Source organism: Rhinoraja longicauda, chromosome 8 (assembly GCF_053455715.1).
Source record: "Rhinoraja longicauda isolate Sanriku21f chromosome 8, sRhiLon1.1, whole genome shotgun sequence".
NCBI classification, from domain to species: Eukaryota; Metazoa; Chordata; class Chondrichthyes; order Rajiformes; family Arhynchobatidae; genus Rhinoraja; species Rhinoraja longicauda.
In genome coordinates, this window is record NC_135960.1 from 32081784 (window position 1) to 32225962 (window position 144179).

Consider the following 144179-nt stretch of genomic DNA (forward strand, 5'->3'; position numbering starts at 1 on the left):
CCTATCCCTTATGACTACCGAGAGATACACCACACAAACAAGCCCTGCAGTTCATGGATTCCATACTGATCAACCATCCATTTACACTAATTCTACATTTTTCTCCCATATTTTAATCTTTCCACATTTGCATCAACTCCCTCCAGATTCTACCATCAAGCGATACATTAAGGGAATTTCATAGTGGCCAATTAACAGTGGCCATACGTTTTTGGGATGCGAGAGGAAACCCACACATTCATAAGATGAGCATGCAACTTTGCAGAACATCAGAGGTCAGGATTGAACCTAGGTCTCTGGAGCAGTGAGGCAACAATTCTACTAGCTGCGCCACAATGCTGCCCTATCAGCTAATGGAGGGCAGTAGGTGACAATTAGTAACAAATAGTTTTGCCCAGATTTGTAAGGGATTCTTGGACGTTGGGAGCAGGTTATAATGCAGAGAATCTGATCATGCCATTTGCTTGTCCAAGGGTCAGATCTCCGAGTGGGCATGCTCTAAGTTTTGCTGGAAATCTTTGCAAGGTTGGCTACACTTAGCCATCTTCAAACTTGATAATGAGGTTGATGCTGTATGTAACATTTATTTTAATTCTGTGTCAATGCAAGTTTGATTCAAAGCAGTGGCTTACTGCTTCATTTCAGAGGGCTGTTAAGCGACAAACCACATTATTGTAGATTTGGAGTCATGTATGAGGTAGATTTCCTACAGCTTTACAACGCCAAAGTCCCAGGTTCAATCCTGACCTCGGGTGCTGTCTGTGCGGAATTTGCACATTGTCCCTGTGACCGTGTGGATTTCCTCCTGATGCTCCGGTTTCCTCCCAATGCTCCAGTTTCCTCATAAATACCAATGGTGCACGAACTTGTAGGTTAATTGACTTCTGTAAAACTGCTCCTAAAATGCAAAGAACGGATCAAAAAGTAGGATAACATCGAATTAGTGAGAACAGGTCGGTGTGGACTCGATGGGACGAAATGCCTGTTTCCATGCTGCATCTCTAAACTAAACTATTCATGATACCAGTTTTCTAATTTCAGACTGTCTTAATTTAATTTAAATTCCTCATCTAAACCAATATAGGTCAGCAAAAACAAGAGGGATTTTGGATGAATGGGAGAAACAGTAGGAAGTTTGGAAGTTCAGGCAACAAAATTAATATCAATCAGGAGATAAACAGTAATTTTTAAGACTGTAATTGTGTCAGGATAAGGAAATGTGAAGGGCTGTTAGGGTTTGTCAGGGAGCAATGAGATGGAAATGGAAGATGGTGCAATAGGAGTCGACAGAAACAAAATGTATAAGGTCGAAACTATAGATGGTGGACAGTCAAATAGCTTTAATAGAAATTTTCTTTACAAAATTCTGAAAAGGGTAGTAGTACCATCAACAGGAAGATGAACAATTGACTTCTGAAGTACAGAGGAGACAGCATCGACCATCTCATCCAACAGACATCCGTATAATCATCCAGGCACTTGATGAGAAAGAACAGAAGTCTTGGATTGCCATGACCACAAATTTCCACCATCTATCCATGAACAGAGGGTCTTGCACCACAGGAACTTGCAGTCAGCTAAAGATCAGCTGGATATTAGTCACTTAGGCAATAAATAGATGGACCAGCACATCTGAGGATGCAGTTAAAGTTACTAAAGGAAGGATGCAAGACTTTTTCATCCAATCCATCCCAGCAAACAGCACTTATTTGAGCGAGTGATGTCCGATGTTCTCCTATAACTCTGTTCAATATCCCTCTTCAGTCTAGGTCTGCTTATCCTCTATTTCGAGGTAGTCGCTCAGCATTGCAAAGTCAACAGGGATGACAAGATATTCAACACCATCAGCACCCTGAAAGATAAATAAAGTGACTGCTTGACCAAGCACTGTCCAGAACAGAAAATCCCAACGATTAATCAAGATGACTCTATAATTGTAAAGACGACCAACTATCCATCTTTGAAAAGTGCCAGAATCCACCCAATTCATTCACAACCCTCAGTCGGAACATTAGTTGGACTAATGATTGGGCGCAGCATCTCTCAATTGACAAAGGTGGAGGCCAATTTCAATGGGATGAGAATGGATCTGCCCCAGATCAATTAGAACTACAATTCTAACAGACAAGTAAAATTCCAACCAACAATGAGCTACCTGTAACCGAAAGCTGGTTCAGGTACAGTTAGGTACATTCCCATGAGGGACGGTGTACCTGGGTAACAAGCTAAGATAAAGAAAAAAATGCAACTTAGACACTTATCATGTTCATAAATACTAGCAAGGTGCAGGCTGATTGTAAACAAATTAGAGGAACAGTGAAAAATAAGAAAGGCAAAGGGAAGGGAATCTAAAATTATTCTATGGGCATTTAATTTGGAAAAGGATAGCACATGGAGGAGTGGTACCTATTGAAGACACAAATGGGAACTTGTTTGTAGATGCTGCAGGCAGAGTTAAGATACTAAATGAACACATTTTCACTGGGAAAAAATAGTGAAAGAGGAGATAGTTGAGACACTGGATGTATTAAAAATTGACAGTATGTAGGTTGCAAAAAAAATGGATGAACTTAATAGTAAGTAACCAGGATCACATTATTTGGGATAGGATTTACTTGCATTTGGAAGAGTGGGCCAGTTAGGGACAGGCAGCATGGATAAAGATCCGTGACAGGCCATGTCTTACAAACTAGATTTAGAGGGTTTTTTGAGGAAGTGACAATGGAGATCCATGAGGGCAGGGCGGTGGATGTTGTCTACATGGATTTTTTATTTTTTTTAAATAGGTGCAGGAGTAGGCCATTCGGCCCTTCGAGCCTGCACCGCCATTCAATATGATCATGGCTGATCATTCAGCTCAGTAGCCTGTACCTGCCTTCTCTCCATACCCCCTGATCCCTTTAGCAAAAAGGGCCACATCTAACTCCCTCTTAAATATAGCCAATGAACTGGCCTCAACTACCTTCTGTGGCAGAGAATTCCACAGACTCACCACTCTCTGTGTGAAGAAATGTTTTCTCATCTCGGTCCTAAAAGACTTCCCCCTTATCCTTAAGCTGTGACCCCTGGTTCTGGACTCCCCCAACATCGGGAGCAATCTTCCCGCATCTAGCCTCTCCAACCCCTTAAGAATTTTATATGTTTCTATAAGATCCCCCCTCAGTCTTCTAAATTCCAGCGAGTACAAGCCCAGTCTATCTAGTCTTTCCTCATATGTAAGTCCCGCCATCCCAGGGATCAATCTGGTGAACCTTCTCTGTACTCCCTCTAAGGCAAGAACGTCTTTCCTCAGGTTAGGAGACCAAAACTGCACACAATACTCCAGGTGCAGTCTCACCAAGGCCCTGTACAACTACAAATGCTTAGTAAGGCATTTGATAATGTCCCTCATGGTAGGCTAATCCAGATTAAGCTGCATGGGATCCATTGTGACTTGGTCATTTGGAGAGGCATAGATAGGGTAGACAGTCAGAACCTTTTTCCCCCATAGTGGAAATGACAAAAACTGGAAGGTATAGATTTAAGATGAGAAGGGTAAAGTTTACAGATGTGTGGAGCAAGGTTTTTTTTAAAAACAGTGATGATTGTCTGTAAAGCGCTTCAAGGGGTAGTGGTGGGACCAGATACAACAGTGGCATTTGAGGCTTTTAGAAGAGTCAAGAGTGTTTTTTAATTTTCATTTGAACCGACAATGGAAACATGAAATTCTTACTGGAAGTATGGATATGAATTTTTAAGGCTTCTGGATATGCAGGGAATGGATCACGTGCAGGGAAACAAGATTAGTTTAACCTGGCATCATATTCAGTGCTATTCTTTGTTTTATGTGTCCTGGGATTTTGAGGGAAGTGCAGGAGAAATTTGAGGTGCACTGACCACAATCTTTCAAAGCTCTTTGGAGAGGATGTGGTGCCATCTGTGGAGTGGCAAAAGTTTGTCTCTGTTCTTATTTTCCTTTTTATAATAAGTCCAGCAACAACAGTTTAGTCACTTTATTCTCAGTAGTAGGAAAGCTATTCAAAAAATTGGCCCAAGGTGAGATTAATTATAGGTGGAAAATAGATTATGGCAAGATGCCACAGATTTGTTTACGGCAAATCATGTATAACTGGTTTGATAAAATTTGATTCAATTTTTGTTGAAGAAGTTGCATTATCTTCAACTTGGATAGTGTTGAAGGTGATGCAGTGTACATGGACGTCAAAAAGATTTTATATAAGATGCCGCATAACAGGCTAAAACAGAAAAATTAAAGGATATGGATTAAAAGTTATTGATAGCATAGAAATAAATTCTGATCATCGTTCCACTGGAAGGTGGTGAATAGTGACAGCCATTGGCGTTATGGTCAACGTTTCTTTTCAATCTATATTAATGACCAAGGCTTTGGGATGCAAACCACAATTTCACAATTTGTGGAAGACAAAACTCGGCTGCTTTGTGATAATTTACTGCAGGATTTGAACAAGCTGGGGGAATGGGCAGATCCTCGACTTTCTGACCCACAGTCCACGATCAGGGATCAGTTGCATCTAAGTCCATCTTGGATGATCTTATGCAATTGGGGAGGTGGTCAGGATCAGTGAACAACCCTCTCTACCACCCCCACACCCACCCCCCTAATTCAGGCAGAAAGTAACAGGTTCCATCTCAGGAGCAGATCTGAGAGAAAGTATCTCATCTGCCCCATTTGAGCAGAGGAACCATTCCTCACCTTCTTACTCCTGATCAGTTTGTGGTCCCTGAACTCTGTGAGTTGTGCGCGGAGAGTGAGATTGCTATTCACCAGGAAGGACTCACGACACCGATGGTAAAAATCCTGGAAGGACAAGCCTGAGGAAAGGTAGAGTGTTACAGGGACTCTGCTCCCACAGGTACCGTCAGCACATTAACTGAATGCTCCATCCTGCCCCCACAAACACAGTGAATACATTGACTGAACACTGAATATATCCAATATCGGAAACAATGCCCCACTGAAACAGCACTCCCCGAGCAGAGGACCATGGTCACAGCCAACAGACTGAGCCTCATGCTGGAAGCCCACAAGATTCATAGGGTTATACAACACAAAACAGGTCATTCAGCCCAATGTCCCTGCCAACCAATACACTATCTGAGCTAATCCCATTTGCCTATGTTTGGCCCATATCATTCCAAACCTTTACTATCCAAATCTGTTCAAAGATTATTTAAATGTTGTTACTGAACCTGCCACTACCACTTCCTCTGCCTGCTCATTCCATCCTCCATGTGTAAAGGTTGCCCCTGAGGTCCCCTCTAAACCTTTCCCTTCTCACTTTAAACCCATGTCATCTAATTTAAGACTCCCCTACCCCAAGGAAAAGACTGTGTCTACCTATGTCTTTCAATTATATAAATCTCTCTATTTATGAACTCCTGCACCAGCATGGTACCACTCTATGTGGTAAATTGTTTGGGTTAACCATCATTTAAAACGTACCATTTAAGAGTTGGGGCAAATATAAATGTTAAAGTGAGCAAGTTCAGTAGATAGGACAGGCAGGAAAGATATGATGGACTAAACTGCATTTATTTTAATGCAAGAAACCTGACTGGTAAGGCAGATGAACTCAGAGCATGGATAGGTACATGGGACTGGGATACTATAGCTATAACAGAAACACAATGGAAGGCGGGACAGGACTGGCAACTCAATGTCTAGGGTACACATGCGACAGGCATGATAGAGGTGGAGGTAAGAGAGGAGAGCTAATTAGAGAGAACATCATGGCAGTACTCGGAGAAAATATCTTCGAGGGTTTGTCTACGGGTGGAACTTCAAAACAAAGGGGAGGCTCACTCTGATGGGATTACATTATGGGCACCACAATAGTCAGCAGGACATAAAGGAACAAATACGTAGGAAGGTTATAAAGAACAGAAGAATAAAAGGATAGTAATAATATGACGATTTCAACTTCCCTCATATCTACTTTGGGCGGTCACGGTGGCAAAGCAGTAGAGTTGCTGCCTTACAGCGAATGCAGTGCCCGAGACCTGGGTTCGATCCCGACTACGGGTGCTGTCTGTACGGAGTTTGTACGTTCTCCCCATGATCTGCGTGGGTTTTCTCCGAGATCTTCGGTTTCCTCCCACACTCCAAAGACATGTAGGTTAATTGATTTGGTAAATGTAAAAATTGTCCCTAGTGGGTGTAGGATAGTGTTAATGTGCTGGGATCGTTGATCGGCGCGGTCCCGGTGGGCCGAAGGACCTGTTTCCATGCTGTATTTCTAAACTACACTGGGGCTGCCATGGTGCCATGGGGCAGAAATTGTTAAGTGTGTCCAGGAAGGTTTTCTCAAAGAGTACTACCAGAAAGGAGGCAACACCTGATATACTGTTGGTAAATAGGACAAGCAAAATAATCAGTGGGAAAGCATTTTGGGACCAGTGACCATAATTCTAAAATTTTATTTTCAAATAGTTATCGGGAAAGATAGGGCTGGTCCACAAATTAAAAGTCCTTAAATTGGGGCAAGGCAAATTTTGAAGGCATTAGCAAGGAATCTGCAAAAGTTGATTGGGAGAGGCTGTTTACGGTGAAGAGATGTCTGGCAAATGGGAGGCTTTTAAAAATGAGACAGGGAAAGTGTGGGGAGAACATATTTCTGTTAGTGGGAAGGGAAAGGCTGGCAGAATGAAGGAAATCAGTTAACTCTACCAAGAAGTATTGAATCACTGATCAGGAAAAAGGAGGAATGTGCCAAGTATAGGCAACTACGATCAAACAGACCCTTTGAGGAGTATAAGATGGAAGAGTACACTGAAAAGGGAAATTAGAAAGGCAAAAAGGGACACACAATAGCTTTGGCAGATAAGAGAAGGAAGACACAGGTAGACAATTATTGAAAAAAGCCTTCCTTCGTCAGGGCACCAAGTGCAGGAGTTAAGACAACATGTTGAACTTTACATGTCAATGCTGAGACCACACTGTGAGTAGTGTGTGCAGTTTTGGTTGCCCGGCTATAGGAAGGATGTTATTAAGCTGGAAAGGGTTCCGAGACAATTCAAGTCAAGTCAAGTCAATTTTATTTGTATAGCACATTTAAAAACAACCCACGTTGACCAAAGTGCTGTACATTTGATTAGGTACTAAGGGAAATTCAAGGGGGTATTACCAGGATTGAAGTATTTGAGTTATAAAGAGAAGCTGGATAGGCTGGGAACTTATTCACTGCTGCATGAGAAGTTGAGGGGTGACCTCAGAGGTTTATAAAACTATTGGCCTAGATTAAGTAGATAGTTGGAGTCTTTTTCAGACTTTTTCCAGACCTTGTCAGGGTAGAGTCATCTAAAACTGGAGGGCATAGATTTATGGGATCTGGAGGGCAACTTTTTCCACACAGAGGGTGCTGGAAATGTGGAACAAACTGCCAGAGGAAACTGTAGAGCTAGGTACAATTACAACGTTTAAAGATCATTTGGACAGATACATGGATAGAAAGAACAAGATTATTGTAATAAGAAGGAGGATTATTATCTGAATGGTGTCAGATTAGGAAAAGGGAAGGTGCAACAAGACCTGGGTGTCCTTGGACATCAGTCACTGAAAGTAAGCATGCAGGTACAGCAGCCAGTGAAGAAAGCAAATGGCATGTGGCCTTCATAGCGAGAGGATTTAAGTAAAGGAGCAAGGAGGTCCTACTGCAGTTGTACAGTCAAGTCAAGTTTATTTGTCACATGCACTTACACGATGTGCAGTGAAATGAAAATGGCAATGCCGAGCCCTGGTGAGACCGCACCTGGAGTATTGTGTGCAGTTTTGGTCTCCTAATTTGAGAAAGGACACTATTGCTATTGGGGGAGTGCAACGTAGGTTCACCAGGTTAATTCCCGGGATGGCGGGACTGACATATGATGAAGGAATGGGTCGACAAGACTTGTATTCACTAGAATTTAGAAGCATGAGAGGGAATTTCATAGAAACATATAAAATTCTTAAGGGATTGGACAGGCTAGATGCAGGAAAAATGTTCCCAATGTTGGGGGAGTCCAGAACCAGGGGTCACAGTTTAAGAAGAATGGGTAGGCCATTTAGGACTGAGACGAGGAAAAACCTTTTCACCCAGAGAGTTGTGAATCTGTGGAATTCTCTGCCACAGAAGGCAGTGGAGGCCAATTCACTGGCTGTTTTCAAGAGAGAGTTAGATTTAGCTCTTAAGGCTAAAGGAATCAAGGGATATGGGGAAAAAGCAGGAACGGGCTATTGTTTTTGGATGATCAGCCATGATCATATTGAATGGCGGTGCTGGCTCGAAGGGCATAATGGCCTACTCCTGCACCTGTTTTCTAAAGGGATCTGGACAAAAAACAGGCAAAAGTAACTAGCGCAGATAGACATCTGGGTTGGCATCGATGAATTGGAGTGGGTGCCTTTTTTCCATGCTGTCTAAGTCAATGACTATGATATATTCAAAATATATTTGAAATTTTTGATTCATCACAGAACCTGAAGCAGACTGTTGGTTCCGCTCCATCCAATTTCTCCACCCACATTCCACATAGTCCTTACCTGGGCAAGATGAGTTATCCCTGTTCTCTAACTGGAACCGAGCCAAAAGTTTAAATATCCCCCTGCATTAGTGGAGGAGAAAGAATATCAGTCCAAAGTCCAGCTCAGAACACCCTACCGGAGTCCAAAAATGACATTTGATACCAGGTTTTGGCTGAGTTCCACCCGCTCCCCCCCCCCCCCCCCCCACCCCCTACCGCCCCACCACCAACCCGAACATAACGTCCAGAGGTGAGTTCCCATTTTCACTAACCCAGCCCCACCAGAGTTCTCAACACCCAAAGAGAGCTCACTGTTTAACTTTAGGTATCCTGGACCCTTTAATCCCACAGAATCCCAATACTGTGGCAATACCTTGCGTTGGGAGTAAGGCTGCGCAGAACATGAGTCAATGAGCTCAAAGCCAAGGCTCCCGATTGTTGTACCAGCAGCGAGTTTTCATACGAGGTCTCCTCTGTGTAGGGCTTAAAAGTCGTCACCTCGCACCATAGCCAGTTAAAGAGACAGCTCCGTGTCTGATCCCACACTGTCAAACAGGAACTGTGTCACAGTCAGTCAAGAAGCATTTCTTCCCCAACCATTAAGAGACAAAAAGCAGCCTCACCAGCTGGAGGGCGAGCCCGTGACAAACAGACATACGGAGAGAATTTTTTTAAAAAACCCACAAGGAACAAGAGAGCAGTGCCTGGACCCCATCAGAACAGAAGTTGCCCCAGAGGACCACAATTCAGAGAGCATCTCCAGTGGATCTCACCACGATTACATAGCAGTAAACATCAGCTCCATCACCACTGTGATCAAAGTTAGCAACACTCACTCAAAGGGGCATTCAGGTGATCGATCGAGGCAAGGAGGTGGATGCCAGGGATTGCAGCGAGTTGGCTTAATATCTGCTGGTTCCGGTCCCCATGTAACATCTGCCCATCGATGTTATGGATTAGAAGGTAAAGATCCAATATGGGATCTGAGCAAAAGAAACAGACAGTAGTATTCAAAATACAGACAACCCCACCAAATGCCAACACCCTCCCTCCATCACATATTAGCTGTCCTCCCATGAGATGTTCACATCGTCATCCTTTCTCCACTCAATGTGCCCACATCACACCCGTCCCATGTCTCTACTCATGACAGAGCTGTGACATAAACAGTGATAGACACAAAAAGCTGGAGTAACTCAGTGGGACAGGCAGCATCTCTGGAGAGAAGGAAAAGGTGACGTTTTGGGTCGAAACCCTTCCTCAGACTGGTTAGTGATAAGGGAAACAAGAGATATTGGCGGTGCTGTGGAGAGATAAAGACCAATGAATGAAAGATATGCAAAAAAGAAACAATGATAAAACAAACAGGCCATTGTTAGCTGTTTGTAGGGTGAAAATGAGAAGCTAGTGCGACTTGGGTGGGGGAAGGATAGAGAGAGAGGGAATGCCGGGGCTACCTGAAGTGAGAGAAATCGATATTCATACCACTGGGCTGTAAGCTGCTCAAGCGAAGTATAAGATGCTGCTCCAGCTTTTTGTGTCTATCTTCGGTTTAAACCAGCACCAGCAGTTCCTTCTTACACATAAACAGTGATACTCACTATCTTTAAATGACCTGACAATGAAGCCAAGTTGATCCATGGGATTCCGGAAGCTTCCCTCATGTAGCAAAATCTCTTCTGTGATTGAGTTAAGAATCTGTAACATAATAATTGTTCAATTAGACAGAAATGTTACCCCAACCACTCCACCTTGCACAGTCCAACCTCAATCCCAGTCAGTGCACAGGCAATGAAGTTGGTGTCATTTGTTCAGAGCTTGTCATCAGGACAAAGGTAAGCAGGCAGAGCAGGACTTCACACCTGCCTGAGACTTGTCCTGAGCACAGAACCATGTGCAACCTGTGCCCTTTGCCTATAAATTGCAGGAGACTTAAAACTATTATTGACAATTACTCACAGACTTAAGAGTGATACTTGGGAAGAATCCATTCACCACCAAGTGGACAGCATCTTCCAGCATCTGACAGCGGAACTTTTCCAGCAATTCCCTCTTGGAGCCGAGTCCATACAATAGAATGCTGAACCCCAACCTCGAGAAAGAAAGAAGTCAGTCCTGAGTTACTGAGAACTGGTTATGAATTCCTCGTGTTTAAATGGATCACCTCCTATACAGAGGGCCTAATTTGGTACCAAACTGTAATATTTTCTGCACTGAGGGCTTCGCCCTTTAGTCCAGAGTCCATGTTGACCATCAACCACCCATTTATACAAATCCTTCATGAATCCCATTTTATTCTCCTCATATTTCTATCAACCACCCCAAGATTACATCACTCTCCAACACGTTGCAAATAATTTACAGTGGCGAATTAACCTACCACCTGCACATCTTTGTAACGCAAAAGGAAACCAAAACACTTGGATGAACTCCGCACAGTCACAGAAAATGTGCAAACCCCACACACATACACCGATGAGCCGAAACAATATGACCACCTGCCTAATATGCTGTTGTTCCTCCGTGTGCTGCCAAAATAGTGCCGACCCGCCGAGGCATGGACTCTACAAGACCCCTGAAGGTGTCCTGTGGTATCTGGCACCAAAACATTAGCAGCAGATCCTTCAAGTCCTGTAAGTTGCGAGGTGGAGCCGCCGTGGATCGGACTTGTCGATTCAGCACATCCCACCGATGCTCAATCGGATTGAGATCTGGAGAATTTGGAGGCCAGGGCAGCACCGTGGACACTTCATCATGTTCCTCAAATCATTCCCGAACAATGTGTAAAGTGTGGCAGGGCGCTTTATCCTGCTGAAAGAGGCCACTGCCATCAGGGAATACCATTGCCATGAAGGGGTGTACCTGGTCTGCAACGATGTTTAGGTAGGTGATACGCGTCAAATTGACGTCCACGTGAATGGTCGGACCTATGGTTTCCCAGCAGAACATTGCCCAGAGCATCACACTCCCTCCACCGGCTTGTCGTCTTCCCACAGTGCATCCTGGTGCCATCACTGACCTCGTGCATCGATGAGCCTTGGGCGCCCAACACCCTGTCGCAGGTTTGTCCCTCTCAGACCAATGTCGGTAGGTACTCACCACTGCTGACCGGGAGCACCCCACAACCCTTACCGTTTCGGAGATGCTCTGACCCAGTCGTCTGGCCATAACAATTTGGCCCTTGTCAAAGTCGCTCAGGTCTTTACTCCTGCCCATTTCTCCTGCATCCAACACATAAACTTCAAGAACTGACTGTTCACTTGCTGCCTAATATATCCCACCCCTTGACAGGTGCCACTGTAACAAGATATTCAATGTTATTCACTTCACCTGTCAGTGGTCATAATGTTTTGGCTCATTGGTGTAGGCCCCCCCCCCCCCCCCCAGGTCTGGATAAATCCGGGTCTCCAGGGCTGCAAGGCAGTGCCTCCACTAGCTGCGCCACTGTGCCACTTGCGACCATTACAAACATCACATGGTGTCTTCCACATTTCCACCGTCAATGCACCCTGCCCAGAAATATTCTGGACTATACTCACTGTGTTTGTAGCATCCATTTGCGAAAGAGCTTTTTGTGTCCCTTGTTCAGCTGCCTGACCTCAGCTGAGAAAGGCAAGCTATCATCACTCAGCAATCTCATCAAGGTCTCCTACAATGGGATGAGAACATACGGTCACCTTCCAGACTGTGGCAGTCCTGGCCATGCACAGTGTTGCAGTGCTAATTGTTTAGGTGCCGGAGCTGTCACTGGTGCCGGAGCGATCGCTGTTAAATTCCCCGTTGTTTATTTTTTATTTTTTTACAAAGATGCCGGAGCGGCGCTCCAGTGAGCTCCGGCAGCACTGCACCCCTGGCCATGCAGTTATTTATTAGTTCCTTGCATTTGAATAACAGACCAATACAAGACATACCTGGTCCAGCTTTGGGGTCCGAAGCTTCTGCAAGGTGCGATCAGAAGTCAGAACTTTTGAACTACTGTGAGCTTCAAAGTACAGCTCAACAACACTTGGCTTGAAGAAAAAAAAGAGAAACATCAGTGGGACATCAGAAACTTGTGCCAAGCCAGAAACTGAGTGAATCACTTTTTAGCTGTTTCACTCTCACCTTCAAATCATAAGAATGTAAATTCAAATCTCACTCCAGAGTTGGTCACATGAACAGGCCCTACAGCCCAACTTGTCCATGCCAGCTAAGATGCTCATCTGTGCCAAACCCATTTGCTTGCATTTGAACCATTTCCCTTTAAATCCTTCCTATTCATGTACATGTTCAAATATATTTTAAATGTTATTGTACCCACCTCAACCACTTCCTCTGGCAGCTTGTTTCATGTACTTGTCACTCTCTGTGTGATAAAGTTGCCCCTCAGGTTCCTACTAAATCTTTCCCCTTTTACCATAAACCTTTGCCTTTTAGCTTTTGTTTCCCCAACCCTGAGAAAAAGACCTCATGATTTTATACACCCCAATAAGATCACTCACAGTCTCCTATGTTCAAGGAATAAAGTTCCACCTAGCCCAACCTTTTCCATAACTCATCAAGGAGCAAGCTGAAACAAGTGCTTGGTTGGAGGTTTGGATAGTTTCCTGTCCCAGAAATGAATTTGCCTCTGGACCGGTTCACCCTCAACCCTGGGTAATTGAGCAAGCTGACTGGCCTGGGCCTACCTGAAGAGGTTTTGTGGATTTCTTGCCGGGAGTTGGAGCCAGACTTGACGCGTGACTGGTGTCTTTTCCTGTGGAGTTATCCCCTTCCTCCTCGGAGTCAGAAGATGAGTAATCACTCTCACTGCTGAGGCCAGGCAAGTCTGGTTCAAACAAATTCACAGCTTCAGTCAGGTTAAGAGAACTGGTCCCACCTACACATGTTACCTCCCTCTGCCTCGTGTCCTCCCTCTTCCTCATTCCAAACACTTCCCTATAAAATGTCAGACCGCTAATGACATCCAATTCCTTGATTGCCCACACATTCCATATCAGTACCTTGCCCTCCCTACCACAGACCGATTGACAACCAAGCCCCCACCGCCACACCTATTAGAACAAGAATGGCTGCACTCCTGACTTACAGCTCCCAAATGGGACTGAACAGCTATACCACACTAAACACCTACCTTCCCAACCAAAATATTGGCTGCATAGCACCTACATCTTCAGAAAGCTGGCCAGACAACCCTTCCCCTCCCTCAGCACACTACCTGTTAAGCTGTTCCCAGTACATTACCCACCACCAGCATACATTTATTAAATAATGTTTGATCACTCTGATACCAATTAAATGTTTCAACCCAAAGACTCAGCCACTAAACCCCTACAGACTCACCAGCCAGCCTTTTCCTCAGCCTGTAAGGGGTAGTGGACGTAAACTTCCTCTTGCTCTGCAGGACAAAAGCATCTGTTCAGAAGGTACAGCAGATCAACCTTCAACGCATCTTTAATCAGTGACCTGGATTCAATTCTATACCGCCAGCACGGAGTTTGCACGTTCGCCCTTTGACTCCAGGAGTTTCTCCCAAGTGTCATGGTTTCCTGCCAATGTCTCAATGTGTTGGTTGGAAGGTTAATTAGATAATGTAATTTAAGGTAGATGGGTAGAAGGAGAATTCAGGGTGGTGTTGTTGAGCATGAAATAGAGGATAAGAGGGGAATAAGTAGAGAAATGAGATTGCTCTAAGAGTTGGCAGACTTAATGGCCCAAATGACATATTCCTTTGTTGTATGAATAAAAGCACCAGTTGACGACTCTCCACTCCATTCTTACCTTTGAGGGTGTCTTGGTTTGGATCAATATTCCTGAGAAAACAAAAACAAACTCTTAACCTCCACAAACTAATTGACCGTGACACGAAAACATGCAGGCTATGTGGTCCAAGCTACAAGTCAGACAGTTCTGAAGCACTTGATTTCAGCTGGAAGAACAGTATGAACTAAAACCAGTGTTTGGGCACTGATTTAAAGTGAAAGAAAAAACCCAGATCGAGAGCAGAGATTTGCACGGCACAGAAATGGCCCATTGGCCCACCACAATCATGCCAACCTTTTCACCCATCGACACTAATCCCATTTGCCTACATTTAGACCTTATCTAACACTATCTTTGTCATTTAAGTTTCTGTTTAAATGCTTTTTAAACAGTGACTGTATCTGATCCCACCATGTCCTTTGGCAGCACCATCCAGATATCAACCATTCGCTGTTGTCTGATCAGCAGCTTGTGACATGGAAAGGGAGGTACAGTGATGAGGGACCAGGATGGAAGAGTGGGGGAAATAAAGACAAAATAAAACAAGATTTAAATAATACTTTTCACAAACGCAGGACATTACAGAGCTGTTTAAAGATGGTTAAGTAGTTTTGAAGTGGAGTCAATGTTGTAGGAAATAAGTAATTTGTATAAAATAAGCTCCCACAACAGATATGCAACGACTCCTGGGTTACGGGGTGACCCAAGGTACCACTTTATACAAATTCTCCGATGCATTTTGAAATCCTTGTTCAAAATGACAATAATACATTTTGTGGCATTCATTAATAACTGGATACATTACATATTTCATTAGATCAATTATGGGTAGTATTAAGGTAAATATTCAATGAAATGAATGAATTATAACATGTTGAGTGGGACAATATGGACTACTTTAGAAAATGGATGTTTGACTTATGGAAAATAAAAATCGGCTGGCAGACGGACCGTTGCGTAAGTCGGGGATTGTCATCATCAGCGTCAGTGATGTTGATTGATAGATAAGTACTAACCAGAGCACCGGAGCTCCTCTCTCTCCTTCAGAATAATGACATCCAACCTGATTATGCCCACCTAAATGTCAATGCAGGACCTTGGTATAAAATCTCATCCAAAAGACATTTATGATTCAAATTCTTTTAGGACTCACCACAATGCCCATGTTTATTTGCTGTTGGTGGGCTGTTGGTCGCATCGAATGTTACATTTTTCCCAGGTGTGTGAGCAAGTTCAGAGGCTGAAATTGCAAACAAAATGAATGAGCATATCAAATGATAAACTGTTTCATCCTCACCTAACCTCCGATGTTGGGAATTTTCCTTCTTATTGATGATACAAAGGTTCACCTTTACACATTACTGTGTGTCAGAACATTTGCTGCCAGGATCAGAAGCTAGGAATACTACAGGTTAATTATCTAAAATCAAGAGTGAATTTGCTGACATTGGTAATTGAGTTCACAGCTCTCAACGACATAATCCAAGCGCCTCAACATCACAGCACCAAGCTTGGACCGCTGTACTCACCTTTCTTTGCCATTTTGTTGCCCCTTTTGATGCTTTGAAAGGTAAAAACATCACCACCTGCTGCCGAGACTGCATCACTGGAGGCTCCTGGGTGGTCTGCAAACACAAAGGCTTGGCTCACATCTTCAAACTGTACCTCCCTCATTCAGATTCCCAGAAAACCAAAACCTCCATAATGAAAAAACAAGTACTGTCACTGACTGTGCAGCCGCTCGGATGGGTCTTTACATTTCCCAATGTTCGTAACTGATAGCAAAGATTTCTGCTCGATAACCTCATGGGTTGCACAGTGGTAGGACTGCTGCTTCACAGCGCCAGATTTGATCCTGACTACGGGTTTGTACGGGTTTGTTGAGTTTGTACATTCTCCCTGTGACCATATGGGTTTTCTCCGGGTGTTCCGGTTTCCTCCCACATCTCAAAGACGTGCAGGTTTATATTAATTGGCTTCTGTAAATTGCCCCTTGTGCGTTGGATGCAAAAGTGGGATAACATGGAACTAGTGTGCGGGTGATCAGTGGTTGGCACGGACTCGGTGGGCCACAGGGGCTGTCCCACACTGGATCTCTACACTAAACTTATATTGGGGGAAGAGTACCCCTGTAGTTAGATAGGGCACTATTTATTGCATGGAATAATTTTACCCTTCTTGGAGACCCATTTTCACAGTGTATTTCCAGAGGTCACAGATACAACCCTTGACCACCTCCCATCGCTCTCAACCTATCCCCATTGTGTCTATTGTAACCTCCTGGCTCTCGGTTGGTCTTATTCCAATAAATTTATAACACCCAGAAACAATGCGCCAAAGTCTCCACCCTGCAGTGTATGCAGCACCTGTGCTATCTACTCCAAGGGCTTCAATGTATTCATGTTCATTGAACATCTCTGGACTCTCCCCATCTGCCTGTGTCTCTGTCCGCTGCCTGGAAGTTGCCTTCGCCTTTGCAAATACCCGTGACACATTGTTCTGCAGCTTAGAATCTGAAAATCAAAATAAGAAACATATTAATGGCAAGTGGTGTATAGTCCTCTTGTGATGATGGAGTACAATGATTCAAGGGGTAAACAGTTGCCATTTTGACCCTTGCTGACTAACCACCCACTTGCCCTCACTCATGTACCTCCAGTCAATTCTTTTCTAATCCCCTCACCACCACAAATCTTTGGCAATTCTCCAAAGCAACACCATGATACCAGATCTACCATGAACTCAGTCCCATGACTCCAGACACATTTTACCCACTACTAGAAGTTTTACTTGTGAGAGCAGAGGAAAGAGACCTGCCAAATAATAGCAGCAACCCCTAGCCTTATCCCCCTGCAATCTAAGCGAGGGTGTTCCCTGCTCCAACTCCCTCAATACCTCAAAGATGTGTGCTTCAGGGATCGTTGCTGGCCCATTGCTGTTTGTAATTTATATCTAGGAGTCATAGAGTGATACAATGTGGAAACTCACTCACACCGCCAACAATGCCCCACTTGCCTGCGCTTGGTCCATATCCCTCCAAACCTATCCTACCCATGTACCTGTCTAACTGTTTCTTAAACAATGGGATAGTCACAGCCTCAACTACCTCCTCTGGCAACTTGTTCCATACACCCACCACCCTTTGTGTGAAAACATTACCCCTCGGATTCCTATTAAATCTTTTCCCATTCACCTTGAACCTATGTCCTCCGGTCCTCGATTCCCCTACTCTGGGCAAAAGACTCTGTGCATCTACCTGATCTATTTCTCTCATGATTTTGTATGCTTCTATAAGATCTCCCCTCATCCTCCTGTGCTCCATGGAATAGAGACCCAGCCTACTCAACCTCTCCCTATAGCTCACACCCTCTAGTCCTGGCATCATCCTTGTAAATCTTTTCTGAACCCTTTCAAACTTGACAATATCTTTCCTATAACATGGTGCCCAGAACTGAACACAATATTCTTAATGCAGTCTCATCAACATCTTATACATTTTGTAGGATTATAGGATTTTGATGTGAATCTAGAAGGCATGATTAGCAAGTTTCCAGATGACACTAAAGTGATTGGTATCATAGAGAGTGAAGATGGTTATCAAAAATTAGAGCAGGATCTTAGTCAGTTGGGCAAGTGGGCTGAAGAATGGTTGTTGCAGTTTAATGCTGATAGGTGCGAGTGCTGCATTTTGGGAAGTCAAATCAGGACAGGGCATCCACACAGTGGAGGGCAGGGCTCTGGGGAGTGTTGTAGAGCAGAGGGATCTAGGAGTGCAGGTACATAGTTACTTGAAAGTGGCATCACAGGTAGATAGGACGGCCAAGAAGGCTTTCGGTACATAGCCTTCTTCACTCAAGCTGTTGAGTATATCGCTTGGGCAGCTTGCACCCCAGCGGTATGAACATTTACTTTAATTTCAAGTAACCCTTGCTTTCCCTCTCTCTCCATCCCACCTCCTTCCCAGTTCCCTGACCAGTCTTACTGTCTCCGACTACATTTTATCTCTGTTTGCTGTGTTGTTGCCTTCTCCCAGCTAACAATAATCTATTCTACATTTTCCTTCATCTCCATTCCCTTTGTCTTGTTTTCCATCTTACATTTCCTTATCTATGTATCTCTCTGTCCCGACATCAATCTGAAGAAAGGTCTCGATCCGAAATGTCATCCATTCCTCTCCAGAAATACTGCCTGTCCCGCTGAGTTATTCCAGCATTTTGTGTCTGTGTTGAGTTTAGAAGTTGGGATGTTATGTTTCAGTTGTTCAAAATGTTGGCGAAGTATTGTGTTCAGTTTTGGTCACCCTACTATTCGAAGGATGTTGGTAAGCTGGAAAGACTGCAGAGAAGATTTACAAGGATGTTGTTAGGACCTGAGGGACTGAGGCATTGGGAGAGGTTGGGTAGTTTAGAACTATATTCCTTGGAGCGCAGAAGAATGACGGTGATCTTAAAGCAGTCTACAAGATCATGAGGTGGATAGAGTAGATGCAGAGTTTTTAAAAATCCAGAGATGGGGAAATCAAGAACCAAGGACATAGCTTTAAGGTAAGAGGCGAAAAGGTAATAGGAACCTGACAGGCAACTTTTTCCACACAGAGGGTGCTGAGGAGGCATTTGAGTAGTTACTATAATAACACTTGAAAGACATTTAGGCAGGTACAAGCTTAGGAAAGGTTAGAGGGATATAGACCAAAAGCAGGTAGGTAGGTAGGACTAGTGTAGATGGTGGCATCATGGTCGGCATGGGCAAGTTGGGCAGAATGGCTTATTGTTTTATTGTTATGTTGTATGACTATGTGCTGCTAGTGTCATGTCAGCGGTGACATGCCCCAGCCCTGCCTGACTTTCTGGTCCCTCACAGATGTTGCCCAGCCTTTGCTCTGGCATCACCCTCGAGACTCGGAGATGTGCCGCAAACCAGCTCCACACCACGCCGCCGTCCCCAGGTCTGGCCCCTCTCACCGCCTCGCCCGGCGCTCTCCCTCTCCCCGCCTCGCTCCCGCTCACCCGGCGCTCTCTCCGAGATGTGCCCCAACACGTCACCGTCGCTGACGAAGCGCAGCTCGCGGGGCCGCAAACTCGGCGCCGCCATCGCGGGGCAAAGGGCAGCGGCGACCAATCACCGGCGCTCAGCCTCTGAGCCAATCAGGGAACGGCAGGTGCAGCCAATCACAGCCAGGAAGGCGAGAGACCGAGGAACGGAGATGCGGGGGCCGGAGATGGAGGGATGGAGATGTGGGGGCCGGAGATGCGGGGAAGGGGACGGAGATGCGGGGGCCGGAGGGATGGAGATGCAGGGTAGAGGCACAGGCAGAGATGAAGATACGGGGCAGAGAGATGGAGATACAGGGCAGGGTAGGGGCAGAGATGGAGATACAGGGCAGGGTAGGGGCAGAAGGATGGAGATATGGGGCAGGGTAGGGGCAGAGATGGAGATACGGGGCAGGGAAGGGGCACAGGCGGAGATAGAGATACACGGTAGGTGGAGTGGTTTGGCAGATGAGGGAATGAAAGTTGGAGATAGTGGCAAAGACTGGGTGGTGATAGGTGGAGACATCAAAGAGCTGTAGATGATGGAATCGAATAGGAAAATTGAGGCAAGGAAAGGCTGAGCCCCTTACCCATAAGATTACATAATCTGCAGCCCTTTGCTGCCACCACACTAACACTGGTTGAGAAGAGACCGGATAGAAGTATATAAAATTATGAGAGGTATAGATTGGCTAGACAGTCAGAACCCAGGGTGGTAATGTTACCAAGCAGGGGGCACCATTTTATGGTGAGAGGGGAAATGTTTAAAGGAGATTTTAAAAGGATGATGGGTGCCTGGGTCATGTTGCCAATGGTGATGGTGAGGGCAGCTACAATAGTGTTTTTTTAAATAAGCACATGCAGGCAGTGGAGATTGGCATAACTTGGCATCATGTTCTGCAAATTGTGAACCAAAGGGCCTGTTCTTGTTGTACCTTTCCACGTTCTAAATGATAGTATTGTAGAACAGGCAGCTTGTGGTACGTATATAATTCTATGAAAAGAAGGAATGGATGTCATTTCGGGTCTCGAACCGAAGCGTCACCGATTCCTTCTCTCCAGAGATGATGCTTGTCCCACGGAGTTAACCAGCATTTTGTGTTTAAACCAGCATCTGTAGTTCCTTCCTACACATATAGTTCTATTAAAGTGGCAACATAAGTAGACAGGGTGAGGAAGGCGGCATTTGGCACAATGGCCTTCATCAGTCATTTAGTACTAGAGTGGGGACATCATGTTATCGTTGGTCAAGATGTTGCTAAGGCCATATTTGGTGTACAGTGCACAGTTCTGGTTCTCCTGGTGTAGGAAGGATGCCATTAAACTGGAAAGAGTGCAAAATAGATGTATGATAATGTTACCAGGTCTGGAGGGTTTGAGTTATAAGGAGAGGTTGACTAGACTAGCACCTTGAGTTAGTTGCTTGGGATAAGCTGCCAAAGGAAAGTGGTTGAGGCAAGTACAATTAGGACACTAAGAGACGCTTGGACAGGCACAGTGCCCTCCATAATGTTTGGGACAAAGACCCATTTATTTATTTGCCTCTGTACCCCACAATTTGAGATTTGTAATAGAATAAAAATCACATGGTTAAAGTGCATATTCTCAGATTTTATTTAAGGTTTTTTTCCCTACATTTTGGTTTCACCATGTAGAAAGTACAGCTGTGTTTATACATAGTCCCCCCCCCCCCCCCCATTTCAGGCCACCATAATGTTTGGGACACATGGCTTCACAGGTGTTTGTAATTGCTCAGGTGTGTTTAAATGCCCCCTTAATGCAGGTATAAGAGAACTCACAGCACCTAGTCTTTCCATCACCTTTGGAAACTCCTTTTGCTGTTGTGCCAATGAAAGTCAAAGAAGCCATTATGAGAATGAGAAACAAGATGAAAACTGTTAGACATCAGCCAAACCTTAGGCTTACCAAAATCAACTGTTTGGAACATCATTAAGAAGAGAGCACTGGTGAGCTTACTTATCGCAAAGGGACTGGAAGGCCAAGGAAGACCTCCACAGTTAATGACAGAAGAATTCTCTCTAAAATAAAGAAAAATCCCCAAACACCTGTCTGACAGATCCGAAACACTCTTCAGGAGTGGATTTGTCAATGACCACTGTCCACAGAAGACGTCATGAAAAGAAATACAGAGGCTACACTGCAAGATGTAAACCACTGGTTAGCCGCAAAAATAGGATGGCCAGGTTAGTTTGCAAAGTACTTAAAAGAGCAACCACAATTCTGGAAAAGGTCTTGTGGACAGATGAGATGAAGCTGAACTTATATCAGTGATGTCAAGAGCAAAGTATGGAGGAGAGAAGGAACTACCCAAGATCCAAAGCATACCACCTCATCTGTGAAGCACGGTGGTGATGATGTTATGGCCTGGGCATGTATGGCTGCTGAAGATACTGGGTCACTTATCTTCATTGATGATACAACTGCTGATGGTAGTAGCATAATGAATTCTGAAGTGTACCGACACATCCTATCTGCTCGGGTTCAAACAAATGCCTCAAAACCCATTGGCTGGCAGTTCGCTCTACAGCAAGGCAATGATCCCAAACATACTACTAAAGCAACAAAGGAGTTTTTCCAAGCTAAAAAAATGGTTAATTCTTGAGTTGGAAAGTCAATCACCCGATCTGAACCCAATTGAGCATGCCTTTTAAATGCTGAAGAGAAAACTGAAGAGGACTAGCAAAACAAGCATAAGGTAAAGATGGCTGCAAAACAGGCCTGGCAGTGCATAATCAGAGAAGACACCCAGCAACTGGCGATGTCCATGAATCGCAGACTTCAAGCAGTCATTGCATGCAAAGAATATGCAACAAAATACTAAACATGACCTCTTTCATTTACATGACATTGCTGCGTCCCAAACATTATGGTGCCCTGAAATTGGGGGACTATGTATAAACACTGCTGTAATTTCTACATGGTGAAACCAAAATGTATAAAAATGGCTTTTATTAAAATCTGACAATGTGCACTTTAACCACATGTGATTTTTTCTATTACAAATCTCAAATTGTGGAGTACAGAGGCAAATAAATAAATGATGCGTCTTTGTCCCAAACATTATGGAGGGCACTGTACATGATAACAAAAGGTTGAGCGATATGGGCCAAATGCAGAAAGGTGAGACCAGCTCAGTTGGCCACTTGGTTCGCAAGGGGTTAAAGGCCTGTTTCCTTGCTGTGGTTCTATAATTCCTCTCCACTCACTGGTGCCTGGTCTTGCAATGAGAACTGGAATGTGATATTTCTCGAGTGTGACAATCTGCATTTCATGACGTTATTTCCCTCCATTTGTTGTTACATTAATCACCCATCACTCTTTCAGCTGTGTCACATACTGTTTTGGACCTTGTGCAGCCAGACTACTCATGCAACAAGATAAATCATAGCTCTGCTTTTTGATTAATTTTGCATGGAACATTGCCACAAGAGCACATGCTTCATCTTTAGTCCCCTACAATTTTGTTTGATGGACTTCCTGCTCGGTGTTGAACTGGCACTATCTTCACCCTGCAGCATTCTAGCACACTGCTGTGGGTGAAGCATCATAAGTAGGCAAGAGGCATCAACATCCTTCATAGGATGATCAATAGAAAAACTGCAGTTTTCATCATCTGTCAGCTCCTGGCAAAGGTAGGTATGAGGCTATTCTGAGTAGTTGCAAAGAACAGATTCAGCTGGCGGCACATCAGTCTGGCAGCAACATGCAGCTAATGCCCAACCTTGTTATTAGTCCTGGTGGGCCAAGGCACAGGGAATGTTCTTTCACGAAAGTACTCTTCAACCTCCAGCATCCACACATGCGGCCAACATTCCTGCCACTTGTGCCACATTTTGGATACACTCAGATGTATTCCACACACATTGGAACTTGGCCAAGTAATCCATAACTCTACCCTTCCTGCTGAACCAAAAAACAATGAGTAGGACTGGAGAGTGACACATGGATCACAGGTGGCATTCGAATGACTGAATGTACAAGAGCTGTCACCTATACTCATCTCAATATTGATGGATTAGGCAGAAAAAGGCAGAAGACACGATTTAACAAAAAAGATACAGAAATGCAGAGTAAGTCTACCATCCAGAAACAGCACAGTATTTATTCCAGGAAATGAGTTTACAGATAATTTCTCTGCATTGCAGATGGATCTGAATGTTTATACATCTGTATTTACACATTTAAAATCTTTAATCTGACAAGTATTTACAATATCACATTCACATCTTGCATTAACAGTATAGCTCATTTTTAATTTAAAAAAAGATTTTTGTTCAAAGAATGACAGATATACATGCACCAATCCAAACGGCAACACTCGAATTTCCATTAGATTCTACTTTTGCTATTATTATCCCATCAAAGTACAGTTCCCAGTCCCTTGAGAATTTCTCAGGAACACGGGAGCATTTTAGTCATGACTTACTCTCCAGTTTTCAGTAGACTATGAGCTTAACCCAGCTGGGAGGAATGAGAAACATTCCTCTCCCATACGTAGCCTCCAGCTAAAGTCAGATCCACGCTGGTCAGATCAACCTCACTGGACATATTATCACTGCAGCTGAACATTCTTTGGGCAAAATAAATACTTCTATTAATATCTGTTCACAAGCACCAAGACGGAAGACCAAACAAACACAGCATTAAATTTATAGAGAATGGGTTGATTCCTACAGGTCCATCAGCTCTATAAACGGGGAGAGCTGACACTGCCCTATTTCCAGACAGAATAAACCCAAATTCATTACCTGTGTTGCTCAATCAACCCGTCGCTGTAACTCCGATAACCTCTTCAAGACCAACTGACTGAGCCCTGGATAATTCAGATCACTTGGCTAATTACCTTGGTCCCTTGCGAAACAAAGTTGAAACGTAAAAAAGGTTGCTCGATCCCAGGCCATCAAGCAACCAACCCATGGCGGAATGCAAAAATCAAAGTGCAAAACAAAATCATTTGATTGATACCTCAATATCAGTTATAGCTAGACAATGCATACCAAGAATTGATCCAATAGTACTCGAGAAGGCCAGGCAGCAGCCCAATCAAATCCAAGTTTACCTCTAAAACATTGACCTGAGGCAGAGATTCCGCCACACCTGTCCAGATACTGTGGTCTCCAAATTGGAAGCAGGTGCTCAGGAAACTCTCCTTGGCCAGACAAATTGGCCTGGCAGTGTACTGGTTGGGAGAGGCAGTGAGGTTTTACATTCCAAGGATCCCAAACATTCCTTTACCAGGAGAATGGAGTACAGATTCTAGAGCGTGCTTGCAAGGAAAGGCTAATTTTGGGCCACGGAGCAAAACTATGTTACTTCTTAGGTTGAGAGTTGCTGCATGATTGGTAGCCGACTAGTACTTATAACATATTACAGCGCGCTGGACATCCTGCGGGCAGGTTACAAACATAAGACACCCAGGAATGTACAAAAGTCACCAAAGGCTTACACAAAAATCTGATCAATGTTTCCTCCCACGGTTTCTAAAAACAGAAATCCGAACATAACCCAAAAGCATTATGATCCCAGGAAACCCCATTCCTGTTCTTTCCAAGGTTGGATTAAAATAGAAAACGGGTTTTCAGGTACCAGCTGTCACTGCGGCTTTTTCAAAAAAAAGTATCAAGGAAGTGGAGTGATATTCATGAGAGATGATCAAGCAACTTAAAGTATCAAGACCTCCAGAAAGAAAGAAAAACCCCATTTTATCTCGATAAGAATCAGCTCCAAGCTCATAACAATGACTCATGTTATTACCATAGGCCCAGGCTTGACATGCTGAATACGGAGCCAGCTCCCTCAACATCATTCAAGAACCCTTGGGCTTTAGTGCAGATATCCATGCACATTTGTGACAACTATTCATCAGGAACCATCCATGGTACATGACACATGGATCTATAGGTAGAAACAGACAGTCAAATGCGCGTACAGGCATACAAATCCTTACAAGGTTAAGAGTGAGAGATCCGTAACCAGTGCTGGAAGTGTGCACAAAAGTGGGCACACCCCCACAAAAGGTTCTGACAGTTACACATCCAATTATGCAAGAAATAGCTATTGGAGAATGATATGCTCCAGGGACCAGTGACCCTGGGCATCTGAGCCACAGAGGGTTAAATACCAATATATATTTTTTAATCTGAATGAAGAGGAGGGAACATTTATGTTGTTGTTTTACAAGTACCAAATGGGCCAGTCTTTGCTTAATATTCAACATCTCATTGCAGTTTAGATTGTGCCTGTGCGTACTATAGTGCAGTTTCACTTCAACTATCAGTGCATCGCTAACCCATTGTGAGACATACTAGTGGGGGATGGGGAGAAATGAGAAACTACTACCCTTTATGGTTTAAACATCTCTTGGCTGTACACAGTTAAGCATTCCAATTAAATATAGATTGGATGCTGCGCAAGGAGACAGGTTTTCAAATTTAAATTTTTTTTTGTCAAAAGGTGAAGCTTAGTGAAGTGGGTTTGGTCACCTCAGCAACCTGTGGTCAGTGCTTTGTAGCTGCTATGTGTTCACGGGGTTCTCCAATAGCTTTATGAAAATGTTCTTTCAGTGACATTGCCCGTTAGCGACGATATAAACTTTGTTCTTTTCTTGAATGATGTATTCAGGTAAGGGCAAGCAAAAGAACATTTGGGCCTTTCTGAAGGCAGCATAGTGCATTCTGAAGAAATAGGCCAGTCTGTGGGAGAGATGGTCAGTGTCAGGCTGTACAAATTGAAAGACAGCGCTGGGCACATCGAGAATCGCCTGCCGTGGAAGGTCAGATAGAAATGGACAAGTTCCAGTACTCAGTCAAGACTGGTACCAATGGATTGCACATCACCCGAAGATGAGGTAGGGAACAGACTGCACGTGGGGACATACGTCACACCACAGCCCGCTTCCTACAGACTCCTTTATTGCTCTTCCAGTACAAAATAGTTTATTTATTCTGCACAGTATCATCACTTGGAATAAAATAGAGCTGAAAGTCAGGGAGGGGTGATAGGTTTTGGGAGGGAATTGGGCAAAGGATAAGAGGACAAAAAAGAATGGAGTTTAAAAAGGATTCCCAGGCATTATTGATTGGATAAGGAAGGCAGTGCCTGCCTACACCTGGGAAATGAGCTGCATGTTAAAGCTGGGCGACCTGGACTGTTTGGTGAGAGGGGCTCCAGGGGGGAGCAGATCCTTGGCCTCATTGCCTCGACCCAGCCTCTCCTCCTGGAGACTGATGGTCGAGAACCTGTTGGCATTACTGACGGCCAGATTGGAGCCTCCCTCCAAGGCCTGGCTCCCGTTAACCCGATCAAAGGATTTGGTGGAGGAGGTGCTGGCCGTCCGCACCAGGCCAACAGATCCTGCCTTAGACACCGGCGTACCACTCGCCGCCAGGAGGTGCTTCTTCACTGTTGTCAACTCCATGGCATCAGCAGCATAGCGGGCTGCTGGGAGCCTGCGGCTGCCCTCTGCCTGATCTTTATCCCTGCCCAATAAACCACCAGGGCCTTTCTTTAGGCTGCTGCTCTTGGATCCACTTGGCTGGCTGCTGCTAGATGCCCCCGATGAGAATCCCTCGTCTGCGTCAGTGATGTGGACAGGTTCCTCTCCTCCGCTTGCAGCATTCAGATCTGTGGAGCAACAAATGATTCGTCAAAATATTCGGGTGTCACACCAAACACTCGCACTCCTGTCTTCACTACCCAAAACTAAAGACTCCAGTATTCTGTCCGCAAACACACAGAAAACTTGCATTTACAAACTGTTTTCATGAAGGGAAAAAAACCCACCACATAAAAAAGTACATTAGAGCTCAAAGTGACAATTCATGTGGAGTAGATTGTTAGACGGACAGAGATGTTTATGGAAGGTATTTCATAGACCTGGCAACTTATTGAATTCAGGGATGTGCAAAGTAATGGAATGGCCAGAGTGCAAATATCTGGGGTGGTTATAGGGCCAGTGGAAGTTGAAGGGATTTAAAAAAAAGCAAAGATAAACAAAATGCTGGAGTATCTCAGCAGGACAGGCAGCATCTCTGGAGAGAAGGAATGGGTGACGTTTCGAGTCGAGACCCTTCTTCAGAGAAAAGGCAGGTTATTGTTGGATGTGGAGAGTTGCAGTTCAATGAGTACATTAGGGTCTGGGGGAAACGAGTTAGCTCAAAAGTGGAATATACGAGAACATGCACATTTGGTTTAAAATCAATCAGTAAATTCTGCAATTCTTTATAAATTGCCTCCTTTTAAATCACTAGTTGCACCCAATTTCATTAGCTTATGTAGATTAGTAACCAATAACCCGATAAGACTCCACAATATCTGCCCTTCAACCTGACATTAGTTCTTTCACATGTACTCCAACCCATTCAGTTGAGTATTTTCAAACATTCGAGTCCATTATCCCAGTCTACATCCTTTGGACTACTGCACTGTCAGAGGTATCATCTTTCACATGAAGTTCACTTTGCCTTCTCAGCAGGTAATGCAAATTAATCCATTATACCATTTGTAGTATTTTTATTACTCAGAGGATCTGGACTTTGCAGGCTGAGCCAGCATTTAACTGCCCATGAGAAGTTGTTGGTGAGCTGCCTGCCTGCCCGCTGAGCCATGGCAGTCTCGAGATATGGACCTTGGGTGCTTTCCCCTCAATCACCCAGACAATCTTTCAAAATCAATGAAATAAAACATCCAATTATTAGCAAGTTTTTGCTTTTGAGAGTTGACTGCACAAAACAAATACTGAAATTCTTGTATTATAACAGTGTCTATGCTGAAAGTATACAATTGGCTGCAGAGTGATTTGAGGCAAGAAATGTTGCAAAAGTGCTGTATAAATGAATAGGAAGGAACTGCAGATGCTAGTTTAAACCAAAGATAGACACAGAAAGCTGGAGTAACTCAGCGGGTCAGACAGCATCGCTGGAGAAAAGGAATAGGTGACGTTTTGGGTCGAGACGCTCCTTCGACCCGAAACATCACCCATTCCTTTTCTCCAGAGATGCTGTCTGACCCGCTGAGTTACTCCAGCTTTTTATTTCTATCTGCTGTATAAATTTACATTTGTTGTGCGATTCAAATTATTCTACAGTTAATTTTATGCAGCCATGAGGAATTTCATAAGGAATCCATTTGTAATATAAAAGGAACACGAGAAGCAATTGTAGAATAGAGAGGGCAACATACGTTTGAGGGCACATTTAAATAGAAACATTTCTTAAGTATTTTTCTTGCAACAAATGTCACTTTTCATGCAGAAACAAGGAACTGTAGATGCTGGTTTAAAAAAACAAAAAAATTGCTGGAGTAACTCAGCAGGTCAGGCAGCATCTCTGGAGAACACGGATGGGTGCCATTTCGTGTCAGGACTTCCTGATTGTGAGGGGAAGGTGGGGGGAGGAAAGAAAGCTTGAAGGGAGGAGGGGCAGGACATAGGCTGGTAAGTAATAGATGGATAGAGGTGAGGGGATGAGGGGGGGGGGGGGTTAACAGGCAGATACGTGGACAAAGGCCAGAGATGAAATGACAAAAGGTGTGAGACAAAAGGATTGAAGAGTCGCAAACTGTAAAGCAGGAGGAAGTAACATAGGTGGAAGGGGAGGGGGGGGAAGTGGAGAAATAGCTGTGAGTCCAGGGGAGGCACAGGGGAGAGAGGGGGAAAAAGAAAGGAGGGCATAGAGGAAGAATGGGGAGGGGAGGGTTATTTTTTTGGACAATTCAATGTTCATGCCATACTCAGCTACCCAAGTGGAATATGAGGAACTGTTCCTCCAGTTTGCATGTGGCCTTACTCTGGCAGTGGAGACGGCCCAGAACAAAGGGCAGTATGGGAATAGGGAGCTAAAATGGTTAGCAACAAGGAGATTCAGTAAGCCTTGGCATACTAAGCCCAAGTGTTCGGCAAAAGAGTCGCTGAGTCTACGTTTGGTACCGCTAATGTGTAGGAGACCACATCAGTAATACCAGATGGGGTTAGAGGAGGTGCACGCAGACCTCTGTTCCACTTGAGAGGATTGCCTGGGTCACTGGATGGAGGCGAGGGAGGAGGTATAGGTGTCTTCATATCTGCTTTGTCCTCATATCTGCCTATCATCCCTCTCCCCCCTCTATTCGTTTATTACTTGCCAGTCTTTGTCCTGCCTCTCCTCCCTTCAAGCTCCGACAGTTGCAAGAGAAAGCACCTGGGGAGGGGTAGTTTTGGTGGGAAATATCCATTGACTTGGTCTCCACAGCCTTCTGTGGTAAAGAATTCCACAGGTTCACCACCCTACCTAAATAAATTCCTCCTCATCTCCTTCTTTAAGGAACGTCCTTTAATTCTGAGGCAATGACCTCTAGTCTTACACTCTCCAACTAGTGGAAACATCCTCTCCACATCCACTCTATCCAAGCCTTTCACTATTTGATAAGTTTCAATGAGGTTCCCCCCTCATCCTTCCGAATTCTAGCAAGTACAGGCCCAGTGCCGTCAAACGCTCATCATATGTTAACCCACTCATTCCTGGGATCATTCTTGTAAATCTCCTCTGGACCCTCTCCAGAGCTGGCACATACTTCCTCAGATATGGTGCCCAAAAGTGCTCACAATACTCCAAATGCTGCCTGACCAGCACAGAGCCTCAGCATGACATTCTTATTTTTGTATTCTAAAATAAATTTTAGCATTGCCTTTGCCTTCCTTATCACCCATTCGAATTGCAAATTAACTTTTTGGGAACCAGCACTCTCAAGTCCTTTTGTACCTCCGATTTCTGGATTCTCTCCCCATTTAGAAAATAATCTGCTTTTATTCTGACCGCCAAAATGCATGACTCCACACTTTGCCACACTATGTTCCACCTGCCACTTCTCTGCCCACTCTCCCAACCAGTCCAAGTCCATCTGCAGAGTCCATGCTTCCTCTACACTACCTGCCCCTCCACTTATTTCCATACCATCTGCAAACTTGACCACAAAGCCTTCAACCCCTCATCCAAATCATTAATATACAACATGGAGTAGCGGCCCCAGCACCAACCCCTGTGGAACTTCACTAGTCACTGACAACCAGAAAAAGCCCCCTTTATTGTCACTCTTTGCCTCCAGCCAACCTGCTGTCCATGCTAGTATCTGCCCTTTGATACCATGGACTCTCATCTTCCTTAGCAGCCTCACATATGGCGCTTTATCAAAGGCTTTCTGAAAATCTAGGTAAACAACATCCACTGACTCTCCTTTGTCTGTCCTGCTATATACTTCTTCAAAGAATTGCAGCAGTTTCATCAGCCAAGATCTCCCCTTCACAAAACCATGCAGACTTTGGCCTACTTTATCATGAGCTTCTAAGTACCACATAACCTCATCCTTTATAATGGACTCCAAAATCTTACCAACTTGCAGGGATTTTCTGCCCTTCTTTTCTTCCAGCTTTCATCCCCAACCCCATATTCCCACATATACACAAGCAGTGTGAAGAATGGTCCCAACCCAAAATGTCACCTATACATGTTCTCCAGAGATTCTGCCTGACCTGCTGAGTTACTCTAGAACTTTGTCAATTTTCATGACATCCAAATGAAAAAACATAATTCCTCCGAGGCACATTCTGACCCTGCAATACAAATGGACTCAGCTTGATAAAAGTCATAAGACTGTCTCTGTGGGGACTACTAGATAATGATTTTTTAAAATTCCATTAACATCTAAATCAACACAAACTTTGACATTGAAATATTGGACAAGACAGAGAGGCAAGCTACAGTAATCCAGCATTCTTCCCTTTACCAGTTACAAAGTTACATGGCAACCCAGCCAGCAAATAGTCCAAATGAAGTACATAGAACAATGAGAAGCACACACATGCAGCAGAGCTTACAAAGCCGAGGTAGACACTGCAACCTCCACATCCACTGTCACACCCATTAATTGAAATCATAAGACATTTCATCACTAGCGTGGAGATATACATGGTTATTCAGCCTTTAATCTTGCCATAAATTACAATTTTATAAATGAAAAGTCAATGGCATTTGCAAAAAATATAATTAAACCCTGTTATTTTCAGATGATCCAGCAATCTAATCCCAGATCAAATTAAGAACAGATCAAATATATTCCATTGTAGAAGAGTCAGGATAGCACTCGTCTGAGCACTAACTTGCTCTGTGTATGTACTGTCCAAGCCCCTTTACCCCAAAACTATTTGTTTATATAGGTTGCTATAAATTGGACTTCTTAAATGCTTGACCATGCCACAGATAGATAAAAGCTTGGATTTTATATCTGAGGGATGTTCAGAATTAACTCATCCTCAGAGAAATGCATGAGACCTTGTTGCTCCCGAGTTACTCACCCTGGTTTTCTGCACCCAACCACTGCCCAGTCACCATCAGGTAGAACTTGTAGGGTTTCTATTCAAAGGACATATTGAGAAACACCAACTGGATTTCTTATCTGGCAAGAGTTTGGATGTGGAACCATAGTATCCGGTGTCACTGGAACCACACACAGTGCAGAAGGTAATGGAAGCAGAACATTGAAGAAGTGGGGAGGAGGGGGTGGGAAGGAAGGGGAAGGCTCAGAGGTTGTGATGATTAGGCTGGTACAGGGGAGAGATGCAAGAGAACATGCAAGTCAGAAAGCACAACCTTATCAGAGAGCCTTCTCAGCCAAACATTCAGCCTTCAAAAACACCCTTTGCCATGCTCATAGCCAAAGATCTGGCCTGGTACAGCACAGTACAGATTGATACTACCTGACCTGCTGCTAGAATAGGGGGAAGGCATTAATGCACGCTGGGATAGTGGATACAGGCACTGGGATAAAGAGCCCCTGCTTTGGGTAAAGAGCCACAGTTGTCTTCCAGCACCCTCACTGATCTCTGCCTCCTTATTTCTGGCCTACCCTTTGCCGTTGCCACAGCTGCTGGTTCTTGCTGACTGTGCTTGGGCGACACTTGCATCCCCTCCCCATTCCTCTCGCGCTCTCCGGTCAATTCAGACGAGTCACAGGTTAGGGAGGTGGGGTCGCTTGACTCAGCATCAAATGGGAGGTCAACACAATCTGGGATTCAACACAAAACATTTAGCGTACTCCCTGTCCAGCAGGATTGCTGCAGGCCATGGGGAAAGGACAGCGTGAAAATAGTACAATACACAAGGAGAGACAGAAGAGAACACAGAATATTGACAGGGCACAGAACATTAAATACAGGTGTCAGACAGAGGCTCTCATACCAAGTGCTGCTCCTTTAAGTTGAAGGGTTTACCCAAGGGCAGACCTTATCCAGACAGAGTGAGACATGAGTCCAGACGTCATACAGTGGGTCAAGGGGCCTGTTCCAGTGCTGTGCCGTTCAATGTACAGAGACAGGCCCTTTAGCCCACCAAGTCTGCACCACCCATCCACCTCACATTTGTACGAATCCTGTTTTATTCTACCCAGATTTCCTTTCACTTCCCTCCAGATTCTACCACTCACATGCACACCAAGGGCAATTTACGGCAGCCAATTAACCTACCAACCTACATTCCTTTGGGATGTGGGAGGACACAGGAGAATCTCCGGGGGGGGGGGGGGGGGGGACCCACACATTCAAAGGGAGGTTGGGATCGAACTTGAGACACGGGAAGCTGTGCCACCATAGCTGGCTGGGAAAGAGGTCTGCGTGCCACCCATCATCCAGGCATCCTGTAGGCATCTGCCTCAAGTGCGATGGATGGAGGCAACCCTCACACAGGCAATGGAAACGGCAAGGTCAAGGTTATTGTGAAAGTGGGGAATCTGAAGTGTCAGGAGGGGAAGAGGTGCATTTTTATTAGATCTAAAATGGCAAAAGACAGGCTACATTTAACAAACACCTGTTGGAGAAAATAATACTCCGTGACTAAAATGGGAAAAGATTTATCCCAGCTGCTTACTTTCTCTCTTCCAGCGATGCCTTCGTATAGAAGCAGTGGTGATGGCAGTACGGGATATCCTGGGTACCGTTGGTGTAACTTCCACCTGCAGGCACTTCAGACCCATTTTAGAAATGTCAGGAGCATCAAAAGGCAATGAGCTCTTCATTGCATTAGCCACCTGCAGGAAACAAATCCATAGGTAAATCAACAAGAATTGCACGCCATGAATATTGTGCCAAAATAGATTCTCAATAGAAAATTGCCTGTCTCTACCTAAATTTCCCCTTTAATTTGGTATTATTGTGACAAACAGGCCTGCAGAGCATTGTGGAACTGTACTGCCCACTGGAGTATGGTAAATTATGGTTACGTCACTAAATGAATGGACCAAATTTTGGACCACTGATGCAGAAGCAAGAGCATGAATGCCACCACGATAGCGCGGGAATTTAAATTCAAGTCTATAAATCAGGAGTGTATAAAAGCTAAGCTCGGTAATGGTAATCACGATTCTATCCCAGGGTACTGCACGTGGCTGAAGGCACCCACAGGGCACCGCGGCCTTCAGGGCAGCTGAAGCGGTGTGGCGCGGGAAGGACCCAGCAGGCAGTTCCGCCGATGCCGCGGACAGACGACAGAGGACAGCCCTTCGCTGGCCACTCGCCGCGGAACAACGACAATGGAGGACTGCCCACCGTGGACCTAGAATCGCTTGCTGCAGACCGTCGACCTACCGGTAGGACTGGTAGACCTGTGCACTCTGAACTCGGGCCCGAGCCACTGGCATTGACCAAGAACGAGGGACAGTGAACACGAGGTCAAAGTCCCTGGGTGCGAAGTTGATAAGGACAAAGACACGAAGAACAGAGGGGACCCAGTGTACTTAGGCTGCTGAGAACAAGAGGGACCTGTGGTGGTGGTGACGAAGAAGGGACCAACAATATTTAAGGGTACTTTGTAACTTTGTCTGCACCTTGTAGTGACTCTTTTGTGCATTGGGTATGCAAAAACAAAGACTTTCACTGTACATGTGACAATAAAGTATCTATCTAGGACAATATGTGAACTGTTTGGAACATCATTAAGACGAAAGAGAGTATTGGTGAGCTTAGTAATCGCAAAGGGACTGGCAGGCCAAGGATGACCTCCACAGCTGATGACAGATGAATTCTCTCTATAATAAAGAAAAATCCCCAAACACCTCTCTGACAGATCAGAAACACTCTTGAGGAGTAGATTTGTCAATGACCACTGTCCGCAGAAGACTTCATGAACAGAGGCTACACTGCAAAATGCAAACTACTGGTTAGCCGCAAAAATAGGATGGCCAGGTTACAGTTTGCCAAGAAGTACTTAAAAGAGCAACCACAGTTCTGGAAAAAGATCTTGTGGACAGATGAGATGAAGATTAACTTATATCAGAGTGATGGCAAGAGCAAAGTATGGAGGTGAAAAGGAACTGCCCAAGATCCAAAGCATACCACCTCATCTGTGAATCATGGTGGTGGGGGTGTTATGGCCTGGGCATGTATGGCTGCTGAAGATACTGGCTCACTTATCTTCATTGATGATACAACTGCTGTAGGTAGGAGCATAATAATTCTGAAGTGTATAGACACATCCTATCCGCTCCAGTTCAAACAAATGCCTCAAAACTCATTGGCTGGCGGTTCATTCTGCAGCAAGATATATAATGATCCCAAACATACTGCTAAAGCAACAAAGGAGTTTTCTCAAACTAAAAATGGTCAATTCTTGAGTGGCCAAATCAATAGACAATAGGTGCAGGAGGAGGCCATTCGGCCCTTCGAGCCAGCACCACCATTCAATGTGATCATGGCTGATCATTCTCAATCAGTACCCCGTTTCTGCCTTCTCCCCATACCCCCTGACTCCGCTATCCTTAAGAGCTCTATCTAGCTCACTCTTGAATGCATTCAGAGAATTGGCCTCCACTGCCTTCTGAGGCACAGAATCCCACAGATTCACAACTCTCTGACTGAAAAAGTTTTTCCTCATCTCAGTTCTAAATGGCCTACCCCTTATTCTTAAACTGTGGCCCCTTGTTCTGGACTCCCCCAACATTGGGACCATGTTTCCTGCCTCTAACGTGTCCAACCCCTTAATAATCTTATGCGTTTCGATAAGATCTCTTCTCATCCTTCTAAATTCCAGTGTATACAAGCCTAGTCGCTCGAGTCTTTCAACATATGACAGTCCTGCCATTCCGGGAATTAACCTAGTAAACCTACGCTGCACGCCCTCAATAGCAAGAATATCCTTCCTCAAATTTGGAGACCAGAACTGCACACAGTACTTCAGGTGCGGTCTCACTAGGGCCCTGTACAACTGCTCCTATACTCAACTCCTCTTGTTATGAAGGCCAACATTCCATTGGCTTTCTTCACTGCCTGCTGTACCTGCATGCTTCCTTTCAGTGACTGAAGCACGAAGACACCCAGATCTCGTTGTACGTCCCCTTTTCCTAACTTGACACCATTCAGATAATACTCCGCCTTCCTATTCTTACCACCAAAGTGGATAACCTCACACTTATCCACATTAAACTGCATCTGCCATGCATCCGCCCACTCCTGTCCAAGTCACCCTACAACCTCATAGCATCTTCCTCATAGTTCACACTACCACCCAGCTTTGTATCATCTGCAAATTTGCTAATGGTACTTTTAATCCCTTCATCCGTCATTAATGTATATTGTAAATAGCTGTGGTCCCAGCACCGAGCCTTGCGGTACCCCACTAGTTATTGCCTGCCATTCTAAAAGGGACACATTTATCCCCACTCTTTGCTTTCTGTCTGTCAACCAATTTTCTATCCATGTCAGTACCCTACCTCCAATACCATGTGCTCTATCACCCAATCTGAATCCAATTGAGCATGCCTTTTATATGCCGAAGAGAAAACTGAAGGGGACTAGTCCCCAAACAAGCATAAGCTAAAGACGGCTGCAATACAGGCCTGGCAGAGCCTCACCAGAGAAGACACCCAGCAACTGGTGATGTCCATGAATCGCAGACTTCATGCAGTCATTGCATGCAAAGAATATGCAATAAAATACTAAACATGACTACTTTCATTTACATGACATTGCTGTGTCCCAAATAGCATGGTGCCCTGAAAAGGGGGGACTATGTATAAACACTGCTGTAATTTCTACATAGTGAAACCAAAATCTATAAAAATGGCCTTTATTAAAATCTGACAATGTGCACTTTGCCCACATGTGATTTTTTTTCTATTACAAATCTCAAGTTGTGGAGTAGAGGCAAATAAATAATGGGTCTTTGTTCCAAACATTATGGAGGACACTGTATAACCTTTCTCCCTCCGTAACTCCCTGGTCCACTCGTCCCTTTCTACCCAAACCACCCCAACCCCGGGCACTTTCCCCTGCAACCGCACGAGATGCAACACCTGTCCCTTTACCTCCCCCCTTAACTCCATCCAAGGTGAGACAAAGATTCACCTGCACCTCCTCCAACCTCATCTATTGCATCCGCTGCTCTAGATGTCAACTTATTTACATCGACGAAACCAAGCGCAGGCTCGGCGATCGCTTCGCTGAACACCTGCACTCGGTCCGCATTAATCAAACTGATCTCCCGGTGGCCGAGCACTTCAACTCCCCCTCTCATTCCCAGTCTGACCTTTCTGTCATGGGCCTCCTCCAGTGCCATAGTGAGGCCCACCGGAAATTGGAGGAACAGCACCTCATATTTCGCCTGGGCAGTTTGCTGCCTAGTGGTATGAACATCGACTTCTCCAACTTTAGATAGTTCCTCTGTCCCTCCCGTCCCCTCCTCCTTCCCAGATCTCCCTCTATCTTCCTGTCTCCACCTATATCCTTCCTTTGTCACGCCCCCCTGACATCAGTCTGAAGGGTCTCGACCCAAAATGTCACCTATTCCTTCTCTCCCGAGATGCTGCCTGACCTGCTGAGTTACTCCAGCATTTTGTGAATAAAAACCTTCGATTTGTACCAGCATCTGCAGTTATCTTCTTATACTGTATAACCAACGACAGGCGAAAGGAATAAATTACCAACAACGGCTGCGAGTACAACTCTAACTGTGCCCTGTACAAGAGGTCCTCCAGTGCCTCCTGCCCCAACTCCCACTCTCCATCGTATCTGTGAAAAATAAGAGAAAAAGTTCAAGAACATATCTCCTGTTGGCTCAGCTCATGTTCCTCCCAGGATTCCAAATCCCCATCTACATCATTAAATATATACAAGCCCCAAGCGCTTGAATTAAAATAAGTCATGAGTTAATGCTGGGTCTTATCATATGCAGGATCCTAATCATTTTACATGGATGATGGCACTCAAAAATAGCATGCAGATAAGAAATAGGAAAGGGCTTGAAATAGCTTTTCGGGGAACTCTGAAAGCAACAGTGCAGAGTCACAATTACAGCACCACAACATATACAGACATTGTTGAGTGGATTAGGGCAATAATTGAGTGGTGATGGGTTGGTGTAGAGGGAGCTGGGGGTGTCAGAGGGATTGAGAGGTTGTATTTATAATCTGACTTTGATTATATTGGAGGTAAGAATGTGAAAACTGATTTAAAAAAACCCATTTATGAACATCCACACTGCCAGAAATAGTTTTTAAAAAAAGATTTTGTGATCACCGGGTGGCACCCGCAATGGCCGCCTTGCCAACAGTCTGTCTCAATCCTTCCTTCTTTGTTGGTTTGTAGTATGTGTTAAATGTATGTTTTAGTGTTCTTTAGCTTGTTTTATGTGGGGGGTGGGCGGGGGAAACTTAAAAAAAATCTCATACCTCGACGGAGATGCAATTTTTTTCCATATCGTATCTCCGTCCGCACTGCAGCCTAACATCGAGGAGCTGGTGGCCTTTGCTGGAGACTGACTTCGGGAGCTCCAACCGCGGGAGCCTGCGGGGCTTAACGTCGTGGAGCTGGCGAACCCTGTTGAGGATTGACCTCGGAGCTCCAACCGAAGGAGCCTGCGGACTTTAACATCGTGGAGTTTGCGGTCCCTGGTTAGAGACTGACTACAGGAACTCCAAGCCACAAGAGCTTCGACCACCCCGACGTAAGAGTTTTGATTGCCCCGACGCAAGGGCTTCGATCGGCAGCTAATTGAGCTTCAATCGCCCCGACTGCGGATGGTTCGACTGCCCCGACCGCGGGAGAAAAAAGAAAATTGGACTTTATTGCCTTCCATCACAGTGAGGGATGTGGGGAATCTGCTGTGGTGGATGTTTATGTTAACGTTTGTGTAGTTGTGCGTCTAGTTCTTTTTTTTTTAGTGTGGCTGTATGGTAAATTCGAGTTCTGTACCTTAATTGGCACACGTGACAATAAACTGACCTTTGAACCTTTGATGGTAATTACAGAGGAAAGCAAACATATAGCTTCTGACAGAACCAATCCTACCCTTTACTACTTACATTGCATGATAAACTGCTGTCAACAACTGCACCATGAACTCTGGGTCCAGTATTACCCGACCACAAGTCTCGCTCCACATCTTCTGCCGTTGTCGTGGAAACCCAGTAATGCACAGCCTATTGGTCGAGAACAGCCAGGTATTAGTGAACAGCACCTTACTAGTGATAATCACCTTATTAGTGATAAGCACCTTAGTTTCTGCTTATCTAATGATAACAAGAAATAGGAGTAGCTGTAGGCTAGTTTGGCCCTTCTTCAAGATCATGACCAATCTTACTGCAATACCATTTTTTTGCACTATTCATTCATCCCTTGATTCCCTTAATATCCACGACTCCATTCATTTTCCTTTCTCTCACAAGGAAATCATCTATCTTTCACAATCTCATTAATATTTCTCCTCTGTGCATTGTTCCGTGGACCTTTTCAAGTATAGCCTTAAAGTCCCTTCTCCATAATATCTATCCGATTCCCACTCCCACAAATCACTTAGAGAATCAACCATTCTGGAGGTTTTTAGTTTGACACAAAAAAAGGGTCAGGAGCTCGGCAGCTGTGGGTCAGTGGTTGCCATAGTTATGTTAGTGACAGAAGTTGGGAGGTGTAGACAAGTAAGATAATACATTAAACTGGTGCCGAGTAATGATCTGTCTGGTGCAGATAAAAGATCATTTGACATATTTTGAAGAAAATTCTGGGAGTTAAGCACAGGGTCCCAGCTAATAGTTATCCCACAATAAAAGTCAATCATCAGCCCTCAGATATTTGTGGGTGCTTGATCGATATATATTAGCTGCTGTGATTCTGAAAGGACAACAGAAGAATTTCTTTAGCTGTAAAGTACTTTGGGCCACCAAAGTTATGAAAGGGGTTCAATAAGTGTAAATTCTTTATCCTCCAAACAGTAAATCAACCCCATTTCATCCAATACACCAAGAGATCAGAGGCATATTTTATAAACTTCTATTCATCAAGATAAGAAATTCAATATTGCTCTAATCACATAGTTTGGCACAACCTCACCTATTCAAGTATCAGTTGCAATTGGGCTTTTTGATTTTTACTTAAACAATTAGTTCCTGCATTTGAAATCTTCATGCATGCTGTCCAATACACAAAATTAAATTTGTGAAAGCACAGAGGCACATCTTGCAGCTGTCTGGTGCTAACATGTTCCACTATGACAGTGCCCACATCTCACCGAGTCAGAGTCCCACGGCTCTTTGTATCCAATGCCCCATTCGTGCATGGTTCATGCTTTCATTCCAATTGCACCATCTCTCTGCCACCCACCCCTGCTACACTGCAGCTCCTCAAATGATAACAATTTAAGAAAATTTAAAACTTTAGATACAAAACTGATATTGTGGAATAGGTAAAAATTATACGCAGCAATGCTTACCTCGAACACACACTGCAGAGGGAGCGGTAGGAGGATTTAGGCATGCAGACCACTGCGGAATTATAGCACAACATAAGGAAACTTAGCACTTCAAACCTGGAAAACACACATACGTACCATAAAACATGTATATTTCTACAACCTCTATATTAGGCCAGAAATGCAAATCGTTTGCATTTATAAGTTCAGAGTGTTCCTGAACCTTGTTTCCCTCTTCAAGCAATGCCAATTCATCACTATCTCCTACAACCAATTATACAAGACTTTACAAATCTGGCCATGTATCTTTAGACATTTGCCTTGGAAAAGCCATCAGCAGTTAAGGCACAAGATATCCTCTGTTGTACCCAGAGTGCACACCGGCACCTCTACCATGCTAGCCTGAGTTTAAATGTCTTGGTAGTCAGGTCCTGGATATGCGCGGTCAGCAGGTTAGGCCTCGTGCAGCCGAACCAGCTCCAGTGCAGCACAACCAGCTATCTATGGCGAGTGTGGCTCAACCAAGTAAAGAATAATATATATATATATTTTTTTAAACAGCCCATTGCACTGTGAACATTAAAATAAGATTTCAGAAATGCCGCACTTTCAGTGACTGTAACAACATTAGCCTGTTCATTTGCTTGCTGATTGTTTTCCTTTCAAACATTAAGGAAACTATACCAAGAGGCATGTCCCAAAGGAACTACAGTGGAAAGTGTGAATGGGCTCCAAGTCTATTGATGAAGTTCTATGTTCAAAATAAAACAAAAACATCAATAACAATAACAATACAACTCACCACTTTATCAGTTCTAATGGAGATAGTCGAGCTAGACACTTGGCATAAACCTCTCTCCACTTTCCACCCTTCATTCATTATCTCCCCCCGCAATCATTCTCCCTCTCGAAGCATTTGATAAAGAATTCGAACAATGAACTCAACGGAGTCAATATGGCGAACCATATAAAAAGTGGCTCTTCCAAACACCAATTAAGAATCTCTGCCTTTATCAAGCACAAAGTGGCAAACACTGAACAAAAAGAGCTTGCATTGTATTGCATTGAACTGGCTCTCCAACACAATGGCTCCCCTCATAAACAGTATGAAGTGGCTAATGCAACATATTGAAACAAAGTAACTCCCCTCCACACATCCCCCCACTTCAAGTAGTGTGCCTTCCAATACAGCAGGTGCACATCCACTCCCATACTAAACATAGACTCTTTGCAGGTGTCTAGGGCCCACTGGTTTAACTTGTGGAACTCAGTACCATGAGGTAATAAACATCCAGTGTCAGTTCCTAACTGACACCTTGATTGAGTTTTATTGGGCAGATGATGAAAGTGATTAATGAGGGTTGAGCAATGGATGTTGTCTACATAGAACATAGTTCTATTTCATAAAGTTCCTCATGGCAGGCTGATCCAGGAGATAAAAGATGTGGGAGATCCAGAGTGACTTGGTAATTTGGATTCAGAACCGGCTTACGAATAGAACGCAGAGGGTAGTGGTGGAATTGTGTTATTTCAGCTGTAGGTCTGGGCAATTGGTGTTCTGTGGAGATCTGTAGTAGGATCTCTGTCTGTGATAATGTATAAACGACTTGGAGGTAAATATAGATGGGTTACTTAGTAACTTTGCAGGGATCTCGGGGTCCAAGTCCAAAGCGCCTTGAATGTGGCAGCACAACTAGATAAAGTGGAAAAGAAGGCGTATGGTCTGCTTACTTTCATTGTTTTAGGCATTTAGTATAAGAATCAGAAAGTTGTGTTGCAGTTTTATTAAACTTTGATTAGACAGCATTTGGAGTATTGTATGCAGTTCTAGTTGCCACATTACAGGAAGGATACGGAGGCTTTGAAGAGGATGCTAGAAGAGATTTACCAGAATGCTGCCTGGATTTGAGGGTATTAGTTATACGGTCAAATGGAACAACTTGGATAAATGTTTCTAGCACTTCAGAGGCTTACAGAGACCAGATAGAAGTATATAAATGATGAGAGACACAAATAGGATAGACAGTCAGAGCCTTTTTCCCCCAGGGGCAAATGTAAAAGACAAGAAGACATAACTTTAAGATGAGAGGGGGAAAAGTTTAAAGATGTGTGGAGCAATTTTTTTTTTAGAAACAGTGGTGGGTGCCTGGAACACGCTGCCAGGGATGGTGGAAGAGGCAGATACGATAGTGATGTTACGACACTTTTAGAGGCATGTGGATATGCAGGGAATGGAGGGATATGAATCATATGCAGGCAGAGATTAACTTGGTATCATTGTAGGACAAAGCTCCTGTTCCTGTGCTGTTCTGTTCAATGTTTCATTTTATTGAGTGAGAATGATGTGGTGTATTTAGAAAATTTATGATAGCATTTAATGTTTAATGTAATCTAAGCAGCAAAAGGAGGGGAAGGTTGAAATTGAATAGCAAGTGGAACATGAGTAACAGGCAATCTGGAGGATGCGATGAAGGATTGCGTGAGGGATACGAGAAGCAGCAAGGGTCACTTGCAATGCATAATGGCACGTGATATAGGGCTGGACTAAGCAACTACAACACACAAAAATAGCTAGAAAATTGAGATGAGTTAGGCACAAAGCTAAATTCACACAGTCACCATCAAGAGACACAGGCAGAGTACCACAGGCCTAGATCATGCAGTGCTTCACATACCTGTTCTGTGCTGTGAAGTTCTCCCTTTGAGGGTGAAGATCACTGTACACCACTCGGATTAGGTCGTGCTGGCTAAGTGCTCCTTCTGTTAGGGCCATGGAACCTATACTTGAAGGCTGCATAAACACAAATGCAAGACATTCATAGAGTTGAGCAAGGAAGCAAATTGACCATTATTGGACCAGTAAAGGCAGTTTGAACAAAATAACCTCTTTAATTCTGTAAATTTAAAATCTGGTAGAGAAAGCATTCCACCAAAATGGTTCCGAAATCTCAAAGCATTGATTGCACAATTTTACATCGCAGAAACCTCCAGGGACACAAGGGGAACGAATGATGGAAACACGGGAAGACACTCACCTCATGATATACTGATGGCTTGGACAGTGACGGGATTGTGAAGGACAGGACCTTATTATTTCCATCTCTATCCACTATCTCCTGTGGGGAAAAATAAGCATGTTTTATTGGTTTCTATTTCATACTAAAGTTAATCAATTTAATATAAATATCGATAAAAGTGGGTTTGACATGGATTATCACGACTGACACATAGGAACTAGTCCCAAATCAAATTCAAATCACAAGGTTAATCATGGCTGTCGCAACCACAATAAATTCAACCCAAGAATGAAGATCCAAAACCAATGACGCATCATCCCCAAAAACATAACCCAGCTCCAAGACCCAGAAAGAACCCCCTGCCCCCCTCCAAATTAACTCCCCTCCCCCCCTAAAACTCAGCCCAACGCACCAGAAAACCACACACAGAAGAACAGATAAAGCAAAGAGAATGACACAAAGGGAAGACAGTCACAAAAAGCTGGAGTAACTAAGTGGGACAGGCAGCATCTCTGGAGAGAAGGAATGGGTGACGTTACAGCCGAGACCCTTTTTCAGACTGAAAGAAGGGTCTCGACCTAAAACATCACCCATTCCTTCTCTCCAGAGATGCTACCTGTTCTGCTGAGTTACTCCAGCTCTGTGTGTCTATCTTCAGTTTAAACCAGCATCTGCAGTTCCTTCCTACACATGACACAAAGGAAGTTACAAAGGAAAGAATGAGAATAACAGAAATACATGAACAGTTGCGAACATGCGAAAGTGAAGAACAGACAATAATTATTGACACCATTTCAATGTGAAAACTTACTAAATGAAGAAGACAATGAAAGTTGATGCTGGTTGGACACAAACAGCACTACAACCACAAGCTAATGTGCGACAACATCACAAGCTGGACAGTTTGTGCTTTTGATCACACTGGGTCAGCCAAAGAGTTGCTGGTCGGGTTCCTATTAAAACTTCCACACTGCACTACTTCAGAGGTTTCTCCCAAGAACATCATGACAAATTTAACGAAGGAAAGAAACACTACATGCGACACCAGGTCTGGATACAGGCTGATCCATGATTTCACACAGCGACTGATGCAGCTGCCTGGTAACTGGTCAATGTATCGGTGCCAAGATAGTGACCAATATGAGATAGTGTTTGATGTTGTTGGACAAAGTAAAGTAATGCTGAACTTGTGTCTTCTCTTTTCAAATTCTTATCCAAATTTATAAACTTGAAATTAGCTCCATAAGCTTTGAGGTGAAGCAATTTTTGCTTATAACCCTAAATTGGCACATTTCTTTTAATGTATTATATTCACTGTCCTGATCGCACATACGGATCCAGAGTCAGAGAGATCCAGGTCTAATATCAGCCCTGGAGTTAGGCACGACCCAGCCTTTATGTCAGGCCAGTGTCAAGAGAATGCCGCACGGTTTGTTTTTTTTAACTTTGAAATAATTCATCTTAAAACCAAGGCTTAACTTCTCTTTCGTGGTCAATGTTTAATTGGTTGTTGCCAAGATAGAACAGGTTAATTATTTTGTTGATCACACCAAGCATTGATTGTTCACCATGTTCCCCCTACAACAGTGGAGACACCATACAAATACATACTTGACTATAAAATGTTTGAGTGCCCTCGAATTGTGAATGGCACCATTGAAATGCAAGACATAAAATGCTGGAGTAACTCAAGGGGAAGGCAGCATCCCTGGAAAACATGGAGGTCACCTATCCATGTTATCAAGGGATGCTGCCTGATTTGCCATGTTACTTTATTATTAACTTTACAAATATTCACTCTTTTACAGCACAATGTTTCATGCGATGATATAATTGCAATTCAAATACTGTAGGGATGTGGTGATCGGTTTTTAACATGTATTATTGAATAAAAATGTATTCTAGGTCCACAGTTATCAGGCCTGACAGTCGGTGGGCACAGACACATATGCACTGTAAATCCAGCCACTCTGCATATTAACTCAATCATCAAATGAGAGTGATTTTGATTTGTAGTTTTGATTCTTGTCAGTTTTAATCCTTAAGCTCTCACACATATACATTTCCAATACGAAACTCACCAGATTGTAGATACCAAGTAGCAAAGCTTCGATGCAGCCATTGCAGTGTCTCTCTCTGCTTGATATAATGCGCAAATATCCCCAGATCAGTTCAGGTAAAAACTGTAGCGTAAACCTTTTCAATTTCACCTCAGAGCTCCGATACAACTCAAATAGCTGATGACAGACAGGTTCCAGTAACTACAGACAGAGCAAAGAGAGATAGAAATTACAAACAGCAACTCCATTCTAGGCCTCACCAGTTCTCCGCCATTAGCCAATCTTGCATCTTTCCCTTCCAATCAGCCCATCCCCAGTCCACATCACTAACTTGGCTACAGTGTTCTTACCTCATTGTTGGGATCCTGGATAACCTTGTAAAGAGCTGGCACTATCGTATTGTTCTGGTGGAGGGTTGCTGCATAAGTGGATATCTGAGTTTCAGGGAGAGTCTGTCAAAAGGTTGAGGAGAAGTGATTATAAATAGATAGTCAATGAAAAAAGAAAAAGGTGAGCACCATTACCATCACAGTAAAGGATTAGTTGTCCTTGGTAGAGGATTAATGTACATTTATGTGAAGCTCAGTACTTCCAGAGTCAAAATTGGAACGGTTGCCCATTATCATATCTTCGGTATAATCACCATCCAACAAGATAACAGGCAGAATTACTGCTAGCCTCGGCTGGAACACTTGAAAGGCAATGGCACCACAAAACAATCCCATCAAATATCAAGATCGATTCAGATATTGCGTCAAACTGCCAGCATTCTAAGGACAGACCCTCAGAAATAACAGAAGAAGGATCCCGACTTAAAACGTCACCTATCCATATACTCAAGATACTGCCTGACCAGCTGAATTACTCCAGCACTTTGCATCTTTTTTTACCATATAAAGGGCAGCACATCAGGTCTAACCAAGTAAAGCTGAGAATAAACAAACAGAAAGTATACCACTCCACTAAGTGGCTGAATGAAAAATGCATCTTTCATAGAACAGGGTACCCCATTCGTCCATCGGTGAATAAACTTTGGTATGTAGCTTTGTCTAGTTAATGGCAGCACAGATTCTAGGAACCATTTGCCCTGATAAATATTTCCAAAACACCTGGGAGAACTTTCCAGTCAAAGATGTAAGAGCAAAACCTTCTAGGTGGGATCAAGTAATCTTACCTTGAATTGGGAGAGCCAGTCCTCCACAACCCCTCTGTCAGAGCCCAGCATCTTTTTTATCCTCACTTCTGGTTATCTATGAAGAAAGTGAAACTTTAATCACACTTTTTCAGAAACTTCATACAAATAACTTAAAAATTCTAACAAGCACACCCAGAAGCCAGATATGCAGGATCATTGGCAACACCACAGTATTGTGTGTGTAAAGGAGTAAAATGTTGCATGGTACACCAAGATGGAATGAATGGGAAAGTCAATAGCAGATAAAATTTTAAATGGCAAAGCATGAAGCCATTCACATCAGATCAGAGAAAATGGCAAACGACAAAGTTCAGTTGATGAGGTAGCTGGGATATGAGCATATCGAAGCTCACAAAAGTGAAATGGCACATTAGCTTAAGAAGTTGATACGTCCAGATGCAACAGCAAACATTTAATGCAATCTTTCAGAACATACAGAATGGATACATTCCAATGAGGAAGACCTATAATCAGTGGTTAATAAAAAGCACTGACTGAATTACTTTATTGCATCTCCTTTCATCTGTTGGATATTGGATAGGCCTTTTATTTGGACTCCATCAACAAGGGACCCCCACCATCCGGGCCATTCGACAATGGAGGCACAGAAGCCTGAAGTCACGCACCGTCTGGTTCAGGAACAGCTCGCTCCCTTCAACTATTAAAGTCTTGAACCAAATTGCACAATCTTAATCCCATCTCTAATTCGGCACTACTGATGCTGATTCGGGGATGAACCACCATGCTTTCCGAATTGATAACTGTCTACTTCAACTTGCTGATATTGAGGGAGAGAATGATCTGACACCATGTTACTAAGTTTGCGATATTCTTTCTGTACTCCTTCTTGGCATTGTTCGGAATTGGACCCACTGCAGTGGTGTCATCTGCAAACTTGTAGATGGAAGTAGAGCTGAATACATAGTCATGAATGCACAGGGAGTATAATACGAGACTGATACACCAGTGTTGAGAATTATTGTGGAGGATGTTTCGTCCTCTATCTGACATAGGCATCCTTGTTGTATGTGTTCCAGGGAGACGGCACCTGCTGTGGATGTTGTGAACGTAGGCAAACTGCAGTGGATCAAACATTTTGGAAGGCTGGTTAATGTGTACCAGTCTCAGTGTACTTCATGATGGTGGATGTCAAGAGTCACTGGATGGTAATCATTAAGGTATACTACCTTACTTTAGGGTGCACAAGAGGATTCTGATAATATTGCCCCTCTAGGTACACTTTTAAAAAAATATAAGGACTGAAGCCAACGGTAACCTCTAAAAGTGAATTGCCCTAACATAAGCCAGCTGAAATTGGATTAATCGAATTTTTAAGTTACACCACTGGAATGTACACCACATTAAAATACCCATAAACAGCAACTGGGATTTTCATGCCCTTAATCCTTCAAGTTCACCTTCGGCTTGTATCAAAACATGCATCGATAAGAAGTCACCATTTATGCTTATTCTCAATTGCCTGAGAGGTTGGCAGTGAGCTGCCTCCTTGACCCACTGCAGTATTTCTAGTGAAGGTTTTGCCGTGGTGCTATTGAATAGGGTGTTTAAACAGTAATCCTGTTGTATTTAAAAAAGTAGACACAAAATGCTGGAGTAACTCAGCGGGACAGGCAACATCTCTGGAGAGAAGTATAAAAAAAATAGATCCATCCAATTTCAGCAGTTTTATCTTGTGGGACATCACTTTTGGAAGTTACTGTTGGGTTGAGTCCACAAAAAAGAAATGTACCAAGAATGGCAGTACCATCAGAATCCTCCCACTCATCCTCATTAGAATGGAATGTTGCACCCCTGGAAAGGCAACTCTATTTTGATGCATGTACTGCCACACAATGCGTTACAAGCCAGTGACCCAGAGTGCTCAAGATAAACTGTACCACTAGAACAAAGCTCAAGCTGTTAATTAATGTCCCTGATCCACATGATACTTAGTGAACTTGAAATGCGCACATGCCAACTCTAATTCTCCACATAGCACAAGCTGCTGGCCTGAGCTGTATGCATGGTTTTCACCAGAGATAAGGAGTGCGACTGTAGGTAATAATCCAAATCTTCATGCTGTCCAGGTTCAGATGAAATTATAATGATGTTGGCAGATACCTGGCAAAGTCCAGTCCATTATTGACAGAGTGACACACAAAGTTCAAGTTGCCTATAGAAACTAGAATCATCCAGCTGCCAAGTTCATCATATGATCCAGAAGGACTCCATAACCATGCTACATATCTGCAGTTGCAAGTATTCCAGATTTAAAAAAGACATATTTTCAAATCATAATAATGTCCAATATGACTTCGTAGCAGAGAAGCTCTACCTTCTGGAAATAAAAATCCCTATTTATATAAAATTAATAAATGATTGTCATTAAATTTTAAGCCTATGGTACCTTTTAAAAAAAAATCCTGATAAATGTATTCTAGCTAGTTATGCAATATTTGCTAGTAATTCTTAGCCACACAATACAAGAAAGGCTAGGTGTTTGTTTTATACGGCCCGAGTTCTACAAATACTGACACACATCATGTTAGTGAAAAGAAAGTTACGGAAACTGTTTTTTGCAATGTATTTCAGCTAAATTATCAGGGATGGAGCATGAATTATAACACTCAATAAAGACTACGAAAATACCATCTAAAACAGTGTAAAATGGAAATTAAGATGCTTGTAGTTCAAACATTTTAGCAAGTCAGCAGTACATTGTTGTTCGTAAATGCAGGGGATAAACCAGTGAAAAGAGCTGCCAAATGTATAAAGCAGAAGTGATGCATCAATAAAACATTAAGATCGGCAGAAAAAATCATTATTAAAACTCCACTTCCCTTATAAGATTTCCTCTCAAGGAATTGACAGTACAATTAATTGACAGTACATTTTAAGACATAATTTCACAGCGACATTTGGCTTAAGAACCACCGAATTATTCAATGGTCTTCTCCCAAGTCACAATCTTGCTGCGAGTCTGTGTGTTGTAGATCAAATGTAGAACAAGGTCCAAGGTAATACCTGTCACAAGAAAAACGTACTCTAACAATTAGCACTGAAGAATGGTCAATCACTGCTGGATGTCACAGCCCAATAGGCATTGTCAGTCAATGCCTCCAAGGGAGAGTTCAGGTACTGAAGGATTTTTGTTTAAAAAAATGGAAGTTTGTTCCGAGATGTTCTGCCAATAAATTATGTAAATTATTCTCATCGAATGAGGACATCAAACACTGGGAAACCATAAACAGAGAGGAACGCAATGTTTCTGTCTTTGCTTCAATCTGTACTGAATTAATGTTATGAAAATTGTCTAAGGGACTTCAGTCCAGGAGCAGCAGAGGCTGGGTGCCGCAGCAACCAGAGAGGTCTGCACTTAGCATTACATCTGACAACAGATTCATGGACAGTTCCAGATTCAACAGTTTCTTCCCAGCTGTTATCAGATACCTGAATCATTCCATCAATAACTAGAGAGTGGTCCTGAGCTACTATCTACCTCATTGGAGACCCATGGACTATCTTTAATTGGACTTTACCTTGCACTAAACATTATTTCCTTTATCATGTATCAGTACACTGTGGATGGCTCGATTGTAACCATGTATTGTCTTTCTGCTGATTGGTTAGCATGCAACAAAAGCTTTTCACTGTACCTCAGTACGCGTGACAATAAAGTAAACTACAAAATGATGCAAAGACCTATCAGAATGATGCCTTCAGCTAGCAATCATTACATTTATTCTCGATTGGACCAAAACGACATTCCAGGAACCAAAGTCACACTAAATGGGGAAAGCAGATGCCGTGATTAAAACAAACACCTCCCCCCTCCCCTCCCTTGACAAACAATCTTAACAGCTTCAGATCAAATAGCTGAAAGCTGTTCAAGATTCATAACTTTCCTGCACATGGATGAGAGTTCAGACAATCACTGAAGAGGTTTCTCATGTCACCTTGGACGTGAGACTAACAAGAGAATGTTTTTTAAGCAGTTATATCTGATAGAGATCAGTCTGCATTCCAAATCTCGATTGCAGTGTTTAAAACAAAGGAGAAAAGCAGTCGCAGGCAGGGGACTCGACTAGTTAGATTAACAGCTATTACTGCCAGGAAGCTGCAGAATAATCAAAAGAGAAAGTAGCTCATCATTTAGGAAAGTGGAAAATAATTAAACAAAGTCAAAATGTTTATAAAAAAAAAAAAAATCATGATTGATATATTGACTCAAATTCTTTGAGAATGTAACAGGAACAATTGATAAAGGAAAACCTGTAGAGATAATATATTTAGATTTCCAAAAATCATTTGACAAGGTGCCACATAGGAGGCTGGTTCATAAATTAAAGGCCCGAGGTTTTGGAAAAAGTGTGTTTGAATGGACTTCAAACTGGCTGTCTAATGGAAAAAAAGAGTTGGAATAAACAGGTCCTTTTGAAACTTAGTTAAATAAAAGCTAATGGCATTTTAGTCTTCATAGCAAAAGAGTTGGAGTTTAATAAAAAACAGGTTGTTTTTATTGCAATTGCACCGGGCGTTCATGTGGTCTCTTCTGGAATACTGCATAGAGTTCTGGTCCCCTTATCTAAAAAAGGTATAACACTGGAGTAAGTACAAAGGAGATACATCATACTCCTGGATGAGAGGGTAGACACAAAATGCTGGAGAAACTCAGCGGGTCAGGCAGCATCTCGGGAGAGAAGGAATGGGTGACATTTCGGGTCGAGACCCTTCTTCAGACTGATGAGAGGGCTGATGAGAGACTAAATAGTTTTAACCCATGTTCCTTTAGAGTTTAGAAGAATGAAGGATGACCTATTCAAAAACAAGATCCCATGGGAACTCGACAGGGTGGAAGCTGAAATGTTCTTACGAGTCGGAGAGTCTCAAACAAGGAGACATAATCACATGATAAGGGGCCTGTCATTTGAAACCGAGGCACTCAGAAATTTCATCTCAGAGGGTGGCAAATCCTTGGGATGGTGAAAATTGGATCATTTGAAGTGTTTAAAGTGGAGGGTATAGATCAAATAGTGGGGTACAGAGAAATGGCACAGGGGAGGAATTGAGACCAGCATAAATCAGCTATGATCTTACTGAATGGCAACACAGGCTTGAAGGCCAAGCGACCACTCTTGTTTTTATTTACTTACATTAAATGAGATACCTGATGTTGTGTTTTAAAAGGTTGCAGTTTATTCTTGCCTTCAAATTAAAACTGCAAGTGGAGAAAGGAAGGGAGTGAAGGCACAAGGAACAGTAGATGCTGAAATCCTGAACAAAAACAAACTGCTGGAGTGAGAGAAATACAGGGAACATCAAGATAAAGTAGTGTAAATGAGGATTTCAATGAATATTCTCATCTCTACTACATCTACTATAAGTTTTCAAGAATGTGTGATACTTTGTCGAACAGCTAGCCACCTGACAATAAACAAACGTGATACTGTGCAGTAGCTTATAATGGGAACTGAACTTATATAACACAGATGTCAAACGTCACGGCCACAGCAAGCCTATTACACCTTGTCCCTGAACAGTACAACCAGTCTGTGCATGTAACCTCTGCTCTCACTTTCCAGCCCCAGACCCCCCCCCCCCCCCCCCCACACAATAATGTTAATGATTATCTTCGACACACAACAGAAAAATGCAATACCGTGAGTAGATCAGACGATGCAATGGAAGTACGATTAAACAGGAACACACCAACGTACAGTCATCACAGGAATAGCTGGGCATGTGCCAACTATTTGGAACGGGGCAGAGATCGGAACACTCCACTTTGGACAGTACCCGACCCTGCCTAAACCTGAAGGGTCTTGACCCGAAACGTCACCCATTCCTTCTCTCCAGAGGTGCTGTCTGTCCCGCTGAGTTACTCCAACTTTTTGTGTCTATCTCCTGCCTAAACCTTGCCCAGTCTGGAGAAGGGTCCGACCCAAAAACGTCGTATGCCCATTCCTTTCTGAGATGCTGCCTGACAGCAATTTTTAATTTTTTTTACTCACAATTCCAGTATCTGCAATCTCTGGTGTTTGCCTCGACACACACTTCCTTTCCATTCATCCTCCCCACTCATTCACCCTCTTCTCTCCACTCTGCCCTTGTACGTTAACCGGCTCGTAGCCTACGCGCACATCCGACCCGCCTTTCCATTGGCCGTCCCACTCTCCGCGTGATCCCGGGTCCTACCTGTGCGGCTTGCAGTGGCTACAGCTGCGTCGACGGGCCGAAGTGTGGCCGAGGCATGCGGTCAGGCCCGGTGCAGCGGCCCGCTGCCGGCGGCTCGCCGCATTCTGCCGCCTCAATAACATCCAGGAGCCAGCCTCCGGCTTCGCTCCATCCGGGAGCTTCATTGGACCACTGCCCTCCGCCACCCCGTTCCATTCGCACAGGCCATTGGTTCCAGGAATCAGTGTCACACTCTTACCTGGCCGGCGGTAACACGGCCGGTGTCACATTGTAAACCGTCCGGGTATCCAGGCACCGTGGCGCACGCTGGACGCAACTCTACCCATGGTTATGAAGTTGGATCTCACAATCCTCTGGAGGGCCCCCAGGATGCCAAGACCTCTCCCGCTCTTCTAAATGCGAGTGGGAGGCCGCTGTGGAGAATGACCCATCCCAACATTCTGGGCAGCGGCGTTAATAGGGCGGGTGCAACCGCGAGCAGCACGCTGGGCATAACATGCCCCATCAGTCGTGACTGAGTGAGAAATAAGTGTGAGAGGTAGACAGAAGGCATTAGGTTTATTGGCGGTCTTATTTTGAAGTTTACCGCTCGGGACCGATTCAGCAAGCACAAACCTCCAGCTTTCACAGTAATCAAAAGCAGATGCCACCATTTCAAAGACAATGTTTAAATACCCAGCATTGTATTAGAGTAACTCACCGGCAGCATCTCCGGAGAGAAGGAATGGGTGAGATTTCGGGTCGAGACTCTTCTTCAGACTGGAAAAGTTGAAACATCACCCTTCCGTGTTCTCCAGAGATGCTGCTTGTCCCGCTGAATTTACTCAGCATTTTGTGTCTATCTTCGGTGTAAACAAGCATCTGCAGTTCCTTCCTACACATGAAATATTACTTGGAGGACCAAAAATTTCTGTATGCTTTAATTTCCATTGATGATCACAAAGTCAAATTTTGTAAGAGCTTAATGTCAGTTCCCTGATGTTTCCTGGATTATCTTCTGAGTTGCATTAGCCATTTCATGGTAATAAAAAGGAACAGCAGACACTGTTTTATGAAAGGAAAAAATGAAATTCTGGAATAACAGCGGGTCAAACAGCATCTCTGAAGAACATGGGTAGGGGACGTTTCAGGTCACGATCCTTTTTCAGACCATTCCATGGTATTCTGTTGAGAAATAAAAGTGTGTGCCCTATTACCTCACAAGTACGCTAGCACGCTGAAAAAATCACCATCCATTCCCACATAATTGATGCATCGGTTGCCATCAATCACATTTGCCCATTCAAAGCAGTTTCCCCAAAAGAAGTTACATACATTCATTACAAGCTGTTCTTTGACTTTTAGGTGTGCTTGTTAAAAAACATCAAGGGGAGTAGAGAGAACTTTGCATAGCTGTTCATTTTTAGTGACATGACTGGTGGTCCAACTTACAACTTACAAATGTTTGTTCATTTTATAGACCAGTACACAAGGTTCCCTGAGAAAATAATCAAATATATCTAATTACACTTTTCATGACTTAAAGTAGAATAGCTTTATGGATGGTCTTGTATCTCTTTTGTATCTACCTAACATTATGAGGCCAGATATACCCATGGTACAATTTTAGGTATGGAATATATAATGGAAATTATCCTTTCATTTTGTTCAGAAAAACAGCAAAATCTTTCTGTCTAATGCATTACTAGAGGTAGAAAGTATAGATTAAACATTTTGATTTGGCCCCATTTTAGTTTCATTAGGTACCATTAGGCCAAAATGAGAAATTAAAATTGGGAATTGTCAGATTTGACAAACAATGCTCAATTTTTATTTTCCCAGCTAAAACTATAATTTTTGGGAGCAATACCAAGTACAAATACCAATGGGTGCACTTTTTAAGCTAGGATTTCATCATTTCCTTAGACAAGGTAAAAAAACGTTTGCCTTGTGTCTTGAAAAGTAATAAGCTTTTTTGAAGAGGTTATGTTATGCCTCCGATTGGTGAACTCTTTCACTCATCACCATGCTGTATCTAAAAAAAGGTTCTTAAAGTCGTAAAAATACTAAACCTCAGCCTATGCCTCCGTACCTTTATCTGTACCTTTTTTCAGGATTCCATGGGATTATTTATCAGAAGGGAGATATAAGTATTAAAACATGTAAATTTTCCTCTTAAATCTAAAGTTAGTTAAAATAGATAAGTTAGGTAAAATGTGCAAAAAGACTAATTTGAATCATTCAAGAGATTGAATGTTTAAAACTGCTGATTTTTTATGTATGATAGTCTCATGTCCAAAACACTTTCAGAAATCATATAAAATCAATGAAAAGGACACAAGACCTTTGTGGAATTCACTTTCTTACTTTTATTTTCCAACACATTTGAGATCAATATTTCATTAACTCAACACAGTAGTAAGTAAACAAAATAAAGAGGGGAAAATAGGTGAAACAAAAACTTTGTAAATTACTTCACCAAGTACTTAAGAAGTGCTGAGGTCATAAAATATTCTCACACTTTAAGTTGCTTCAAAATCAAAATGATTCAACTATTTTAAAAAGAAGCGCGCACACACACACACACACACACACACACACACACACACACACACACACAAACACACACACACAGAGTGTAACACGTACAGCAAAAGCTAAAATATGTATTTTCAAAATCAGAAAGATAGAGGCAAACACCCTTTCATCTAATCCTTTCATAAAAACATGTTTTCATATTACATACTCTCCTATAATGTACAGTTCCAAAAACTCCATTTGCTCTGTATTTTTCTTTTTATCAATGAACGAAAATCCCAGTCTTGGATCTGCTCTTGTAGCCACATTAATGTCTGGTCCAGCTGAGTTTCTGGTCAACAGAGATCCCAGGACATCAAAGATGTCTCCGCCACCAAAATGCCATTGAATGCCAGCTAATTGATGGGATGCTTTCTTGCTAGAGATGCCTGGCACAAGTGGCATGAACTTTACCAGCCATACCTGGCTGTGCTTTATCTTGTGTAAGGTACACCTCTGAAGAAGGGTCTCGACTACATCCAAACGTGACATCAGTGAACATATAACGACAATATTGTGCGCTACTTTACTGATGATTAGGTGCTGTGACTGGGTGATAATTAGCTGGATGGGATTTGTCCTGCTCTTTATGGACAGGACATATGCGGGCAATTTTCTGCATTGTTGGTTGGTGTCATTGTTGTAACCTTAATTGTACAGTTTGGCCAGAGGTGAAGATAATTCTGGAGGTTTCATTCTTTATATCAGCATCTTTGGAATGAAGAAACACGAAGCATGTACTCTGTTCCAAGCTCTGTCATCGGAAGAGATTACAAGGCAAGGAGAGGTAACTATTTGAAACCTCCTTGAAAAAATCGCAAATCCTCACCGATTCTTGGGAATCTATGGCACATGACCAAACAAAGTTGAGAAGGGGCCATTGGGAAGGTATCAGAAAGTGTTTATTTGTCATGCGTATGGGATATGATCTGAAACAATTTGCTGCAGTTTCACAGGCACAAGTATAATGGTTCAGTGATGATATACGGTTATGGTTAGGGTTGTGCAGGGTGATTCAGGAACCTGCTGCGTGAACCTAGAGTAAAGGTTCTCAGGCCCCTGTACCTTCTTTCCTATGGTAGCAGCAAGAAGAGAGCATGGCCAGGGTGGTGTGGGTATTTGATGATATTAGCTGGCTTCATGAAGCAGCATTTCTGTAGATCTCTGATGGTGGAGAGGTCAGTTTAGGTGATGGATCAGGCAATGGCTACCACCCTGCAGCTTCCTTTAATTTTGAGCATTCAAATTAATGTACCAGTCCATGATACAACCAGTCACTATCCACTCCATTGTACACCTGGAGAGGTTACCAGTTCTTCGTCCAGCGATGGGAGCATTGTCAATGAATTTAAAGATGGTGTTGGAGCTGTGAATGGCTACATAGTTATGAGTATACAAGAGGGGGTAGAGCAAAGAATTAAGCACATGGCCCTGAGTGGCCATCCCAGTGCTGATGCTCAAAGAGGAAGAGGTGTTGTTGCCAAACCATACTGATTGAGGTCTGTGAATGAGGACTGCAAGAATCCAGTTGTTATTAGGAGAAGCCAAAATCCAGTTCCCAAAATTTGTCCGTGATTTTTGAAGGGATGAAGATGATGAATGCTGAGCTGTGGTCAATGAACATCAACCAGTAGGTGCTTCAATATGTGTTCCTGTTGTTCAAGTGGTCCCACTCTGAGTGGAGAGTCAGCGAGATCACATCTACTATTGATCTGTGTTGGTGGCAGGTGAATTGAAGTTGGTCCAGATCATTACTGAGTTAATAGACAATAGACAATAGGTGCAGGAGTAGGCCATTCAGCCCTTCGAGCCAGCACCGCCATTCAATGCGATCATGGCTGATCACTCTCAATCAATACCCCGTTCCTGCCTTCTCCCCATACCCCCTCACTCCGCTATCCTTAAGAGCTCTATCCAGCTCTCTCTTGAAAGCATCCAACGAACTGGCCTCCACTGCCTTCTGAGGCAGAGAATTCCACACCTTCACCACTCTCTGACTGAAAAAGTTCTTCCTCATCTACATAGTTATGAGTATACAACCAATGATTATAACCAATCTGTCAAAACACCTAATTGCAAAGGATGTAAATGCCACTGGTTCGTAGTCATTGAGGCACCTCACCTTGCTCTTCCTTGGCACTGGTATCATGGATATCCTTTCAAAGTAAGTGGGGACCTTGGACTATAGTACGACAAGGTTGAAGATGTCTGCAAAAACCCCAGCCAGATGGTCCACACAGAATTTAAGAACAAGGCCAGATATGGGCTGGGCACTTTCTGGGAGTTCACCCTCATGAAAAAATTGCTGTCACAATATCATTAAGTCCAGCTGCAAGTAAAAGGTCTATACAAGCAGCTCAAACACCCCGTCAGGCACCCGAGCCCATTTGTGGAATGATTTGTGGTTTATTGGCCTTATTGATTACCTCAGAATCCACAAAACTAGTGTGGAAACGAGACTGTCTGAAAGGAAAAGGTATGTATGTCCATGTTTAGGGGTGAGACTGTTCTGGTGTTAGTTAGTGTCTGTGCTTGGTTTGTGTTCTGAGGCTAAATTTTTGTGTCAAATTTAGTTTGAGCATCAGGCTTCATTTGACAGTCTATTAGATTTAATTGACATTCTCTGTGTCGGGGTTTGCTTGCATGCCGGGATTTTCTATGAAGTTACTTTGTAAGTGTGGTTACATTATATGGTGCGGTTAGTTAGGTTGAGCACTGAGTTTAATTTTGCTGTGTGCTGGGGTTAGTTTGGTGACTGCGTTTTATTTGCTTGTGAGCTGGGATTAATTTGGGTGCTGGGACTCCTGTTTAGCACCAGATTTAATTTGTCTGTGCTGGGGTTAATCTGGCTGCTCTGTTCAAATTCTGTGCCGGCATCAGTTTGCCTGTGTGGTATAGATGCTGAGGAGAGCTGCATTTTCTCGTGTGCCCGGGAGGGAGAGATAGTCAGTGTGATCACACACACTGGGCAGTCAACATCAACGCTGTGCAACGGCATCTCTGTGCCGTTCCGAAGCAGCAGCTGCCAGGATAGGTGGGCTGCCGTGGATGCTGGGGGCAAGCGTTGTGCCGAGTCAATGAATCAGACCCGGCACCGTCGTTGGGATGAAGAACCTCAGGCAGGCTGCATCAGAGACTCTGACACGGTTAGGTGAGCAATGAACACACAGCATCACGGAGCAGGCGGAGACAACCCGACCCAAACACCTGCCGCAGGCCACGGCACAACGGGCCCTGTCCCCTCAATATTAGCTGGCCTCTGAAACATTCCCGCTCTTGAAACCCTCGGCACAAATCACTGTTAACCCCTCGAGGTCAAGGACACACCGTTCTCTGCCTTCTCTTGCAAGCAATAGAAGGAATTGATGTTGTCTAGCATGGGATTACACAGTAACGGACGGCTGTTTCCGAAATAGAATGATGTGAGCCTTGGACGAAAGTCCAAATGTATTACCAACCTAAAGGAACAGTCCCATCCGATGAATGAGACTTCATTCAACAACCAATGTGGAGCTGATCTCCCAAACCCTTGTTGAGATCCTTGCTTCTAATCCTTGTATTCTAATCTGTTGGAGTGTGCGTGTGCAGTATGAGAGGGGGTTGGAGTGGTTACAAGCTATTGGGTAAATGATCTCGGGTAAAGCATCTTCCAGAGGAGAAGAAAAATATCCCCAAAAAACATGAATGGAAAGTGATTATATTGCTGGATTAACAATGTGGAGAATGTAAATTTAAAACTAATTGCTATTAAATCCAGGAGACAATCCAATGGCCTTTAAGGAAATAAATGTGCTGTTTAGTCAGGTTAAAATGTGATTTTATTCTTGAACAAACCTGGTTGGCTCTTGTTTGTCCTCTGAAGTGGCCGTTCAACCCTTAATCCTTCACATGTTCAAAATTTACCTACATATTCTCAATGCAGTGGAAATGGGCAACAGATGCTGGCCATGTCAGCAATCCTTCGTCCCAAGAGTGACTCAGAATAGTCAAACAGAGAATAGTTGAACAGATAGAAACAATGTTATCAAATTTAGGGATTGATTTGAGTGATTTCATGTTATGGTATATTTTTCTTGGCTGGTTCAGTTTATGTTGAGATTTAGTATTAATCCTCAAGTGTGTACATCAAAATTGTGTAATTATTACAATGACACCCAGACACTAATGACTGAGTTTGCGCTGGGTTTAGGATGAAATGTTTTAGAGCAATAAGAATTTTTTTCCTCAATACTAACCAACAAAAATCAATTAATCTCTATTTGTAAACTTTCATGTCTTTTTAAGGAGGGAGGTTTCAGATTTCCAGTGCCCTTTGAGTGAAGAATGGTTTTCTAACATGATTTCTCTGCATTTACCTTATCAACTACTTCGATTACCTTAAAACCCTCAATTAATACACTGCATGATCTTTGATACTTCACATGTTTTGTCAGTGCAAGTTGGCCTCATACTGTCACAGCAGTATTGTTATAGTGCCCCACACTAAACTCCACCATGATTTCCCCTCTCCTTCCTACCCCTATCTTGCCCCAGAACTGAATGCATTAATAACCATAGACTTCCCCACAGTGCTGTAATCTGCACAGGACCCCATTGTAAAAGAGTTGGCTGACCTTTAGGAATCCTGTGGGCTTTTTTAACTGGGTCTTTGGACATTTCTGATGCATCTTTGACAATCTTCCTGCCTGGTTCACCTTGGAGGGATAAGGAAAGGGAAGCTGGAAAATCTAGAACTGAGTGTCAGCATTTCTGTTAGTGCTGAGGAGAAGCTTTAGGTTGTTTCTGGGGATGGCTTTTACCAGCTGAATCACCATGATAATAACACATGCCCAGGTATGAGTGACAGTTTTAAGGTTAAGATACACCAATTTTCTAGAACAAACAAGACAGCTTTGTAAAATTAAAGGGGTTTGGAATTAATACCTTTTGCAGTAGAGCACAAAAGATTGTCATGGAAACTAAGATGGTTGCCTTGGCAAACACGGCATCCAGTGGGATGGACTTGCATTTTTACTTCACTCTTAAAGGAGGCAATCTTTGCAATTGATAAAGTGAGGTGAGGTACTTCATTGGGTTGAGCTGGTAAATGCTCAGAGCTTGTGCTTCATAAATTAAAGTTTCAGAGCTCTGGCAGGCTCTTTCAGTATCAATCATGGTTGAAAAGTCAAGTACTTGGGAGACATAGGCATTAAGCTTGCAGCCTCCACAGGTGGTGTAGGAACTTTAGTGCTGGGTAAGACAAGTTTAATTTAGGCGCTTTTTAAGTTCCCTTTTAATTTGCTTTATGGCAGGATCAGCCTCTTCCCAATGACTGGTGTGTGGATTCTGCGCTTCCAGTGACTGAAAAAACTACAAAGCCATTTGACTGATCTTGGCATAAAACAATTTAAGAGGGAGTTTAGAAAAGTATTATATGTAGTCAGCAGACACTGGGTCAAGTAGAAACTCTCTCAAGGTGATAAATTATTTAACAGAATAAAGAAGATAACTCAGAATAGTGCTGTGAATTAAACCAAAGGAATTTGAGCAAAGCTGAGAAAGAACTACCGTCAAAAGCAATGTAGCATAAATACCCAGCAGTAATTATTTACTTTGAATTTTAAATGAAACTGCAAAGAATGAACTTCAATGCAGAAATTATTTTACCATTGGAATGGATTTTAATTTTGTGTGTATATGTTACAGTGAATGGAATTCATGGTATCAGAGTGATGTGTTTCAATTTTGTGAGTAGGAGGAGTCAATCTGGCAAAAGTTAGGCTTCATTTGTATGGGATGTTGGGGGAGGGAGAGGCCAGGTGGTGCTTAATCCATCAGAGGAATGGGTTTCAATGGTTAGGTTGATATCTGTGGATCAGCCCTGAAAGCAAACACCATAATTACCTCTCTCTTACTTATCAGTTCAGATGTCCCAAAATGTCCCCTCAATTCGTCCTATTGGCTACGAGCTGCAGAGTGCAAAAATATTCTGACTTCTGAATATTCTGAATCCTGACTTCCTGTTTGTAGTTCCCACCCAGTATTGAACGTATTCCCAAGGTTTAATTTGTTCAATCCTTGCAATGATCATGGATTGTATTACAATAATATTTTTGGCCTTTTGTGCAGAGTTTGATACTTACAGCAAAACATTCCCTATTGTGCTCTCATTTCAGACTCTGCTTTTGTTGAACAACTAACCATTCACTGTTTTTGAGCACTCATCCTTTTAGAGAATTCACTCTGTACTTTATTCTCAACAGGTCTGACACACCGTCATCCTGGATATAAAGAGGTAAATGTCACAGATATCTTGTTTTCAGATGGTGGATGCATCTGGCAAGGTTGCTGTGTATTGGCCATCCCCAGAGCTGATAGTTGGCACTGGTGTATCACAAAGGTGGGAGGGATAGGAGGAAGAGAAGGAAGAGGAGGAGGAGGAGTAGGAAATCCTTTATTGGAAGGAGTGGAGATCACGAGCCTAGCTTTGGGAACTCCCCCAACTGTGCTGAAGCTCTTCCTTTGGAGGCTCTACCTCGTCATTGGTGCCTGCCACCCCCCCCCTCCTGGCCTGTCCATATCTGAGCCTCCCTTATGGCCGCCAGCCACTGTCTTCTGGGTTCCTGCACCAGCTCACTGGAAGTTTTCAATGACAAATAAAGAATATGCAATATTCATGATGTCATACCAGTACACTACCTTTCCGTTTCTCTGTCTGCCTCTCTCTGTACTGAATGTCTCCACCCCCTTAGCCTCTTTCTTGCTTGGATTTGGATTTAACTAAACATGGAACAGCCTCCAGCTTTCCAATTTGCCTGCTCGTCCTTTAAAACTAGGCAATGCATGGGTTGCAGCACACAGAGAGAGCTGTGTGTTTTGTTTTAGAGTTGCTTGCATTCCTCCATGAAAGAGGACTGTGTGACAGGTCACAGGACCGAGCCTTGTGACTGAGGCGAGCAGTGATGGTTTGGTCAAGCAGGAAAGGGCCTTTGCTGTGAAAGACAATGCCCCGGTGGGTAAGAATCTGCTGCTGTCCAAGACCAGAGTCCAGGCCGGAGAGCCTCGAGTGTTCCAGGAAGGCTTCCTTTGAGGTAATATCAAACTGATAAGGGGAATGAAGAGGAATTTCTTTAGCCAGAGGGTGGTGAATCTGTGGAATTCATTGCCACAAAGGGCTGTGGAGGCCAAGACATTGGGTATTTTTAAAGCGGAGATTAATTAAAAAGGGCATCAAACATTATGGGGAGAAAGCAGGAGAATGGGGTTGAGGGGAAAAATTAGATCCACGATGATTGGATAGCAGAGTAGACTCAATGGCCAAATGGCCTAATTCAGTTCCTATGTCTTATGGTTTTCACCGGTCATGAGGAATGTGAAGAGACCGAGGTAAATAGAGAAGACAAAAGGAAATAAAGGTTATCTAGATTAGGTAAATGAGGGAGACCACATGAATCTTTATTTGCTGTACATAACTCTGTATCAAAAGTCCTTCACAGTCTCAAAGAGTGAAAAGCAAGTGTAAATACATAGAATGAACAGCAAAAGGGAACCACAACCTCGAGAGCAGTGCAGCAGAAACAAAATTCAGATCCACAAAAATAGTGGGTTTAAATTTTCAATCCAATTCAATGATTGCATTCTGATTAGATTTGTGGTTTACGTTTACGTTTTGTTGTTTTCCCACCAGTGATTAATGTTTGCAACATAAGAATCAGGATGTTATCAATTTCTGGGAATAATCTTCATAAATAGTGACTACATAATAGGATTTTTTGTAAAAAGAGGGGGATAATTGCAGACTGGATGTTAACTGATTGATTTAATTGTGCTTTATATCTGTACTCTTGTGGGTTTTTCGTCCAGTATCATACAGTGCAATACGCAGGAAACATGAACTGTGGAAGATGTAACTGGTTCATTTTTTAAAAAGTTATTTTTAGACTGCAAACAAATGCAAAATAATAAGCATGTGATCAAGCACATCGTAAATGAAATCACACTTATTCACACAATTTACCACCTTTACCGCCTTTCATAATAATGAAAACATAAGTGAATCTAGTTTGGCAAGTTTATCTGATTCCCAAGTCTTGAATTCACTTTGATCTTTATAGAATTCAGTGTTGCTTGTGCTAATCTTAGTGACAACAGATGTTGGTGATATAGAATGCATCTCTTATTTTTTTGAAGGTCTCACTTCTTGACTCTGCTCAGTCATTGTTTGTAGCAGCTCTTTAAGCCATTGCAGGACTCGCCACTGGAGTCCATTCAAACTCAAAATGTTCTCCCTTTAAAGTAATGTGTCTTCCTGTTTGCTTTGTTTCAACTGGCTTTCCTCCAGCTTCCAGACTTGGCTGAACCAGACTGAAACATGCTCCTGGCTTTTATATGCATTGATAGTGGCAGACTTGTCCTCTGGAATGAACCAAGACATCAACTAATTGTGAAATAAAATCCGAGCCAAAACTTTGTAATAATATTTTAAGTGCTATTCACGACTTTCTTCTTTAGTCTCTATTTTAACTGTCCAAGCTAACCTCCTAGCATTTTTGTTTGAGGATGACGAGGAGACCTGATGTGTATTCTTACTTAGTTTCATAAACTGTTCATTTGGAAAGACCAAAATTACAGCCTCCTCAGGAGATCACATCTTGGAATGTGAGTTCTTCTACTTGTCTTTGGTGGTACAGCATGACCCTACATGCTTTACTGCAACCCATTTTGATTGATTGCCCACCAAGACCAAGATGCTGCCCATGACTATCTTGTTGTGGTCAAGATGGGCATTCTGGGGACCCCTTCACACTTGCGGTGGTGCTCTTGAAGCTTGTGATCTGCAGTCTTGGCAATTGTACACTAACTGGACTGCTATCGTGCAGGAAGGAACTGCAGTTGCTGGGTCCAGAGATGCTGCCTGTCCCACTGAGTTACGCCAGTTTTTTGTGTCTATATTCTGCTTTTGTGCAGTTGCGTTTAATTGTGCAGTTGTGTGAAAAAGATTAACTTTGAAACGGGCCAATTCAGCACCCAGATCTTGAGATATAAGCAAAAGATGTTTATTGTCTTCAGCTTGGTTGAAGATTATTTTGGGCACCACAAGGGTGTTGCCCACATATTGTATGTAGTTTTGACCAAAACATTGTGTCACATGTTTGTTTACCTTTTTCTCCACTTGATCCTTTGGGCCATATGGTACCAGTCTAGGTCTGCATTAAATGATCTTGACATTTGGCTCAATGTCCATATGGGCTTTGTGTCCCTTGATCCTTGTCTATAAATTCTGAAATAGATTTGAATATTGCTCTGGAGGCTTCTCGAAATGATTTTTGGAGGTGTTCATACTAAACGCAATCTTCTAATCCCCCTTTTATTCTGCAAGGCAATCTTTTCCTGACAGATCTTGTATGTTTGTATAATTAGTTAATATAAATGATCACCTTCTTTTATGACCATTGCCAGAAGCTGCATGTCATACCTGACCAAATGTTTTTGGAATGTTTTATCAACACCTTGCCTAGCCTCTTGGTATACATATCTCTGGCTACAATTAATTAGTCAGCTGCTGTACATATGCTGGTTTCTATTTTCAAGTTATTAACATTCAGTTTGATATTAGAAAAGCTATTTTTCCCCTTACTGCAGCTAGTGTCAAACGTGCTAGTAAACCACCCATCAGGTTGTTCACCAGCGTTAATGTGATAAAAGTCTCCTTTTTGTGGCTTTCTATTGTTAGTATTGTTCTTGCTCACCTGGCTGACATTATTCTGGCTGGCAATCCAGATCTAGCTTTACACATGGAGGCTCTGTGCCCTTTTTACAGTTACAGTATTCTGCTGCTGTAAACAAGCACATTTGTGATTATGTGGGCTACGGCTTTCCTGAATGCTTGACAATTCATATATCCATGTGACTTCAACTGAATGTGGACGCTCCCACAATTGCTACTGTCCTGTATCCGTGTTAACGCCTTAACACTGAACATTGACATTGAAACTAGGTGTGGTTGAAATGCTTTGGGATTTTTAGAAGCTGCTTCCATACATGTTCAAACATTCATTTCTTTCTTTCTTCAGGACTTAAAAAGAATCGTTGCACCTGTGATGCTGCTGTAAGCAAGATTTTCACTGTACCTGGACATCACTGTAGACAATAGACAATAGGTGCAGGAGTAGGCCATTCGGCCTTTCGAGCCAGCACCACCATTCAATGTGATCATGGTTGATCATTCTCAATCAGCACCCCCTTCCTGCCTTCTCCCCATGACCCTTGACTCCGCTATCCTTAAGAGCTCTATCTAGCTCTCTCTTGAATGCATTCAGAGAATTGGCCTCCACTGCCTTCTAAAGCAGAGAATTCCACAGATTTACAACTCTCTGACTGAAAAGATTTTTCCTCATCTCTGTTCTAAATGGCCTATCCCTTATTCTTAAACTGTGGCCTCTGGTTCTGGACTCCCCCAACATCAGGAACATGTTTCCTGCCTCTAACGTGTCCAACCCCTTAATAATCTTATATGTTTCGATAAGATCCCCTCTCATCCTTCTAAATTGTACTTGTGCACATGACAATAAACTCGATTTGACTTGAGATAATTTGACCCATGCAACCCTTGGAGAATAGCTGTCAGTCCCATTCTCCTATTTAAAAATAGGTTTGATTGAAATGACTTGTTTGTTCACCTTCACACAAACTTGTCCTGCTGTACCTGTTTCATTGGGTTGTTTAAATTAATACTGACTAGCTAATTAATTTATTGCATCGTATGGGAGGCGCATTCCCAATCTCGTTGTACCCCTGTACAATGACAATAAAGATATATTGTATTGTTCAGGAAGGTGCTAAAATTATAATGTCATGACACATCCTTTAATACTGCTAAATAATCACTAATGATCTTCTCTGACCTTTGGTGACTTTTAAAATTTGGCATTTTCTACAATTCTGAGTGTGCGTTATTAAAGTGATTGTGTAATACCTCCATCATCTCATCGAATACAACATCAATTGTATCGTGTGACATAGGAGGTCTGCTAACATGGCTGAAGCACCAGAACACACCACAATAATGTTTCTTTTAGAAATTTTCTGGTTTCATTTTGAGCAGGTACCATAGTACATTTACCTTCAATTTTAGTGATATTGTTTGTCGTGAAAAAACATTTTCATCCATTTTGCAGAAGAATAGAAAGGGTCTCATAGACGTCAAGGCTCCCTTGAATTGAACCTGATTGTGTTTGCACTGCTGTCTTGCACCAGTCCTACTTTATCATTGCAAGGCCTAAATCGGTAATCCCAAACACACTATCTTTATTTCCTGTACTGGATTACAAATTGAAATTGGTGAGATAACTCACGTGGGCAGATTAATGACTTTAACTATACTACTTTAAATCTTACATTCTTCTCATTGCCAGTGCAGTATCTGTACCTTGAGGGATCTTCGTGCAGTTATGTGCTAAATAATAGGTGAGAAACACAGAGTTCTAAAAGGTGTGACTGGTTTATTCAGAATTCTCCTCCAAAATGCCCAGTAAAAAGAAGCTCAAGCAATCACATCAGAAATTATATCATACTTATTTACATACATTCCACTATCCAAGCAGTTGTTGGTCACTCTATTGGGAACTGGGATAATCCTGCACTAAACCAGCCCCACTGACACTGGAAGTTGGGTTAACCTGGCTCAAATGCTAGTATCCACCCTCTCTATGCAAGAGGATATCCGTGTCCTTAATTACAGGCCCCACATTTTTGGCAGATTATCCCAATTTCCCCTTTTTTGGGCTTGGAGACATGTTTGTGCCTGGGATGTGCACTGAATCCACAACTTTCTGACGCAGAGGAGGTATGCTACTACCTGAGCCAAACTATAAAGGCAAGAAAGTTGTGATGGTCACTGGACATCACGTGACATTACAGGTCTCTGGGGCAAAGGTCAGAAGACTGTTTGGGCCCTGGATTCAAGATTTAATGCAGGGATGGTGATTATTCAGCATTCAGCTCTGCACTGTCTCAATACTAATGCTGTTTTCTCTTTTTGCAGCTGACTGAGGTCACTGAGTCGCCAAGAAGTCCATTTGTCTGCGAGCCCCGCCTGTACCACACGCTGCAGGCCCGGAAACCCACTGGGCACAGGAACCGCAGCAACAGCATTCCGATAGGGTGCAAAAACTACACACAGGGTCACCAATGGGTACACTGCATCAACACTAGCCTCTGTACGACAGACCCTCCAACCCTTGATAGTCTCTCCGCTGATCAATTTAACAGCACTTCCTAATCAATATGACAGCCCTCCTCCAAACTGTGAGACTGATCCTTCTCCAAATAGTAGAAACATAGAAACTAGGTGCAGGAGGAGGCCATTTGGCCCTTCGAGCCAGCACCGCCATTCATTGTGATCGTGGCTGATCATCCACAATCAGTAACCCGTGCCTCCTTCTCCCCAAACCCCTTGATTCCGCTAGCCCCAAGAGCTCTATCTAACTCTCTTTTAAATTGACCCATGAATTGGCTTCCGCTGCCTTCTGTGGCAGAGAAATCAAAATCTCTTAATTGTACTTAAATCTCGTTGTACTTGCACAATGACAATAAAGGATATTGTATTGTATTGAATTCCACAAATTCACAACTCTCTGGGTGAAAAAGTTTTTTTCATCTCAGTTTTAAATGGCCTCCCCTTTATTCTTAGACTGTGGCCCCTGGTTCTGGACTCCCCCAACATTGACAACATTTTTCCTGCATCTAGTATGTCAGTCTTATCTCTCACACCCTATAGACAGCACTCCTTTGCCAACCTGAAGGATAACTCCTTTGTCTCATGTTCAAAGAGTATCCAATGGGCTCTCAAACCTCACAACCCCACATCCCACCTCCCCGCTCTGGTCCACTTACCATCTTATGTTATTTAGGTATCCTCCGCTGCTCCCTTAGCCTTTTCTGTAGTGTGAACAGTGTCAGCTATGGCTCAGTGGGTTGCAATTTTGTCTCTGAATCAGAAGTTGTGGGCTTAAGTCCTACTCCAGAGACTTGAGCATGTAATCCTGGCTGCACTCCAGTGCATTACTAAGGGAATGCTGCACTGTCGGAGGTGCCCTTTGTTTGGATGAGATGCACAATGGAAGCTCCATTTATCTTTCTGGAAGAGAGTGGACTTCTCTCTGATATCCCTCAACCAAACTATCAAGTCAATTGCTCTTCATTGGGGTTGTGCATTATGCAGATTACCTCCCTCTTTTCCTCCATCGTAATTGTGACTGCTCTTCAGAAGTACGTCATTGGCCTTAAAGCGATTAACTATATATCTTCGGGTGACAAAAGGTGAAAGTGTTCCTTTAAAGGAAATTGTGATATTAGTTTCTTTTTTCCAGCAAAGTGGCCTACGATTTGGAACAGCAGCCTCCTACCTAAACCTAGAGAAACTGGGGGAAGGATCTTATTCTACGGTGTACAAGGGGATTAGCAGGTTTGTTGTGAAAGCTTCAATTTTCTAGTTAGGATTACTCTACCACTACAGAAACTCTTTGAAATATGTTGTGAGTCAATATCCAAAATGATGTTTGTCCAAATCAACAAACATTTACATGCAGTTTTCTGGAAGAGGAGTAACAAAGAGGAAAAGAGATACAGGTGAGTCATAGGGCACCCTTTTTCAAGCTCCCAGATCTCAGAATCTGTCCCTCGCTAAATCTCTTCATTTGTTGACTCTAGTGGTATACTAGTATCCCACATCTCCTCCCTTACATAGTATCATCCCAGTTAATTTGATCTGGTCTCTTATTATCCACCATCTTCAGTATTTATTCATCCACGTTTTCCCGTGAAAGCATACTATTCTTGCCATTAAACTTGTTCCGATTCCTGGCAACCCATTCCACAGCCATCAGTGTTTTGTAAGCCTTCTATCTGTGGGTTCTCAGATTGGTTTTGATTATTTTCTTTATGCCCAAATCATTGATCTCTTGAGAGCAGCCTGGACCCAGCGCTAACTTCTCGCACACTCCATTTTCACTGTTCACTCAATATGAAAAGCCCTACTATTGACTCTAATTCTAGTTGTTGACAACCAACTCTCCAACTATGTTGTTATATATCCTGTTCTTTAATACCAAACTTTTAAACACTGAAGATGAAGCTCATGTAAGACATCTTATTAAATGCCTCTGAAACAACCATTTACATCACTTCCGTCACATTCTCCAAATGTTAAAGCATGACTCGTTTAATTTATTTGCACTGTTGATCTGTGCTGAACCCATGAATTTCTGAACAGTCACTGACTTTGTTCCAAAACCGACTACATTTTGCTTTCTTCCAAATGATCATTTTGTTAATGACTTTAAAATGTCAGATGGAGATCAATGTCAATGGATTTAAATGATGCTGTATTAACAAGGTCATTGGGTTTCTTAAAAACCTTTTGATTTCCTAACTCTGGAAGCTGGAATCTGGATCTCGAATTTAGGAATTTCAGAGAGCCTCATCTTTAGCTTTGGCAGATAGACAACATTAGATATACTTTGAGACAGATGTAAAACATATTTGGCCACATTTTAATAATTTTGTCAATAGTAATTAAACAATTTATGATGTCTCAGATAAAATGTGATGACAATAAACATTATAAGGATCATAAAAGTTAATATTTTTGAAAATTAATCTGAAACCTGTCAAATTCTGTATTCATGCATTCAGTTTGCTGACCTGTGGTCTTCAAATACGACACTGACAATTTCCCGATTTGCTTAACTTAAATGTTAAGTTATAAGTTCTCGACCATCTACTCAGCTGCTTAAAGGGCCTGTCCCACTTAGGCGATTTTGTAGGCGACTGCCGGCGACTGTAATAGACGTAGCAGGTCGCTGCAAAACCGGCGACTGGACCCCCTCTACGACAACGTCTACGACAAGCTACAACAGCCTACCACCTAGTCAACGGCAAGCTACTGACAACTGGCAACCCAATCGTCACGACTAGGACGTCCACCTACGACCGCACCTACGATCGCACCTATGACCACACAGGCAACAACCTAGGACAACCGAAGTCAACCTATGTCCACCTGCAACAAGCTACGACCCTGAAGACTGAAGACAATTCACGTCATTCTGGCCTCCAAAACAATGGAATCACCCAGTTTCCTTATAAAAGGGGGTGTATGGTAGAGTTTCCATTCATTCTGCATCATGACTATTTGAAAGTGATGCCATGAGAAACTACTCTGAGATACAATAACTTCATACATCAAATTTCCGTCAAAATGTTAAGAATTTTCTTTACGCCCTAGTCCCATGACCACGGACGTTCGCCACAGAGGTGCCACTGACATAGCCTGGCGTAGCTAGTCGCATCAACTGTCGCCGAAGGTAGCCAGCTGTCGTAGGTTGTCGCTGGTATGGTCGTGCCTTGTCGTCGGTATGGTCGTATATTGTCGTAGATTGTTGCCGATATAGGCGTACATGGACTCCATTCATCAGCATCGCGACTGGTTGTTGTAGCGTGACCTCTGTGGACTTGGGTTTTCCCAGTGCCTGTTGCAACTTGACTTCTCTTGACTACGGAACCTGTCGCCGGTTGACGTAGGTGGTCGCCAATGGAATTCACCGAAGTCAGCACTGGCGACAACCTACGTCACCTGGTGACAACCTACGTCAGCACCTACATCAGGATACATCAAACTACGCTCATTGGCGTCAAATCCACTGTCGCTGAAAATGTTTCAACATTCTGAAAATCCAGCGGCGACCAGAAAGACTCTTTGGAGACTGCTCACGACCATACAGGCGACACCCCGGCGACCATGTGGCGACAGCCTAGTCGCCTGTAGTCACCTAAAAAATCGCCTAAGTGGGTCAGGCCCTTAAAGCAGCTTTTTAGCAGAATGGGGCTTTTTTCCCAAGATTCAGGTAAATATTTGTTCCGAAACATTGCCATTTTATCTGGATATCTTTATTATTAATAACTTGAATTACAGTGAAGAGGTCAGTTATCTCAGTGTGTGGGAACTACTGTGGAATATTACAGAGATTAGATTCTGTATTAAAATGACAGACTTGAAATGGTGTTAATGATCTTTTTACTGTATACAGGATAAATGGCAATCTTGTCGCCTTGAAGGTTATTAAGAAGCAGGAAGAAGAGGGAGTTCCTTTTACTGCAATCCGTGAGGGTAGGTACAGTATAAGATTCTGGTTCTACATCTGTAAATCACTCCAGTGAAGAAACTTTGTATTCTGGGAGTGTTTTATGATAAGTCATTCCACTGAAGTAAGCATGTGTGATTAAATACTTTAACTATTACTAGTAGGGGATTATATTAACTTGGGGGAAAGTAATGCACCATAAATAACTACAGTGGGAGTTGGTGCAAAGTTAACTTCTTCTGAGACGGTCCTCAAGATTTAAGATGATCTGTTTTCATTCTGGTTTTGACTGTTCTGAGGAGGTTGACATGGCCTCTTCCTAATGGCTGGGGTGTAGATTCTGCCCATCCAGATGTACAACGGATAAGATCTTCATTGGTCAACCACTTCAAGAAAAATATGGGCCGCAGCGCAGTGCTCTGTTGTGGTGGAAAAGTAGCGCAACGGTAGAGTTGCTGCCTTACAGTGCGAAAGTCCCAGGTTCAATCCTGACAATGGGTGCTGTCTGTATGGAGTTTGTACGTTCTCCCTGTGACCGTGTGGGTTTTCTCTAGGTGCTCCGGTTTCTTCCCACTCTCCAAAGACATACAGGTTTGTAGGTTGATTGGCTTCCGTAAAATTGTAAATTGTCCCTAGTATGTAGGATAGTGCAAGTGTATGGAGGATCACTGGTCGGTGTGGACTCGGTGGGCAGAAGGGCCTGTTTCCACACTGTATGTCTATCTAAAGTCTAAAGTCAGCATCGCAAAGCATTTATCAGCCGAAAGCCTTTGACCCATCAGTTGGAGGGTTCTGTGGAGCACCTCCTCATTTGGCTATCAATAACATTGTGTTTCCATGGTATGCTTGGTCCTCGCTATGCACCCCACCAATCTCCATATCCCACAGATCATTCTCCAACATTTTCACTGCATTCAACATGATTGCACCACCTGTCCCCACCCTTTTCCATATTCTGCAGAGACCTCTCTCCATAGTTTCTTAGTGCTCTCATCCCTCCTCATCGGCCGTCTGCTCCCAGGGACATTTCCCTACAACCGAGATTTAACACCTGCCCCTACACTTCTGCCTCTCACCTCCATTCAGAGATTTCAATAGCCATTCCAGGTGAGGCAGAGGTTTACTCGTGTTTCTTCCAACCTCATCTATTGCATTAGATATTCCTGATGTAACCTCTTCATTAGTGAGATGAAACGTAAACCGGGTGACTGTTTCGCCAAACAATTGTGCTCCATCCGCTAAGGTTTGCTGGAGTTCCCGGTTGCTAGTCATTTGAACTCCCCTTTCCATTCCTATACCGATCTTTCTGTCCTCGGCCTCCTCTACTGCCAGAGAGAGGCCATGACTTCCAGTTTCAGAGTGTGTTTGTGTATTGTGTGACGTCACTACTGTGGATGATTGTGAAGTTAGGATGCATTTTATTTATGCTAAATTGAGGAAAAAGTTCAGTAAATGCATTATACAGGGAATAAGTCATTGTAGTCAGCAGATTGGTCACTCAGAAAGACTGGTGGTAACAGAATAGTTTGCTTGCCCAAAATTGTACCTTTTCCTATAAATCACCTGGTGTGAGGCTGTCTCTGTCTTGTTTCCAGCATCCCTTCTGAAGGGCTTGAAGCACAGCAATGTGGTGCTTCTGCATGACATTATCCACACGCAGGAAAACCTGACCTTCGTATTTGAATATGTGGTGAGTGAATCCATCCAGCCCTGTACATTTGACCAAATGCAGCCATTGTGTAGAAGTTCAGTGTTAAGGTTGTATGTTCAGAAGCACCAGTAACAATAGATTCAAGCCAGCAAAGTTGGGAAGAGTAAGCAATTCAGTCTCCAGTGAGTAATTTAATATTTCAAAGCCAGCCGTTTGTAGAAAAATTGAAGGAGGTGAAGCAATTCCGAATTTTGATATCTTGAGCAAACAGCATGAATTTAACAGCATCTTGAACATAGTACATTGTTCCCTGTGCTTTCCAAGAGCAATGAGCAGACAAATGGGATATGATGCCATGTAAAGAGAGTTTGGAACTGGTGGCCAAGGGTATTGAAAAAGAGCTAAGATTTGAGGACTGTTGTACAAAAGGCGGAGAGGCAGAGAGATGTAGGCGTGAAGTTCTGGAATATAAGGAATTGAAGCAACATCTGCATAGACGGCCACTGGAAATAATGATGTTAAAGGGGGACAAAATTAAAGGATGCAAGAATTCTTATTGAGAATGTAATGAGTTTTGAATTGAACACAGGCAAGACAGAACCAGTACCAATTCCTTCAGTGGGTCATGTGTACATTAACTAGAATTATCACTGGATCAGAATTGGTGCACAGAGTGCTGACTATTGCTCTCTGCATCTTAACGTGCCTCAATTTATACTGAACTAGTGTGGCTCTCCTCTAGCAGTGCCTCATTTGTAAGCTCTTTTCCAGTCTCTGTATATTTTTCCACCTCATCCAGTGATCCCCAAGCAAGTTCATCCATCTTTCAGAGAGCAGATTTTTCACATCTTTGACACACTAACCATCCCCAATTGTTGTGCTCCACCGCGTGGAGATGAACTTTCCTAATGTTCTTCAGTATTCCAAACATTTGTTGTTAAACTCCTTTGAAAATAGTGCACTTCCCTGAATGTCATTGCAATGAAGTTGCATCCACTCTCCTCGTCCTTCTGGCTGGGTGTCCAGGGTCATTCCACCCTCCCAGTGGTGTGACCAGAGTTATCCCTACACCACAGGTATCTGCCCAGAGTCATTCCCAGACCCCCAGTATGTGTCAAGAATTATCCCTACACAAACCCCCAACCTGTGGTTCCTACCTCTCCCTCTGCTCTGTGTCCAGTATTGTCCACCATCCCTTCAACTTTGTGTCCAGAGTTGGTTTTTATCCATGCAAAGTTACAGAAGGAGAAAAGGTTGAAATTTTTATGGCTACAGCTGTGAAACAGTTGGAATATTGCTAAGAATTTAGATAATAAGGGGAAGTATATTTGCGAATATACCTTAGTGTTTAACAGGGCGGTAAGGTATTTGTTCTCTGATGTTTGGAATCAATGGCACTTATGCTGACAGTGCAGTGATATGCTAACTTAGGAGCCTGTTTTCTTTATGGTGAAGATAGACACAAAAAGCTGGAGTAACTCAGCGGGACAGGCAGCATCTCTGGAGAGAAGGAATGGGTGACATTATGGGTCAAGACCCTTCTTCAGTCTGCTCCTGACATACTATGTTTTGTTCCTTTCAGCAAACAGATCTTGCCCAGTATATGACACAGCATCCAGGAGGTCTACACACAAACAATGTTAAGGTAAAAGAGGTTCTGGCTTCTGTTTCACTACAGCTGTTAATAATTCCAATACCCTCTGGGATCAGTTGGTGTCGGGTGGGGTCTGGGATCCATTTGTGTTCAGCACATTCTGTTCCTCTATTCATGCTGGTCACGCTCTAGTTCTGTTATTTCTGGGTTCCCCGAGTTACAATTCTGCTAGGGCTGGTTTATCCTGCAATACCAAAAGATGAATGCAGTCCTCGAGATGGAATCTCTTTGTGGTTCTGAGGAGCAACTCCATTCCCCTTTTCTGGACTCTGAGATAAAGACCCATACTTCATTTCCCTCCTTTAATATTTTTGTGCCTTAAAATTACTGTTGCAAATGTCTGATAGTTTGTACAATTGTTTAGGGAAGAAAATCTAAGGCTTTACTGACCACTTGTGATCCCTTCTCATGTGATTCAATACTAATTGCCTCCTAAAGTGCTTAGTTGCATCAAGCTACATCACTTACAGTTCATTAGGTACAGCACAGAAACAGGCCCTTTGGTCCACCAAGTAAAGGATGACCATCAAGCCCCCATTTATGTCAATCGCACCTGTCAATCCTAATCTCCACGTTCCATCAGCTCCCCAGATATTATGATTCACCTACACACTACACACACTACCCATCTATATATCTTTGGGACGTGAGGGGAAAACTGGAAGACCAGAAGGAAATCCGCATGGTCACAGGGATAAGGTTCAAACTTCACACAGATAGGACCAGAAGCCAGGATTGAACCCAGGTTACCGGACCTGTGAGGCAGTAGTTCTACCAGTTATGCCACTGTTTAGTTTAGAGATACAGCATGGAAACAGGCCCTTCGGCCCACCGGGTACGGGCCGACCAACGATCCCCGCCCACTAGGGACAATTTTTACATTTACAAAGTCAATTCATCTACAAACCTGTATGTCTTTGGAGTGTGGGGGGAACCGAAGATCTCGGAGAAAATCCACGCAGGTCATGGGGAGAACATACAAACTCCATACAGACAGCACCCGTAGTCAGGATCGAACCCGGATCTCCGGCGTTGCACTTGCTGTAAGGTAGCAACTCTACCGTTGCGCCACCGTGACTGCCCTGTACTGCCCTATTCTAGTCCAATTTTTTTCAAGGTTAGCTACCATTTGTCAGCTATTGCTGTGAATACCTGGATGATTCTCATCTCGGGAGTGATAGAAAAAATGTCCAGTAAAACCTCACTACCGTTCTGGTCACCCCAAATGTGACAACTCCTCCATATATTGGCTCCTCTGCAGGCTGGCCTGAACTCTCAGTGCGATCAGCTTTAGTTGTCCTCTGCTTCCCGATTTCAAAGCAACGTCCTTCTCTTTCAGCTCTTCCTCTTTCAACTGCTGCGTGGCCTGGCATATATCCATCGCTGCCACATCCTGCACCGTGACCTCAAACCGCAGAACCTGCTCATCAGCTGTGTTGGAGAACTCAAACTTGCTGATTTTGGTCAGTATGTACATGTTCTTGGGATGGAAAATTAATGTGCTGAAGGGGTGGGCTTTCATGGAGAGTTAGTGTACCGGAAGGATGGGATCCAGAGAAGAAATAATGAGTTGTTTCCTCCATTCTATCCCGTGTAGGTCATTGTATTGTGTTCTTAAAATCATCAAACCATTTTTTGGGCCTTTTGCACCCCTCCTATTAGCTTTATCCTGGTGCTAGTTGAAGCTCACTTATGATTACTCTTGATTGAATCAAAAGATTATGTAATTCAAGTACCATTCCAAAAATATAAAGCTTTCATTCAGTACTGGGGAACTGCTGCTATTTTGGAGGTCTCATTGTTCAGATTAAACTTCTTATCATGGTACTGTTTGTTTCCTGGAGTGTACATAAAATAAGCCATGGAAGTATTTCTGGAAAGAAAAGGTAATGCCTGGAGTTGGGAAATGCTCAGCAGGTCCAGCAGCATCTGTGGCAAGAGAAACATGACTCCTTCAGGTTTACAGTAGGCTTGAAGAACCGTACCTTATCTTCTAACCAGGGATGTTATGCCCTCGAGACTCAACATGAAATCAGCAGTTTCAGATAATGGGTATTTTCTTATTTTGCTCCACTGTTCTCTGGTAATTTCAGATAATTACTTTGCCCTACACCTCCTCCAGACTCGCCATTCTCCTCCCAATTTCTCATCGGCTATAAAACCTATAGTCATTTAACCTCTCCCTATCACCAATCTTCCCTTTTGTTCTATTCCTTCCTGTCCCTAAAGCTCTGCATCTTAAAATTGTTCTTGTTTATTTTTTCTCAGTTCTGATGAAGCATTGTTAACTTAAAACATTAAATATGTTTTTTTCCATAAATACTGTTGGATCTGTTGAGTGCTTTATGTTTTTATTTCTTTCAAGGACAAACTCCTTTCATGTAGGCATCAGTGCTGGCCATTCTCTGTCTTAGCCTGTTCTTCTTTGTTTGGTCTCAGGATTGGCAAGAGCGAAGTCTGTGCCCAGCCAGACGTATTCCTCACAGGTGGTGACCCTGTGGTATCGTCCCCCAGACATTCTTCTCGGGACCACAGATTATTCCACTGGCCTGGACGTATGGTAAGAATGCTGAACTTCCTTTCTGGACAAAGGCTCCAGCTACTTGGAGAAACTAGAAATGTCAGAGTTAGATCAGAAACAATGCTTGTAGTGGTTAAGGGAAGAGGTATGAGTCCAGAGGGACTTGGTCCATTGGTATCAGTCATAAATGAGTGATTGAACAAGCTGGCTGTACACTTACTGTCATTTGGTGATGAAAATTACAGAGACTAATCCTGTCTTGTTCTTTGTAGGGGAGCTGGCTGTATATTCATTGAGATGATAGAAGGTTCGCCGGCCTTCCCTGGTGTGTCTGATATCACAGAGCAGCTCCAAAGAATCTGGGCAGTAAGTGAATGAGGTTTGATTCAAGAGTCAAGAACGTTTATTAATTGCATACATCGGATATGAATCGGAACAATGAAATTCAAACTTGCCACAGCTTTACAGGCACACAAAATGCAAAACAACAAAAAAGTAAATATACAATAAATGATCAATTACTCTAAACAATCAGGGCATGATCGTGTAAAATACCTAAGTATGCAGAGCAGCGTTTCTCAACCAAGGTTCCCCGGAACACTAGAGTTTCGCTTGAGGTCGCTAGGGGTTCCGAGAGAAATAGTCGCTAATCATTTCAAACCAGATCAAATGCACTTTTTAAAGTTGAGTATTGCATGCAAATCTGAAAAGTTTAGGGTGAAAATTCTTCGTTATTTGTTCAGTACAGGCCCCGCCGCCACTGATTTTCCAGCAACTGGTGGTCCGGCGCCTCCTTAAATCCAGACAAAATTACGAGAGCCCACTTGAAATCCCCCTGCCGTGGAAGTCTCCCCGAAAATGTGGCACCTAGGCTGGGCAAGGCAGCCAATCTCGACCTCATCGGGACTTCCACGGCCGATCGGTAGATTGAATTTGCAACCTGCGTCGGGGCTCTGGAACTCCAGCCCAGCTGGAGCCAGCACATCTATCCCCATAGCCGACTTCCTTGGCCGGCTTTGCAGGCTGGTATCTCGACCCCACTTCCCCACCCCCCCAGCAGCCTAGGTGGTCTGTTCTGGTACCATTGTACCCCTCGCGGGGGCCGTGACCTCCTCTGGTCCGGTAAAATGGATAAACCAGCAAAGCTCTGGAACTAAGAGTGCCAGAAAATCAGTGGTGGAACTGTAATGAGTAAATATTAAATTTAAGTGCAAGATTACATAACTATATTAATTAATTAAGACGGGGTTAAAATATAAAACACAGCAAAAAAGCCAATTACTACCTTTTTGGGCTGATTATCAATTAATGTGCAAATTTACTTCAACAAATACTTCAATATGTACTTCAATAAGCAAGATGACATTACACTCTAAATGACTGCAATTAGTGGTCTTATGTGGGGTTGTTTTCCCCAGGACTAGAACCAATGTAGAGCAGAAATGCACATCCTTGCTGATCATATGTAAATGCATAGTAGTTATTATCTGTTTTTGTTCTGTTTATATATGTTATATATGATGTTGGTTATTTATGTTTATATTTTGTATTTACAGATATGGTTGAGTTTTTTGTGTGAATGAAAACCTCCTTATGAGGTCTCTTGACCAAGCAGTTTGATTTCAGGTTTTTTTTCAATGTCAAGTGCAAAACGTGAAAAACGTGTTATTTTTTGCTTAAACCAGTTATCAGAAAAATATATTATGTTTACCTTATGAACTTCAAGTTTATGAAAGGGAAAGAAAGAGATTAATAAAGCTATACAATAACTTTTATGTAGTGGTTCCTACATGAGACATGAAAATTATTTCAATGGTTCCGCAAGGGTAAAAAGATTGCGAAACGCTGATGTAGAGCAAAAACTAAAGTGTATAGATGTTACACAGACCAGGTAGAAACTCCTCTCTTTGCAATGAGAGTTTAAACCCAGCTCAGTTTAAGGGAAAAGGTTGACATTCTTGTACAAAGGGCCCAGATGAAATGGCTTTGGGTGCTGGAGCAGCAATGGATGGGGGAGACATGGTAAATTCGTACTCCTTTTCCCATGGTTTGCTTCATTTTGCCACCCAGCTGTGTTCCTGTATGTAGGGTCTGTAGTGGCTTTGGGGACCCAGTGCAGTCACATGATGATGCACATGAAACAACCACCCAGTTGTATGGGGAATTCCAGGCACCAGACTTCAAGGCTCCCTAAAACTTAGCAGAGTTTTGGGGAGTGTTGTAGAAAAGTGGGACCAAAGGTTCCCTAAAATTGGCAACACTGTTAGACAGGATGATGAAGAAGGCATTTGGCACACTACTCTTTATTGATTGGGTCAAGAGTACAAGAGTTCGAATGTCATTTCACAGCAGTGCAAGATATTAGTCAGACCACCCTTAAAATATTGTGTGGAGTACTCTTTACCTGTACCAGAGGATGGATGTGATTGAGCTGGAGAGGATGTCTAAAAGATTCGCAAGGATGTCACTGGGACTTGAGTTATAAGGAGAAATTGGATATGGTGGGACTGTTTTCCCTGGAGTGAAGAAAGCTGAGGGGTAACCCAAAGGAGGGTTATAAAATCATGAGCGGGTATAAAAGAGAAGGGTGGTCACAGTTTTTTCCCCGGCTAGGGGAGCCTAAAGTTAAAGGATATATGTTTCACAGACCTCCCAACCCTTCTGAATTTGGCGGAAAGTTTTGCTTTCTTATTTCATTTCTGCCATTCCGATTTCGCCTCGCATTTTTCCGCAAAACACACGCCTCGCCGCTCGCTCCGCCTCACCTCGCCACTGGCCCGGCATCGCCGCAGTACCCGGCATCGCCGCAGTACCCGGCATCGCCGCAGTACTCGCCTCGCCGCTGGCCCGGCCTCGCCGCTGTACTCGCCTCGCCGCTGGCCCGGCCTCGCCGCTGTACTCGCCTCGCCGCAGTACTCGCCTCGCCGCAGTACTCGCCTCGCCGCAGTACTCGCCTCGCCGCTGTACTCGCCTCGCCGCTGGCCCGGCCTCGCCGCTGTACTCGCCTCGCCGCAGTACTCGCCTCGCCGCAGTACTCGCCTCGCCGCAGTACTCGCCTCGCCGCTGTACTCGCCTCGCCGCTGGCCCGGCCTCGCCGCTGTACTCGCCTCGCCGCTGTACTCGCCTCGCCGTGTACTCTCCTCGCCGCGTGTCTCGGCCTCGCCGCTGGCCCGGCCTCGCCGCTGTACTCGCCTCGCCGCTGTACTCGCCTCGCCGCGTGTCTCGGCCTCGCCGCTGTACCCGCCTCGCCGCTGTACCCGCCTCGCCGCTGTACCCGCCTCGCGACGCTGTACTCGCCTCGCCGCTGTACTCGCCTCGCCGCTGTACTCGCCTCGCCGCTGGCCCGGCCTCGCCGCTGGCCCGGCCTCGCCGCTGGCCCGGCCTCGCCGCTGGCCCGGCCTCGCCGCTGTACTCGCCTCGCCGCTGTACTCGCCTCGCCGCTGTACTCGCCTCGCCGCTGGCCCGGCCTCGCCGCTGTACTCGCCTCGCCGCTGGCCCGGCCTCGCCGCTGGCCCGGCCTCGCCGCTGTACTCGCCTCGCCGCTGTACTCGCCTCGCCGCTGGCCCGGCCTCGCCGCTAGCCTCGCCTCACCTCGCCACTCGCCCGTCCTCGCCTTGTCGCTGGCCCGGCCGCACCTCGCCTCTCGCCGCTGGCCCGGCCTCACCAAGCCTCTCGCCGCTGGCCTCGCCTCGCCTCTCGCCGTTCGTCAGGCCTCGCCTCGCTCCGGAGCGTGAGGTCTGTTGATGTTGAGAAGGGAAGGGGAGAGGGTTAGGGTTCGGGGGAGGGGGGCAGTAGATTGGGAGGAGGGAGGGGGGGTGGAGGAAGGGGGGAGTGGGGGAAGAGGGGTGGGGGAGTGGATTTGGGGGAAAGGGGAGGAGGGGTGGAGGGGACGGGTGGGGGGGGGGGGGGGTGGGGGGGGGGGGGGGGTGGGGGGGAGAGCGGGGGTGGGGGGGGTACGGGGGTGGGGGGGAGTAGTTTTGGGGGAGACATGGACCGTTGTGATTTGTTGTTGAAGACCACTGGAGCAAGTATGTCTTCAATTAAATTAGGTATGTGCAGTTTTTTAAATGAAACTCTTTCTTCATAACTTAGTCATACATCTTATGACCATTGTTCTTTTATTCAATATCAAGAGAATTGGGATGTGTAAGGAAAAAGCAAAATAGAAAGAACAAAACAAAACAATTTTTTCTTTGTTGTAAAAAGTATTTCTGTTCAATAACCTTTCTATAACATTGTACATATAGTCCAAGAACTACAGACTGATGGAAATAATAGTCATTTTTCACAAGTGAACGTAGCGCAACGTTTATGCGCATTTGATGTGCATACTTTTCTTTTGCTGAAAAGTTGCAAAAGAACCGCGGCCTCCAGGGCTCTGGTTCGCAGAGCCCGCGGATCGGACTTACCATCAGCGGAGCCGGCCGTCTTCAGAGGCTGCGGGAGCGGCTGCGACTCGCCTTAGGCTCGGGCCGCGTGGATGCCGACATCGGGAGCTCCGGCAGCGGCAGCGTGTTCGCCCGCCCCGGATCGCGGGGCTTGGGTCGCGGACATTTCACCGTCCGGCGCGGCCTAAAATAGGCCGCGGGATTTTCCTCTGCTGGCCGGGGGCTTCAATGTCGGGAGCCACGACCGCCCTGACGTGCAGCAACAGCGGCAGCGTGTTCGCCCGCCCCGGATCGGACTTATCATCAGCGGAGCCCGCCGTCTTCGGAGGCTGCGGGAGCGGCTACGACTCGCCTTAGGCTCGGCCCGCTGCGGACCTTCCGGCGCGGCCTGCAACCACAACAACCTGACCGCGGGAGAAGACGGCAGGAGAAGGGAAAATACATTGTGGCCTTCCATCACAGTGAGGAGAGGACTGCAGGAGACTCACAGTGATGGATGTTTCTTTGATGGATGTTTCTTTTTTTGTGTGTTTTTGGGGTTGTGTAATTTTAATGCCTATTTTAATGCTTTTATTGTTGGACTGTGGGTGACTGAATTTCGTCCAATTTGGATGACAAATAAAGCTATCTTGAATCTTAAATCTTGAATTACGCGCCATATTATGAATTTTGATGTAAAATTCTGAATTTCGGACATCAAAATTCTGAATTTGTAAAATCAAATGTTGGGAGGTCTAGTTTAAGGTGAGAGATGAAAGATATAAAGGAGACCAGCAGGGCATGTTTCTAACATACCGGGTAGTGGATATGTGGAACAAGCTGCCAGAAGCAGCAGTCGAGGCGGGTACAATTCCACCATTTTCACACAAATGGTTTTGAAGGATATAGACCAAACACAGCAGATAGTACTTGAGTTAGGCACTTGTTGGCACAAACATGATGGCCCAAAGGGTTTCTTTCCCTACTGCGTAACTCTATGAATCTGTGAGCAGAAGAGTTACATACATTCCTATAGGCCCTGTATACTGACAGCAGTGAAGTGAGAGCAAGGTTTGTGACTCATCTGAGCCTGATTTGTGTTGTACTTCATGGTCCGGTACTTGTTGTACCTTTGTTGTGACTCTGGAAGGACCACGAGTACACATGTTTATGATGTTATCATGGTGGAGCTTAACTCCAGGCTGTTTATTCCAAGGCCGCCTGGATCCAGAGTGACCGCCTAATCACACCAATCACTTATATACACAGGCGTACAAAGTAGTCCTTGGATACACAAAGTAGTCCCAGCAATATCACAACATCCCCCCTGTCTTATATATTACAACATCCCCCTTGTCTTATGTAAAATTGTTTTCTTTACCATTCGAGGGCTAAAATATATTTAACAAACAAAACCAAAACACCATTGCTTTTTGCAAACAAAACCAATAACACAACTAAACACAATTAAACACAATTGCTTTTTTTCGCCATCATGGTGGTCACTCCTCTGCGGAATTTCACTCATCTCCGTGTGGTCACTCACTCTGTGTGGTCACTCATCTCTGTGTGGTCACTCATCTCCGTGTGGTCACTCACTCTGTGTGGTCACTCATCTCTGTGTGGTCACTCATCTCTGTGGTCACTCATCTCTGTGGTCACTCATCTCTGTGGTCACTCATCTCCGTGTGGTCACTCACTCTGTGTGGTCACTCTCTGTGGTCACTCATCTCTGTGTGGTCACTCTCTCTGTGTGGTCACTCTCTCTGTGTGGTCACTCATCTCCGTGTGGTCACTCATCTCCGTGTGGTCACTCACTCCGTGTGGTCACTCCACAGATATATACAATATATACAAAAGCATCAAATATAATACATTAAGCTTTCAGTACACAGATCACTACACAGGTCATTAAACACAAAATATTCATTTTGTTCCATATTTTCCCCTCAAGAAGACGTGCTGTGTAGATCAAACGAAGTGTAGCCTCTAGATGCTCCACCACCATGATTTGCCTGCCACTGCTGGCCTCCCACTGCTGGGCTGGCACTGCTGGGCTCCCACTGCTGGGCTCCCACTGCTGGGCTCCCACTGCTGGGCTCCCACTGCTGGGCTGGCACTGCTGGGCTCCCACTGCTGGGCTGGCACTGCTGGGCTCCCACTGCTGGGCTCCCACTGCTGGGCTGGCACTGCTGGGCTCCCACTGCTGGGCTCCCACTGCTGGGCTCCCACTGCTGGGCTCCCACTGCTGGGCTCCCACTGCTGGGCTGGCACTGCTGGGCTCCCACTGCTGGGCTCCCACTGCTGGAACCGCGGTGCGATCGCGCCTCCGCTGCAGTGCGCGCTGGCCCCGCCCACAGATACTCCCCGTAGCTGCTGCTCAACTTCGAACGCGCTGGCCCCATCCACAGGTGCTCCCCGGCCCCGCCCACAGGTGCTCCCGGCAGCTGCCGCGCAATTCGAACGCGCTGCCGCTGCCTCGGGCCCAGGGCCGTCCCGACTCTACGGTCAACGCGCCTGGGTAAGTATGTAGTGCCTCGGCCTTACCGGCCGCCGCACCTCCGCGGGTGGTCAGTCCCTCCGGTCGCCGACCCCCTCCGGTCGCCGCACACCTCCGTGGGTGTCGGTCTCCTCCGGGGCTCTCCCGGTCGCCGCACACCTTCGTGGGTGTCGGTCTTACCGGTCGCCGCACACCTCCGTGGGTGTCGGTCTTACCGGTCGCCGCACACCTCCGTGGGTGTCGGTCTTACCGGTCGCCGCATACCTCCGTGGGTGTCGGCCTCCCCCGGTCGCTGCACACCTCAGTGGGTGTCGGTCTTCCCCGGTCATCGCACACCTCCGTGGGTGTCGGGTCTCCCGGTCGCCTCCGGTCTCTCCCCCGCGAAGCAGTCGCAGGCTCCTAATCTCGGGCCTGCACAGGTGCTGGGGCGCGATGTGGGCCTTCACACACCGCCCTCAGCAGCTTGCAGCGTCACGTCGGCAGCTCGCCGCTGACTACTGACAGGTAAGTATACCTACATATATTGGCCCCTTACCGAGCGGGAAACTTTTTTCGTTCTTCAGGGCTCTATCTTATCTTCCTGTTGACCTTTTTGCTGGGTTCCTTTTTGTTAACCTTCTTTTTTTTTCCTTTCATACGCACTTGTTAACTTTTTTTCTTGGGGTTTTTGTTGTTTTCCTTTTCTAGGCTAAACACCCAAACCGCTGCCACCATGTTGTACTTCGTGGTCCGGTACCTGTTGTACCTTTGTTGTGACTCTGGAAGGACCACGAGTACACATGTTTATGATGTTATCATGGTGGAGCTTAACTCCAGGCTGTTTATTCCAAGGCCACCTGGATCCAGAGTGACCGCCTAATCACACCAATCACTTATATACACAGGCATACAAAGTAGTCCTTGGATACACAAAGTTCTCCCAGCAATATCACAACATCCCCCTTGTCTTATATATTACAACAATTTGTTGGCATACAAACATGGGTGTGATTATAAATGATGTAAGATGGCATCGGGGTCTGCCCCTATATTGACCGTGGATCCTCTGTTTGCAGGTCTTGGGTGTTCCCTCAGAGGAGAGTTGGCCCGGAGTCACTGCCCTCCCAAACTACAAGACAGGTAAACATCCCTAAATCAAGTGTCAATTTGTGGTCAGAGGAGGCAGCAGGGTTTAGGGTCACTCAGGAATAGTAAGGGAGATCTATTGGGGTTATAAAAACAGGAAGTCTGGAAATACTCAGCATGTCAGGCAGCGTCGTTGGAGAAAGCGAGTGAGGTAATGATTCAGGTCTATTCCCCATCATTGGAAGGTTCCAGAGGAACCTAGAGGAGGTACAAAGCTGATGTGGGTCCTCATGGTATAGTGGTTATTTGTAAAGAGGTAATGCAATGGGGTCTGCATTGGCCTTGGGGATGTATCAAGCAGACTGGGAGTGGTTGTTTCAGGGACTACCTGGGTGGATTGCATTGACGTTGATCTGAAAATAAATAAATTGACGTCAGCCTTGCAGGAACAGGAGGAAATGTGTTGTCAGTCTGAGGGGGATGTGCGGGGTCAGTTTGGGAAGCGATGTATCAGCAACTGTTTTTGTGGGATGTTTTATAGGGGGCAGTCAGGGAGGTGAAGAATTGGGAGTCAGTTCAAGTGAGATTTATTGGAGTCAATCCACATAATGTAATGTATTGGGGTCCATCTGAGGATGTATGGGACCAGTCTTGTTGTATTAGGGTCATTCTGGAGGCTGATGTATTGGTTTGGTCTGGACAATGATGTATTGGTGTCACTCTAAAAGTAATGTATCAGGGTCAGCCTTGGCTTCTTGTTTTGGAGTGAGTTTAAATTAGATGTATCAGAGTTGGTCTGGACAAGATGTTTGAGGGTCCATCTAAGGAGATGTTTTGAAGTCAGTTTTGTAGTAATATTTGGGGTTCATCTGAGAAGGTCACATTTTGGTGCCTCTCCAGCGGTGGAAATATTGTGGTTAGTCTGGATTGGTGTCGGGGTATATAATCAGTTTGTACATTATGCATTGATAATAATCTTGGGGAATTAAATGGTGCTCTACTGAGTTGCTATTTTGGGTTCACGCTGGAAACAAGGATCTGTGTGCAGCCACGTTTTGTTTAGTTTAGTTTATTGTGTGTACCAAGGTACAGTGAAAAGCTTTTGGTGCGTGCTAACCAGTTTAAGATTATGTATGTGGGAGTTTCTGTGTGGGTCCTCCGAGAAGGGTTATGGGGTGGTAGTGTGAATAGCCTCCTGTTATGAGATGTACTGATGCTGAAATCAGACCAGGGCTGTTATGTTTCTCACTCTTGTCTCTGTACAGAGCACCTTTTACCACACTCACCTCAGAAACTTGGCCATATTTGGAAAAGGTAAGTGCTCTTTTAATGTGAACTTACAGTGACTTGTGAAGGAGTAATCCCAAACCAATGTAAGGAGAGATATTGCCTCATGATGTTCTCCATATTTCTACCAGCTCTCACTTTAAACTATTCTGACTGTTGGTAGTTTTATTTGCTCTTGGGTTAAAGCATAAAGGACAACTACAAACTCTGCATTTGCTCTAGACTCCTCCTTTTCCTTTCCCATGCTTTTTTGTTCTTTTGTGCTCTTTTGTTAACTTTCTTCTCTCTATTTTATGATTCTTTTCCTTCCCTTTTCTCCAGCCTATTTCTTCTTCTCTCTGTCCTCCCTCTTTCACATGGACCCCAAAAAATCGGAATAATAGTAGGCCAATCGACCTGTCCTACCATTCTTTATGATCATGGTTGACGATGATACCCCAAGCCTCAACTCCCATAATCTCAGACTTTGTCGAGTATATCACCTCATTAAACATATCCTCCCTTCCTTCCTTTCACATGGTTGAATGTCTAAAGATTTGTATCTTGGTAGTGATCCAAGTTCAAAGGGAGGGAGTCCCTTTGTTCCCGGGGAAACCTTATAGGAATGTGACAGACTTGTACAGTTACCTCCATTTGACTGGATTTCCAACCTTATGAACTCTCACTGTTCTGCCAGGACTTCACACTGTTCTTTTCTTTCTTCTATTTTTTTCTCTTTTCCTCTCTCAATCTTATTTTGTTTGAACTCATTTTTCTCGCCTTTCTCTCTCCACTCACCAGAGGCTTAAGATCCAGTGTTTTTACTGTCAAGTTCTCTACTTCTGGAAGCTCCTTTAAGCTTACATTTTTCACCCAGAGAGTTGTGAATCTGTGGAATTCTCTGCCACAGAAGGCAGTGGAGGCCAACTCATTGGATGTTTTCAAGAGAGTGTTAGATTTGGCTCTTAGGGCTAAAGGAATCAAAGGATATGGGGAAAAAGCAGGAACGTGGTACTGATTTTAGATGATCAGCCATGATCATATTGAATGGCGATGCTGGCTCGAAGGGCCGAATGGCCTTCTCCTGTACCTATTTTTCCCCTGTGCTACTTTTGGCACCTATTCCATTTCTTTTCATGTGCGTTGCATTTTGTCTGGAGATCCCCTGTGAAGTGGCCTGAGATGATTTCCTTTGTTCAGAGTGGTTAGTAGTCTGGATGTGTCACTGCAGTGTTGGATCTATCACATGACTCTTTGTTCTTTTTCCTCAGATTGGGCCTAGTTCCACGAGCAGAGAGCCTAACTTCACAGCTCCTCCAGTGCTATCCAAGGGACAGGAGTTCTGCAGAGGATGCCCTTGCACATCATTACTTCCGCACTCTGCCCTCTGCACTGTTCCACCTCCCTGACAGTATGTACACATTCATTCCAGTGATAAACCTGTCTATTCGATTTCACACTAATTAGGGATTTGCTAGACTGTTGAGTGACAAAGAGCAGAAAGTGTAACGGTAAAAATCTAAGCAATGAAGGAAAATGCCACAGTATCATGGAGCCCCAACACACAAGAATTCAAATGCTCAAAAAAGCAGGATATAATAACAATAAGCGATAATCATATAAATAGTAAATAACTCAGAGTTATAGGTCACTAACCAAGAGTAAGTGAAAGACAGCAGCGAGCAAATAATACTATTGATGAATGGGAATTATTGGGTCATTGTCATGGTGTGATAGAGGTTGGTGTATTATTCATTGCATTTAATGTCATTGGTGGACATTATATTAGCACATTTTTCATGGTAATAGCCACTCTTAATGGCAGTATGAGTTGTCGTCAAGAAAATGACTGCTATCTTTTCTTACCCTTGTAATGCTGTACTCATCCGTTCCTTAATGTTGTCCTGCACAACAGTAGCATTGGGGGACAGAGGGATAATGGTAAAAGGGGACAGGAATTTGGGACTTCAGCCCAAGCAGTCAGCACTCCACATACCGATGAACAAGTTTGACTCTGCACAAGTGCAGGTGGAACAGGCTTCAGCAGGAGCCTTGCTGGTTTTAAAACCTGGGGGATATCGGCTTAGAGCTTCTTACGAGTCGGAACTGGAGTCGAGCATCTTCCTTTGCTGGAGGATGCAACATTTTGGAATGGTGAGAAAAAAAGGCGAAGATCTGCAGTTACATGGATTACTGAGATAATGTTGCAATATTTATTTTAATTGTGCAAGGATTAACATTTTGGCCACTTTCTTATTCAGTCTATTCGTGTTGATCAGCAGTTCCTAGAGATGCAGCATCTCTGCATGAGTATACCCTTTGCTCATGCTCACATGTGTTATGTGGCTGACCAGACTCAAGCATAGCTTTCTTTGAAAAATGAATACCTGCTGATGCAGACTCTGCAGTCCAGTGACTGGAGGGGCGACCGCTTTCAACATTGAATCCCTGATTGTGACTCAATTTTCCTTCTACTGACCCCATTGTCAGCCCCCAGCTATGCCTCCTTCATTGCACTGAAAATCAGACACAGTGTTTCCCTTGGGGTCTTGCACCCACCAGCATCACATGCAGGGAATGGACACTAAAACAAGGTACAGTAGACATAAGGAATTGCAGATGCTGGAATCTTGAGCAAAAAAAATACAAAGTGTTGGAGTAACTCAGTAAGCCAGGCAGCATCTCTGGAGAACATGGATAGGTAACGTTTCGAATCGGAAGCCTTCTTCAGATTGATTGTAGTAGAGGGAGGCAGAAAACTGGAAGAGAGGTGGAATGGGATAAAGCCAGGCAATAGGGTGGATACATGTGAGGGCAGTTGATTAGCAGATGCGTGGGCAAAGGCCGGAGATTAAAAGGAGACAAAAGGTTGTGAGATAAGGAGAGAAGACACGTGATTTATGAGGCCAGAGGAAGGTATGTAGGTGGAAGGGGATGGGGAGCAGAGGAAAAGGGGCAAGATAGTGGGAGAAATGAGGCACAGGGAAGAGAGGGGGAGAGAAAAAAAAGGAAATGGGGGGGCGGAGAGTGTTGTTGGTTAATTACCTAAAATTGAAACATTCTGTTTTCATACTATTGGTTTGTAAAGCAGCATATGAGGTGCTGTTCCTTCAGTTACATGTGGCCTCACTGGCAATGGAGGTGGCCGTGGACTGAAAGGTTTGTCTGGGAAGGCGAGTTAGAAACCGGGAGTTTGAGCAGGCTACTGAACCGAGTGCATAGTTCGGTGAAATGGTCACCTAGTCTACCCTTGGTCTCGTTGATGTAAAGGAGGCCACATTCGGAGCACTAATAGCAGTACAAGGTGAGAGAAGGTGCATGTGAACCTCAATCTCATCAGGAAAGGCTGCTGGGGTACTTGGGTGAATGTGAGGCAGGAAATGTCGGGACAGGTGCTCCATTCTAACAGTGTCTTTATGTGCTCTCATATCTATCAGTCATGTTTTGAATATTCATTTAATTGCCAGAATTGTAATAAACATAGGTTGGGCCCTGGTTACTCGCCAAACCAGTCAGGAAATCAGAAGATGAAATGATTTTGCAGTTGATGGGTTAAAAAACACATTGATAAATGTTCCGCACTGAATTCCAGGTTTATCAAGTTCCACTGGGCAGTGATGAGCAGTTAACTGCTCCCAATGGGCACAGTTCTATGTGCAAATATAGCTGATTGGTGTATGTTAGTTGGCAGCCTGCCTCTCCTCAAAGATGTAAGCACCTTCAACACATGTTCAAATCTACACATGTTAAAATTCCAACCGTAGTTAAGACTCTTCATCATTCTGCTGACCAATGCATTTATTCCTATTGCAGTGGTTTCCATCTTTAGCGTGGCTGGAGTTCGGTTGGAGCCTGAAGCCCGGAATGCTTTCCATCCTTTTCGAAAGGACAAGTGCACATCAATTCTTGCCTAATGTGGAAAATGAAAGGTACAGAGAACCATGTATTCACTTCAAATTACAGCCTATACATTTTCTCTACCTCTCACCCAGTATATCCCCTTGATATACCACCCTTGACTTGATTTTCTATACTCTACCTAGTATGTTCCCTCCATCTCCCACACTGTATAGTCTTTCCATATCACACCCTGTATAGTCCTGATACAGGTATATCCTACGTGGTACTGCCCTTCTTCATGCAACTACATCCCAGTCTGTCTTGCCTTTTCTATAGCTCATCCTCTGTGGTCTCTCTCCATAGGCTGTACAACTTGCAGTATATCTCAATCCAAAATCCAATTAGTCACCGAGTTATGCAGCATGGAAACAGGCCTTTCGGCCTAACTAGCCCACGCCAACCAAGGTAATCCATCTACACTAGTTCCATCTGCCTATGTTTGGTCCATATCCTTCTAAACCTCCTATCTATCACTCTATCCTTATAATTCTGTGTTTTCACTCTTTTTCACAGCCTTTACTGCTGATTCAGAATTTGAACATGGCATTTGTGCTCCATATCTCAACTTGTACAAAATAGATTTATAGAGTCATAGCGCTACACAGCAAGGAAACAAGCTCATCAGCCCAAATCCAGGCTGACCAAGTTGTCAAATGAGCTAGTCCCACATGCCTGCACCTGACTCGTATCCCTCCAAACCTTTCCTTTCAATGTACCTGCCCAAATTCCGTAATTGTATCTTCTCTGACACTTGGTCTGGCAGCTTATTCCAGATATGTACCAGACTCTGTGTGAAATTTAGACAAGCTCTGACTATCTACCTGTTCATATTAATGCTGACAAATCAGGAGGCATCAATTTCACTTCTGTAATCCTCAGCTCTTTACTTTGCAGATCTTTTTTTTTTGTGAGATACCCACATTCGACTATGCTAACAATCAAGAGACAGAAGATCATTTGATTGTGTCCTGGCCTCAACTTCCTAAGCTCATTGTGGAATGGCCTCTACACTGCTCTATCTGGGAGTGTTTGATGAGATGCTGCAAAGGAACTTCACTATAAATTCAATGTGATTCAACTCATCCTGGAAATGCTTGAAGGGACAGGGCAAAGGGGTAGTTCGCTCTGTACCTTGCTGCTCTTGTGCCTGTCCTGCGAATGTTTGATTGGGCAGCTTAAAGCTAGGTGTAATTGGTACCTTACCCTTATTGTGCCTGCCCTGGGAGTGCTTGATATGACAATGTAGAGGGAGTTTTACTCTGCTCCTACCTTATGCATTACTCTCCCTGAGTTTGATAGGACAGGGCAAAAGGAAATTTGCTCTGTACCAAACGTTTGCTGTACCTGCACTAGGAATGTTTGATGGAACAGGGCGGAGAGTGCTATATTCTGTATCTAATCCATGCTGTACCTATTCTACTGGTGTAGTGTTGATTGGTAGTAATTCAGATGAATGTCATTTTTCACTTTGAAGAACTGTTTCCACTGAGGAGCTTATGTTATAAATACCATTTAAAAAAAATAAATTAAAAAAAACCCCCACAATGTTGTAATTTTATGGTTGGGGGAATCACTGTGGATTAATTGGGGAGATGTTACCCTCATGTTGATCCAGTTTTTGGGGATTAAAATTGGACTGCAGGCCCACACTTGTTTCTGGTGACTTAAGAACTGTCTTTATGGTCAAGATCTGTGAGCAATGCCCATCTTGGTAGCCTACTATCAATCACCATCCAGCTTCCATTTGAAGAGATGTATATCTTAATAAGGTGAAGTAGTTGGCTGACATCCTTGAATCCCATATCACACTGAGGGATTAGTCTCTTCACAATTTGGCTGGGAATATGAGAGTTTAAATTGAACATAAACAGTCTGTTTAGTTTTTTAGTTTAGTTTATTGTCACGTGTACTGAAGTGAAAAGCTTTCTGAAGATCCAAGTTGAGCCTTTGAGTTGCATTGTATGGAGAGTATCTCCACTCCATATTGGAAGAGCTTGGATTTAACATCTAGAAGAGTTGTACAAGAGGATAGCTGTTACACTACAATCATGGAAACATGTGGTTCGACCACATTTAGGGTACTAATGAAGAGTTCAAGTGCATACCTTGGAAAATAATACATTAGACAAAGGGAATGGTGCATAGATTTAGACTGCAGGTTAAATTATGAGGAGATAATACCAGATATAAATTTCACAGAATTTATAATGGTAGAATTAATTTGATCACTGTTTTTGTGGTGGTGTTGAGCAGCTTAATGCATAATTATTTCTATTGGTTGGGAATTTAGGATCATGGGCATTGGTCTGAGTATTGGCTTTTTGACCATGAAATTACAAAACATCTCTACACAGCAAGGGTGATAGAAATGAGCAACTTCCTCGCAGGAATAGCAATGATGCTTAGTTCCTTGTTAAAATTAACTCTGAGACTGATAATTTTTACTTCGAGATTAAGTTAGCAAAAATACAGGAAAGTCACAGATTGGTCATAAAAGTGAAACAATTGTGAAGAGGCTAAATGACCTACTCTTTTCCTGAGTGCTGCGCAAACAACAATCTTCACTCCCACTGAACCCATCCCCAGCCCTTGCACATTTTACAGGACCATTCTGGCAATAGATTTACCAGCAAGGATCAAAATGGCAAATTTTGGTATCTCATCAAATGAAAGATATGAAGGGATTTATTCACAAAATGCTGGAGTAACTCAGCAGGTCAGGCAGCATCTCAGGAGAGAAGGAATGGGTGATGTTTTGGGTCGAGACCCTTCTTCAGACTGATGTCAGGTGCTGGGTTCTCCCTCTATCTTCCTGTCTCCACCTATATCCTTCCTTTGTCCCGCCCCCCTGACATCGGTCTGAAGAAGAGTCTCGACCCGAAACGTCACCCATTCCTTCTCTCCTGAGATGCTGCCTGACCTGCTGAGTTACTCCAGCATTTTATGAAATAAATACCTTCGATTTGTACCAGCATCTGCAGTTATTTTCTTACTCTTCGTAGCATTTCTCTGTGGGAATATCATTTTGCAGCCATGCTGACTGGTGTTGCCCTTTAGGAACATTATCCTGTTGGTTTATTGCATGCGGCAATTTTAATCAAAAAAATGTTCCTCTAGAGAACTGCTGTTCTGTGGGAGTATGACTCCATGAGAATTTGTCTTTTGGGATTATTATGTGAAAGCAGTTTTTTCTTTATTGATGTGCAAAATCATTTTTGAGCCATTTTCCATTATATCTTTAATGTGCGGGCTGAGTAATCTGGCCCTATGTTTTGCATGTGTAATGCATTATCTGAGGGTGAGTACGGGAATTAATCCAGGAAAATCTCTCACTAATATGACTGACTTCAACGTGTCAACACAATAAGAAATGTTTCTTACTTATTGAAGCCACAGTTCTACTGCTGATTTGGCAGAATCCAGCTTGGTTCAATCTTTTTAATGAAGCACAGAATCTAGGGCACTATTCATTGCCACTCATACTTAAATTTTATTTCAACCTTTCTGAGCTAATCGCTGTGATGCACCCAGTTAACTTTGCATGATAAAACATAGAGTCCTGGTGTTCAGTGGTTGGCCAGTCATTCCAAGTGTCTTCGTTGATCACTGTCTTGGACATATTCACAAAATGCTGGAGTAAGTCAGCAGGTCAGGCAGCATCTCGGGAGAGAAGGAATGGGTGACGTTTTGGGTCGAGACCCTTCTTCAGACTGCAAAGTTAACTGGGTGCATCACAGCGATTAGCTCAGAAAGGTTGAAATAAAATTTAAGTATGAGGATTATACATAGATACATAGACAATAGGTACAGGAGTAGGCCATTCGGCCCTTCGAGCCAGCACCGCCATTCAATGTGATCATGGCTGATCATCCACAATCAGTAACCTGTTCCTGCCTTCTCCCCATACCCCTTGATTCCGCTAGCCCTAAGAGCTCTATCTAACTCTCTTCTGAATGCATCCAGTGAATCGGCCTCCACTGCCTTCTGAGGCAGAGAATTCCACAAATTCACAACTCTCTGTGTGAAAATGTTTTTCCTCATCTCAGTTCTAAATGCCCTACCTCTTATTCTTAAACTATGGTCCCTGGTTCTGGACTCCCCCAACATCGGGAACATGTTTCCTGCATCAAGTGTATCCAAACCCTAAATAATTTTATATGTTTCTATAAGATTCCCTCTCATCCTTCTAAATTCCAGTCGCTCCATTCTTTCATCATATGACAGTCCCCATCCCGGGAATTAACCTTGTGAACCTACGCTGCACTCCCTCAATAGCAAGAATGTCTTTCCTCAAATTAGGAGACCAAACTGCGCACAATACTCCAGGTGTGGCCTCACCCGGGCCCTGTATAACTGCAGAAGGACCTCTCTGCTCCCATACTCAACTCCTCTCATTATGAAGGCCAACATGCCATTAGCTTTCTTCGCTGCCTGTTGTACCTACATGCTTACTTTCAGTGACTGATGTACTAGGACTCCCAGGTCTCATTGCACTTTCCCTTTTCCTAACCTGCCTCCATTCAGATAATAATCTGCTTTCCTGTTCTTGCCACCAAAGTGGATAACCTCACATTTATCCACATTATACTGCATCTGCCATGCATCTGCACACTCGCCAAACCTGTCCAAGTCACCCTGCATCTTCATAGCATGTTCACACTGCCAGCCAGCTTTGTGTCATCTGCAAATTTGGTAATTTTACTTTTAATTCCTTTCTCAAAATCATTAATGTATATTGTAAATAGCTGCGGTCCCAGCACCGAGCCTTGCGACACCCTACTAGTCACTGCGTACCATTCTGAAAGGGACCCGTTAATCCCTATTCTTTGTTTCCTGTCTGCCAACCAATTTTCTATCCATGTCAATACCCTACCCCCAATACCATGTGTTCTAATTTTGCCCACTAATCTCCTGTGTGGGACCTTATCAAAGGCTTTCTGAAAATCCAGGTACACTACATCCACTGGCTCTCCTTTGTCCATTTTACTTGTTACATCCTCAAAAGATTCCAGAAGATTTGTCAAGTATGATTTCCCCTTTGTAAATCCATGCTGACTTGGACCGATCCTGTTACTGCTATCCAAATGCGCCGCTATTGCATCTTTAATAATCGACTCCATCATCTTCCCCACCATGGATGTCAGGCCAACTGGTTTATAATTCCCTGCTTTCTCTCTCTCCCTCGTTTGTTAAAAAGTGGGATAACATTAGCTACCCTCCAATCCACAGGAACTAATCCAGAATTTATAGAACATTGGAAAATGATCACCAATGTGTCCACAATTTCTAAAGCCACCTCCTTGAGTACCCTGGGATGCAGATCATCAGGCCCTGGGCATTTATCAGCCTTCAGTCCCATCAGTCTACCCAAGACCATTTCCTGACTCGTGTGAATTTCCTTCAGTTCCTCCATCACCCTAGGTCCTCTGTCCCCTAGTACGTCTGGGAGATTGTTTGTATCTTCCTTAGTGAAGACAGAACCAAAGCACTCATTCAACTCGCCTGCCATTTCCTTGTTCCCCATAATAAATTCACCTGTTTCTTTTTTCAAGGGACCCACATTTGTCTTAACTATATTTTTCCCCTTCACATACCTAAAGAAGCTTTTACTATCCTTTATATTCTTGGCTAGCTTACCTTAGTACTTCATCTTTTCTCCCTGTATTGTCTTTTTAGTTACCTTCTGTTGATCTTTAAAAGTTTTTCCCAATCCTCTGACTTCCCGTTCATCTTTGCAATGTCTTCTCTTTTATTTTTAAACTGTCCTTGACTTTCCTTGTCAGCCACGGTCACCTCTTACTCCCCTTAGAAACTTTCTTCCTCTTTGGAATGAAATGATCCTGCATCTTCTGGATTATTCCCCAAAATACCTGACATTGAGGTTCCACTGTCATCCCTGCTAGGGTTCCTTTCCAGTTAACTTTGGCCAGTTCCTCCCTCATGCCTCCATAGTCCCCTTTGTTCATCTGCAATACTGCCACTTCCGATTTTACCTTCTCCCTCTCAAATTGCAGATTAAAACTTATCATATTATGGTCACTACCTCCTAATGGTTCCTTTCCCTTGAGTTCCCTTATCAAATCCGCAATAGACTACATTCTATCACAAACCCAGCCTGTTTCCACTCTCCACCATTGCCTGGCTGTGCCCCTGCCTCTGCTGTAAAAGGATGTGAAGGTTACGAGTCTGAACTGCAAAGACGTAATTGAGTGCTCCACAATGGGTAATGGTGCAACTTGATATGCATCTGACGTGGAAACTATTTAATATATACAATGCATGTCAGAAAGTGCCAGGATGAGTTTCTGGTGTGAAACGACTGACGCAGATATTTTTGTTACTACATTTCATTCTCTGCTAAATACATTTTCAGTCACATAGTGACCTAATAGTGCTATGTAATCTAATTTTCAAACTAAGCAGTTTGGCAGATGGCAAAAAACAAACAGCAAATAGTTTTAATTTTCCAAAGTTAATAGATTTAGGCTATTCCATTTGATTTGAATATGGCAAATGTAACTCCTTTATTCAAAAAAGAGGGAAACAGAAACAAGGGAACTATAGGAATTTGTAATGGAGAAAATAATATGATCCATTTAGAATCAAATGATTAAACTGTCAGGGCAGTTTTAATCAATAATTTTGTATTGGTTCTTTATTGCAATGTGAACTGAATTACAGTGAAAGTCTTTGGGAACAAGCTCTCCTTTCTCGCACCTCAAGTAAACGTAGCACAAAAAGTAAGGAAATTTGTGTTTGGTAGATTATTTCTTTGTTGTAACAATGCTTCTTGGCAATAAATCTTATACCGTTGGAAAGCCTGTTTATTTCCCTTTTAAATGGTGCCACATTTGTAAGGAACATGCATTTGTGGGATGAGCAGCAGAGCTGAGTATGTGGGTTGCGCCCATGAAAAATCTGCCAAATCTTCTCTGCCAATGCCAAACAGCTTATTCTGCCATTGACTCTTGTTCGGTGTTGTTTGGTGGATTGGATGATTGAAGTCTGAAGAAACAAGACATATTGGCAATTTAACAATTTATTCATTTAATAAACAGGAGCTTCAGTAGCGTGTGGAAGAACCATACACAGCCACACAGCCTGGCACCTCCTCCTCATGCTGGTCATCAGCCTGGTCACACACTGTTGTGGGATGGCATCCCATTCTTCAACCAGCATTTGTCGCAAGTCAGCCAACGTGGTTGTGTTGGTCACTCTGGCACGAACAGCACGCCCAAGCTGATCCCACAAGTGTTCAATGGGGTTGAGGTCAGGACTGCTGGCAGGCCATTCCATCCTCCCCACTCCCAAATTCTGGAGGTAGTCTCTGAGAAACCCTGCTCTGTGGGGGCGAGCATTGTCATCTTGGAGGAGAGAGTTCGGTCCCAGACTGTGGAGATATGGGATTGCCACTGGTTGCAGAATCTCATCTCGATATCTCTCTGCATTGAGATTGCCTCCAATGATGACAAGCCTCGTTTTTCCAGTGAGGGAAATGCCGCCCCACACCATCACACTGCCTCCACCAAAAGATGTTACTCTATCGGTGCAGCAATCAGCATAGCGTTCTCCGCGTCTTCTCCACACTTTGACCCTATGATACAACTGCCGTAGGCAAAATCTGGACTCATCGCTGAACATAACGTTCCTCCACATGTTCAGGTTCCAGTGCACGTGTTGCCGACACCAGCGCAAACGGGCCTGACGGTGAAGGGCAGTCATGGCAGGCCTCCTGGCAGCCCTATGAGACCGGAGATCGGCTGCGTGCAGTCTCTTCCGAATTGTCTGGGCAGAGAGCCGTCGGCCATATCGTCCTGCAAACCTTGACTGCAAATCTGTAGAAGACAGCCTACGGTTCCTAAGTGCTGACAGGGTGAGGAAACGGTCTTCTTCAGGTGCCGTCTTTTTGGGACGCCCACTTCGCGGCCTGTCTCTGACATCCCCCGTTATATGGAACTTGGCCTTCACTTTGGAGATGGTACTAGGGCTCACTCCAAATAATGCCGCAACTTGGTTTTGCGGAACACCAGCTTGAAGTTGCCCTATCGCACGGGCCCTATCCAGATCAGTCAAACGTGGCATGCCGATTCTTGGAGCAGACACCTACTGACCACTGTAGCAGGGCCCATGCTCACAGATGCTGCCAATCAGGTGCCAATCAGGCACCTGATTGTCAGCACCTGGGGGTACCAGAAGCTCAAAACAAGAGTCAATAGCAACAACAGAATAAGCTGTTTGGCATTGGCAGAGAAGATTTGGCAAATTTTTCATGGGCGCAACCCATATACTCAGCTCTGCTGCTCATCCTACAAATGCATGTTCCTTACAAATGTGCCACCATTTAAAAGGGAAATAAACAGGCTTTCCAACGGTATAAGATTTATTGCCAAGAAGCATTGTTACAACAAAGAAATAATCTACCAAACACAAATTTCCTTACTTTTTGTGCTATGTTTAGATACTTTTGATAGAGGGGAGGACTTGTTCCAAAGTTGGACTGGGCTGAGTCCCCACTCTCTGCAACCTCTTGCTTTCCGGAGAGTTGGAAGTGTGACGCCAGGCCATTACGCAGCTAGCACGGATACTTTTTACAGTACAAGTAAAAGTTTGTTAGAGTATTCAGAGACATACCAAAGGCTGGAGAGGTGACGAATCTTGTTAGTGTGACACGAATGATACAAGGTAAAGAATATAGTATGAAAGAGAGTGGCAGCTCAAAAGATTATTTAAAAAGCCAAACAATGACAACAACAGTACTTGGGAAAGGAAATTAGATTTGAAAAAAAAAAACTGGCTGGCAAAATAAAAACAATTTTTGTGGATATTTTAAAAAGAGCTAACGGAGTAATCCTTGGTCCAATAGAAAATGTAATTAAAAAGATAGCAGATGAATTAAATAGCTGTTTTGCATTAGTCTTCACTATGGAAGTGTAACTTCCCAGAAATGTGTATAAATCAGGAATTGGAAGGAAAATTACAAATACCAGGGAATTGTACTGAACAAATGCACAGTGATACGGGCAGACAAGTTTCCAGATCCTGAAGGGGTTCCTCTGAGAGTCGTAAAAGAATTGGCTAATGAGACAGCAGTTGCTCTGCTTTTAATTATCACAAATTCCTAAGATGTGGACTAGTTCCATTCAATTGGAAAATAGCAACTCCTTTACTTAAGGGAGGGGAGGGAAACATAAAGAGAGGAACAACAGGGGTTTGTATTATGGAAAATATACGATCCATTTAGAACGTGATGATAATCTGTCAGCACAGCTCAACTCATTGTAATGTTTTGATATTCGTTTATTATTGTACGTGTATCGAGATACAGTGAGAAATTTTGTTTTGTTCAGGTAAATCAAACATGCACAAATACAATAAAGCCATACATGAATCCAAGAGGTTGTGCAAAAATAGAAAAGAAACAGAGTGCAGAATACAGTGTTTGAGCTACAGAGAAAGTGCAGATAAAACTATGCCAGGGCTGCAAAGAAGTAGATTGGAAGATTAGGAATACTTTGATAGCTTGTGAGAGATCTGCTCAAGAGTCTGATAACAGTAGGGAATAAGCTGTTGTTGAATCTGGTGGTACTTGCTTTCAAGCTTTTGTATCTTCTGCCTGCTGGAAGAGGGGAGAAAGTGGAATGACCGGGTGATTGAGTGGTTCTTGATTATGTTAGTTGATTTCCTGAGACAGCAAGAAGTACAGATGGGATCAATGGGGGTGGGGGGAAGCTGGCTTGTGTGATGGACTGGGCTGCATCCACACCTCTCTCCAGTTTCTTGCAGTTTTGGGCAGAGTGTTGCCCATTCTCAGTGATGTTACCAGCAAGGTGTGTGGGGGGGCGGGGGTTGTCTGATCCATGCCTTTACTTACAATGTTTAGTGAAGTAAATGCAAAAGCAAAGCTCATGAGACAACTCATGATCCCAAGTACAGGGAGTCTTTCTTTGAAAGATTATAGTAGAGGGCAAGGAGGATGTGAACAAATCCATTTGGAATCAGATTTAATTTTCTGTGGTTGGCGTAGAAAAGAATGTGCGACTGGCCTTTAATGCATCGGTGTGTTGTTTGTTCCCTGGCAGCTACGGCTTTCTGCTTCCAAGGCAACAGACTAACACATAGAGAGAGAGAGAGAGAGAGAGAGAAAGAGACAACAGGTTGTCAGCCGGGACTGCTACAGCAACCAGGCCCTCAGTTCGGACCGGGTGCTGGGATTTGATGTACTCTGGGATGTCGGACCCCAGTTCTATCATTATTTAAGATTTTCTACGATTCCGAATTCAGGATCCTCTGGGATTTGTTCCAGCTGGATGTAGAATATGCCAGGGTTTGGAATCCCAGAGGATTCAGTTACACTGAAATTAAGAATCTGATGGCATTCTATGCCACAAAATCTCAGGATCAACTGGGATTTTATTTCAGCAGGATTCTGGCAATTCTGCTCTTTCTAAGGCAATTCGCAGAGTGAAAATCTTCCCATCTGGAGAGAAGTGAGGAAGGTGAGGCAGTGGGAACAGCATGTGGAATTTGTCCCTACTGAGCCGAGGCTATGGAGAACCAGTGAACAGGGGCCACGAACGTCTGGACGTTTATTTTGAAGCGCAGGTGAGACAAATGAGTGGGATCTGCTGTCATATTCGATGGGTATCTGTGGGCCACCTGCACACTTCTCCTATAAGATCAGTGAGAATGAGCAGGAGACTGGATGCCATCCTGAAAGTTAAAGCACACCTTCCCATAGCTCCCAGGGGCAGAGATGAGTAAGGGACAGATTTGCACTGGTGTATAATTGGGTTTGTATGAGGAACCCTAGTAATGCGTCTGTGCCTCTCCTCTCAACCACTGACCTTGAAAGGTGTGGTCTGAGATGGGCCTCTGGTGAAACTATCATCTAATGGCCTCTCCTTAACCTAGGTACTTCGTTAGGTCTTGATACGTGTCAAGGTGATGATCCAGTTCATTATCTGGGATCCACTTGTTACTTTCCGACCAATCGCATTTAATAACAAAAAAGAGCAAATCCTTTCTCAGGAATGATGATCCCTACCCAGGAATAGGAACGATGATAAAATTGTTAGCCCTCTAAAAATGGGACCAGGCAGAGATGCGTAGGAGTGAGCTGGTAGAAGTATGTCAAGAAGGAAGAGCCAGGCAGAATGAAAAAGGGTTGAGGATCAGGCTGGCTCTCCAGATTGTCGCAACTAGGAGCTGATTTCTAGTCACATGGTATGCCAGGATCACATAAGCAGGCAAGGGATGATGTGTGACAGTGAGAGTAGTTTTACAGAATAGATGGAGAGAAAGTATTTCCACTTGCAGGTAAATGCAGTTTTAGGATGTTACAAAAGAACCAGAGTGGGTGAAGAATATTTTTTAAATGGCAAGCTGTATGATCTGGAATGCAATGCCAGAAGGAGCCCTGCAAGTAAACAATAATAATCTGAAAAGGTATTGATCCAATGTTTGAAGAATAAAATGTTCCCAGGTTGCAGGGAAAGACCAAGAAAGAGCAAAGAGGCAGCACAGGGACGATGGGCTGCAAGGCTTCCTTTGTGCCAAATCACAGACTGATGGATTCTTGTATGAATGAATTGATCAACAGCGTTTTAATACTTCGAATCTCTAATCAGTGTATCAGGCCCAGATGAACACTCTGTTGTCCTGAGATTGCATTCCATTATTTTAACTTGTTTACCTGCTGTTCTAGGATTATTTTAACTGGAGATCTTGGAGTAATACTGACAGTATCTCCCTCGAGCAGAATAATTCAAAATATTTCCGGCATGATTACAACTCAATAGTTTCCAAAACCTTCAGCACACGAAGAGGAGCCTTGGTAATCTACTCTGAGGATTTGGCCTTGCAAGCATGGCAGCGACAGCATGGAGTGAAGAGGAGGCGAGCAACTAAGCTTCGATTCAGCACCCTGAGTGACCTGACCAGGGCTGTTCTTGCATATGGACAGAGAGAGGTGGGTGTGAAAGTATAAGTGGAAATGAAATCACCTTTATTCAGAGGGACAATGAACCGAATCGGCCTTCTCTACATAAATTAGGCATCGGTTCAGCCATTGCTTGAGAAACGAGACAATCATGCATTATACAGCAGATCGAACATTTACAGGCACCACATACTGTATAGTGGCAGGTTCAGGGCATTTAGATGAGCTAGGCAGCCAACTGTCCATTGCTGCGCAAGTCAAGCAGAGGAACAGACAGGTCCAGGCTGCTAGACAATGGATTGAACAGTGGTCAGACGTGTAGACAGGTCAGCCAGAGGTACAGACAAATAAGAGACAGGCTAGGTATCAGATCAATCTGATCTGGATATTAGGTAGTTGATCGAACAGATCTAGGTGGGTGAGGCATCATCTATGGCACTTGTACTAGGAAAGAGGGACAAAATAAAATAAATAAAACAATGAACTGGTGATGCTATAAATCTGAAATTAAAATATAAATTTATGGTGAAACTTCAAAGTGAAATTTAATACCTGGTCCTATCAATAAAGTTCTTTTAATGTTTCCTTTCTGGAGTCTCTTTGTAATTAAAACATTGGCTACTTGATTTGATTCTCATATTGATAAATGTTGATGTGTAAACATTCATTTTTTTAAATGATTTGGCTACACTTGCTTTGTTCTAACAGTCTGGAATCTATCTAAGTTGGGGTATCGTCAAGCTTTCAGAAGAAGTGTAAGTAAGGAATCCAGCTGCAGTTGAAAGACAAGTGCACTATACACAAATAAGGTCATAAGTAATAGGAGCAGAATTAGGCCATTCGGCCCATCAAGTCTACTCTGCCATTCAATCATGGCTGATCTATCTCTCCCTCATAGCCCCATTGTCCTGCCTTTTCTCCATAACCTCTGTCACCTGTACAAATCAAGAATCTATCTCTGCCTTAAAAATATCCATTGAAATATCCTTAAAAATAACCACCATATACCTGCAAAAGAGACTCTTTGTTATAACAAGAATAAGATTGGATGAAAGGTTGAAGTGGTGTGTATATAGGATAGAGGGAGCAAAATTGAAAAAAAAACAAGGTTATAGGTAAACTAAATATTGGGGCAGGGTTCAGGTAAGGGGAAAATGAAAGTTTAAGAGAAAGGACAAACAAAAGTGCAGAGCAGCAAAATGGCTAATGACAATGACAGCCAGGAAGGGACAGAACATACTAAAATAACACACACAAAACAACATAACAGAATACCTTACTACCAATTGCTTCCCTCCCCAATCTTCACCAATGATTGGACACACTGTCAACAAACCCCCAATTGTCATCTCTGTGAACAGTTTGTCTACAGGAATTAATGTTGACTTGTCCCCCCCCCCCAGGATGGTTCAAGTCCAAACCAAGCAGAACCTTATCTACACTTTCTTGTTGGGCACAAGAACCGCTCTGGCAACCGTAAGATCCATCCTGGTTACTCTGCGAAGAGGTACCTCACCTGCCTAACAGAGTCCTGTGACCCTAGCCTCCTGCACCGGCTACAAGGCTCAGGTGAGTCTGATCCACTTTGTGCAGGTGGAATCAGAGCACCAGCAAAGGAGATCAACCATTCCATGTAATGGACCAAAGACTAGGCAGTAAACCCCAAAAGAAGGTTTCTAATCTATTCCACAGTGTTGGGTAAATCTCTTCCTTATGAGGATTTCCCTCCTTTCAATTAAGTTCAGATTGTAGATGTTGCTGAGAGCATGTTTTGCGACCTGTTAGGATGTATTTGGGCATTCTGTTGGTGTGTGACCCGAACAACATAGAGTGCAAAACGTGATCCATCTAATGAACCATTGTTGTTTCTGCTGCGGAGGAATGCTAACAGTCCCTTTATCCTTATTGCCTACTTCCACCGCAGGGGCAAAAATGCATGAATATTGCGTTCTAGTGAAAGTTCATGGGGCCAGTGATGTCTGTCCACCGTCCAATGCAGCAATAAATAGAGAATGCTATTCTCCATTGGTAGTAGAAGCTGATAAAACAGACAACAACTGAATAGCAATAGAAGAATAACAGACACGTGAGTTTGAGATGTGGATGAGATACAGTGCCTCTGTGTGAAATGATGGAGAGTTGAATGAGGCACAATGCCTGTGTAGATAATAGTGGAAACTTTGTTTAGGTCCATTTTCTCTGCTTAAGGATTGAGAGTTGGTTGGTACACAGTGTCTATATAATTGTGGAAGATATTTGGGATTCTTGATTCTTCTATGTAATGATGGGATATAGTGTCTCTGTATTTTCAGTTGCAGAATTGATTGGAATACAGTGTCTATTTATGTGTCCAGTGGAAGAGATTTGGATGGGGTACAGTGTCTCTGTGTGAGATGATTGGGAATTGGATGAAATACATTTCCTCTGTGCACAATGGTGTTATGAGGATTTCCCTCCTTTCAAATAAGTTCAGATTGTAGATGTTGCTGAGAGCATGTTTTGTGACCTATTAGGATGTATCTGGGCATTCTGTTGGCGTGTAACCTAACAACATAGAGTGCAAAACGTGATCCATCTAATGAACCATTGTTGTTTCTGTTGCGGAAGAATGCTAACAGTCCCTTTATCCTTATTGCCAACCTCCACTGCAGGGGCAAAAATGCATGAATATTGCATTCTAGTAAGTTCATGGGGCCAGTGACGTGTGTCCACCATCCAATGCAGCAATAAATAGAGAGTGCAATTCTCCATTGGTACGAGAAGCTGATGATACATATAACATATATAACATATAACAACTACAGCATGGAAACAGGCCTGTCCGGCCCTACCAGTCCACGCCGACCATTCTCCCTGACCTAGTCTCATCTACCTGCAATCAGACCATAACCCTCTAATCCCCTCTTATCCATATACCTATCCAATTTACTCTTAAATAATAAAATCGAGCCAGCCTCCACCACTTCCACCGGAAGCCCATTCCATACAGCCACAACCCTCTGAGTAAAGAAGTTCCCCCTCATGTTACCCCTAAACCTTTGTCCCTCAATTCTGAAGCTATGTCCCCTTGTTGGAATCTTCCCCACTCTCAAAGGGAAAAGCCTACCCATGTCAACTCTGTCCGTCCCTCTCAAAATTTTAAAAACCTCTATCAAGTCCCCCCTCAACCTTCTACGCTCCAAAGAATAAAGACCCAACCTGTTCAACCTCTCTCTGTAGCCTAAGTGCTGAAACCCAGGCAACATTCTAGTAAATCTCCTCTGTACCCTCTCCATTTTGTCGACATCCTTCCTATAATTTGGCGACCAGAACTGCACACCATACTCCAGATTCGGCCTCACCAATGCCCTGTACAATTTCAACATTACATCCCAACTTCTATACTCGATGCTCTGATTTATAAAGGCAAGCATACCAAACGCCTTCTTCACCACCCTATCCACATGAGATTCCACCTTCAGGGAACAATGCACAGTTATTCCCAGATCCCTCTGTTCCACTGCATTCCTCAATTCCCTACCATTTACCCTGTACGTCCTATTTTGATTTGTCCTACCAAAATGCAGCACCTCACACTTATCAGCATTAAACTCCATCTGCCATCTTTCAGCCCACCCTTCCAAAAGGCCCAAGTCTCTCTGTAGACTTTGAAAATCTACCTCACTATCAACTACTCCACCTATCTTAGTATCATCTGCATATTTACTAATCCAATTTGCCACACCATCATCCAGATCATTAATGTAAATGACAAACAACAGTGGACCCAACACAGATCCTTGGGGCACTCCACTAGACACTGGCCTCCAACCTGACATACAATTGTCAACCGTTACCCTCTGGTATCTCCCATTCAGCCATTGTTGAATCCATCTTGCAACCTCACTATTAATACCCAACGATTTAACCTTCTTAATCAACCTTCCATGTGGAACCTTGTCAAATGCCTTACTGAAGTCCATATAGACAACATCCACAGCCTTGCCCTTATCAATTTCCCTGGTAACCTCTTCAAAAAGTTCAAGAAGATTAGTCAAACATGACCTTCCAGGCACAAATCCATGTTGACTGTTTCTAATCAGGCCTTGATTATCCAAATAATTATATATATTGTCCCTAAGTATCTTTTCCATTAATTTTCCCACCACAGACGTCAAACTAATAGGTCTATAATTGCTAGGTTTACTTTTAGAACCTTTTTTAAACAAAGGCACAACATGCGTAATGCGCCAATCTTCCGGCACCATCCCTGTTTCTAATGACGTTTGAAATATTTCCGTCATAGCCCCTGCTATTTCTGCACTAACTTCCCTCAATGTCCTAGGGAATATCCTATCAGGACCTGGAGACTTATCCACTTTTATATTCTTCAAAAGTGTCCGTACCTCCTCTTCTTTAATCCTCCTAATTTCCATCACTACTCTACTTGTTTCGCTTACCTCACATAATTCAATATCCTTCTCCTCGGTAAATACCGAAGAAAAGAAATTGTTTAATATCTCCCCCATTTCTTCCGGCTCAGCACATAGCTATCCACTCTGACTCTCTAATAACAACTGAATAACAATAGAAGAATATTGGGAATTGGGATGGGATGATTGGGAATTCGACAAAATACATTTCCTCTGTGCACAATGGTGGTACTTTGGGTTAAATTAGTACTTTTGCTCCCAGGGTGATGAATGCCTGACATATGGACGCCCCATACATATGAACAAGCATTTGGGAGACTGGTGGGATGGATGGAGAAGGACCTGCTCAGTAGGGCAGGACTGCAGCATCTTCAACCGGGTGGGAACAGGACATTTCCATGTGCCTCCTCTCCCCAGCACATCCTCAGCCCTTTGAGCTGCAACAAACAGCAGCTGGGTGGAGCTGAGCTGAGCAGACCTGGAAGCACTGAGCAGACTCACTCGCTCATTCTCTGAATTAGTGAGGCTGGCTTGAAGCTGCTCTTCCCGTGCCTGCATGCCTTAGACAATAGACAATAGGTGCAGGGGGAGGCCATTCGGCCCTTCGAGCCAGCACCGCCATTCAATGTGATCATGGCTGATCATCACAGCTGTTTCTGCAGTCCTCTCCCATACACTGTATTTGTTTATTTCGGGCTTACAAACAATTTGGATTAAAGCCATTTCTCAGGAAAATAATCAATACAATATCCTTATGTGCGATGGAGGGCAGGTGGATTGAGCACAATGTATCTTTCAGTGTGGGAATTGGATGTGTTACAGTGTCCCTGTGCATATAATGGTGGGGAATTTGGTGGGGTAGAGTGACTAAAGGTGAGCGTTTGGATGGGATATCACGTCCCATATTTTGGTGTTAACTTGGTGTGTCTTTGTCTAAGGCTGTGTGTTGGATGGGTTACGTTGTGTAAAGGGGAGTTGGATTGAGTACAGTGGACCTTTGTTTAGGTGTGGGGAATTGGACGGGTTGAAGTTCCCTGTGTGCAATGGTGTGGAGATGGATGAGGTATGTGTAATGAAGCGACATCTGACTGAATCATATGTACTGAACTTGACTTGCTACTTTCTGATTTACAACTCTAACTAAAATAGAAATTTATTTTATCCCCACAGGTTGTATCCGTGACCTGAGCTTACTCAGAGGAATTTCCTTCAACCCATTTCTTTTCCACCAGACAAAATGTGACCTTTCTGAGGTGCCCAGACCATATCTGGTCCTTCCTTGCTTTCCCTTTTCTCTCCACTACCAGAACTGGTCAGGTTTGGATGAGGAGGAGAACGAGAATGGGGAAGGGGGTGGTCTTGATGCAGGTAATGAAACCCCCTCTTCCAACAAGAGCTATTCTGTACCTTGAATTAAATTGCCTAAAATTCAACTGTAGATGTGATATATCATTCCAGCGAATGTCTTGCACTACTTTTGGAATCTGCTGGAAATTAAGAAAGAATTCCAACTTTTAAATAAAACAAAGTGCTTTTTCTCCTCACTAAGGTGAATCTTGTCCAATCTCCCATGTTGAGGAAGGAGCCTTGCAGCCTGATAGCTGCAGGTCAGGAGAAAATGAGAGGCGTTTAAAGAGGGAGAATGAAGCAGAGTGTGTGTCACTTCATGATTCTGATGTTTATCTTCTGATCGCTTTGCCGCCTAGTGGCGAGGAATTGGATAAAGAAGAAAATGAACAGGTAAAAAGAGATCTGATAGATATTTTCCAGAGGAAATTTCCTCTGTTGAACTTTACAAACATTTTGCACCACTTTATTGTCCCTCATACCTCTCTGCTTCCTCATTTATACACCTGATATCCTTTGCTCTTTTTGGCAGCCTTTTGTATGCATCTGTTGATCATGCATGTAATTCTTGTTTCCTCTCTATCTTGCCATTGAATACTCTATCCCTTCATGTTTTCACCCCAGCTGTGCTCCTTGAACACTGTCCATGTAACATTTTTGATCCTAGTGACAGATTATTACCTAACAGCAGAGTTAGGTTGCACAGTGGCACAGCTAGTTCAGCTGCTATCTCACCTCTCCAGTAAGCCTGTGATAAGTGTAGACTTTACACATTCTCCCTGTAAAAGTGTGGGCTTCCCTTGTGTGTGTCTGTGTGGGCTTCCTTGAGGTGCTCCAGTTTCCTCCCTTCCCTCTGTACAGGTTGTTTGATTAATTGGCTGCTGTAAATTGCCTCTGCACACAGTTGAATGGTAGACTTTGTAAGGAATTGATGTGAATGTGTGGAAAGTAAAATAGGGATGATGTACATGGGTGCTTGATGTACATGATGGCTGTGAACTCGATGGGCTGAAGGGCCAGTTTCCATCCTGTATGACTCTATAGCTCTTAAAGGTGAAAAAGGAAGTCAAAGTCAGGCAAATAATATGAGAAATATAACTCTTTCCAATTGTGGTCTGCTTTGTATTCCCTTCCTACTGGGTCCCAATCATTCCCCATTATCCTGACAATCCAGTACGTATCCTTTGTCTGCTCCCATTGCAGTTTAGTATTTTTCCATGATGACCTCTGATCCTCACACTGATTTCTTCTTCCATAACCACAGAATAGTTATCTGATTAAACGTCTGGATGCTGAAGGGAAGGATCATGGACAGAGGTGTAGCATGCTGGGTCAGCCAGTGATTGATTCCTCTCAACTCTTCAGTCAGAAATCCAACGTGACTTATTATGGGGGATCAATGACTGGGTCGAGGAGAGGCTTGTGTGGTAAGTGTCATTAAAAAGGTTTTGTGTCCTGGAAATTGTTACAGCCCCGGGGATCTATTCATTGAAGGGGACAGGGCCAAGAAACTAAGAATACCCAGGGTGGGAGCCACTGAACTAGATGGAGGAGAGTTTGACTGAGGCACACAAATGCTGTTAAGTGGGATGTTGTAATTGCTGCATAATAAAGTAAATTACAAAGGCAAAAATTGATTAGCAAGACCTTCTTGAAGGCACCCATCTTCCAATTCACAACAATAGTTGGTACAATAATTAAAAGTCTTACCACTTGGTGTATTAAGTTCCAAACAGACCATACATATCTGATGTTCCGTCCTTTATTCTAACTTACCTTAAAAATAATTGCCTTGATAACCATGTGTAAAATGTGTTGTATTAAACTTTAACCTAAATACTAAATATTAAAGGTCAACTGTTAAAAAGGTTTGTCAACTTCTATCGTATCTAAGTAATGCATTGTATTTTGTCCCCCTTTTGAACATATGCCCATGTTCACTCATGGATGTTCCTGGCATCTTAACTGTGAAAGATAGCTGGACCCACTGGCGATCGAACAGTTCATCTCTCCACACAACTTGATGAGTCCTCCTGCATTGGTACACCTATTTTGCTCTGCCTCAAAGCCAAGTGGATTAGGTATTTTTAATAGATCCCCGGGGATCCTGAAGTTTGGCAGACTGAAGATGCATGCACATATATATTTATTTATCATTGCTTCTCAATCAATATAATGGTCTTAAATGTACTTTCTGTATCATCTTGTTCAGTTGTTCAATTGATGGCATACAATATCCTGTCCCCATTTCCCTGATGTCCGATTCCCGGAGACGGAGATCAAGAAAGGGGAGAGAAGTGTCAGAGATAGTTCAAGCGAATTGAGGGCAGAATGGAAGTTAGTGGTAAAGTTAATGAAATCAACGAGTTCTTCACGGTTGCAGCAGGCAGCCCCGATGTAAATCCTTGCTGCAACAGAGAAAGAGTTGGGGGATGGTGCCAGTGAATGTTTAGAACAAGGACTGTTTGATATAACCATCAAAAAGGCAGGCATTGCTGGGACACATGCGAGTGCCCATTTCTACACATTTAATTTGAAGATAGTGATAGGAGTCAAAAGAGAAGTTGTTGAGGGTGAGGACAAGTTGTGCCAGGCAGATGAGTGTGTTAGTAGAAGGTGACTGATTGGGGGTACACAAAGTGCTGCAGTAGCTCAGCAGGTCAGGCAGCACATTTGGAGAACTTGGATAGGTAATGTTTCAGGTCAGGACTTCTTTGGACTTATTGTGGTGGGGTGAGGTGACTCTATGACAAGACCTTACACTATACTGAATTGCAACCTTCCCATCTTTTGCATTCATGAAACCTACCCACCCTGTTGTAGTGTCATTCTCACTGCTCTACCTAGGAAAAATTCTTCTCAGCTAACTTAATGCTTGTTGGCTTTCTTGCTATTCCAAGCAACAATAGTAACTGTGGGCTCTTTAGTTGCTACTAGACCAAGTGGACCCATTGGGCCCAAACCTCGCCTGCATTGGTGCAGCACCCTCGCCTACCCCCCTCCCCCCTCCCCCCTCCCTCCCCCTCCCCCCTCCTCCTCCCCTCCCCACTTCCCCTTCCTCCTCAACCCCCCTTATCCACCCTCCTCCCCCCTCCCTCCCCCCCCTCACCTCCCTCCGCCTCCCTCCTTCAGGAAGCCCCCAACTGCGCATGCACTGGTTTTTAAAACCTTTGAAATGTGAATAACTTAAAAAATATAATACCAATTTCAATAAAACTACCATTTTTACCATTAAAGTGATGACGGTGAGTAAGGTGGGCCTAAAATTGTTGCACTATCGTGTACCATTTTGGCTGAAGTTCTGTCACAAACAAGGTAACAAACGAGAGTTTTAGTATATAGATGTAATTTGTCAAACGATAGGAGCAGAACTCTAACAAAACATCCTCATTGAAGCCAGTCATATCCCAACTAACAGTAATGGCTGGTATGACAGTGGTTTCAAAGTCATACCGCAAGGTACGCTCAATTCATAAAGATACAATGAGCATCATATATACTGCAAGTGGGAACATATAGAGGAGTAGACAGGAAAGGGACTGAGGCACACAGTGTGGAATGGATGAATGTTGTCTAGAGTACTCTGATTTCCTGGGCTTGTTCACCATTATTTTGTTTTGGCATCACATCCCATCATTTCATTTACAGTAATTCTGAAGTTACCAGATAGAAAGCAATGTGCAGGTTAGGTGGCCAAGTTGATCCTGGATCTCTACTTTTTGTGAGTTTTACTGTTCATTGTTGCCCTTTCACATCTGCAAAGATCTGCCCTTTCATAATTGCAATAAACTGTTCTTTTCAATCATTTCTCCTCTCACATCTGTAATATTCTGTGCTCCCACATCTACTGAGAGTGGATATCTCCTCCCCCATTTGCAATAATCTCCCCTCTTGCCACAGGGAAAGGCAGACCCAGCAATCAGTGTGGCTCAAGACAACCATTGGAACCTGTTGACTCTAAGATTGGGCGGTTGCAGCTTCCACCCATCTCATCAGAGACTGAGGCAGGACTGTGGCCCATTGAGGAAGTTACGGATGGAGAGGTAGGATGTCCTTCAGATCAACTATGAACCTCTTCTTGTAATACCTCCACAATGTTCCAGGTCTACTCTTTCCGGATTGACTTAAGAAACACTATATGAATTTATCCTTATCTCAAACCAGCTAGTCCATGCAGGGGTATATGCCTGGGTATATTATGACTGGCTTTTCTCAGGGGTTAATATAACCTCTGATTCTTAATTGTAGCCTTGTTGCACTGCTCATAGATAGTGAAACACTGAGACACCGGGCTGTCGAACACCAGACTGGGAATTAATGCTTCCCTTTAACCCCGAGGTACACATAAGGCATACATTACCAGATAGAAGCTAATGGTTCCTTTTGACCACTTTACTATAACCATGTCCAGCAATTGACATTTAGATACACGTACACCTTAGAAAACCAAGCAAAAATAAGCGCTTACATTTAAATCACTATTTACTGAACATATAAAGGCCATGATACTGAGACACTTTACTATGGATTGGAGTGAATCCTTCAGTTATGCTCACAGTAACTTGTGTAAAACCTCTCTTGCTATGTACTTCACAGTTGGTGTCCTCATTGTGTATTGTCACTATGCAAGCCTGGATAACGACAGGTACAGACACTAAAGTTTGCAAGGCTCATCTGTATTTATTTCATTTGTTGATGGAGGATGAGTGTAGGCCAGTTAATAGAATGGATGTGTCAACTTGTTGAAGAACTACATGTGTTGTTCAGTTACTGAAGTGTGTTGAAGAAGAGCATTGGCAGAGTGAAGGCATGTGGATGGAGCATGTATTGGAGTAAGCAATATGGAGTGTAAGTATTGGCCTGCGATTGAGGGTGGGAGTTGTCTATCAGTAAACTCTATCAACAGACCCACACTCACAGCCCTTCCACAGGCCAATACTTGCATCCACAGAGAAGATACCTGGCCAACTCATGGATTCATTCATTAAACAAGCTCCAGCCATCCATTAACGGGGCAAAATATACTCTCCAACTTCAAGCCACATATGCTTCAACAGTCTATCAAAACACTATCAACAGGCTGGTTAAAGAAGTGCATGTATTGGCCTTTCAAGCAAATGTATATATTTGCCTGTCAAAAATACATTCAGTGGGCCATTGAAGGAATGCATGCACTGACCAGTTTAGAGATACAGCATGGAAACAGGCCCTATGGCCCACCGGGTCTGCGCTGACCAGCGATCCTCACACATTAACACCATCCTACACCCACTAGCGACAATTTTTGCATTTACCAAGCCAATTAACCTACAAACCTGTACGTCTTTGGAGTGTGGGTGAAGATCTCGGAGAAAACCCACGCAGGTCACGGGGAGAACATACAGACAGTACCCACAGTCAGGATTGAACCCGGGTCTCCGGCGCTGCATTCGATGTAAGGCAGCAACTGTACCGCTGCGTCACCATGACCGTTGACAATTGATTGGATGTATACATTATCTAGTAGATTGACTGCAAATGTTGACTTGTGTGTTGGTGGGGTATATCAGTCTGTTGAAGCAGTATGTTCCTTTGCATCTCCAAAGACGTACAGGTATGTAGGTTAATTGGCTGGGTCAATGTAATGTAAAAATTGTCCCTAGTGGGTGTAGGATAGTGTTAATGTACGGGGATCACTGGGCGGCACGGACTTGGTGGGCCGAAAAGGCCTGTTTCCGGCTGTATATATATGATATGATATGATATGATAGAGTGCATAGAAGGGGTATATTTGTTATCCAGTTGAAATGTGTGCTGATTGAATGTGGGCTGGTGAGTTCAATTACTTGCATTAGTCTATTGTCCATGTGTGTTGTCTTATTAGGATATGTGTGTATTCCGATTGGATTGCATGTATTAGCATGTTGAATAGGACGTATGGTCTTGTCTATGTGTGAAGTCCTGTTGAGATGCATGTGTTCATCTATTAAGCAGCGTATGTTAGTCCATTGACAGATTATGTGTGTGGGTTTGCTTCCCTTCCTGGGCCTGTGTTCCAGCCAGAATTGCCGAAACCGCCAGTGGTAAGGAGACGGCCTTTGGCAGCAGCTCGATGGGCTGGACGTCAAGGGGGAAGAGTGAAACCAGAAGAAGTGCAAATTGGGCAGCAATTGGTTCTGCCCCCATTAACAGATGGTGAACATCAAAATCAGAATGCAGAAAATGTCTACGATGAAGTGACAGGTAGAGGAACAACTGACGTAAACATGCTGAGCAATAGATCAGAATGTGGGAGACAGCAACCATTACCTACTCCAAGTCTCAACCCCAGCCCATATAGAATACCAGCCCATTTCCAATGAGTCTAAAATCCTTCAGGTCATGCCTTCCAACAGACGACTGTGTGCAATGAGTATTTCTGCCTCTAGCACACTTTCAGACAGTATGTTTTAAATCTCTACCATTTTCTGTATTAAAAATTCCCCTTTCTCAACCCAACCCAACCTCACCTGGCCCATAACCTTCCTATTTCAACCAAATGCCTAACCCCATTTCAATGCACTTCCTATCTCAAACCCTATCATCATCTCCACATCGAAGCCTCCACTCCAACCTCGTCCAGAGAAACCATTGTCCCGTTCCAAACCAATCCACATCCCAATTACTGCCATCAAAACCTTCCATGCTACGAAAACCTTTGCTTCATCTAAACAACCCTGTTTCAGCTGCCATCCATCCCACCTTCCAGTCCATCGCCAACCCAGTCCTCCCGATCTACCAATCAAATCTCCTGTCCCAAACCCTGTTCCCACTCCTCATCAGGTAGAAAGGATCTGAATAAATATCTCCAGGTAATACTGACAGAAGTGGGATAAGCCGAATGGTTTCCTTTGCGCTCTAGTTTCAGTATGTTTCTCTTTATGCCACATTGCCTTTCAGAGTACAATGGAAAACTGGAGTGTCCTATTGGCATAGAACCTTTCAAAATGGAAGGAATGGTTGAAATGGATCAGCTCAGTGTGAAGTATCCCATCAACATAGAGAGGTCTGGCCTGGATGGGGAAGAGACTGGATTTTTACCACAGATATCCATTCAGAGGGAGAGAGAGGAAAGGGCAGAAGGATTTGTAGAGAAAAGATTGGAAGAAGGTGCCATTCTGTTGGAAGGTGAGAAATCAATTGTATTACAAGTGTTTGTTTTGTCTGTCTGCCCCAGCGCGGAGCCGAGCCTCCCCTGCCCCAGCGGGGAGCCGAGCCTCCCCCAGCACAGAGCCAAGCCTCCCCCTGCCCCAGCGTGGAGCCGACCCTCCCCCTGCCCCAGCGTGGAGCCGAGCCTCCCCCTGCCCCAGCGCGGAGCAGAGTCTCCCCCTGCCCCAGCATGGAGCCGAGCCTCTCCTTGCCCCAACGTGGAGCTCTGTGAGGATACTCAGTCTGTTCCACTATGGAGCTTCTCCTTGCTTCGGTGCGGATCTCAGTAAAAAAACTTACATGTCACTTTGGGGTACATTGGCCTGTGAATTTTGTGGCCTACCCTGGTTCAGTCCCATAATTACCAACCTCCAAATAAGCTCTGAACTCCAAGGATTTAGGGACATTGGTTTTGTCTTTTTGCGCTATCTTTGTTTGTTTTTATGTGTATGTGTGTATATATATATGTGTGTGTATGTGTATATATATATATGTGTGTGTGTGTGTGTGTGTTTGTATATATATACATAAAAACTGCTGCTGCAAGTAAGAATTTGATTGATCTGCCTGGAACATATGACAACAAAACACTCTTCACTTGACTTGAATTAAATTAGTAAGTAAACCTGGTAAATCACTGAAGAATAATCTTCTTACTTAGAGGGTGCCATGGGTGACTGCTGTCTTCAGTAAGCTCAGAAGATTAGGTTAAAATTGCAGTGTTTGGTAAATGAGCAAGATGGACATGGTTCAGACTTAGCATTAATGTTTTAAGCTCCCTTAAGTTGATAATTTATCAACTGATATTTTGTTGTACCATAAAGACTGATTTTCATAATTTCTCTCTTCTCCCATTCAGGTGTTATTCAGAACCAAAAAGTAAGACCAGTCCTCCAGTTGCTGCCTCCAATTCAAGGCATAAAGGGACCCGGAAAGCAGAGCAGCATGGCGTGCTTTAGACGTAAGGCCCGTAGAACTAAGACTTCAGCTCCAGGAATTGTTCGAGGCACTGTGCCAGAGAAACTGAGGGGTAAGACTGGATGCCAGTACATGAAGGAATGGAGTATTCAAGGAAAAGAGTGAAAATACAATTCAAATCAATTATCTGTACATCTGAGTCCCTTGGATTCACAGTTCAATGCACCTGGCCAACAAATCTTTATCTATATTTCCAGCATTTTCTAGCGGCTTCCAGCTTCAGTGGTAATTTTGACACTGCTAAAAATTCCACGTATGATTCCACGTACAATTTGCATGTATGAATGCTTCCTGGACCTGGCCCTGAATGGACTATTAGTCATTTTAGCACTGTTCACTTATTCTGAATTCTTATAATTATCTTCAATATCTGCAAAAGATCACCATTTAATCTTCTCTACTTCAGGGAATGCATGTCTGTGCAATGTGACTTTATAATTAAACCTTCCAAGTCTGGAAATTATCCCGTTGAATCTTTGGTGCATATTCAATAAGAACAGTAAATCCTTCCTGAGCACTGAAGACCAGCATCTAATCAGAGATTTGTAAATTCACTGTTACTTCTCCCTCCTTGTATTTCAATTGTAAAAGGCCAAAATCCATCAGCATTTTTGATTTTTGTAACTGGTAGGTGGTTTCTATAATTGTAAGTCTCTCTACCCATACTTGGTTCATTGCCTCTGTAAATGCCACCAGCAACTGTAAATATCACCAGCAACTGTAAATATCACCAGCAATATGTCCTGGACCACCATATTGAAGCAATGGCCAATGGCCTTGGAAGACTTAGGAAGGTCGTAATGGTCCCCAACAACTCTCATCAACTTCTACAGATACACCATAAAAAGCATTAACCTATCAATGCCTCTTAGCAGCTTCTAATAAAGTCCCTCTTATCACTGTGTAAAAATAAGATAGTTCCAATCATTTGGAATTGTTCTGATATTCAGGATGACCAGTATGTGGGATGCCAATGTCATTTTGGTCTTGGTGTGCCTCTAATCCCAGATGTGATACTGCCCTTTTTCTCTGGTTCATTAAAGATGTCAAAGCGTGTTGATAATGATCAGTCTCTTCCTTTTTCTTTCTCTAGAGGTCCACAAAGATATCTCAGTGGGCAGCCTTATCATGGCTCCTGATGGTGAGATTGTACGACTCTCCATGTTGGACTCCATTCAAGGTCCCAGTGGCAGCTTCCCAGGCCGCTCCTCCCATCCAGGTTAGTCATTGTCGTGCAGCACAGCTCTGGCAATGTTGGGTGGTCTCTGTGCTTTTTGCGTGTGCTCCTGCCTTGTGGGAAAAAAAGATCTGCAAGGATTTATTTGTCCTTCATGAATTACATGGACATAGATGATACTGTTCACTTATTCTCAACGAGGTGTGGAGAGTGGCCACACATACATTGCAGTCTTGGAGTACCATCTTTTTGTTATGATCTTAAGACAAGGCTCTTCCTGTTTTCCTCAGAAGATATAAGATATCTTGTTTAAGCTCTTTTCACATCTAATCATAGGTGTTGCTGGTTATTTAATTTTCAATCTCTTTCTTTTGTCTCTAGCAGCCAGTGTTGAAAGTAGTTATTGCCTTGACAACTGTGCCCTGCAAATTATCACAGACATCATCTCTGTTTTCTCCATCCCTTCCCCCATTTCTGCAGCTTTAAACATAATTTCCCAGTTCTGGTGAAGGATCCCTGACCTGACATTTTGGTATTTCCCACTCAACAGATGTTAGCTGACCTACTGAGTGCTTCCAACATTTTCTGTGTTGTTTCACATATGCCAACCAGGTTTTGCTCCATTCTCCTATAGAAGAGCTTACTAACTCTTAAGCAATGTTATTATGAATTGAAAAGCATATGGTGATATATAACACCAATATTAAATCAAGCATCAAACATGAGGTGGTACAGAACTTTGAGCTGTTGATTAAAGTAAATCAGAAGAAAGAGGTTGCCATGAGCATGAACAGATTTAGTGTGGAGCCCAGAACAGTAGACCACAGTGATGGCAGCTGTGTTCCCTTAACCCATCCCTCAACCCACTCTCTCTGCCGAACATCTATCTCTCTCTCTGTCACTCTCTCCATTCATCATTCCCAATCACTGACCACTCTGTTCCCCTAGCTCCTCCTACCACTTTTTGCAAACCACTTCTCATGCCTCTTTTCCCACCATTTCTCTCCATCTCTGCCACCTCCATTCCCACCACTCCCACTCCTTGCTCTTCTCATCCACTCTCCCAAAATTCCTTTACATATCCTCTCTATCATGCAAACTAATGTTGTTGACATGATGCTGACAGCTCAGCCTTCACTCCTGAAGTTCCAGATGGCGGTGGTCTGACAAACTATTGATCCTGTTGGTATTTGGGTTCCATGCTTTCTCGTTCCTAATTCCTTCTTTCTAGATTCCTTTCACCTTCTTGCCAATTGTTCTCCTGCACTTTTTGATTTCATTATTTCTAACATTTATTCCTGATTCTAAACCTGGAATCCCACGAGCGAGTAGCCAATTGTCACATAATGATTGGAGAGCAGCTCTGGATCTGGATTCCTGTAGAAGTAGGTTTTCCCTGTTAGTAAATCTATCTTAATTGTGGGTGGCTTTAATTTTACAGGAAGCAAGTCCCTTCATTATGGTTTTGGTGGGAAGAAGGAGAAATCAATTACTACCCGGCAGCGAAAAGGTGAGTTGGTGAATAAGAACAAACAAAGATGTCCATCACCTTTGGCAAAGAGTTAGATAAGGGTCCAGTGACAGAACAGAATACCTACTGTGCTCATAGAAAAAGTGCCCAATAATATATTAGTCCTACAAAATGCAAAGTATTATGCCAAAAGTACTTGCATGGATCATCCAATGGCAAAAGGTTTTTCTAAATTTCTCACTTTAATTTATGCTCACCTGAGTTATTTCAATTTACCCTCTTTCAGTGTAGATGGATCCAGCTCATTTAACCTTTCTTCATTTGCAAAGTAATGATACCTGAGATTCTCTCTGTTGACCATTTGAGGACAGATTAGCCTTCCTACAGAAGATAGACACAAAATGCTGAAGTAAATCAGCAGGTCAGGCAGCATCTCTGGAGAAAATGAGTAGGTGACATTTCAGGTTGAGACCCTTCTTCAGACTATAATTGTGTACCCAAGATGCTCCCATGGACCAACTATCCCTGTCAACCCACGAAGCTCATTCCCGCTCTGCTTCAGTGGATACTAACTCATCCTGGCCCGAGTCCCAGCATCACCTTTGCACTGAAGTAATATTCCAGTATCTGAAAGATGGATTTGGATCCAAATGACTGAATCTGTCCCATTCAGCCTGATATGGTTTCATCTTTAACAATGAACTTACTTTTGCATTACATCTTTCACATTATCAGGATGTTTCAAAGCAGTTCAGAGCAAAAAAATTTTGAAGTGTTATCACTGAGGAAACATGGCAGATAAATAGCACACAGCAAGATCCCACAAAACATCAGTGACGACTCATTTCTAGTGATGTCAATTGAGGGGTAAATATTTGCCTGGACCCATAATTTTTAAATAATGCCATGGAATCTTTAACTTCAATTAAAAAGGACATGATGTAATGATGTAATGCTAATTCTGAAGATTTCTGAAACTGTGGCACTAAAGAGTTAACCTAGATCAGGTGTCCAGATTTCTGAACTGAGCCTTAAACTTTTTATCTTCTCATGCTCATCCCTGCCTAGTAATCCTTAGATTAGAGAGAAGAAGAATCAGCCAGGGCTCCTGCCTCCGGTCACTGCCCAGTGACCCCTGAGCTAGGGTGATGAGTAAGGGTCCCTGCTCCTGGTCATTGTCTAAGGCAACATTGTAGCATCCTATGGTTAGATGCCCTTTTCCTTAACTCCTGAAATTTCATAATTTGGAAAGCTGTTTACTCTATTATCCACCTCTGCTATAAATAATCATATAAAAACCTTAAGTGATTTGAAGAAATACCAAATGCACCAACGTCACCAGGTTAGTTATCACAACGTGTTCTGTGTTCTATATAAGTCAGAAGCTCACTCACGCTGGGCCACATCTAACTGATAGTTCCCAACTAACTGCCTAACACTAACAGGGAAAACTTGAACCCTGTCGAAGTGTCTACTTAGTATAGGATACTGGACACTAAGTGTCTACTTAGTATAGGATACTGGACACTGAAACTACAGTGACAAAGAAACAAAAACCCAAACTTTTTAACAAAGTAAAACCCAGGTATACTCTCATTTATACAGAATCTTATAATGATTTGGAATGCATTGTCTGAAAGAATTGTGGAAAAGGATTTACCAACAGCCAAATGAGAATTGGTCTAGGGGAAAGAGATGGAGAATGGAAGTAATTGCAAACTAAAGAGATGACATAGATGATGCCTGATCTGCTGAGTATTTCCAATATCTTCAGAAGTCTTTCAGCTGAATATTCCGTGGAATGGCAAGTGCCTTGCTTTATGATTCTGTTTGTTCCTTTAGGAGGATTTCAACCCGATTCTTCAACAATAAGTTCCTTTCAAGAAGAGGACATCTATTCTACCTCAGATGGTTTGTGATTTTATCTGTCCACAGCTTCTTGATCATATTGGGAATTCTGGCTGAGAACAACCAGAAAGATGATTAGACTTCCAATGACTGTTCTTCTATTGCAGATGATGACCTTATTTGTGAGACTGATGGAGGTGCCAGTCGATCCCAAACCCCAACTCAACTCACCATGGAACAAAGACGAGCACGGAAGGTCAGAGCCGATTTTATTATTCCAGAATCAGGGTTTAATTCCACTTTACTGTCACATGTTCCAAGATACAGTGAAAAACTTTGCTTGCGTGCTATCCAATCAAATCATACCATATGATTTGTACAATAAATTCATAGATAAGTACAACAGGTAGTGTAAAATGTAAAATAACCAGAGTGCAGAGTACAGTGTTATAGTATGGCAGTTTTGTAGCTGCAGAGAAAGAGCAGATAAAAAGGTGCAAGGGCCACAATGTGGTAGGATTGGGAGATTGTGATTATATTCTTAGATCATAAGAGGTCCATTCAGTGGTCTGATCGCAGCAGGGAAGAAACCGAGTTTAGGAAGAAATTACATTCTTCGCAGAACGGGCATCAGTGAAGTTGCTGAGCCTTATGGGTGAAGTCCTCTCCCAAAAGGTCCTGATTCCCAAACAGGTTAAAATTGCTCAGAGGTTGGTGTATGAAAAATTAAATGGCATCTTAACATAGCACAGGCTCTTTCTAGAAGAGGCATAATTGTAAAGATGGAATTTTACACTCTAACTTTTACAATACCTGCTTGATGGAACAATATAAATGGTGCTTTACACTCTACCTAATCAATATTGCATCTGCTCTGGCAGTGTTTGGGAGAGTGTGAAGGAGTTTTAGCCAATATTTATTCCATGCTGCGACTGTTCTCACAGTGTCTGATGGAACAGTGAGGCAAGGCCTAAAAATGCTAACACAGGTAGACAGACGGTGGTGAAGAATGTGTATGGTATGCTCAACGCCTGAGGCATTGATCAAAGCAGTTGGGACATCATGTTACAGTTGAACAAATCGTTGATTAAGCTGTAGTTGGAGTATGGCGGGCAGTTCCGGTAGCGCAGCTACAGTAAGGATGTAGTTAAGCTAGAGATGGTTCAGAAAAGATTCACAAGAACATTAACTGGACTGGAGGCTTGTTATTATGGGAAACTCTGGTTTGGGACTGTTTTCCCTGGAGCGAAGGAGACTGAGGGTATAGTAGAGGTTTATAAAAATTATGAAATGCATAGACAGGATAGGTCGTCCAGCCCTTCTCCCAGAGAATGGGACTCTAAAACTAGAGGCCACAGGTTTAAAGTGAGAGTGGAAGGTTTAAAGGAATGTGGGGCAGGTTTTCCCACACAGAGTGTAGTGGGTACGTAGAACAGGCTTGCCAGAGGAAGTTGTGGATTTGGATACAATTATGATTAAAAGACATGTGGATAGAAACATAGATAGAAAAGATTTAGAGGGATATGGCCAAATGCAGGTAAATGGAATTAGCATAGATGGGTGTCTTGGTCAGTATGGATGAGTTGGACAGAAGGACCTGTTTCCGTGTTGTATAACTTAATGAATCTCTGTATACAACTTGTGCTGTCATCTCCAGGCAGTATTTGATGGGTAGGACTTTCTTTGTATCCCATGAGATTTTCTACAATTTAGGTGCTGAGTAATATTGATACCTGTCTGCGGTTTCGATACAGCAAGAGGCATAAAGCCCGTGAGATCTACCCCCGGCTGAAATTATTTAGGTGGAATCAGGGAGGGGAGCTATGATAGCTCGGTACGGTAGCACAGCGGTAGAGTTGCTGCTTTACAGCGAATGCAGCGCCGGAGACTCAGGTTCGATCCTGACTACGGGTGCTGCACTGTAAGGAGTTTGTACGTTCTCCCCGTGACCTGCGTGGGTTTACTCCGAGATCTTCGGTTTCCTCCCACACTCCAAAGACGTACAGGTATGTAGGTTAATTGGCTGGGTAAATGTAAAAAAAAAATAAAAAAATTTTAAATTAAAAAAATTGTCCCTAGTGGGTGTAGGATAGTGTTAATGTACGGGGATCACTGGGCGGCATGGACTTGGAGGGCTGAAAAGGCCTGTTTCCGGCTGTATGTATATGATATGGTTACAATAACTGGGATAGAAGATACATTGAAAATCCAGCATCAACCAACCAGTGGAATGGAGCAGTTAGAATACCGCACAGAGTGCTCAATGTTCAATTAATTTGTCCGGCGGATGTGGGTTGTGGGTATTTGGAGCGAGCTGCCAGAGGAGGTAGGTGAGGCAGATACTCTAACAACATTTAAAAGAGATTTGGACAGGTACATGCATAGGAGAGGTTTAGAGGGATATAGGCCAAAAATGGGCAGTTGGGACTAGTGTAGATGGGCCAAAGAGCCTGCTTCCATGCTATAGACTCCATCTGGGAGTCTTTTTGGAGGCCACCATTTATGCTTAATTGTCTCCTGAGATGTCCTTTAATTTGAGGACAATTAAATTATACCACATTTGTGGGTTCAAAACAAGTGATAGTGCTGGAGAGGTGCAGAGGAGATTTACCAAGATGTTTCCTGGGATGGAGCATTTCAGTTTTGAGCAAGACTGGAGTGGAGGAGATTAAGAGAGATCGTCATTGAGGTACACAAAAGTATCAGGGTGGTAGATAGGATAGACTGCAGGAAACTTTTAATTGTATCAGAGGTAGATAAAACCAAAGGGCATAGATTTAGGGTAGAGTTAAGACATTTACTGAGAATCTGAGGGGGCTCATTTAACAAGAGAGTGGGTGAGTACCAATGCCTGAGAGAATGGTGGAAGTAGTCACAGGCAGCATTTAAAAAGTATCTAGACAAGCACTTAAATCACCCAGACATAGAACACTAGGCCAACCTGTAAGATAGGATTGAAATAGATAGGTACCTACTGGTCAGCAAGGACGTGGTGAGCCACATGGACTGCTTTCACGCTGTTGACTCTCTGCAGGCCATAAATGGATAGTAATTGCAGATTTCCTTCCCTGATACACATGAATGAACTAAGTGAATTTTCACAAAACTCTCCACTATGCTGTTGTATTGGTGGGTACAGCCCTTTCTCGCCACTAGTAAGATGCCAGTACTCTGTTGAGGAAAGGAAAGACATTTGAGAAAGGTTGGGTTTTTGTGACAGTCTGGCAGATTTTACTGTGAAGGGTCTCAACCCGAAATGTCACCCATTCCATCTCACCAGAGAGGCTGCCTGTCCCGCTGAGTTACTCCAGCATTTTGTGCCTATCTTAGATTTTACTGTTGGTTTCTTGTTGATAAGTTTATGGAATTCATCTTTGGAATATACTCTGGTGAGATTTGAGACTCTGTGACACTGACCAGTTCATTGAGTTAAACCACATTGTGACCAGAGGATTTTAAATTGAACCTCCCATTTCTGTATTCCCACCTATACTTTGAGTACCCTTTGTACCTCATTTACTTTCTGATCTCTTTTTAGGCTCTGCGAAGAAGACTCAAGAGACGGGCACACCTTGATGGGACCTCTTCAGGTAAGGGGCATATTAATGAGATGATAGGTCTTTGCTTATCAGGTAGTCACGAGTTTTGACTGGTGTCCTGCCCAATCCAACTATATAGAGATATGTATGAGGTACAGTAGAAGGATGCCAGCGTTTACTATGGGATGAGTTGAACTGAGGTTTTGAAATATATTTGCGACTTTCTTGGGGAAATATAGAAAATATACCACTCGTATCCTGGGTGTCCTGCTGGTCTGAGCCTACATTCTAATTCCACTGAAGGTATCTTAGATTGTGATATGGTGAAATGGAGCTACCAAGGTGAACTGAGAAGATGCATACAAGGAATTTGGGAAATTGCAAGAACAGAAGACAATGACTTCTGCACTTGTAAAAAGGCACAAGGCAGGCCGATGCAGGAAATCCCAAACAAGAATGGAAAATGTTGGAGCACAGAGTCAGTTAATTGGGAGAGAAACCAAGTTCACATTTCAGGTTCAGGTCCTTTTGTATGAACTGGAAAAATGAGAAATGAAGTGTATTTCAAGTTGCAGAGGGTGTGGATGGATGGAGGTCCAGATCAAGGCAACAATTAGTTTAAGAACTGGCAGTTAGAGATAGAAGTAAATAAATAAGAAACAAATTGGAACAAAAGGCACAAAATATCTGTAGACAATGAAGAAGAAGAAAAGGGGACGGTTTACCTGAATTTGTGTTTAATTTTGAATCCCAAGGACTGTCATGTACTCCAACAGAAGATGAGATGTTCTTTGAGTTTACATTGGAGCACAGAGATTGGGAGGTGGGAGTGGGAATGGGACAGACCATAAAGGTGATAGATGACTGGAAGCTCAGGGTCAGTTTTATGGACTGAACAAAGGTGTTCTGCGAAGAGGTCATTCAGTCTGTGTTTGTTTTCTTCATTGTAGAAGAGATCACATCATTTTAGAAATGAAATTAAATTGCTGCTTCTTCTTTTCCCCTGCCCTTTTAGCATTGCGATGGGACCACTCCCTGTGGGAAGGGAGTGAGATGTGAAATTAAAGGGAGGGTATGTTCCTGTGATGGCTTGTCATTAATAGGCATTAATTAACATTGCTTCACTATTGTGAGGATCTGCAGGACAATTTGCGAATCCTACAAGAACCTTTGTAGAAATTAGAGGATAGGGCGGCACGGTGGCGCAGCGGTAGAGTTGCTGCCTTACAGCGAATGCAGCGCCGGAGACTCAGGTTCGATCCTGACTACGGGCACCGTCTGTACTGAGTTTGTACGTTCTCCCCGTGACCTGCGTGGGTTTTCTCCGAGATCTTCGGTTTCCTCCCACACTCCAAAGACGTACATGTATGTAGGTTAATTGACTGGGTAAATGTAAAAATTGTCCCTAGTGTAGGATAGTGTTAATGTGCGGGGATCGCTGGGCGGCGCGGACTCGGTGGGCCGAAGGGCCTGTTTCCGTGCTGTATCTCTAATTATAAATCTAAAATCTAAAGCTGGTGGAATGGAAGAGGGTCTTGGGGTATTACTGATGGGATGGAGATGCATGACTAGAATATAGAAAATAGACCTGAGCTTCTCCTTAACTAGGACAGTTGTGGTCTAAGTTGCGCCGAGAACGAAGATGGACCCAGCGAGGGGGAGGGGGGGTGGTTTGCAGAGAATGATGGGGGGAACCCTGTGAGGAGGAGGGGGGCTGTCGAGAACGAATGGGGACCCAGAGAGCAGAGGTGGGGGATGTCCGTTGACTTTTTTTTCTTGGTTGTCCATCATCTGCATGTTGGGCAATGCTGACTAAATTGTCTGCCTAAAGGATGTTTGAGTAATTTCACTTTGCACATCTATTTTATACCAGCTGAGGAAACTAGCTTCAAATTCCCTTTAAACACTGCTGGCGGGGTCGTTCCTTTGAAGTGGTGGCAGCAGAGTAGTTCATCATGGTGAAATGTTAGGCCAGAGTTTATACAGATTGCTTGAGACTTTAAGCTACCAGCACCTAATGAATCTCAAATTAACAGGAGGACCAGTGCGTGAGTCAGCTGAAGGAGCAAAGGTCAACTGTGATCGAAGGACTAAGGAAGGGGCAAAGGTCCACACCAATAGAAGGGCCAAGGGAGAGGCAAACGTCAACAGCAATATAAGGGCCAAGGAAGGGGCAAAGGTCAGCCGTCGACAGCGGCAAGCCCCTGGTGACATGGAGGAGGCGATACTGGGGGAAGATGGCAATCTGCACCAATTTCACCAACCAGGGCGTGTCCATCACAGCAGTGACTGCAACTCCATACATGAGAGGGAGCTTGCACAGGACACCAGACGAACCACACATGGTAAGAGTTTGACTGAACCAACAGCTTAAAGTTGTTTGAATACCAGAAAGTAGTCTTAGTAAGCTTCTTGTCTCGTGCCTTCATTCAATGGGTGATTTAAAGAATCAAAGCAGCAGAGAACATTTAGTCTCCCGATAGTGCCCCAGTAATGACCCTTATTTGCCTTGCTGCAGTTTAACCAGTCAAACTAAATGTTCTTGGGTGGAAACTCTGCCTTCAATCTCCACATGTTCAGTTCCATTCTTTTCATCTTCATGCTTCATCTTTTCCCCTGCCCTTTTAGCATTGCGATGGGACCACTCCCTGTGGGAAGGGAGTGAGATGTGAAATTAAAGGGAGGGTATGTTCCTGTGATGGCTTGTCATTAATAGGCATTAATTAACATTTCTTCACTATTGTGAGGATCTGCAGGACAGTTTGCGAATCTTACAAGAACCTTTGTAGAAATTAGAGGATAGGGCGGCACGGTGGCGCAGCGGTAGAGTTGCTGTCTTACAGCGAATGCAGCGCCGGAGACTCGGGTTCGATCCTGACTACGGGCGCAGTCTGTACTGAGTTTGTACGTTCTCCCCGTGACCTGCGTGGGTTTTCTCCGAGATCTTCGGTTTCCTCCCACAATCCAAAGACGTACAGGTATGTAGGTTAATTGACTGGGTAAATGTAAAAATTGTCCCTAGTGTGTGTAGGATAGTGTTAGTGTGCGGGGATCGCTGGGCGGCGCGGACTCGGTGGGCCGAAGGGCCTGTTTCCACGCTGTATCTCTAAATCTAAATCTAAAATCTAAAGCTGGTGGAATGGAAGAGGGTCTTGGGGTATTACTGATGGGATGGAGATGCATGACTAGAATACAGAAAATTGACCTGAGGTTCTCCTTAACTAGGACAGTTGTGGTCTAAGTTGCGCCGAGAACGAAGATGGACCCAGCGAGGGGGAGGGGGGGTGGTTTGCAGAGAATGATGGGGAGAACCCTGTGAGGAGGAGGGGGGCTGTCGAGAACGAATGGGGACCCAGAGAGCAGAGGTGGGGGATGTCCATTTACTTTTTTTTCTTGGTTGTCCATCATCTGCATGTTGGGCAATGCTGACTAAATTGTCTGCCTAAAGGATGTTTGAGTAATTCCACTTTGCACATCTATTTTATACCAGCTGAGGAAACTAGCTTCAAATTCCCTTTAAACACTGCTGGCGGGGACGTTCCTTTGAAGTGGTGGGAGCAGAGTAGTTCATCATGGTGAAATGTTAGGCCAGAGTTTATGCAGATGGCTTGAGACTTTAAGCTACCAGCACCTAATGAATCTCAAATTAACAGGAGGACCAGTGCGTGAGTCAGCCGAAGGAGCAAAGGTCAACAGTGATCGAAGGACTAAGGAAGGGGCAAAGGTCCACACCAATAGAAGGGCCAAGGGAGAGGTAAACGTCAACAGCAATATAAGGGCCAAGGAAGGGGCAAAGGTCAGCCGTCGACAGCGGCAAGCCCCTGGTGACATGGAGGAGGCGATACTGGGGGAAGATGGCAATCTGCACCAATTTCACCAACCAGGGCGTGTCCATCACAGCAGTGACTACAATTCCATACATGAGAGGGAGCTTGCTCAGGACACCAGACGAACCACACATGGTAAGAGTTTGACTGAACCAACAGCTTAAAGTTGTTTGAATACCAGAAAGTAGTCTTAGTAAGCTTCTTGTCTCGTGCCTTCATTCAATGGGTGATTTAAAGAATCAAAGCAGCAGAGAACATTTAGTCTCCCGATAGTGCCCCAGTAATGACCCTTATTTGCCTTGCTGCAGTTTAACCAGTCAAACTAAATGTTCTTGGGTGGAAACTCTGCCTTCAATCTCCACATGTTCAGTTCCATTCTTTTCAAAGTCCCATGGGTTAGTAAAGTTGTGGTGACCCTGCTATTATCCCAATTCTAATGAAATCAGTTTCAACAGGTAACCCATAAGCTCTGAAATCACTTTATCCATCACGAGTACCACTCCCTAAAAAGTCAAGAATCAGCTTCCATGCAACACCTATTATTCTTCATGTTATGTTATAATACTCTAGTCTAAAGCATGGTGAGGGTCCGTCTGCGAACATTTGAAGAAATAAGGTCAGAGAGAGAGTTTCTGTACCTCACCCTTTTGTAAAGAGGTTAATTTATATATTTCCATGTTCACATTACTTTCATGTGAACATTTTTACGTCAAGTAGTTTATTCTCGTATGCACAAGTACAGCAAGGTACAGATACAATAAACATCTTGCTTGCAGTAGCATCTCAGGAATATATAATCAGGCAATACGCAGATATATAGAAACATAGAAAATAGGATCAGGAGCAGGCCATTCGGCCCTTTGACCCAGCACCGCCATTCAATATGATCATGGCTGATCATCCAAAATCAGTACCCCGTTCCTGCTTTTTTGCCATATCCCTTGATTCCATTAGCTATAAGAGCTAAATCTAACTCTCTCTTGAAAACATCCAATGAATTGGCTACCATTGCCTTCTGTGGCAGAGAATTCCACAGATTCACAACTCTGGATGAAAACGTTTTTTCTCATCTCAGTCCTAAATGGCCTACCCCTTATTCTTAAATGTCCATCTGGTTCTGGACTCCCCCAACATCGGGAACATTTTTCCTGCATCTAGTCTTTCCAATCCCTTAAGAATTTTATATGTTTTTATATACGATCCCCTCTCATCCTTCTAAATTCCAGTGAATACAAGCCCAGTTGACCCATTCTTTCATCATATGTCAGTCCTGCCTTCCCAGGAATTAAACTGGTGAACCTACGCTGCACTCCCTCAATGAGGAAGAATGCCCTTCCTCAAATTAGGAGACCAAAACTGCACACAATATTCCAGATGCGGTCTCACCAGGGCCCTGTACAACTGCAGTAGGACCTCCTTACTCCCAAACTCAAATCGTCTCGCATTGAAGGCCAGCATGCCATTAGCTTTCTTCACTGCCTGCCACTGTATGTTTCTTTTTTTTTCCTAGTCAGATGTGCAGCACTTTGGTCAACGTGGGTTGTTTTTAAATGTGCTATACAAATAAATTGACTTGACTTGACTTGACTTGTTACTGTATGCTTCCTTTCAGTGACTGATGTACAAGCACACCCAGGTCTCATTGCACCTCCCCTTTACCTAATCTGACACCATTGTCAGAGTGAGGCTAAATGCAAATTGGAGGAACAGTATCTCATATTTCACTTGGGCAGTTTACAGCTCAGTAGTATAAAGTGTAGGAAAATAACTGCAGATGCTGGTTCAAATCAAAGGTAGACACAAAATGCTGGAGTAACTCAGCATTTTGTGTCTACCTTCGCCCAGTGGTATGAATATTAATTTCTCTCACTTCAAGTAGCCCCGGCATTCGCTCTCTCTCTCTATCCCTCCCCCACCCAAGTCACACAAGTTTCTCATCTTCACTCTACAAACAGTTTACAATGGCCTGTTTCCTTTATCATCGTGACTTTATGGCATATCTTTCATTCATTGTTCTTTATCTCTCCACATCACCATCTATATCTCTCATTTCCCTTATCCCTAACCAGTCTGAAAAAGGGTCTTGACCCGAAACGACACCCATTCCTTCTGTCCAGAGATGCTGCCTGTCCAATTGAGTTGCTCCAGCTTTTTGTGTCTATCTTTGGTTTAAACCAGCATCTGCAGTTCCTTCTGACACCATTCAGGAAATAATCTGCCTTCCTTTTTCTTGCCACCAAAGTAGATAACTGCACATTTATCCACATTATACTGCATCTACCCACTCACTCAACCTATCCAAGTCACCCTGCAGCCTCATAACATCCTCCTCGCAGCTCACACTGCCACCCAACTTTGTGACAGTCGCAAACTTGGAGATGTTATATTTAATTCCCTCACCTAAATCGTTAATATACATTACCTACCATTCTGAAAAGGACCTGTTAATTCCTACTCTTGGCTTCCAGTCTGCCAACAGTTCTCTATCCATGTCAATACCCTACCCCCAATACCATGTGCTCTAATTGTGCACACATAATCTCTTGTGTGGGACCTTGTCAAAGGCTTTTTGAAAGTCCAGATACACCACATCCACTGGCTCTCCCTTATCCATTCTACTTGATACATCCTCAAAAGAATTCAGATTAGTCAAGCATGATTTCCCCTTCATAAATCCATGCTGACTTTAAATATAAAATATTCAAGAGAGTGAAATGAAAAACAAGATTGTGCAAAAACACTGAAAAAACAAGGCAAGAGGTATTCTGTTACGGAGACAGGATTAGGGTTGTGCAAGTCGGTTCAAGTCCTTGTTGGTTATAGAAAAGTAGCTGTTCCGGAACATAGTGGTGTGGGTCCTCAGGTTTTGGTACCTCTTGCCCGACGGTAGCAGCGAGAAGTGTGGGGGCCTTGCTAGTGGGGATCCTTGACGATAGATGCTGTTTTCTGGACGCAGAATCTCATGCAGATGCTTTTGATGATTGACAGGGCTGAGTCTACCACTCTCTGCAGTCTCTTGCATTCTCATGCATTGGAACTGCTGTACCAGGCCATGATGCAAAGTAAAACCCAATCATCTAGGACCAGAAAGCGTTCAACATGTAATACCCATTGGTCTCAGAACACATCCAGAGAGCTACTAGGTACCATATGCTCCCTCTTCAGGGACAACCAAGCAAGGATGTATCCTTGTTAGAGGGGCAGGCAACTGGCTTAGGCGGATCCCCCGAATGCTCTCCACTGCTTTGACCTATGAATGTCCACCTTGGTCAGGTCCACGAGCAGACAAATGTGGAACTCCCTGAACTGACACCACCTCTCCCTCCTTTGTTCCCAAATATCAGGAAAGCAGGGCTGAAGTGTAAGCAGAACGAGAGTAGCCCCTTCAAGTACTCTTTCAGGAGCTGCAACCTCTCACATTCTATAAATACACGGAACACAGACTCCTAGCTGTTGTAACACACCTTGTGCATGTTGGGAGAGCAAATGGAGGGTGCCTTAGCTAATTACTTTAACTAACTGCTTGGAACTAACTCTAGGCTGCCTGTAACCTTCTCCTGATAGACACTACTATTGTCTGCTCACAGGTTCCACCTACAGGACATCTGCTGCTGGCTCTTCCCTGGCAGGCTGGTCTCAGAAAGAACACAATAGCTTGGGTGAAACTGAGGAGCTGGGGTCACCGCTCGGCTTCCACGAAGTGTGAGTTGACTGCGTTATTGCACGTTTTCCCAGAATAGGCCACCCATTCCTCATTGCAGGATGCTCTCCAATTTTTTCAGTTCCCTTTCTTTACGTTTTAATAATAATAATAATAATGCATTACATTTATATAGCGCTTTTCTAAACACTCAAAGACGCTTTGCAAGGTTTACTAAAACATAAAAGAAAATAAATAGATAAATAAGTAAACGAAGAGAAAAGGAGACAGAAGGTGAGGTGACGGTCAGTTATTGAAGGCAGTGCTGAACAGGTGAGACTTCAATGATGTTTTGAATGTGGTGAGTGAGGAGGAGTCTCTGACGGTTTGGGGTAGTGAGTTCCAGAGGGTGGGAGCAGCGATGGAGAAAGCCCTGTCCCCCCAGGATCTGAGTTTGGTCCGGATGGGGGGGGGGGACAGGAGGTTTGCAGCAGCAGAGCGGAGGTTACGGGTTGGAGTGTGTCTGTGGAGGAGGTCAGTCAGGTAGGATGGGGCCAGGTTATGGAGGGCTTTGTAGGTCTTGTTAAAACCTTCAGACCTGTGTCTCACCTTGCAGAGGGAAATAACAGCAACTGGACAATAGACAATAGGTGCAGGAGGAGGCCATTCGGCCCTTCGAGCCAGCACCGCCATTCAATGTGATCATGGCTGATCATTCTCAATCAGTACCCCGTTCCTGCCTTCTCCCCATGCCCCCTGACTCCGCTATCCTTAAGAGCTCTATCTAGCTCTCTCTTGAATGCATTCAGAGAATTGGCCTCCACTGCCTTCTGAGGCAGATAATTCCACAGATTCACAAGTCTCTGACTGAAAAAGTTTTTCCTCATCTCAGTTCTAAATGGCCTACCCCTTATTCTTAAACTGTGGCCCCTTGTTCTGGACTCCCCCAACATTGGGACCATGTTTCCTGCCTCTAACGTGTCCAGCCCCTTAATAATCTTATGTTTCGATAAGATCTCCTCTCATCCTTCTAAATTCCAGTGTATACAAGCCTAGTCGCTCCAGTCTTTCAACATATGACAGTCCCGCCATTCGGGAATTAACCTAGTAAATCTACGCTGCACGCCCTCAATAGCAAGAATATCCTTCCTCAAATTTGGAGACCAAAACTGCACACAGTACTCCAGGTGCGGTCTCACTAGGGCCCTGTACAACTGCAGAAGGACCTCTTTGCTCCTATACTCAACTCCTCTTGTTATGAAGGCCAACATTCCATTAGCTTTCTTCACTGCCTGCTGTACCTGCATGCTTCCTTTCAGTGACTGATGCACTAGGACACCCAGATCTCGTTGTTCGTCCCCTGTTCCTAACTTGACACCATTCAGATAATACTCTGCCTTCCTATTCTTACCACCAAAGTGGATAACCTCACACTTTTCCACATTAAACTGCATCTGCCATGCATCCGCCCACTCACACAACCTGTCCAATTCACCCTGCAACCTCAAAGCATCTTCCTCACAGTTCACACTACCACCCAGCTTTGTATCATCTGCAAATTTGCTAATGGTACTTTTAATGCCTTCATCCAAGTCATTAATGTATTTTGTAAATAGCTGTGGTCCCAGCACCGAGCCTTGCGGTACCCCACTAGTTACTGCCTGCCATTCTGAAAGGGACCCATTTATCCCCACTCTTTGCTTTCTATCTGTCAACCAATTTTCTATCCATGTCAGTACCCTACCTCCAATACCATGTGCTCTAATTTTGCCCACTAATCTCCTATGTGGAACCTTGTCGAAGGCTTTCTGAAAGTCAAGGTACACCACATCCACCGGCTCTCCCCTGTCAATTTTCCTAGTTACATCCTCAAAGAATTCCAGAAGATTAGTCAAGCATGATTTCCCCTTTGTAAATCCATGCTGACTCAGAACAATCCTGTTACTACTATCCAAATGCTCTGCAATTTCGTCTTTTATAATTGACTCCAGCATCTTCCCCACCACTGATGTCAGACTAACTGGTCAATAATTTCCCATTTTCTCTCTCCCTCCTTTCTTAAAAAGTGGGACAACATTAGCTACCCTCCAATCCACAGGAACTGATCCTGAATCTATAGAACATTGGAAAATGATCACCAATGCGTCCACAATTTCTAGCGCCACCTCCTTAAGTACCCTGGGATGCAGACCATCAGGCCCTGGGGATTTATCAGCCTTCAGTCCCATCAGTCTACCCAATGCAGATCCAGCATGACTTTGATTCAGCTGTTGAGAACGTTGATTAATGTTACATTCATGCATTAGCAGGTAGGAGCTTCTCTGCTAGCATGAAATCACAAAATTAAGGTAAATTAGTGGAGATCTGGAGATATTTTAAAGATTTGCCAGCCAAACATTGTGTGGCAGGACTGTTGGTGAATTAATGGTCTGACACATCGCCCAGCTGGGCAGGAGGCTCTTGTGCCTGCAGGTAAGTGTAACGATGGACCATGCTCTGTTCTTAGCAGTGAGAGTGGACATCTTCCCAAAGCCAGCCGGAGGAGGAGGAAGAAATTGCGAAAGGATGGTCTTGTAGTTGAAGAAGATCCTGAGGCAGATGCCGAAGATTGGGAAGCTGAGCGATGGAGTGAAGGAAGCGAAGGAAGGACCAGAGTCAAGGCTGTAAGTTGGACAAAATCCTCTCCATCAATGTCAAAACGGTGGCCTCAGCCATGATCCAGGATATACCTCGAGTGTCTGCAGGCCTTGGCTTGGTACCGGCCTGGTGCTGAAATACAGTTTTTCTCAGGAATATCTATTCTCCTGGATTATCCTGGAGTCTCCAAGAATGAAAGATCGACTTTCTGTCCCCTTAGATAATCCACAAGCATTGAATAGATATGTTAGCCTGTGCCCCAGGGTTAGTACATGTGACTGTGCAGTTTGGTTGGGGTGGCTCCTTGGCTTGAGATTGGTGTCTAAGAATAATGAGAGATTTCTTTTTAAATCACGAATTGTTTCCTCTCACAGAAAAAACAAAAAAGCAAAAGGAAAGGAAGGCAAAGTTCCAACCAGGATCCAAATATCCAAGATGGATACTCAGAACTGAGCAGCGCAGATGAGTGGAGAGAATCATCAGGATCAATACTGGCACCTGGAGAAAATTCGCCATTGGAGCAAGAGAGCTCACTGAGGTCACAGAGGAAACAGGGAGCAAACTATCCCTCAGATACAGAGAGCTCCCTGAGGCCAGGCCAGGCACGAGGAGCAACTAAAGAGAAAAGCAAGAACAAAGGACGTGCGGAGTTTGTTGTAGGTGAGCCATCTCCTAACCCCACCTTTCAATAAGCTTCACACACGTGTACCGCTGGGGGTCACACATGTCTATGGCTGGGCAGGGACCCACATCCCTGGCACGTCTGGATGTTGACTCCCTCACCCCCAAGTACTTCAGTGAACTGTTGAATAAAACTTAATAGCAATTAAGCTCTAACCTTAATTTCTTCAGGAAGACCCAGCGAGAAGAGAACTCAGCAACAGTACCTGCCACCGGGAAAACAGCAGAAGGAAACTTCCCAGCTGCAGAAGAAGGCAAAGAGAGGGAGTGAGGTGCAGGAGGAAGGGGAGGAGGAGGATGAAATCACCACGCAGATTGGGATGGGTTCGGACGGGGTCCTGCATTTTCACAGCGGCAGGAGCACCCCAACCTCGGAGATGGCCAGAACAGCCGAGCCAGGCCCTAACTCCAGCTCCACTCAGGTCAGAGCCAGAGGCCCGGGGGCAGGTGGAGCATGGAGCAAAAGACAAGCAGAAGTAAGTAACACAGATAAAACCAGTCAGAGTGGAAGTTAAGCCAATCTGGTGATGTACGGTCTACATCTGAAAGGACAGGGAGGCTGTGAGAGCTTTTCTGATGAAGTGGAAGGAATGTGAACCCTTAAACATGCATTAAAAAAATCTCAATCAGTCTCCAACCCACCTATTTTTTTGTTTCAATAGACGAGGAGGGAGCATAGCAATAGAATCATACAGCCTAATTTTAAAAAGATTTAATAGGAATCTGAGAGTTAACTTTTTTACACAAAGTATGGTGGGTGTATGGAACAAGCTGCCGGAGGAGGTTGTTGAGGCAGGTACTATTGCAACGTTTAAGAAACATTTCGATAGGTACATGGATAGGATATGTTTAGAGGGATATGGACCAAATGCAGGCAGGTAGGACTAGTGTAGATGAGGCATGTTGGGCAAGTTGGGCCGAAGGGGCTGTTTCCATGCTGTATGATTCTATAAGGCTATGCTCTAAGGACTAAAGTCTTAGCCTTACACCCTCTCTCTATAGCCCAGGTCCATGACTCTTGGCAACATCAACATAAATCTTCACTGCACTCTCCCCACTAAGATAAAGTCCCGACTTCTATACTTGATTTCCTGACTGATGAAGCCCAATGTGCCAAATGTCTTCTTCACCTCCCTATGTAGCTGTGATGCTACTTTCAGGGAACTATGTGGTTGTACTCCCTGATTACTCTGCTCTACAACACTCCCTAGGCTCCTACCATTCACTGTGAAGATCCTGCCTTGTTTGACTTCCCAAAATGCTACACCTCACATTTGTCTTTGTTAAACTCCATTTGCCTCAGTCTACTTATTACAGGCTTCCAGTCCATAATATAACCTTCCTCCACCACCCTCTGTTTTCTACCTAAAGCTTTTCAGTGTACCTAAGTACACGTGACAATAAACTAAACTACCATGAGGCCAATTCTGTATCCGGTTGGAAGTGCTCGTGAACATTGAGATGACCTCCTTCAGTAAACTTGGTCTCTCCCCTGCTGCAGTGAAGGAAACTAATCATGAGGGGAAAAGATAGGATAAATAGCCACATTCATATTCCCAGGAAAGTGGGAGTGGAGTCTAAAACTTAAGGGTGCAGGTGACAGGGGAAAGATTTAAAGGGGATCTGAGAGGCAATTGTTTTCACAAGAATCTGCAAGAGGAAGTGGTAGGGACAGCTACAAATACAACGTTTAAGCCAATCTGGTGATGTACGGTCTACATCTGAAAGGGAAAGCACACTGGTTCATGGAAAGGAAAGGAACTGGTTCATGGACAGGTTCATGGAAAGGAAAGGAAAAGTTTAGAGTGATATGGCCCAACCACAGGCAAATGGGACCCGTTCAGGAAGACACCTTGGTCAGCATGGATGAGTTGGGTCATCTATGCTGAATAGTTCTGACTCTATAAACATGACATATAATATTCTATTCAACATTGGAACTGTTGGAAGTTCCACAAGTACTTCCTGCGCCCTCCATCCTCCTTCCACCCACTGCCTCTCCTTACTATCGAGGGAAGTTCCTCACTATCTGCTTGTGTCCATTAGGAAAGCCCAGAGTGGTCAGAGGGTGCAACAGCTGTGCCAGGGTCAAAGCATCCCAGGCAGCTTGGCAGCAAGAGGCCGGAAATGGGCCAGAGGTCAGATGAAGAGTCCCAGATTTACGACGAGCAACTGGATCCCAGCGAGCGGAGGCGCCGGAGGCTGGAGCAGCAAATCCAGCAAGAATTGGATGAAGAGCAGAGGAGGAGGGAGGAAAAGATAAGGTGAGAGCAATGTGGGTAAGACACCATGGATAATGGTTGCCTTTGCTCAATCCAGGCATCTGAGAGGCTCTTGTGGGTACAGTGGAAATCCAAGGAAAGTTTCTCACAAATGGCAGGGGTGGGCAGGGTTGTGATGAGGAAGGTGAAGTCCTGAAGGTCAGTTGCAGAACAGCTAACCTCTTCTGCACTGTTTGCAGAGTTTGGATGTTTTTGACCTGAATGGAGTTGTGGGATACTGGTAGAACTCAACTCCCCTCCCCTCCCCTCCCCTCTCCCCCCCTTCTCCCCTTCCCCCCCCTTCTCCCCCTTCTCCCCTTCTCCCCTCCCCTTCTCCCCTTCTCCCCTCCCCTTCTCCCCTTCTCCCCTCCCCTTCTCCCCTTCTCCCCTCCCCTTCTCCCCTCCCCTCCCCTTCTCCCCTCCCCTCCCCTTCTCCTCTCCCCTCCCCCCCTCCTCCCCTCCCCTCCTCCCCTCCTCCCCTCCCCTTCTCCCCTCCCCTCCCCTTCTCCCCTCCCCTCCTCCCTCCCCTCCCCCTCCCCTTCTCCCCCCCTCCCCTTCTCCCCCCCTCCCCTCTCTCCCCCCTCCCCTTCTCCCTCCCCTCCCCTCCCCTCCCCTCCCCTCCCCTCCCCTCCCCTCCCCTCCCCTCCCCTCCCCCTCCCCTTCTCCCCCCCCCTCCCCCCCTCCCCTTCTCCCTCCCCTCCCCCTCCCCCTCCCCTTCTCCTCCCCCACCCACACACGCTGGTTCAGGTCTGTTTGGGCGCTTCTGTTTCTACCCACATCCCAAAGACATACAGGTCCATGGGTTAATAGATCACTGTAAATTGCCCCAGGTGTGTGTGGGTTATAAGTGAGGGTAAAGGGACAATGTTATTTCGCTGAGAGTAAGCATAGACCAGGGACTGAACAGCCTGCAGGTTTGTTCAAAAATAGGCTCTACAGCCTGTTTCCCACGCAACCGAATGCTGGACCAATCTAAACATCATCTTGAACACAGCCTGAGCAGGGACATGACTCACTCTGAATGTGGTTGCCAGGGTTAAAAAACTGCAACAGGAGAATGAAGCAACAGAGCAGGAAAAGGATGAGCAGAGGCAACAGGGGGAGCAGCTGGACCGTGAACGCCGTCAAAAACAGCAGCAGGAGTTTCGAAGGAAGGTGCAAGAAATGCAGCAATTTAAAGAAAGAGTCCTGGTGGAGAGAACAAGTATGGATACACCAGTTACTGTAACATTAACCTGGATGGGAGGGAGGGGCAAGGGGTGGGGACAAGGGGAGAGGTGGTGGGTGGGTGGGTGTGGGCACAGAGGTGGGAGGAGAGGAGGGCAAGAATGGGCAGGAGGGAAAGACGGTCAGGCGTGAAGAGAGAGTTACTTGTCAGCCCTCCAGCACTGAAATAAGTGCAATTCAGTCCAGCTGTCTTTCCTCACTGCCTGATCCTGCTTATCCTGTCTACTGATCTTGTTGTTATTACCTTCTGTACAGACTTCTGGCCTCCCACCTGCCTCATTACTGCATTTGATCCTGTTCCACTGCTAATCTAATTTAAACCTTGTATTAGTAAAATCTAGTTTAAACCACCAGAATAGTACCAGCAAACCTGCCCTACCAGGATATTGGTTCCCTTCCACTTCAGTTGCAAACTCTTGGAACAGGTAAAGAGATCCCAATGGTCCAAAAATCTGAATCCCTGCCCTCACCACATCTTCCTATTCCTATCCTCACTCGCACTTGGAACCAGGAGTATTCTGGAGATCATTACTCTTGTGGTCCTGGTTTTAAACCTTTTGAACAACTCACTATATTCAATCCGTAGAGCTCATCCCTTTTACTAACTATATCATGACATCTGGTTGTTCACCCGCCTCCTGGAGAATGTTTTACGGCTGCTCCGAGACATTGTGGATCCTGGCACTAGAGAGGCAACACATCATCTGGGCGTCTCGTTTGTGGTCACAGAATCCGAGTTGTAGCTTTAAAAAAAAAAATAGAGAGCAGCTGTAGGAACTCAGTGGATAAGGCAGCATCTGTGGAGGGATACAGACAATTGTCATTTTGGCTTGGGACCCTTCATCTGGACTGAAAGAATAGAGGGGCAGTAGCCAGTAAAAAGAGGTAGAAGGAGGGGTGGGACAAGAGCTGGCAAGCAATAGGTGAATACAGGTGAGAGGGGGAGGGAAGGTTGTAGACAGCGACAGAGGCTGGGAGACGATGTGGAGAACAAAAGATGCAGATTCTGGAATCTGAGAGGAAAGTAGGATGAATAATGGAACTGAATGACAGATGATGACAGTTGGGAACAACAGATAGAAGGGTGAACAGTCGGGGGGAAGGGGGTACGGGGAGAAGTTGTGGGTGAAGGGGTGAAAAGAAATGGGGTTTCAGTGAGCTGGGGTAATGTGCGAAGAATGGTGAATGTGAGAAATGACCAGAGTAGATAGGAGGAGAGAGAGAAAGAGGCAGAGGGAAGGTAGGTTTCCCAAAATTGGCAAATTCAATGTTTGTGCCTTTGGGTTATTAGTGCTGTTCCTCTAGATTGCATTTGGCACCTGGCACTACAGGAAGCCAAGGGCAGAAGAGTCTGTGTGTAAGAGGAGACTTGAAATGGCTGGCAACCGGGACAACCAGATGACCACAACAGACACGGCACAGGTGTTTGGCAAATTGTTTGCCTAGGTTGTGTTTGGTCCCACTGATATAGAAGAGGGCACATCAGGCGCTTCAAATGTAATACACAAGTTTGCAGGAGGTGCATGTGAACCTTAGTCTCAACTGGCAGGGTGAGTCAGGATCCTGGACGGAGGTGGGGGAAGAGTTGTAGGTGTGGTTGCAGGGATGGTGGGAGAGGGTGAGGCGGGAGAGGGATGGCTAATCTGGATGAGTGAATCAGGGAGTCTCAGAAATGTACTCTAGTGTATTCAGAGACGGCACAGTGGCGCAGCAGTAGAGTTGCTGCCTTACAGTAAATGCAGCGCCGGAGACTCGGGTTCGATCCTGACTACGGGCGCCGTCTGTACGGAGTTTGTACGTTCTCCCCGTGACCTGCATGGGTTTTCTCCAAGATCTTCGGTTTCCTCCCACACTCCAAAGACGTACAGGTTTGTAGGTTAATTGACTGGGTAAATGGTTTTTTAAAAATTGTCCCTAGTGTGTGTAGGATAGTGTTAATGTGCGGGGATCGCTGGGCGGCGCGGACTCGGTGGGCCGAAGGGCCTGTTTCCGTGCTGTATCTCTAAATCTAAAATCTTAAAAAAATCAGGGGACCTTAACTCAGCAGCGCATGAAGCTCTAGAGGAGCAAGTTAGGAGTTTCAGGAGCGTAAATAGTGCCTTGTTCTGTCTTCAGAGGAGAAAGCACAGCTGCAAAAGCTCCATCAGGAGCAACTGGAAGAGGAGCAGCGGCTCCTGAGTCAGATGGATGAACCACAGCGTCAGGAGTACCTGAGACTGAAGCAGATCAGAGAACAGCAACTGAAGGAGCAGCTGGAGGTGCGGCGGCAGAAGGAGGGAGAGAGGAAGAAGAGGCTGCTGGAGGAGGTGACGCAGGAGGCAATGTCCTTCCTAAGGTAAGTGTCACGGTTCACGTGCACTAGCTGGACCCGTGTACACACAGCATCACTACACGCATCACAGCATACAGACTCGATCCGCACAGTGAAAGCAGGTTAACCCTGTATACACATGGCACCGCGCACACAAGACTAACCCCATGTGCACACTTCCAGGTGTACACAAACTAGCCCTCTATGCACACATCATGCACACTACATATAAAGCACAGTGCCCACAAACTACAGCTACAAGATACTGTGTACAATACTGCTTACTTAGATTAGACACATATACACACAGTACTGCGTTCACAGGGTAGTCCCATATACTCGCATGACACTGCATGTAGACTAGACCCATATATACACACTGCTCCATGTATAGAGAGTAGACCAATATACACACAATACTGTATACAAACTAGCACCTTAAATGCAGCACCACATGCACGGATTAGACATAGTACTGAGTACAGACTAACCTCGTATACACATAGTACCCTGTACACAAACGAGTGTCTCACACAGTCCCATACACTCGACCTGCACACATGGCACTGTGTTTACAGAGCCTCATGTACTCATTCCCCAGCCCACCCTCCCATAACCATTTTGCATGCTTCCCCCACTGACCCAGCCAAATCCCTGCCCCACTCAGTTCTTCCTCCCGCTCCCTGTAACTCAGTGCACTGTCTCTCTACAGCCAGCAGGGGCTAATAGGACCGGGCCTGGTGCTGGTGGAGTTGATGGAACTGGAGCAGGCCCAGAGCATCACCAGGCCCTGGGTCTTCTCCTACTTTGAAATGATGGAGATTCTGGGCCTGGAAGTAGCAGAGGAGAGTGAATGAAGGACAGCTGGATGGAAGCTGGGAGTCAACGAGGATGCACCTTGGTTCACCCTGGGAGCGTGAGACGTCAACATTTCTGCCTGGCAAGGAAAGACTGATTCAAAGTGCAAAGGCACTTCTTTGTAAACATGCAAAGATAAACATCCAGAAATAAATACCCACCCCAATACACACAGAAGTGACACATACAACCTTTTTTCATTTTTTTTCCTTCCAAGGACTTTATTCAATAATTGCATATTAGTGTACCAGAAGGTACAAAAACATTCAGTAGCCACATTGCATCAATCAATCATTATAATACAATAGTGGCATCTTTATCTACAATGCACTCGACACCCCATGGCGACCGGCATTCACGGAAGGTCTCCAGAGTCCCTGTGGACACTGCATGTTCCATCTCCAGGGACACGCCAGCACGGACATAGGCCCAGTAGAGGGGCAGGCAGCCGACTCTGGTGTGACGATCAACTACCTGCTGCCTGGACCCATGAATGGCCATCTTGGCCAGGCCCAGGAGCAGACCGACAGGGAGAGGTAAGCATGGGCTGAATCGTTCTGAGCACGCGCCTCTCCTCGACACCCACCGTGACAGGGTGAGGACCGGCCACCCTCGCAGTTACAACACCCTCATCCCCTGATGAGCACCACGCTGGCTCAAGGTGACCAGATTCCTAACTCTTTACAGTATAATTGTGCCTGCCTCTATCGTTTCCACTGGCAGCTCATTCCATTTACCTACCCCTTTGTGCATGAATAAGTTGTCCCTCAGGTTCTCTCCACATTCATCATTCAAGATCACTCAACATCTTCCACACATATTGTGCAAGCAAGTGTATCTGTCCAAGATATCTCTTGTATTGCCTTACCACTGAGACCATTTAGCCCATCCAGAACATGTTGGCTCTCGGAGAGATTCCAACAATCCCATTTAGTTCCCTACACCCTTTTCTGTTATACATTCTCATTCACTCTCCTGATTCTCCCACCACCCAATTAACCTGACAACTAGAACGTGTTTGAGATGTGGGATAAAAGCGGGGAAAGTGACCAAGTCACAATATGTAAACATAGAAAAATAGGTGCAGTAGGCCATTCAGCCCTTAGAGCCAGCACCGCCATTCAATACGATCATGGCTGATCATATAAAATCAGTACCCCATTCCTGCTTTTTCCCTTAATTCCTTTAGCTCTAAGAGCTAAATCTAACTATCTCTTAAACATCCAGTGAATTGGCCTCCACTGCCTTCTGTAGCAGAGAATTCCAGATTCACAACTCTCTGGGTGAAGATTTTCCTCATCTCAGTCCTAAATGGCCTACCCCTTATTCTTAAACTGTGACCCCTAGTTCTGGACTCCCCCAACATCGGGAACATTTTTCCTGCATTTAGCCTGTCCAATCCTTTAGGAATTTTATGTTTTATAAGATCCCCTCTCATTCTTCTAAATTCCAGTGAATACAAGCCCAGTCAACCCATTCTTTCATCATAAGTCAGTCCCACCATCCTGGGAATTAACCTGGTGAACCTACACTGCACTCCCTCAATAGCAATAATGTCCTTCCTCAAACTGCATACAGCACCGGAGGGCAGGATCAATCCCAGGTCACTGAAGCTGTGAACAGTTGCAATACCTGAAAGGAGGTAGTATTTGGGCTGCCCTTGTTCTATTGGGAGAAATCAAAGAAATAAATCTTCAAGACAATGACTGAGAACGGAATTACAGGGTGGTGGCAGTGGCAACACAACTGCAGATGCTGGAATCTGAAGAAAAACCAGGCTGCTGGAGGAACTCAGCAGGTGTGAAGTGGTTGGGATGGTTGACGTTTTGGGCCTGGTTCCAACTTGGTCAAATAACCTATCCACGTTCAGCTGCGCTGACAGGTGACAAAGATCCAATGGGGCAGTCAGCACTGGAGACCAGGAGGGTGATATGGAGGGGCAGCAAGGAGTAAGACTGACAGCGAGAGATGACGGCGTAAACGCAACACTGCTCGCAAACTCGAATTCTCAACAAAAATTTTTTTAATGTCTTACAAAATATATAATAGCTAGAAAATATTGCCAAGTACAATCATAAAATAATCTGTGGAAGAACTGTAAACATACACTCAGGACCCAGCCTGAAGAGCAGCTTTCACATCCAAGTATCTGGCAGAGGCTCATGGATCATTCTGTGCAGCTCCCCAGCATCAACACTGCTGGAATCCACAGACTCTAAACATCCTGACACCCCAGATCCTTTAGCACCGAGGGACCACCAGTCCACGAGGCTCCTGACGTTGGTGCAGAAAAACTAGGAGGAATTTCTGGAATCCGCGAAACATTTTGCAACGGGGAAGTAAAGTTTCTTCGTGAGGGTGTAGCTGGGCTGTGGCATTTGGGTCTTGGAATTCTTATCCGTTTTCTCACTTACGTCCCTATTGACGATGGTCAGAATGCTGAGGAGGTCCTCACTAGAGTGGAAGAGAGAGTCCGGTTAGATGGAGGTGCTCTGATCAACACAGCCAGTCCCATCGTACCAAGACCATCCGCGTGCTCAGGCCTGGGGCTCCTCCTACCCAGTCCCATCCACGACTGGCCCCGTCCACCCCACTGTCTGCTCCCCCTCCCGTGGACTGACCCCACCTCCCCTCTGTGATAGGCCTTCCATCTCCCCACAAGTCACCCCCACTCCCTGCAGTCAGCCAGCCCATCACAGCAAGAGACTACCCTCCCATTCTTAATTGTAATTTGCACAACTAACCCTCCCATGCCCATTCCCTACCTAAACCCAATCCCC

The 144179-nt window shown here is 44.1% G+C and overlaps 5 protein-coding genes across 11 annotated transcripts in view; 2 read left to right on the plus strand and 3 right to left on the minus strand.

The window, feature by feature from the left end:
* Positions 1-1304: 1304 nt before the first annotated feature.
* orc2 (origin recognition complex, subunit 2) lies at positions 1305-19387 on the minus strand. 3 transcript variants are annotated; one of them, XM_078404448.1, is made up of 16 exons: positions 19269-19387; positions 16629-16775; positions 15792-15887; positions 15416-15502; positions 14281-14312; positions 13843-13897; positions 13188-13327; positions 12432-12530; positions 12060-12169; positions 10480-10612; positions 10122-10218; positions 9357-9503; positions 8894-9065; positions 8540-8601; positions 4715-4833; positions 1305-1852 (listed from the first exon to the last, which is right to left on the minus strand). In XM_078404448.1, the coding sequence occupies exons 1-16, from the start codon at positions 19351-19353 to the stop codon at positions 1766-1768; spliced, it is 1668 nt and encodes a 555-aa protein (XP_078260574.1). In that variant the 5' UTR covers positions 19354-19387; the 3' UTR covers positions 1305-1765. The 3 variants fall into 3 exon arrangements, with proteins under 3 accessions (XP_078260574.1, XP_078260575.1, XP_078260576.1); XM_078404449.1 differs by lacking the exon at positions 19269-19387 and adding an exon at positions 18360-18439; XM_078404450.1 differs by lacking the exon at positions 4715-4833.
* Positions 19388-23394: 4007 nt separating this feature from the next.
* On the minus strand, positions 23395-52660 carry LOC144595827 (hyccin 2). Of its 3 annotated transcripts, none has more exons than XM_078403550.1 (12): positions 52480-52660; positions 46264-46339; positions 45440-45541; positions 45111-45290; positions 43048-43128; positions 42688-42803; positions 40034-40129; positions 38631-38747; positions 37251-37338; positions 33206-33365; positions 32190-32348; positions 23395-26936 (listed from the first exon to the last, which is right to left on the minus strand). In XM_078403550.1, the coding sequence occupies exons 2-12, from the start codon at positions 46312-46314 to the stop codon at positions 26416-26418; spliced, it is 1671 nt and encodes a 556-aa protein (XP_078259676.1). In that variant the 5' UTR covers positions 46315-46339; positions 52480-52660; the 3' UTR covers positions 23395-26415. The 3 variants fall into 3 exon arrangements, with proteins under 3 accessions (XP_078259676.1, XP_078259677.1, XP_078259679.1); XM_078403551.1 differs by lacking the exon at positions 52480-52660 and adding an exon at positions 52296-52436; XM_078403553.1 differs by lacking the exon at positions 32190-32348.
* A 5241-nt stretch (positions 52661-57901) lies between these two features.
* cdk15 (cyclin-dependent kinase 15) lies at positions 57902-92781 on the plus strand. 2 transcript variants are annotated; one of them, XM_078403555.1, is made up of 15 exons: positions 57902-58186; positions 61278-61309; positions 67058-67207; positions 68385-68479; positions 71103-71182; positions 72752-72846; positions 74390-74452; positions 75801-75924; positions 76901-77021; positions 77255-77348; positions 84905-84968; positions 86180-86228; positions 87452-87591; positions 89994-90109; positions 90975-92780. In XM_078403555.1, the coding sequence occupies exons 1-14, from the start codon at positions 58141-58143 to the stop codon at positions 90092-90094; spliced, it is 1254 nt and encodes a 417-aa protein (XP_078259681.1). In that variant the 5' UTR covers positions 57902-58140; the 3' UTR covers positions 90095-90109; positions 90975-92780. The 2 variants fall into 2 exon arrangements, with proteins under 2 accessions (XP_078259681.1, XP_078259680.1); XM_078403554.1 differs by lacking the exons at positions 57902-58186; positions 61278-61309 and adding an exon at positions 61441-62105 and having other exon boundaries at positions 90975-92781.
* Positions 92782-100372: 7591 nt separating this feature from the next.
* Positions 100373-141553, plus strand: kiaa2012 (KIAA2012 ortholog). The gene is made up of 25 exons (XM_078404451.1): positions 100373-100682; positions 101785-102048; positions 103422-103587; positions 107601-107798; positions 107980-108170; positions 109042-109204; positions 111678-111820; positions 113816-113999; positions 114696-114923; positions 115804-115974; positions 117016-117141; positions 118541-118609; positions 120413-120481; positions 120586-120674; positions 123957-124008; positions 125994-126302; positions 127611-127919; positions 131372-131486; positions 133931-134087; positions 134436-134721; positions 134914-135218; positions 136789-137006; positions 138038-138207; positions 140346-140565; positions 141254-141553. Exons 1-25 carry the CDS (start codon positions 100596-100598, stop codon positions 141396-141398), a joined length of 4434 nt encoding a protein of 1477 aa, XP_078260577.1. The 5' UTR covers positions 100373-100595; the 3' UTR covers positions 141399-141553.
* A 1006-nt stretch (positions 141554-142559) lies between these two features.
* The window catches only part of LOC144595829 (caspase-8-like), a 19785-nt gene continuing 18165 nt past the window's right edge, over positions 142560-144179 (minus strand). For both annotated transcript variants that reach the window (XM_078403557.1, XM_078403556.1), the window contains exon 11: positions 142560-143853. In XM_078403557.1, coding sequence (XP_078259683.1) covers positions 143694-143853 — 160 coding nt within the window. In that variant the 3' untranslated portion in view covers positions 142560-143693. The remainder of the gene's footprint in view (positions 143854-144179) is intronic.

Bases quoted from the DNA above. Each gene is read 5' to 3' on its own strand.
- orc2 (XM_078404448.1), bottom strand. From the start codon at position 19,353: ATGGCGGCGCCGAGTTTGCGGCCCCGCGAGCTGCGCTTCGTCAGCGAC. The intron at 10,613-12,059 runs GTGAGTATAGTC...TTCTTTCTCGAG, and splicing joins AAATGGATGCTACAAACACA to GTTGGGGTTCAGCATTCTAT. The intron at 9,066-9,356 runs GTGAGTGTTGCT...CCTGTTTGACAG, and splicing joins TCACCTGAATGCCCCTTTGA to TGTGGGATCAGACACGGAGC.
- LOC144595827 (XM_078403550.1), bottom strand. From the start codon at position 46,314: ATGCTGGGCTCTGACAGAGGGGTTGTGGAGGACTGGCTCTCCCAATTC. The intron at 43,129-45,110 runs GTGAGTTTCGTA...TTTTCCCCACAG, and splicing joins TACTTGGTATCTACAATCTG to GAGATAGTGGATAGAGATGG. The intron at 38,748-40,033 runs GTAAGCATTGCT...CTCGACCAATAG, and splicing joins CTCTGCAGTGTGTGTTCGAG to GCTGTGCATTACTGGGTTTC.
- cdk15 (XM_078403554.1), top strand. From the start codon at position 62,019: ATGCCCCGGTGGGTAAGAATCTGCTGCTGTCCAAGACCAGAGTCCAGG. The intron at 74,453-75,800 runs GTAAAAGAGGTT...CTTCTCTTTCAG, and splicing joins TACACACAAACAATGTTAAG to CTCTTCCTCTTTCAACTGCT. The intron at 86,229-87,451 runs GTAAGTGCTCTT...CTTTTTCCTCAG, and splicing joins CTTGGCCATATTTGGAAAAG to ATTGGGCCTAGTTCCACGAG.
- kiaa2012 (XM_078404451.1), top strand. From the start codon at position 100,596: ATGTGGAATTTGTCCCTACTGAGCCGAGGCTATGGAGAACCAGTGAAC. The intron at 108,171-109,041 runs GTAAAAAGAGAT...CCATAACCACAG, and splicing joins ATAAAGAAGAAAATGAACAG to AATAGTTATCTGATTAAACG. The intron at 134,088-134,435 runs GTAAGTTGGACA...TTCCTCTCACAG, and splicing joins GAAGGACCAGAGTCAAGGCT to AAAAAACAAAAAAGCAAAAG.